This window comes from Tenrec ecaudatus, chromosome 15 (assembly GCF_050624435.1).
Source record: "Tenrec ecaudatus isolate mTenEca1 chromosome 15, mTenEca1.hap1, whole genome shotgun sequence".
Lineage (NCBI taxonomy): Eukaryota > Metazoa > Chordata > Mammalia > Afrosoricida > Tenrecidae > Tenrec > Tenrec ecaudatus.
Window position 1 is genome coordinate 17,954,123 of NC_134544.1, and position 143,550 is coordinate 18,097,672.

The following is a 143,550-nucleotide window of genomic DNA, read 5'->3' on the forward strand; positions in this document are numbered from 1 at the left end:
AGGTCTGGTTGCATCAGGGTAGATCCATGTGGCTTCTCCAGCTCCCAGAGTGTAGCAACATGTGTCTTGTCAGTAAAGCATCTACAAGGAAGTGAGCCAAGAGAGTCTCTCCTGCCTCCAGGAGGAAAAACCAGATTTCCCAGAATTCTCAGGAGAAAGCTATGCCCACACAGAGGCCTCATTGGCTATATCTTGCCAGGCCAGACTCCACCCCTTCACTAGTAATCCTCAAAAATTGACACTAGATTATGTAGCTATCACAGAGAGTTAACTGTCTCCATGAATAACTAACTGCCTCCTTTGCCATGAGACCAGAAGAACTGGGTGGTGCCCCACTATCATTCCTGGACATTGTGATCAACGACTCTATAGAAGAATCCTGATCTGGAGGAGGAACATGCAGAACAGAAATTCAAATGCTCACTGATTCTGGACTTTGTGGAGCCATGGAAGATGGAGGAACCCTTGAAACTATTGTCCTGAGATCAACTTTGAACCTTAAGTTAAAAATATCCCCTGAAGCCATCTTAAAACCAAACTACAACCCAAGTGGAAGGCGAATTTTGAGAATGATGAGGGCAACAAATGTATAAGGGTGCTTTACTCAGTTGATGTATGTATGGATTGTGATAAGAGTTGTATGAGCCCCAATAAAATGATTTATTAAAACAAACAAAAAAACTACTTTAGCTTCACCAGTAAAGAATGCCTGGCTTCAGGATTGTGTTCTTTTTAAAAAAAAAAATAACTCCGTAGGTGGGCTCAAAAGGTCAGATCAGAACATGAGGAGTTTATGTCAAAGGGTAAGAACAAGCCAAGACAGGAAGGTGGGCTTTCAAAGCTCACAACACGTAGCCAGGGTCACTGAGCGGGGCATGTAGAAATGGCTGACTGGATACGCGTTGCTAAGCATCTTCCCAACAATGAATCCTTATTGATTTAAAAACCAAGATGTATTCATTTGCCTTGCTTGTGGAGTCAAGATTCTTTTCACAAGGGCTTTTTTTGGGTTCGAGGTCTCTCTGTCGACAGGAAGGTGATGTAACGCCCGCATACCTGGTCCACACGGTGGGAGCATGTCTGCAGTGTGGTTGCTCCGGCCTGCCATGTGCCCACCTCACAGGGATTCTGCCCTCTGGCATCCCCAACCAGTACCCCTTTCTCTACATGTCTCACTGCCTCGCTCCTCTGCTCGGTCATTCACTCTGTGTCCTCCATCTGAGTGCCACCACCCCCAGCCCATCTCCTCTTGAGTTCCACCTGCGTAGCTCCCACTTACAGGAACCAAAAATCCCACCGCTGGACCAATAAACAACAGCATGATCCACGGAGAAAAGATGGACGGTGGCAAGGATCTCATTTCACGTGGATCTGCAGCCAGTGCTCACGCAAACAGCAGCTAAGAACTCGGGTGACGACGTATTGCACTGGACAGGTCTGCTGCACAGGACCTCTTGAAAGTGTTGAAGAACCAAGGTGTCACCTTGAGGACCAAGGTGCACTCGACACAGACCGTGATATTTCCAATCAGGCCGTACACGCACGACGAGCTGGAAAACTAATCGTGAGGATTGGAGAAGAATTGATGTGTTGGAATTAGGGCGTTGCCCAAGAATACCAAAGACTGCCAGAACAAACCAGTGTTGAAGATGTTCAGTCAGCACTCGAAAGCTCCTTAGAAGCAAGGTGGTGAGACTTCCTGTCACATACGTTGGACGTGGCCTCAGGAGTCACCAGTCTGTCGAGGAAGGCCCCCATGCTTGGTGAAGCAGAGGGTCGGTGGGAAAGAGGGGGCCCCTCGATGAGATGGATGGACAGCATGGCTGCATCAACGGGCTCCAGCGCACCAATTGTGCAGATGGCGCAGGACTGGGGGTGTCTCGTTCCGTTTTGTACCATTGTCCCTTCGTGGCTCTGAGTAGGAGCTGACTTGATAGCTCCTCACAACAACCACACCTCCTACTTATCCTTGTGACGAATCAAGATTCAAGGGTGCTCAAGTGGTTTTACATATCTATTCGGGGCACCTGTTTAAGGCAAGGCAGGCGGGGAGCTGGATATAAAAATAGGACGTGGAAATAAATAGCGCCTTGCTCTGCAGAAAGCAGCCTTGTCTCCTTTCCTGAGCGCACAGCAATGAGCTAGCGGGTGCCAGTGTTAGCAGCCCAGGCATTTCGTTCGTGGCACCGACTGCGTGGGACAGGAAAGGGCCTGAAGGCTCTCCTCGTTTGTCAGTGATTTGAGGACATGAGGGCTTTGTCTCTGCTGCTAAGACCAGGCTGAGGGGAAATGTATCTTCTGCCTGCTACTCTTGGCCTGTGACATAAAGAACCGACTCCCTCCGGGAAAGCAGAGGGCGAGGGCAGATTCGAGAGTAGGTTTGTTGATGGGCTGGCAGGCAGGGGCACGTACACCTAGAATGGTAGGTGGTGCAGGGAGAACACACACAGGGACAGAGGTGCATGGTGGGTGCCGCTGGTGGGAATGGACACACTGGTACGGCGTGGTTGGTTCTCTGGGCCCACCAGACAGGAGCGAACGTGGTCATCCTGGAAATGGCTGGGGAGAGTGTGCAGGCAGAGGGAAGAGCAGACCCAGACCCCGAGTTAGACCCTGGACAGTGAGCTAAAGGGACGGGAACCAGCAACCGGGAAGGTTGGCTAGAGAGTGGCCAGCGAGGTTATGCCAACGGGGGAGGCACAACTTCAGAAAAGGAGCCGGAGAAAGGTCGTAAAACTCAGAGAATGCAATCCCCAAACCACCCGATAGGACAGAGTGGGTTTCCAAGATTCTCACAGTTAGTTATGTATTTTTAAAGACTCTCACTCTATGGGAGTAGAAAGCCTCACCTTTCTCCATAGAGCGGCTGGTGGTTTTGAACTGCTGACCGTGTGCTTAGCAGCCCAACTCGTAACCCACTGTGCCACTGGGGCTCCTGGGGGGCACAATCAATGTCCCTGAGGTGTACAGCTATTGTAGCTGCTTCGGTGAGGCACCGTCTAGACGATCACGACTCAGCCAGCCCTGTATACCATCCCCCAAGGCCCAACCCTCATCAGACGTACAATTAGAAACTGGTCTGTTGGAATACGCCTTGCTGTGTACATCTTTAACCATTTTTTTTTACGTGGACGAGGGGAGGGAGGTGTTAAGACAGCCCGCGGTAGGTTTTATTTCTATGACTGATCTAGGACTCTGAGTTTAATGAGACAGAGACTGGATGAGGAGCTGCAGAGAGTGGAGGCGGGTCTGGGTACTGCCTGGAAATGAGCAGGTTGTTTGCAGGAAGGGAATGTTTTCAAAGCAGACGCTGTGGTTGTTGGCACAAAATCTAGAAGAGGTCGTACAGTGGGGTGGCATCACACTGTACACTGACAATGTGTGAGTCTGATCATACGTGAGTGATACGGTGATGGCGATATTGGAAAGAACGAAGAAAATGAGACGTGCCGGAGGACGTTCTCCTGTGGCCCACGTGGGTGGCCAGCAGCTGACTCGGACTCCACAGCAAGGAGTTGGTTGTTGAGGTGGGGGTGGGGAGGAAGCGGTGGGTGAGGTGACAGGATGCAAAGGTCCTTGGAGAATCTCATGTTTCTTCCTCATTAACGTACACCCCCTGACACCTCCATTTACTTTGTGAGGAAGGAATCTTCTAGAACAAATGGCACAGTCAGGTTCTGTTACAGAGCCCCGTTAGAAGAAAGAGGAGAGGCCTGGTGGCGTAGTGGGTCCTGTGCTGGGCTGTTAACCACAAGGTCAACATCTCAAAACCACCAGCCGCACCAAGGGGGAAAAATGAGGCTTTCTACTCTCGTGAAGAGTTTCGGTCTCAGAAACCCCCCAGGGGCAGTTGTGCCCTGTCCTTTAGGGTCACTGTGAGTCAGGATGGGCTCAATGGCAGTGAGGTGAGATATTAGAGGAAAACAAAAGATATTCATTCGATCTTCAACCACAATTATCCCTGGAGATCACCTGTTAGCTAAATAACAGAGGGGTTTGTAAAGTCAAGGCTATACCTGTGAGTGATGGGCTTCTTTTCAAAACAATCCACCAGCCTCTGAGACCCTAAGTTCAAAGCATTCCCCAAAGCAAAATAAATAAATAAATTAAAACCGAGAAGGGGGTCACGAAACTAGAGGACTACAACAAGGGACAAGCAGAATGGAACGAAGGAGAAAAACACCACCTTGCAGTAATCTGTGTAGAAACTGCTTGGTGGAAACCTGGCTCCCTGTGTCAGCTTTCACCTCCCACACAGCACACTGACCTGCATGCGAGCTGCAACCCGGGCAAACCTGGAACAGGCAGATACCGTCTGATCCCACGTGCACGGAAAGTTCTCCTGCCCTTTCACACCTCTGCTCACCCTTGACTCCCATCAGCACCACGCCGGCCCGTCCAGTCAGCAGACGTCTGTCTTCCTCGGCGGTTTCCAGCAACCAGAAAAAGATGTCTCTGTTGGCCTTGAGCGTTTGTTGTGTTCTTGTAAAGAACACTCTACCTGGGCAACAAAGAGCACCTTGGGAGCTCAGAGGGGAAACTCAGGGGGCAGTGAGCGTCTGCTAACGCGAGAGCAACGATCTGAAAAGGACGCATCCAACGGCACCGGGGGTGCGGGCAGAAATTGTTGGGCTGGTGTATGTTCTGCGGTGTTAGGGTCAAAAGGCAAAGATGTCATTCTGAGGACTCAGGCGTGCCTGATCTGCTAAGTGACGGCATTCCCAGGCACCTCAGATGTATGCATATGAAAACGGACTGATGAACACGGGAGATGGAAGATGAGCAGAGGCCTTGTTGTCACGGTGCTGGAGCAGAATTTCCACTAAACCACGGGCTGTCTTGGCAGAGATGGAATCAGAGGGCCCTTTAGAGGCTAGGAGAGGTAGCTTTTGTCTCGCATACTTTAGACACGTTGTCAGGAGGGACCAGTTGCTGGAGAAGGACATCATGCCTGCTGGAAGATCATCGAAAAGAGGAAGACCTGCAACCAGACAGAGGGCCACCCTGGCTGCAAAGACGGGTTCAAACTTGGTGACGTTTGTGAGGATGGCGCAGGACCAGGCAGGGTTTCATGCTGGTGTGCACAGGGCCGTTTTCAGCCAAATCCGACTTGAACGCACCTATTGACTGTGGGGTACATTCTCAACAACAACAAAATTATATACGTGTGTGTATCTACACACACACAGACACACACACATATACACATACATATCAGTAGGCGCCTGATATATATATATACACACACACACATATATACTTATTCTCCAGAAATAACGGATCCAATTAAGCCTGACGAGCAAATTACTCTGAGACTGACCTCAGACTTTCTGGGCCCGAGTGATCGGTATCATAGAGACCCTAATAAGAGAGGGCCCTTAGGTAAAAATAAGATGTTGCAAAGCTCATGTTTGGAAACAGATCCGCCACCATGGTGTAACTTACAAGTATAACCAGAGGAAAAGCTTGGGGACAAACAGCCTGTCCTAAAACAGCAAACGGAATAATCAGTGTGTTTAAATACTGTGCAGAACATCATACACAGCACTGCTTCGTGCGCCAGGATGAAACTCACACATTGGATCTAGAAGCTGGGCGCGGACATTGCTTAGGGAAGGCTGCTCCCTTTCATGAGTGAAAATAACCAGGCACAGAGGTGGCATCCCAGGGTCAGCCCGGCTAGGTAACTAAGAAGGGGCATTTGGACTGTCAGTCTGCAGAGGGTAAAGGGGTAGCTCAAATGGTGGAGCTAATGCCCAGACTGCAATTCCCAGAGCCAGGCTGCATGTCGGTGGTGACCGTTGTGGCCCACCCAGTCCCTGGGGCCCTCACACACCCTCCCCTGCCCGGCCCTGCTAGTGCCCAGGAAGCTCCCATCCCGGACATGTGCCCGGGCTACCTGGAGCAGATGGGCAGGAATGGGTATGAGGAGGGGCCTTTCACCACCCTTTTCCCACAGTCCCCTTGTTTCCCCAGGGTCTGGCTGCAGTTGTGGCCCCTACTGAGTGGCACCGGTCCGAGACTCCAGCTGCTGCTCCCGTCAGGCCTGTGGTAGCTCCTCGTTCCCAGGTGCCTACTGCTCCCTGTTCCACCCACCCAAGTCCACGGTGACGGAGTTGATTCTGACTCGTGTCGAGTCCCCAAGACGGTAACTCTTGATGGGAGCAGTCTCATCTTGCTCCTACAGAGAGTCTGGTGGGTTTGAACTGCCGACCTGGCAACCCTGTAGGGCAGAGAACTGTCTCTGGGGTTTCTGAGGGCTGTATTCATTATGGAGCAGACACACGCATCCTTCTCCCGGAGCAGGTGGCCTGGAACTGCCGACGTGGCAACCCCACAGGGCAGCGTTTAACCCCACCATGTTCTCTCATGGTGCGGCTGGGGGGTTGGAACTGCTGACTTGCTGATTAGCAGCCAGGTGCTTACCCGCTGGGCCACCAGGGCACCCACTGCCTCAGGGCAGACTCTGTCTCAGGGACCAAACAGGGTGGAGTAGAATGGCTCCTTAGGGTTCCTGAGCCTGTACATCTTTACGGGGAACAGAGAACCCCAGCTTTCTCCCATGAGGTGAGAGCTGGTGGCTTCAAACCACAGACCTGGCAATTAGCAGCTCACAATACCTAGACCTTGCAATACACACAAACCAGTATGCCACCAGGCTCCAAATAAGAACCCTATCCACCTGTTTGAATCTGCCTACACATTCTTAAAGACGCCCTCAGGTCTTGATCCTACCAAGTAACCCAGGAGCCCCTGTCCTTGCTGTGTGGGGTAGGAGTTAGGAATCCGCAGAAAGTGGGTTGAGGGGGAAGAAAGGGTTGAGGCTATGGTCTCCCAAATCTGCTTCCCTGCTTTTTCTCACTGGGAAGGCCTCTGTCCCCTTGGTGGTGTGTTTCTTTGTGCACGGATGTCACACAGTTACCGAGAAAATAAAACCCACCGTGTGTGCATGCACACGCACGCACGCACACACACACACACACACGAGTAAAACCACCTTGCATGTGCATCAAAAACTCCAGTCCATCCCCTTTGTGGAGGTTAGATTTTTTAAATGCCAATCTGCTGGTACCTGTTGGAGTTGAGGCGGAGTCCTACCTGTTAGTCAGGTGGTAGCCTGGTGACACCTCCTTGGGGTCTGGCCTTTTTATGAGGGGCCTGGAAAGCTCTCCTGGGGCCTCCGTTCAGCCTGCTCCTTGCTCAGATGCTGCGTCTGCCTTCAGGAGTGGCCCCTTGTGGACCTGCCCCCCCCACGCTGGGAGCTGCATCGCACCATGGCCCCCACCTATCTTGCATCCACTCGATTTGGCAACCACCAGCCTGTGACCTCCCTGCTTCCCACTTCACCTTTCTATGTACTGGGCCTCGTCTACATGAGTCTAAAGGGCTCCAGCTAGCCACGGACCTGTGGACTTGAGTCGGACTTGGCTGCCTTCCTGATACAAAACTCCCGTCTTGATATACAAGTTTCTGAGTGTCACTGGGTTTGTTTCCCGAGACAACCCAGCCTAACGTAATCTTCTCCGTACCCAGTTCTTAATCCTGGTTTTCACATTTCTATTGAAGCAGCCTTTTCAAGCCTGTTCAAGAAATCACGTAGGCTACGCAGTGTCCACTGTCGCCATTCCTCGCTGCCATCACGTCAGCCTGACTTGGGTGACACCTTGCACAATGGGACCAATGGCTGCCATCCCCTGGATGCTCACTGGCCAATTCTGTCCTAATCTTGGTCGGGAAGCTGATGGAACCTGTGTGGCACCACGGACACACACAGGCCTCCACTGATTTTTGGGGGGGGGGTCGTGGCTGCCCAATGCTGTCTCCTCTCTACAGGACTCCTCTGAAGCCCAAGTTGGCTCTTCCGGCTTTGTCCTCCCTGACCTCTACTCTCTCCCCTTCACCTCCTTATCCCTGTTCTGCACTCTGATGTCCCCAAGATCTATGTCCCAGTTCACCAATTCTCTCAACCACCTGGAGGTTTCACCCGAGGGCTATGGTGCCACAGGACGATTTTCTCCTCTGGGTTGTCTGTCTTCGTGTGGGGCCCCCTGGGCGTTTTCCTGATTCTCTTGCGCACTCAGGTATTCGATAGATACGCGCTCAACACATTTCTGGGTATTTAAGAGTCAACAGATCAACATTGGGGTTCTTATCAAACGCCATACTTCCCAAAACAAGAACGTGGCATCCGGTTTTGCGCATCCTTGTTTTATTTGTGGAATAAATGAGTATTTGTCGATATGTACATACACACAGAGCGAGCACTAGGTTTAAAGAGTAAGAAGATCTGGTCTGGATCCTCACCGGCCATTCCCGGGCGAGGAGGGCTGAGGCAGGAACTGCTGAGCTCTGCTCCCTCCACCCCTCGATCACACGAGGGAGGGCGGCGGGCGGGACCTGCGCAGGTGGCTCACCGCACAGGTTTATTGCAAGGTTCAAGGTCAGGAACATCCAAAAGTGCCAGGAGTACAACTTGGAGCCGTACAAATATAAATACAACACGTAACAGTCATTGGAGTTCAAGTTGAGGAATGCTTTTCATGCCCTTGGGTGACACCGATGGAATCGAACACAACAGGAAAAGGCGACCAAAGGGGAGAAAGACTAAAAAAATTATCAAAAATAACAAGCCGACCGCACAGGGGAAAAACAAAACAAATGCCCCGTTCTGATGAGCAGGAAGACCCGCACACTACCGTGCGGACGCGATCCTGTGAAGGAGGGATCACTTCATAAAAGTCCTCCCACCCCGATGCTCTCACAGAAGCTGGGCAGGGGGGCGGAGGGGGGCGGTGTCGTGTTGTGGCGTGTTTATTTACATATGAAATGTGTTCCATCCAGTCGGCGAGATGGATGTAGCACACGACACCACACCTGACAGCAGCAAGACCTTCTGAGAACCCAACTACAGTACGTCATGCAAGGACCAGTATATACACCAAACCACCTCTTTTTAAAAAACAAAACCAGAGAAGTACAAAATATGTTGAGGGATACAGACAAGATAGAAAATGGCAAAAATAAATCCAAAAAAAAAAACATAGACCCCCCCCAAAAAAAAACAAAACACCTAACTCTCTCCCCGAGAACTACAAAGGCAGGGGGGCAGATGCCACAATTCAGTGAGGCAGAGCTGGCCCAGGTGAGATCAACCGTGGGGGTGACCAGGGAGAGCCGGGCCAGTGCGGAAGAGAACGGCCGTGGCAGAGGCTGCATTGCTAAGTCGGTGGAGAAGTGGTGCATCCCGGCTTGGGGTGCTGGGACGTTTTGGCAGTAGCACCTGGAACAGGATACGCCAACTCTGTGGACAGCCAAGGGTTAAGTCGACATGGCTTAGCTTAGGTACCTAGTTTTCTGTCAAGAGCCAGAGAAATACTTGATATTCGTATGGTCACGTCTCGGTAAGAGTTGATAAATTACGAGACAAAAACCTGACTATATCAATCGAGTGCCCTAACGACGGACTTGTAACTTTTACAGGAAGCCCAGCCCTTTCCTACTGTATCCCTTGTGATCTTCAAACCAGCCTTGCAAAGGGGTTCAGATGACTCCCAGCCCCCTAAGTCTCACTCTTGTTTATGCCACTCTCTTCCTAGCCCTCCAGATGGAATTAAGGAGCCCCCATTCCATCCTGGGCTCAGCTGACACCACTTGGAAGAAGTGATTTGCAAGGCTGCTTTGAACGCTGTGTGGTGTGGCCCGAAATAGCCACTTGATGCACCTGTGTGGGGCTGCATCTCAGGTGTGCACACCTGTGGGCCAGGTGTGTCTGAGCTCTGGCAGAGCAGGCACCCTGAGGCTAGTGCTAAGACACTTGAAAGTTCCTAGGTGTTTTTGCGACCCACGGTCACCTACAATTTATGTGGTGAGTTCTAAGAATTAAAAACACTAAAAAAGGCGCTATCTTCGCCAGCCATTCGTCAACCCATTTAAATCCTTAAGTTATAAAATGGTTTGGTCGGAGTCAGGAACTGCCCCTTGGACTAAGAACTCTGTGTAAAACAAAACGATACAAAACGGAAAAATCCTAACCCATCCCTAGGTCCCTCCCCCGAACAAAATAGACTCAAAAACATTTTTCCACTAAATACTGATACAAACATGTAACAAAGAGTATAAAAAGTTATTCATTTAAATATATACAAACTCTTTTAAACTCAAATACTGTTTTAATACTTATCATAGAGGGTAGAGACCACTGGGTGACGAGGGGTGGGCTGGAGATCAACCCAGACCGTCCTGGGGACTACCGCACAGCCCACTGTCTGTACCAGAAATGTCTTGTCTCCCAGCTCGGCCGGGTTTTCCCTTGTGGGTGGCAGGCGGCTACTTCTCGGCGGAGCTCATTCTTTTGGATTTGATGAAGGCCATGCCGTGTGTCCGCATGTGCGTGTTTAAGGCAGCTTCCGTTTCAAAAGTTTTGGCGCACACTTTGCACTTCCGGTCGGACAGGGTGCCGTCGGCCGCGCCGTCCTCGGCGCCGGGCTTGGCCTGCGTGCCGTCCTCGCCGGCGGCGCCGTTCTGCTTGGACGCGGGCTGCGGCTCCTTCAGCTTGTGCACGATGAAGAGGTGGCGGGACAGGGAGGCGTGGGACGTGTAGCACAGGCCGCACGCGCGGCACTGGTAGGACGAGCCGTCGGACTTGTGCTGCGGGATGTGTTCGTGGAACTGCACCAGGTTCTCGGTGGTGAAGCCGCACACGGCGCACTTGTGCACCTTGAAGACGTTGATCTTCAGCTTCTTCAGCGGCTGCGTGATGGCCCCTCGCGGGGGTCTGAACTCCAGCACCGGTTCTTCCAACTTCCGCTTCGGGCTGGGGGCCTTGGAGAAAAACAAGACAACAAGGGGCACGGTTTACAGCCGTCAGCTGGGCTGTCGGAACGGCCGCTTCAGCCTGACCAGGGCACCACGGGGCAAGCACACCCACAACGCCCCGGGAGCTGCGTGTTTGAACTCGGAGCTGCCACCCTGGAGGCGGCCACCCGCCTCTCACCCACGCCCCAAACGTGGCCGAGTTCCTGCTCTGGCCAGTGAACAGCCGAGCCCTGCCCCCGAGGGACGAATGGTCCCCGAGAGTGAGACAGACAAAAATTAACCAAGTCACCGATGGTACGTCAGAGTAGGGCATGGGCTACCGCACTCTGACACAGCGATTCTGCAGCACATTTCGACGGAGCAGAGATGCCCCCGAGTTCTCAAGGCTGTACGTCTTTGTCCCGCTGGGTGGCGTGTTACCTGAACCGCCATCCTTTCAGTTGGCCGCTAAGCACTTAACCACGGTACCCAGGGCACTGCGGAGGAGCTGGGAAACAGTGGGCACGCGAGCTGCAAGGCAGCCGAAGGGCCTGGCAGAGGAAGCTGTGTTATTGAAGCACAAGGGGCGGGACCTGCCTGCAGACACGGAGCAGCAGGCCTGGAGCCGAGGGGAGATGGGGGCTCCAGTGCCGCCAGCTAGCACCTTGTGGGAGATGATGTCAGGGATTTTGCTTGGACTGAAACAAGGAGGGGAGACCCCCGAAGATTCACCTGAAGCCACAGGAAGTGACTAATGAAGAACCAAGTTCACTGCCATCGAGTCTCAGCCCAATCAGAGCGAGCCAGGGGACAGGGTAGACCCACCCGTGGGGGTTTCCGAGACTGTAACTCTTTCCAGGAGTAGAACGCTTCCTCTTTAAAATCCCCTAAGGGAAATTGGACACATCTGATCCCCTAGCCTTGGCAAACTGAAGTAAAAAAGCTCATCTGCTAGGTTCTGTAGGATGTGGGACAGATCAGGCCTGGCCCTCAGGGTGTCCAGAAGTTGGGGTCCCTGCTGAGCTATGGGGGAGGGACACAGAAGCTACTGGACAGGATGGGGACCAAAGGCCTCTCTGGGTAAAGCCATTAAAGTTGAATCTCAAGGGGTGGTGGGTGAGAAGGGAGAAGGTGGGGGTGAAGCTGACAGGAAGGGAAGCTCAGGTAGAGAACAAAGCGCCGTGCACAAGGAGTGGGACGGCAGGTGGGCGTCCCGAGCCCCCTGTCCTCTCAGCTTCTTCCTAACACAGCTTGCTCTGGGTCAGGGACCCAACCGTAGCCCACGGAGCTGGCCTCCACCTTCAACTTCAGGAGGGGCTCTGACTGGTCCATGGAGAGGCCTGCCCGGATAATCCGAGGAGGCTGTGAGATGGGGCAGAGGAGGAGCCCGAGGAGGAGATAAATGTGCAGAGAGTCAAGATGGGCAAGGGCACAGGCCCTGGGCAGACTCTAGGGGTGGACCAGGTCACCCTGGGCGGAGGTTCCTCTGGGACGATGCCGGCACAGGTACCAAAGATTCAGAACAGCAAGCTTCATCGAGCATTCACTTTTCCACACCCACATGTCCCCAAGACAGGTTTCCTTACAACGAACGGCCTGCCCTCGTTCAGCGTTAACTGGCACCACGCCCTCCTACTTCAGGCACGCAAAACGACACTGCCGCACAACTGAAGGCATCTTATAAAGACAAGGAGACACCCTCTTTTGGAACGCTGAACTCGGCTTGGAGCCAGGGATAGAAACCCCAGTTCCGAGAGGGGAGAGGTTTTCCAGTGGCACGAAGCCTCGCCAGTCCCTGCTGTGCTGGTCTTGGCGGTGGTGGTGGGGTAGGGGTAACAGACAGCCATTCCCACCACATCATCTCCTTGCCTCCTCACTGGAAGTGCCCCCCTCCTTCCTTTCCAGCTCGCGGACTTCCTTCACCTGCAGCCCCCCCACTCCAATGTCTCCCAAAATTCCAACCAAACTCGCTTCTCTCCTCCAAACCCCTCCTCCTCCAAGCCCGTGGTTTCCGCAGCTCCGCAGCATCCTTCTTACAATGTCCAAGGCTGATGCTCACTCGTGTGCCCGCTGGTGGCTGTAGGGCAGGCCGACGAGTCAGGCTTCCCACCCCGGTTCTCTAGCTCCCACTCCACAGCCAAACCCTCAACGCTCAGGGCAGGGAACCCAGGTGTATTCCACGAGGTTCTGTGAACCCCGGCTAGTGTGTAGCCCACACGACCACTTGTGCACAGGCCAACGTGCTTTCTGCTGTCTGGTTAAAGCTCACTACCCGTCTATACGAAACCGCAGTGTAAACACGTGGTTTCACGCACGCCAGACCTTGCACGAGATACTGCTAACCACCCAGGGCAGCCCTGGTGGCGCAGTGCTCAAGCGCCCAGCTGAAAGGCAAACGGTTCCAACCCAGCAATCCGCTCCGAGGGAGAGAGAGGAGACAGCCTGCTTCTGTGAGGCTCTGCAGGCAGTTCCACTCCGTCCGACATGGCACCGTGGGCAGGGATCCACTCAACAGCAACGGAGTGTGGTCTGGTTTGGAGTATGACAGCCAGTAAGTCTCCAATGAAAAGTAAACTGTACACGCGTCGCATCATCAGGAAAGGGTCAGTAGACCAGAGGAAGACCCTCAAGGGGACGGATGACGCAGTGGCCGCCACCATGAGCTGGGACCCCGAAGAGCAAGGGAGGAAGGAAGGAAGGTTGTGTGCTGTGTCCACGGCGCCGACTCAGCGAGGCAGGACAACCGCATGTGAGCAGGTAGGGCCTGAGAGCTTCTTGGGGAAGGATACAGGAGGAAGCGGGGAAAGAGTGGCTTTGGAGAAGGGAAGGGTCAGAAGGGGAGTCTGGGGCATTAGCTATGGTTTTATACCCCTGTTCTGGGGGTTACACGTTGGGCTGCTAACCTCAAGGTCAGCAGTTCCAAACCACTAAGCACCCCATGAAAGAAAGACAGGTTTTCCACTCCGGTAAAGAGTGACCGTCTCGGAAACTCACAGGGGCAGCCCTACCCTGTCCCACAGGGTCACTGTGAGTCGGCATCTACTCGATGGCAGTGGGTTCGTAGTTTGCTGTCACTTTCCTCTATTCATAGAAGCCCTGGTGACATCGCGGGCTTCACATCGAGCTGTTTTGTAAACCACCAGGTCGGTGGTTCAAGCCACTGGCCGGTTTCTTGAGAACAATGATGCTCTGTGCCCCTGTGCATATTTAACGTCTAAGGAGGCCCCAGGGGCCCTTCCACCATCCTCTCTAGGGAGGCGATAAGTCAGGGCATCAAGAGAGGAAGGCCCTGGACAAGATGGGTCGACGCCGTGGCTGTGCACAGGCTCAAAATCAAAACCACGGTGAGGAGGGCACAGGCCCGGGTGTCGCGTTCTGTGGCATTTGGGGCCAGTAAGAGTCGTGAGCAACTGCCAGCGTGAGTCAGAAAGAACTCGGTGGCAGAGATTTTGGGTGTGATCCCATTGCTATGGCACAGCCAGTGCTGCCCAGCTCGTCCAGCTCGGGGGCTAACCCACCCGCCGCTCACTGTGGGAGAAAGACAGATTGGCTCTCATGCACGAAGGTCCGTGGCAAAGAGTCCAGAATCAGCTGCAGGGTAGTGGGGTTGATTGGGGGATGGGAGGGGGTGGGGATTCAGGGTTCGCAGGGTCACAGAGCGTGTCTACAGGGCCTGGGAAAAGCAAGTGGGTAGGACTTGGCCGTGAGGCGTGCATCTGCTGCGCCGCTGACCTTGGTGTCCTCTTTGACTTCGGTGTCCTCCCCGTTGGCGCTGTCCGCCATCTCCTTCAGGTCGGGGTCCTTGATACCGTGCATCAGCTGGATGTGTTTCTCCAGCATCAGCCGCTTCGTGAAAGTGCGTCGGGAGTCCGGGCAGTGCCTGTGGAGCGAAGGGCAGCGAGGTCACCACACGCTGACCCCACCACCTCGTGCCGGAGGGATCCCACCCGCTGCTCAGAGAGCCGCTCGGCCGGCTCACAGGAGGCCTGGAGGGGTCCATGGCGGTGTGAGAGCCCAGCCCCAGGAGGAGCAGCCGGCAGGTCAGGAAGGTAGGTTCAAATCGGTGAGAAGGGCTCTTCGGCTTTTGTTAAAACATGGTCAGTGTGCTCGCCACCATGGATATGTGGAGGGCTGTGAGGGCTGTAAGACCCCAGGAAAACGATTTATTAAAGAAATTAAAGGGAAAAAAAAACAAAAACCAAGGTTAGTATGGTCCTTCTTGGACTGGCCGAGTTTGGGTCAGATAGACTATTTTCGAGGGTTGGCCGAAAGTAGTGCTTGAACGTTATGCAAACATCTATTTCTGGTGGCTTTGATTTTTTAAACTGGAAAACGAAGCTTTTCACAAGATTCCCATAGGATGACTCAAAAGGTATTCCCGCAGAATTTAACAGGACAGAGACCCTTTCACAGGAAGTTGGCCAGGACTCCTCGCGCCCTCCTGCCCGCTCTGTCAGCACTGGGGAGGGCAGGGCTCCCAGGCTGAGCACGAATCCAAGATGGGCACTCATCCTCACCTGCTTACCCGGCCGACTAGCTACCATCTAGAGCGCCGTGAGCAGGTACCCCAAACAGCGCAGTAAAAAGAAAAAAAGGGGGATGGACAACAGAAACCATGGAGGGAGACTGCTGTTGGTGTAAGATATGAAAATAATAATAATTTATAATTTATCAAAGAGTTAAGAGGGTTGTGGGGAGAGAGGTAAAAAAGAGGAGCTGATATTAACAGCTCAATAGAAGGCAAGTGTTTTAAAATGATGGCAACATATGTACAAATATACTTGATACAATTGATGTTTGGATTGTTGTAAGAGCCCAATAAAATGATCTCTTAATAAAAAAAAGAAGAAAACTTTTCATTTTGTCTTAGTTAAAATATATATATATATATATATATATATATATATATGGAAATGAGGAGCTGATACCAAGGGCTCAAGTAGAAAGAAAATATTTTGAGAATGATGATGGCAACAAATGTACAAATGTGCTTGACACAATGGATGGATGGATGGATTGTTATAAGAGTTGTACGAGCCCTCAAAATGATTTAATTTTAAAATATATATATTTATTTATTATAGGTTGAATTTTGCTTTTCGTTGGATAAACAGGAATTCCCATTTTCTTAATAAAGCCGGGAAAGAAGACGTGAAAGTCAATGGCCATAGCGAATGTGTACATTCTAAGTCAGACATCAAGAATACCATGAACAAAGGAACAGCCCCATCTACCGAAGAACTAGATGGTGCCCTGCTACCTCTACAGACTGCTCTAATCAGGGCTTGATACAACCCAACCAACTGGACTCGGAGTTGAGGCTATGGCCCTGAGCTATTCTTTAAACCTGCGCTAAAACTAACCCAGGGTCACAGTGTAGCTAAATAACCAATTAGCTTAACAACAAGAAACGAATACCACTTCCAAGGATTGTGCTCCTTGGGAAAAAATTCCCATATTAGAGAAAATGTTCACCAATTACTTTTTTTTAAAAAAAGGAGAAGGTAAGGGGGGCTGCGGGTGCAGGGATGTTCACACGTCGTGAATCGTTGAATGAGAAACTGTAAAAGCCAGTTACTGAAGACACAGTCGAATATAATTCTAAAAAAACCCAAAAAACGCTACTGTAGCAAAGCCATAAAAACCGAAACAACTCACTGCCGTGGAGCTGCTGCTGCTGACTCTTAGCAACCCTGCAGGACAGGGTAGAACTGCCGCTGTGGGTTTATGAGCCTGTCACTCTCCAGGAGTAGAAAGCTTCACTTTTCTCCCTCAGAGCGGCTAGGGGTTTCAAACGGCTGACCTTGAGGCCTGCAGCCCAACGTGTAAGTCCCGCGCCACCAGGTCTCCTTGGCTGCAGCGAAGGAGAATGAAGAAAGACCTCGTGGTCTTAACGGCAAACCTGCTGCCTTCCAGAGACTGGGGTTTTCTGAACGACTGTCCTCCGAGCACTGTGGGTTTCACGAAGAGACCCCTGACAGGCTGTGGCTGGAGCCAGCCCATCACTGGGGAACAGCACTCCCAGAGGAGGAGTGTAACTGACAATCCTCCTGTCTTCCGGCCCTCGGGGGACTCCCCAGTGAAAGCGACAAGCCTACGGGGCAGCAGTTAAGTAGTGACAGCCATTCTAACTAGGGGGGCTTCAGAGCATCCTCATTCTCGGGTCCTTTAGACTTGTTCTGCATGCGGGCTTTACTGGGGACACCCTCTCCTTTCACCCCAACCACTCCCACCCCGCTCCACTGAATGAGAGAGTGCTGAGACAACCGCCCCGAACCCGTCAAGACGCAGGCACCCCTCTCGCTAGCCTGCGGCTCACCCCCTAGTCCTGCCCGGCCACAGCCACTTAGCCTGACCGTTTCCACAGCTGCAGACTGTGTCTACGCATCGCCAGCGTCTTCCTTAGGAAGGGCCTTGTCAGGCTACCAACTCCCTTAGAGAGGAAGGGCTGCGGTGCTGCCTAGGCTGTAAAACCCTTCCTGCTGTGAGTCTTTTCCCTCTTACCACGGCCCACAGGGCCTCCCAGGCTGTCAATATTGTCAGAGGCAGACTGCCTCGGTGCGCTCCCACAGAGCGCCTCTGGGTTTGAACTGGCGGCCTGTTGGCTAGTGGCTGGATGCTTAGCCCATTGTGCTACCAGGGCCCCTCTGGTGAGTAGGTGATACAGACTTGTCAGCGGTGACAACATAGCAGGGCCTGATTTTATCGACAATGAAGTAGCTCATGTCCACCCCACTGAGGGGGCTAGAGGTTGGGCCTTCAGCCAATGTTGTGGACTACAAAAAAAGAGATGCTGCCGACGCTAATGGATGGGCTACGTCAAGGTGAGGAGGCCCAGCATGGGCCCAAGTGCCCACCCTACCAGAGAGTCCTCCTGGCATGCGGAGGGGTGCTTATACCCGGCATGCAGCGGGTTTTTAAGTATTACCATTCAACCAGGAAAGGACAGGCCCACACAACTGCAGGTCAGTAAGAAACGCCTGCTACAAAGAAGGGCCTCGTGGAAAGGGGTGGGCACCGCAGGCTGGAGGGCAACGCAACGGTGAGGGAGAGACCTTCCCTGAAGCGGTGAGGTCCCAGTGTCACTAGGGCTCCCGGGCTCCCTCGGGAGGCAGGCGCTGGAACTTACGAGCAGGTGTACACTTTCCTGATGCCCTTGTGCTTGATCCGGTTGTGGCGGCACAAGCTATGGGAGGAGCTAAAGGACTTGTCACACTGCCGGCAGGGGTGCTTCTTCATTTGCTAAATCAGGAGAGAGCAGAGAGAGAGAGAGACACGCTTATAACACCTGGAGAGTCTGGATACAGAGGAGGTGGGGCGGGGAAAGGGCTGGTTTTAAGAGGGCACGGCAAACTGAACTCTAAAACACTGGAATGTTCTCCCAAAAGAAAGACAAGCCCTCAGGAACAGTCATGGGAGCTGCAATATCATGAGGAGGGGGGTGGTCAGGGAGGGGGAGGGACAGAAAAGGGGAACCCCAGATCCCCCACCCTGTGAAGGGGGCGAATAACAGAAAATGTGGGGGAAGGGAGACAAAGGAAGTGTTGAGATATGAAATAACAATCACAATATATAACTGATCAAGGACACGGGAAGGTGGAAGGGGGAGGAGCTTTTATCAAGGGTTCAAACAGGAAATGTCTTGGAAATGATGGCAACATATGTATAAATATGCTTGATTACAACTGATGTATGGCATGTTGTAAGAGCTGTAAGAGCCCCAATAAAATGATGGGAAGAAAAACAAATAAAAAATAAACGGGGGGGGGAGCACTTGTGTGTTTGATTCGGTAGATACGCATCCAGGCATTGACGGCATATGAAAACGTGACGCCCGTCTTTTTCACAGCGTGATGGCGTCTTTTAGCTTTGGTTTAAGCAGCTACTGTAGGAAACCAGACCATGTCACTAGCTAGCAAATAAACCCACTGCGTTTGGATTGCCGTATCCAGAAGGAATTCACACTTTTTTTCAATGTGCTTACCCTACAGATGAGACCGCTCACTAATTTCAAACAGTTAAAATCATTTCCCCTTTGCAATGAACTATTTATGGTATAAGGGAATGAAAACAAAAAGGGTGGAACCACAATGCAGAGGGAGAGAGAGAAAAGTCAACAGTGCAGGGCCGATGGGTTTTGCCCCCCTTCAAGTTTTCCACTTAGGCTAAGATACATTAGTTTCCTTTGTCTTGTTATTGAGAAAAACACGTCAATTCAACCCGTTTGCGTGCCACTGGGCGGGTGCCATCCTGGGAGCTGGGCCATCCTCCTCACCCTCCTCTCGCACACCACCCCTCCTCCTTCCTCCACACTCACTGCCTCATTCTCCTCCTCCAAGGCGCTGCTTTCCATTAGGCGCCATAGACAGCTCTCACAAGAGCTTCACGCTCCAGACAGCCTTTTTTTTTTAAACGAATTAAGCTAAACTGCTGTCCTATTTTAAGATGGCTTCAGAAGATATTCTGGCTTTGTGATCTCAAGATTTTCTCAGGGGAACAGTTTCGAGGGTTCATCCATCCCCCCACCTCCTCCGGCTCCAGAAAGTCTAGAATCTAGGAAAACGTCCATTCTGCGTGTGTCCATTGCCTTCAGCGCCTTCAGAGTCTGATGGGCAACAGCCGGGGATGGCAGCTGGGTACCATCCAGTCTCTGGTCTCATGGCAAAGGAGGAAGTTGGTCGTGGGGCCATTGCCACCACACACCCCATGTCCTCCCCTTCCTCTCCCCCGGACTCTCCTCCCACTTGTTCCAGGGGACGAGAGACACATATTCATTTTAACTCACAGTGTCCCCACTAAAATTAATGGTTGAACATGAAAACAAACCCTTTCAGTATTTCCACGCTTAGCAGCCAGGAGCCGAGCGATATCACGTCACAAGGAAATTAAATAGAGAGCTGTCGGCCTTGGGGGTGGAACAAAATCTGGCCCCACCCTTAAGAATAGAGCTGAAAGTTCTCATGGGAGACAGCACTGCCAGCAGTCCCGGAAAGAAAGGCAGCACTGACATTGATCCCCAGACGGGGCCGTCCTCAAGCTGAACTGGCAGGTCAAGCTCAGCTGTGGTTGAGGGAGTGCCAGGGACGGGCTCACCACCAGTCACTCAACTTCCAGCAGGGCAACCATGCCTTCTGGCAGGGTCGGGGGTTCGGGGGTCAGTCAGGGGGGCCACTGACGTTCACAATTCTCAGCACCGTCCTCGGAGCACAACAAGAAGTCAATGTTCTTCTCTTCATAAGAACAGCCAACTTCCAGAACCTCCCTCTGGAGGGTGGGAAACAGTGTCTTTACAGAAAGCACATCTGCCTGGAGGTTGCACAACCAGGTCTCCATTCCAGACGTGACCGGCTTCCTGGTATTTGCATTTTATCTTTATTTTGTCAGGGAAAAGGAAACACAACAACCATGCGTTTACGAAAACACACTGCCCCGCCACTCCCAAAGGCCCTGCTTCATAAAACTTGGATCACAGAGTCTGCGGACCATCAGGGAAGTGTCTTGAATACTGGGTTTGGATTTATGTTCCCAGAGGATGAGCCTAAAGCTTTCAGGAAAGAAGGAAGTCAAAAGGAACAAACCTAACGTCTGACCTTCGTTCTACTTAATTCCAGGTATTAAAAGTGTATCCGCACTGAATGCCGCTGGAACTCGGGTACAGGAGATCAACAACATGCCGACCGGTGCACCAGAGGAGACAACACCCAGGTCATCTTTCAGAAAGCAACACCCTGGTAACTCATTGCCATAAAGGATGAAAAGCCGAGACCAAGCCCAACCACCGCCAAGGAGTTGACATAAAGGAAGTGGAGAAACAAAGTATCTTCTTGTTACTCTTGCCCAGCCAAGAGGTTCCAAAGACATGCAATTGGATTTGCTAAGAGGGAGAAGGGCTTTCTATTCTCTTTCTTGTTACTCTGTAGCTACATTAGCTAAGCAAAATTTCAATAGGGAAATGTCAAGAAGGAAATCCTAGGTAGATAATAAATGAAGAGGAGCCACTTTAGCTGAATCAATAATTATTATTTTCAAAAGAGCTGAATGTGTGAGAGACATCCTTCCTTTCCATCAGCTCTATAAAAAATAAACACATTAAAAAAGCAAATGTGAACGGCTGGATCCTTCAACGATGAGGGAGAATCTCCTAACTCACAGGTGGGCAGACAAGGAGAGGGGTCCACACTCGTTTCCAGGTCAGACCTGCCAAGTTCAAGACCAGACCCAACCCAACACCGAGACTTCTCTTTTCCGCTACATCTCAAACAATCTTAAGCCATTTAAAGACTTGATCCAAGGTTTTCTCATACCGTCGCTTCAACCTTGCCTTCCCTCCTTCCCAGTAACTGCTCTATGGCGCAGAAAAGAGCTTTTAGGAACCAAACCAACACAGGGGAAGCGTGAAAGACGCGGAAGTCCCTTCTCATTGTGTTTTCAAGACGGTTTTCCATTATCCTGAGGGAAGAGGATCTTAGAGAGCCAGGGCCGTAGTGAACTCTCGATCGTTAACTAACATCAGAAAGGGAACCACTTGTCCCACTCGGTGAGGAGTCCTTTTTGTGCGCTTTACAACAGAACTCTTCTTTAAAAATAGTGAATAAATACGCTGTCGGGGTCAGAACATTTGAAGTGTAACAAACATTTGTGTGTGTGTGTCCTACATTTTCTCTAGATTTTTAATCTTCTCATCGTCTCAGCTTTCGGGAAAGAAAAGGCACCAAGCCACCCGGTGGTTTTAAATCCCGCTGCCAGTCTTTGGGCTCTCCGCTCCCACCCCAGCTGGCTTTGGGCTCTCGCTGCCTGCAAAGCCCACAGCAAAGCTCCTCCAACGGTGGGTCCCTTAACTCCCTAGAAGGGGTGTGTAAGTGCATGTGAAATCAGGGTCTAGGAAAATGTGGCTTCAGGAAAGGGTTTCTGGACACTCAGGACCAGAAATTAATCCAAAATCGAACTCACGCTGAATCCCAGGTGTTTCGGCAGCGCTGGCTGGTGTCGTAAATACCTCGCAGAAAAAGGGGTCGCCAGTGGAAACAGTTCAAGAAGGCCTGATGGCACAATGGTTAAGCGCCTGACTACTAACTGAACGGTGGGTGGGCACAACCCACCAACTGTTCTACAAAGCAAAGCTGCATCGTCAGCCTCCAGACAGGTGACAGCCCTGGAGCCTCCACGGGGCAGGTCCAGCCGGGTGAGATGGACTCTGTAGGTTTGTGGTTTGTTCACTGCGGACATGGACACACACACACACACACCCGTTTTCTTGTGTCACTTGGTGAACTTGTCTTGGACTGCGACAAGCCCTATCCACGAGACATTTTCCACTCTGACCATGAGCCCCTTCTTGCCTCTTTCTGTTTTGAGTCACATCATAGAAATTAAAGTTGGTTTTAATTCATCAAGTTGATTTTGACTCCTACTGCCCCCCGCCCCCAGGGTAGAGTGGATCTGCTCCCAGGGGTTTCTGAGGCTGTAAGTTTTATACAGAACAGAAAGCCCATCATTCTCCAGTGGAGTGGGCTGATGGGTTAGAACTGCTGATCTTTCGGGGAGCAACACACATGTACCCTAATACCCCACCAAGCCATCTCTCAAGAGGCCCGTTAGTGCTGGTGGGTAAGTGTCGGACTGCTAACCATGAGGTTATTGGTTCAAACCCATGAAGAAGGAACAAAACCAATCGTCTGATTTTGAACACGTAACGGCAGCAGCCCTTGAAATGTGTGTCCTGGGAAAGGAAAAGATCTCTTCCTACTTCTGGGGGTTTTATTCCACCAGCGTATCTGCATACTTAAAAAACAGAATGCAGTCAGTCCTGCTGCAGTGCCACGTGGGCGTATACAAAACTAGAAAGCAGAACCAAGGGGCTTTGTGGGGGAAGAATGATGTTAAGACATAACACCCAACCTTCTCTCGGTGACGCCTTAGGAGACAAGATGGGAATCCAGTCAGGGCGGGGCCCCGTTTTACCCATGTTGAATGGTTAACAGATACATCCACATCTATATCTGTCACAACACAGCTTGAAAGCAGATATAATATAGATGGCACTGTACCTGGAAAAGACCTGCAGGTGCTTGTTGGCAGGAGGGCTGGAGCCTGTGAGTTATTGTGAAGTGGTAGAAGGAGACTTATCTGAAATTGGAGGGAAAGTTAACACCAGTTGCATACCGGTGTGACTCGTCACGCGGCGAAATGAGGTGGCTAGTGGGAGCCTGAGGTCAGGGTGTGTGGTCCCCGCGTGCCTCCATGCTGCACTGCCTGCTGCTCACCCCCGCCCCCACCACCACCCCTTTTGGCTTTGAAGGGCAAGATCACGCAGGTCATGTTGTTCTCAAAGGGTTCCTAACACCCCGACTGCCTCGGAGTCACGTCTTTGTGTTGGAGATAAGCAGAAGAGCCGCCTGTCCTGAGGCGCCCCCTTGCCACTCTGCATGTGTTTAAGGGGAAAGACTGCAGACTGCCCGGGGCCCACCCATGGAGAACGGGCTACACCAATGATGTGAGTCTCACGTGCTGCTTTAAAAAGCATCACCCTGGAAGACGGCCGTGCGCTCCCAAGAAAAGAACGGGTGCGGCAAACCACGCTCTGCCGAAGGAAGCTGCGGGCCAAGAGGGAAAGGTCTACGCATTTGCTCCAAGAAACCCATCCGTGAGTCAAGTCTAAGGCACACAGCAGAAGGCTGTCAATCATTACAGGAGCAGAAAGCCTCCTTTTCCTCCTCAGGAGGGGCCGTTGGGTTCCAACTGCTGACCTCGAGATTAGTGGCCCCAAGGGCAAGTCCCACCCTGACAAACGTGCAAAGGAAGCTTCAGAAGTTGCTTTGGGATCAACAATGGTAGGAAGGGGGCTGTGTTCACTCTTCTGTCTTGTGAGTATATGAAGTTGAAAGGCCTTGTAGATCCCTAAAAAGAATGTGAATTCGAAGAAGGGCACACTCGAAAACAGCCGTCAGCAGGGAGGTTTGGGGACCAGGAACACTGGAATTGGGGGCACCCCGTGACAGATCACAGTCCAGCCGGGTCCATTTGCTGGTTGCCCAGGGCAAATATTTTATACCCTACCCTTCATCCTTCCTTCCTTCCAAGTCCACTGCCGTCCAAATAGCCTGTTCCACCACCTTTGGCATTTTGTGTTCTAACACCACGGGATGCCATTTCCTGGGTGTTCTGGATCCCGTGACTGGAGCACTCTCCAATTGCAGCCCCAGCATTTTGGAGATCAGGCCTCTCATGGAGCATGTAACCCCCTACCCCCTTGGTGGTATCTGGTTCTATGAGCTGTAACCAACATATTCAGCCACGACAATGAGGACACAAAAATGCTCCATCACCCTCAAAATCCCACCTGTCCCCTCTTAGTCAGGGCCCAGCCCACACCCAACCACACCCCATCTTTGACAAACCACCAGCCTGATCTCTGTCCCGCCCTCGGCAGGAAGCAGGCGCACACAGTTATCCATTCCTTCCCGTCCTGGGGAAGTGTGGATTGTGAGCACGCCCCGGCGGGGGAACCTACGCACCAGCTGAAAGGGGCACCTATAGCTGTGGGCGCCTGTAGCTGCGGGCACCTATAGGTGTGGGCACTTATAGGTGTGCTTTCGTCGTTGCGGCGACACTTCGCATTCTCTGATGAGAGAGGGCATATTCGGGCGCAATGTTTTCAATGAAAAGACAAAGCTCCTGATGATCGATTCAGTCGACCTCTTCCACCAAAGATAAACCTTGAACTCTTATTAGTTGGAGTTTGAAACAAGTTTTGACTGAAGAAGAAAACCTTTGGGGGGCATTTCCACTCCTAGAGTCCAGGAACTGTAAGTGATGCATCTCTGCATCCCAGCGCCTGCCTTCAGAAAGCAGCACACGCTGACTGGTGGCTGCTGGACGAAGAGCCCCAAGAAAGAACGACTGGTGAGCGCGTAGCGCATTCTGCAGACACACACACACACACACACACACACACAATCATAGACTTCGGAGGAAGTGCTGGACACGGGGAGCGCTCTGCTCTCTTTGGGGAGCTGGTAAAACGGGAAAGAATCAGAGGCTGAGGTCAGAGTCGAGGAGAGGGTGGGGACACAGGACAGGAGGACCAGCAACTCTTCCTGTGTGACAAGGGACAAGCCGGCAGAGCAGGCAGGCGTCTGGTGGGGGAGGAAGGGGACAGGACATGGAGGGGGGTTCCTGCCGGCACCTTCCTTCCAAAGTGAACAGGTGTGGTGTTGCTAGATGGTGTGGCCTCCTTTTCTTGCTCTTAGTTGTTGTTTTTTAAAATCGTGAAAGTAACATATGCTTTTTCCAAACAAAAGTGACGGCAAAATACTTTCTCATCTCACCCTAGGAATCTTGTGGCATGGTGGGCTGGATTACACGCTGCGTTGCTACCCAAAAGGTCAAACACTAAACCAAGCTCGCTGCCCTCGAGCAAGTCATTTCTGACTATAGGACGGGGCAGAACTGACTGAGTTTCCAGGGTGGGAATTCTTCCTGGGAATAGAAAGTCCCATCCTTCTTCCAGGGAGCAACTGGCGGTTCTGAACTGCTGACCTTGCTGTTGGTAACGCAACGCTACCCCTGTGCCAGAAGAGGTGGGCTGAAAGCGAGGACTTGGAGCCCTTGCTGATGAAGATCAAGGATTGCAGCCTGCGGTGTGGATTACAACTCAGTGCAAGGAAGATGCAAATCCTCACTGCAGGGTGGACCTAACATCATGGTGAAGGGAGAAAAGATTGACGTCATCGAGGATTTTGTCTCGCTTGACCCATAATCAATGGTCACGGGCGCAGCAGTTAAGAGATCAAAAGGAGAGTTGTATTAGATAAATCTGCTGCCTGAGACCTCTTTAGAGTGTTGAAAATTGAGGAGGTTGCTTTCAAGACGAAGGTGTGCCTGACCCAAGCCATGGTATTTCAATTGCCTGATATGCATGTGAAAGTTGGATAACGGAAGACTGAAGAAGCAGCAATGCATTGGAATCATGGTGCCGCTGAAAAATCCTGGACAGTCCCGTGGACTGCCAAGATAGCCAAATCTGTCTTGGAAATACAGCCAGAATCCTCCTTAGAGCCCTGGCTCTCCATCTTCCTCAAGCCGTGACCCTCATATGACCCAGCCATAACATTATTTCCATTGCTACTTCATAGCTATCATTTTGCTACTGTTATAAATCGTCATGTAAATATCTGATCTGCGGGATGCATTTTCATTGTTACACATTGAACATAATTCGAGCACAGTAATTAATCACAAAAACAATATGTAATTACATCTTGTGGAATATTTATTTCTAATGACAAATCAATGAAATTTTGTCCTGAAGCATGGTGTAGCATGGGTGACAGTCTTAATATAACAACAGTAAACTACAATGCTACATTTTGCGACAGTATGGGTAAAAAGCCAACTTTTTGGTTCCTAAGACCATGGGAACTATCTGTTTTCTGATGGTCTCAGGTGATCCCTGTGAAAGGGGTCTCGACCCACAGGTTGAGAACCATGCCTTAGAGGCAAGGCTGATACTTCAACTCAAGCACTTTGGACATGTCAGGAGAGGCCAGTCCCTGGAAAAGGACATCATGTTTGGTGAGGCCAAGGGGCAGCAAAAAAGAGGAAGGCCTTTGACAAGATGGGCTGATAACAGGGCCGCATCGTGTAGGTAATTGCTTATGAGCACACTAAGCTCAAGGCACACACTTTTCTAATCGGGAAGACGTTCACCCGATTGTGACTGGCATTTATTCTAGAAGGCTCCACACTGGCTTCCGAGTGTGGAAGCAGGGGAAAATTAAGGAGGCTGTCGGCCATAACCCAGGGAAGAGATTACGAGCCCTGAACTAGGAAAGCAGAGTAGTGGTGAGGGGTGGATCTGGTATCTATTTAGAAAGCAGAGCTAACAGGATATGTGGTTGGTTCATTGGGATTTGGGGTGGGTGGAAAAAGGGAGAGAAAACAAAGATCACCCCTTCTTTTGCTTTGTTTTTTTTGGCCTGGGCACAGGGAACCCTGGTAGCACAATGGTAAAGCACTTGGCAGATAACAGACGGGTTCGGTGGTTCAAAGCCACCAGCCGCTCTGCGGAAGAAAGGGCCTGGCGACCTGTTCCTGTTAAGACCTACAGCTTAGGAAATCTCTCTCCTATAGGGTTGCTCTGGGTCAGAATCAGCCTGTGGGCAACAACAGGAGGGGGAAAACATTGGGTGAGGGGTGGGGAGGAGTCGGAGCTGCATTGTCCATGTGTGAGCCTGAGAGGCCCACTGGGGTATCTACCGGAGGGGCTACTGGGGGACCTACTGGGGTGTTTAAGGCCGGAGAGAAGTGCGTCTGCACCATCAGGGCCGAGGCGGCAGGTGAACCCTGGACCTGGACACGAATGCTCCCAGAGTGAAGGGCACCACAACATCAGAGGCGGGAAGGTGATAAGAGTTGTACAAGCACCCCAATTAAACGATTTTTTTAAAATCTGGTAATGGTTTTAAAAAGTTAAAGAGCACACTGAAAATGTCCAAAGAGCAAGCGTACTAACATAAAATATTATTTTCTTAGCACGTGTGTTCATTTTTTTTTTTCCGGTTCTCAAAAGAATCCACACCAAGGAGGTCCCGCTGGTAAAGTATGATCAACTACTGACCCTGAAGGGGTAACAAAAGAGAGGTTTGGCTCATCTCCAAGAAGAACCAACTTCTCCCTCGCTTATCGACTGGTTCATCCAACATTTCACACTTAGGACGATAGCACCCAAATCCACTATCCTGCAGCCTAACAATACATCCTGCCAGTAAGCAATGTCAGGTGTGAGAAGAGAGTAACTTGGGCCGCAGGTGGTGGTGAAGCATATGTATTACCTTGGCTGGGCCTCAGTTTTCAGGGGCTTAGCAGTTACCGAATGACGCAATTTGGCAGTTACATAATGATATACTCACTCTCCATTTTTCCGTCACGATCTGCCTTTTGGAATCTAAACATGTCCATCAGTGAGTAGTGGGTGGACGCCCATTACCATGAGACCAGAAGGAATAGATGGTACCCAGCTACCATAGCTGAACTTTTTGAGTAAGGACCCCACAAATGAAGCCCTAACAGGAAGAAATGCATGCAGGGCACAGAACTTCAAATTCAGGGAAATTAGGCTTATTGGCTCCACTGAGACGCTAATAGGAGAGTCACCTTTGGACCTGAAGCTGGGACCATCCCATACAGCCATTGCTACACTAAGCGGTTTTGCCCGATTAGAAAAGCGTGTGCCTTCAGCTGAGTGCTCTCAGAAACAATTATCTACACGTGGCCAATGTGACAAAATTCACTCTAGAGCCTAGAAGAGTGAGCACTTCACTGGGCAGCGAGCCTAGTGACCGGGCCCGAGCGCACTGACAGCCGTCCCCGCTCTTCCTTCCCTCTGACCCTGGGCGGACGCGGGGTGCTTCTTCACTTTCTCCACCAACCCTCCCAACTGCTTTTGTTTTTAACGGTCGCAAGTATGCACATATTTTTAAAAACTCAACCTCACTGGCATTAAGTGCATGCTGACCCTTACTGACCCGAGAAGAGGATGCCTGACGACCTTCCGAGACTGCAGCTCTTTATGGGAGTAGAAAGCCCCGTCTTTCTCCCACGGAGCGGCGGGTGGTTTCTAACTGTCGACCTTGAGGTTAGCAACCCAGTGTGTAACCGCTATGCCACCAGGGCTCCTAGATAAGAAGGCATTTGCCGATTCAACCATTTCGACATGTACGCTTCAGCGGCAGTATGTTGGGCTATTTTACACAATCATCCCCAGTGTCGTTTTCCAGAATATTCCACCAGCATTCACAGCAACACTGTGCCCTAAAGCAATCCCCCCACAACACACACACACACACACACACGGAAATTCCCCTTGGTGTCCCTCTCTGTACACACGCATATGCTCTGTTCTTGACACCTTTGCCCGTTTCACAAACCCGGGATCACACAGGACCAGCCCTTTCCTGGCTGGCTCCTCGTGCGCGCCGCGCCTAGGACATGGATGCAGATGTGCCGAGTTTAAGGGATTCCAGGGAACCCTCCTCCCGTCTGGCTCTTCTCCTACCAGAATGCATTCTTCCTTACATCTCAAGGTGGTGCTGTCGGGTAAGTGTTGGACGAACTACAAGGTGAGTGGTTCAAACCCACCAGCAGCTCTGAGGGAGACAGGTGAAGCTTTCTGCTCCCGTCAAGATTTACAGCCTCTCCACACAGGGTCAGAGTCAACTCAATGGCAGCGAGCGTGGTCTTTGTGTGTTTCTTCATTTGAGGTGGGCTGCGGGAAATCTGCCCCACCGCGACCCTGCTGTGGTGGTAAGGCCACAGATCTTGGGGGGGGGGACTGTGCCCCACAAAGGGTCTGTGGCCCCTCGTCCATGAGCTCAGAGGGAGCCCTGACCTCTGAGTCACCTCCATGCTGCCTTGACCACCATCTTTCTGGAGCCAGCCAGGGCCCCGGGGCCTCTTCCTGCCTTTGAAGTCCCTGCTGGGGAAGGCAGTTCCTGCTGTGGAAGGCAGGCGTAGTTTCCGTTTGGCTCCGCTTTTGAGGTACTATCCAGTTACAGATTGGATGGGCTGCGAAATTCTTAACTGATAAAGTCTTGTCGGACTCTGGAACACATGTTCCTAAATAAAGACAAATGACGCTTGTGCTCCTGGGGCAACCCACAAAAGCCCCCTCCGCCGCCTCCCAGGGCCATCTGGCCCCCAGACGGGAGCTGAGGGCAGCCGAGCATTCACTGTGGTCGGTGATGGAGGCTTTGTGTTCATCTTCCCCGCCCACCTGGGGGCTAGCTCGACCTTGACTCCATCAACTACAATGTCTTTTGGGAAGAACTGGTCTTTCCAAAGTAAGGGAGCAGAAATCTGACCATGCCGATTAAGGAAAAAAACAACAGCAGCAAAAGTCAGCCGCTGTTTTCAGTACTTGTTTGGATGAAAAAGCCTAACCGAGGGGACGCTGGGCCTGGACGAAACGTCTCTCCTCCGGCCCTGTCACCCACATCGTGGGTCTGCACCTGAACCATCCTCCAGGGACCCCAGGACACAGGGAGGGTGCTAGGTTACTGAGGGGGAGTAGTCCGAGTTGGGGGGTAGGTACAGGGCAAACGGGCCAAGAACTGATGGTTGGCAGCAAGGGTTCAAAGTCGCCTAAAGACGGTGTAATCTAACATCCAACAGACCCTGGACGAGGAAGAGGGGCAGGCTCATGTTGGCTCCCAGCCACCAGGGTCAGGGGCAGGCCTCACCTGGGGCAACAAGAAAAGCCCCTGGCTGGGGGCACTGTTTGCCGTCAGGAAAGTTCCAGATCCAGCATGCACATCCACCTGCAGTGGATGGGGGCAGGGACCACGTCGCCGCTTGTTCCTGTCTTGGTGGCAGCACCAGCCCAGCGCCAGGGGTGCTGCCATCTTCTAGCCTCCTGGACACAGACAGGCAAAGCCAGACGGAAAGTGGCCTCCTTGGCCCCCACACATGCAGCACTCCCAGCTGTCAGACATCTGTACATATCTCTGTCTCCGTGCCGCTTGTCCGCACCAAGGCCTAGCCACTTAGCAACTGCTCGCCTGGCAGCTCTCGGCCTTCAGAGACGGGCCGTGCGTGCGTGGAGGTGTGCACAGGAAGAGTCCACCGACCAGCGTCTGCCAGCACTTGCACAGAGTGCCTAGCTCTTCAGGTGTGAACCCAGCCCGTCTCTTTACCAGGCAGCAAGACAGAACGCAAGGGGCTCGCTCCAGCACAGGCAGAGGGAGTCAGCAGCACTGAGGGCCGGGCCCTCCCGTGGAAACTCCTGCACGAGGGCGTGGTTCCGTCAATGTTTCCAGGGCTTTCACTGACCGGGCTCTCCCTGCCCTGAAGGCTGCGGCATCCCGTGAAAGGAGATGCCACAGGGGCAGAGGATGCTGGCCCAGTGGGGCTGGGGCAGGGGGGTAAGAAGGCTGTGATGCATGGGCAGAAGGACAAGCACCCCCATTTGCTGAGACCAGATGAAAAGGGAAGGCTGAGAGGGGCGAGGGAAGACAGAGGTCATGATTGAACAGAGGTGGGCTCTGGGGCTTCACGCGGAAAACCAGCCACCCAGGAGCTCAGAGGTCCTCTCGCTGAGAGCTGACTCCAACGCCAGGGAGGGGTCTCTAGCAGGTAAAGCCTGCTTGCCCACAGCTGGGTCTAATCTCAGAAACATGGGCTTTGCCTGGGATCTGACACTTGGGCCACCTGAAACCAACTTTGCCTGTGGTGCTGGCCGACCCCACCATGGCGACCGCTCTCCCTCCATCGAGGTGAGGTCGGAACACAAAGAACTAACAGGGCCGGGCAGAGCAGCCTCGTAGGACGACCAGGCTGCATCTTTACAAAAGCCAACAGCCACCTCTTTGTCCCACGGAGCGGCTCGTGGCTTTGAACTATAGACCTTTCTGTGAGCAGCCAAGAGCTTGACCACAGCGCCCCCAGGGCTCTTTGCTCTAGCTCCAAACTGAACCTGTTGCCTTCAAATCGACTGGACAGGGAGGGTAGAACTGCCCCCAAGGGTCAACAGGCCACACCCCTTGGCTGATACAGACTGCGCTATCTTTCTGCTGGGGAGTGGCTAGTGGGCTCGAACCGCCAGCCTCACAATTTCAGGAGATCTGTGCCTACCAACAGGGCCTCCGGGACTTCCTTTAGACCAGCGGTTCTCAACCTGTGGGCCACAACCCCTGGGGAGGGGGAGGGATGGTGTGTGGAACGACCCTTTCACAGGGGTCACCTAAGACCAACAGAAAACACACATTTCCAATGGTCTTGACTTAGGAACCGAGACACCGCTCCTCTATCCGTCTCCGGGTGGGTCCGCCCACATGCTGATATGCCCACATGCCAGTACCCGGCGTGAAGACTGCTACCCATGCTGCACCATGCTTCTAGACAAATTTCATTTACTTGTCATTAGAGATACATGTTTCACAATATAGAATGACATATTGTTTTGTGGTTCATCACTCTGCTTTAATTATGCTCAAAAAGAAAAAAAATTATGCTCAATTTGCAACAATGAAAATACACCCTGCCTATCCGATATTTACATGACGATTCATAACAAAAATGACAGTGACGAAGAAACAACCAAAGTAATCTTATGGCTGGGGTCACCACAACATGAGGAACTGTGTGAGAGGGTCGCGGCATGAGGGAGGTAGAAAACTACTGGACCAGACACACTAAACTCCAACCTCACTGTCACTGAGGCGAAGTCCACTCACGGGACCCGACAGGACAGGGCAGAGTTGCCCCTGTGGTTTCTGAGACGGTTACTCCTGATGGGGGTGAATGAGAGTCCATAGGGAGCTGCAGGCACGGTGGCAGGTCTCCCATCAGTGTCCCCGTCTCTGTCGTCTCCCACCTGGCAGCCACCACCTTCCCACGGGCCACCCGTCACCAACAGGTGCTGCGTGTCTAATGAGCTGTGAACGCAACTGTTGTACATTGTGTTCACATGGGAGGTGACGTTCTTGTTGAAAGAAACAAGACCACTTCTCGATGGATCCCAGAGGGCTCCTCCAAATGCAACATGCAGGACGCGGATTCACAACAAAGCAGCCATTTCACTGGTGGAACTACCTCAACGTAAGCGTTTTAAGAGTCTCATGCACTAAGGACTGAGCTAGGCAGGCACCTAAAGTATTTTAAAACCAGCAACATCGTGCACTTCAAGGGCAAATCCCACACACACACACGCTACAATACATGAGGGGGCTTCAAGCAGCTCAGGGAGAAAGAGAATTCGATGGTAATGGGGCTTTCCTGCTCTTGGATTTACACCCAGGGCAAACACGGACACAGATGAGCGCCATGCTCCTGGAACCGCTGACCGGGGTCGGGGAGGGTAGATGTATTTCGTGTATTCCTCCTAAAACCTGTTTCTAGGATGGCAGAATTTGGGCAGAAAATAGGCATTCCTTCACCAGCGGGGAAGTACAAAAAGTTACCACCTCCCCACGTCGGGGTTAAGGGAATGAAAGATGGGTTCCTGTCTCACCCGTGCCTCGTCACAGCGTGGTGCCAAAACCAGAAGCATAAACCCACTGTCACCAGCCCACTTCCGACTCACAGCGACCCTACAGGACTGAGTTGAACTACCACTGGGCATTGCCAACTTCCACATTGTTAACAGACCAGAGAGCCTCATCTTTCTCTCGCACAGGCTGGTGGGTTAAAACTATCCACCTGGGGGTAAGCTGCCGGTGTTAGTCTGGGTAGACTAGAGAAACAAATCCATGGACACACATATGTGTATAATAAGAAAGAGATTTATATACAAGAGCAATTCAATATTGAGAAAACATCCCAGCCCAGTCCAGATCAAGTCTGTAAGTCCAGTATCAGTCCATATGTCCGATACAAATCTACAAAGTCCTCTTCAGATTCATGGAACACGAACACTTGCAACGACGCCGAATGCAGAAGACTACAGGCCAGTGGGTAGAAAGTCTTTCAGTGCTGGCAGAGATCTCTGCATCAGGGTGGGCCCATGTGTCTGCTATGTCTCCCACGGTGTGAGCAGTCTCCCACCTCCAAGGAGGGAATACCAGATTTCCCAGAATCCTCAGGGGAAGGCCATGCCCACACAAAAGCCTCATTGGCTATGATCTGATTGACAAGTTAGACTCCACCCCTTCATTTACAATCCTCTCAAATTGACAATTATGTAACTACCACACTGCCTAACATATTATTACCCACTACACTTTCAGGTCTCTCTGGATGAAAAACAGCTGATGGTAAAAGAATGACGATGAAGCCACGTGGGCAGTGTTTTTACCTTAAAGGGAAAGATTCTGCTTTAAAAACAAACTTACGGCCATCGAGTGGAGGATGGATCACGGTGGCCGGCCTAGAGCACAAGGCAGAACTGCCCTTGTGGTATTCTGAGACTGTAAACTCTGATGGGGGTACAAAGGCTTGTCTTTCTTCCCAGTAGCAGCTGGTGGTTTCAAACTGCTGACCTTGTGGTTAGCGGCCCCACACATAAGCCACTGCACCACATGAAACTCCCTCCAACCCCTTCACTTACAATTCAACGTTAGGCAACATCGGATGTACGGGAAGCCTCGTCCTGGGATTCAGCCACAGCCTGGGACTCGGAGCGCCTCCAGTGGGAAGTGCAGGATTTATCCGGACCCTTGGGTGCTAATCCTCCCCCCAAAAGATGTCCCAGAAGAGTCTATCAAGTTAGGCTGAAGCCCAGCTACTCTGCCACAAGTGGGATTCGACCTCACTCCCAGGAACGCTGCAATCAGCGGAAGAAGTTAGCTGCACCAGGTGTCGCTGCTCCTGAGTCTGTCCCTGGACCTCGGTCCAGCCTTGGACCCCCCAAACCCACCCCACCTGGTCCCTGCCCTGGTTTCCTTCACCTTCTCACTCATCTGCCTGAAATCCTCCAACTCGACCTCCCGTTCTCCAGGATCAAACAATAGACCCCTCGCTACCGTCGGCGAGTTCCTTCGGCCCCAGGTGCGGAGGGCCCCGTGGCCTTGTTGACAGCTGCCGGGCCATCCTGAGAGCTGAGGCCACCTTTCTTGGGCATCAAGCCCCTCTCACGTGACAGTGGGTCCGTGGCCCTTGGAGAAGCAACACAAGGTGGGTTGTTTTGCTGTCTCCTGGCCATCTGTGAGTATTGCTCTGGTTACCCGGCCAACCGCGGCCTGTGGCTGCCCATGCCCTGCATGCGCTAAGCAAGTCTTACGAAACACCCCTTCCACGATGGGCTGTTTCACGGCCATGGTCTAGTCTAATTTTAACTGAAAGCACGCAATCACTGAGGAACCACTTCAAGGCCTGCTAACGTTCCCACCCACGCTGTTTGCCTAATTGTTTCCCATGTAAAGAGATCACCAAGCTCAAAGGCAGAGCCGCGCTCAACAATGGCGGGTCCCGTCACGCCCAGAGAAGGAAGTGTCCTCCTTGGAGACGAGGCCATGGCTTGCGTCAGGGAAAGAAAAGATGCGTGCGGCCAACCAGGGTGCTCCGGGAAGCGGAGAGGCACTCAGAGGGGACGGGTGTGAGGCTGAAGGGCACAGGAGCCAACTCACAGGGGTCCCCGACGAGGGGGGGAAACTGGCGACAGTAAATCTGGCAGAGGGCAAATCTCCAAGAGGTAAGGAAATGTCAACATCCCAATGACAAACCATCCAATTTAAAAACCGGAGTCACATCACCAAAGACGACAGACAAGCAGCCAATCAACTTGAGAAGAAACCGTGAGCCATGAAGGAGAAGCAAGTCCAGATGCCAGGGTGTGATCATCTCACCCCGGCAGTAGCAGCCATGTTCAAAGGGACAGAACATCTATCAGTAATGCAGATGAAAGTCAGAAATATCGTGATTCTATAACCCACTACTCAGTTCCTGTCCTAGAGTCAGGCCATGGATATATATCTGAGCACCCATGTTCATCGCAGCATGAATCACAAGAGCAAAAAAAAAAAGGGGGGGGGTGGAGAACAAGGTAAAGGGGAAGGGAGACCAGCCTGGGAAAAGGTACAGCCAGATGACAAGAGGATAATGACACTCTGTGAAGAACACCACTGGATCATGTATGTAAAAATTACTCACTGCCAACCTAACGGCATCACCCTTTCACCTTAAATACCATGCTGCACTATTTTAAAAGATAAAGCAGAAGAGGTCTGGAGAGAACCGCCGCAGGTTAGAGGAGACCAAGGAGACAGGGTTAAATACAAGACCGTACTTGTGGACTGGCTCTTGGATTAGAAAGTGGGCAGGGTGCCACAGCCAGCCATGCTGCTCTGGACCAGTTGGTCTTGCGCCAGTTTGGCCCGGTGCTGTAGGGAGAGGAGGCACCACGGTTAGGGAGGAAGTGCTCAGTTAGACGATGGTAGTGTGGTTCGGAAGAGGGCACTGGGGTGAGAGGGAACTTTTCAAAGCCCCCTCATACTAATACCTGGATAGCCAGGACCTCTGATCGTAGAGAGTTTCCTTCAAGTAAAGTTAAATATTATAAAATCTACTAGACGGAGCGGAAATAAGAGAGAGGGAGAATATCTACTAAGCACTGTGCTAAGTTCATGAGCTCATTTTATCTCGTCTTCAAAGGAGCTGACGTGGGAATATGATGGTGTGCAGATCACACACCACGAAGCTGAAGCTGGGAGGTTTCCCATTCCGAAGCCACACAGCTGGTAGGTAGGCAGGTGCTGGGGCCAGAATGAGAAAGGCAGCCAGACAGGTTCCAACAGCCTGGGGGGGGCTCCTCCTGACATCCAAGTCAATGAACAGACCCACTTTGTGGTCCACACACCTTGAGCTGTGTCTACATCCACCAGGAATGTAGACAAAGATGCGGCCAGGTGCATCCTGACGGCCAGAGGTCCTGCAGTTGTGTAGAAGCTACTCTGCTTTCTTGACGGCCACCTGAGTGTGCAGAGTGGGTCTGCTCTGGGGGGAGTTCAAGGTGGGCCCTTTCAGAAGCAGACAGCCAGATATACCTCTGGACCTACCTTTACCTTTCTGAATGTGAAGACAAAGCTACTAAATATCTTTGTTCAAGAAGGCGAATTCCTTGATTTCATTCAGTAGGGATTTCCTTTTTTTCTTAATATGGGACTAGAGGGGGTTACAGGGTATAAGCAATTATTAAAACCAAATACACACATATCCACTGCCCCGCTTCCATCCACCCCACCCAAAAACAAGAGAAAAGAAGACCACTGAAAAAGCCAGGGCAGTCGTGAATTGCTGGTGACCTAACTGGGTTGGCACTTAACACTTGGGTTCACACCTATCTTGGAATCTTCTCTCCGAGCACTATCAGAGCACGGTGGCACTGAAACAACGACGCACTGGGGCAGGCAGCGTGTGCGCAAATGACGACGGAATTACTGTGCGCATGTGTATCGACTTCTGAAGTTACGATGACAGCGGTCGGTCTACCGTCCCAGCTCCCTGGTTCAGAACAGTTCCTTGTCACACACAGCACACGGGGGTCTTTCCGTGGCAATCCTGTGAAAGCAGAGCTTTCCAAAAACCACAGCCTTGGGGGAGTCACAAAGACAGCAAACGATGCTCTCCTGAGACGGGCAGCCTGGGAAATTCCCAAGCCCTGGGTCACGTGTGTGCTTGCTTCCCTGTGTAAACTCCACAGGCGCTGGGGCAGTGGACACCCTCAGACAGTCCTCGGTGTGTACCACCCCAAAAGCAAACCCACTGCCATCGGGTCCTGCTGCCGGCGCGTGGGATCCTGCTTAGGATGTCAGAGTCCGTAAGTCTTCGTCAGAGCAGAGAACCTCAACTTTCTCCCAAGGAATGGCTGGTAGGTTTCAACCGCTGACCTTTAGATCGTCAGCCCAAAACTTACCCAGCACCACCACCCAACGCAAAACACCCAGAAACCACTGAGGCAGGTGTCACCCCCATTTTAAAGAGGACGCAGCTAAGGCTTCCTGCATTCATTCTTGGACTCGTCCACTAGTAGAAAAAAACAACTGGAGCCCCCTAATCCAGCATTCCCCCCCACCCCCATCTGCCCTGTGCTGCCCTGCAGTGGCCTGTGGGTTGCTAGGATCCACTGGTTATTCGGCTGCCCGTGATGGACAGGTTTCAAGAGAGGGTCCACACGCAGACAGAGGAGGATGCAGTGAGTATCATTATTTCAAAGTAAGCTAGGGAGACGTGGAGAAGACGGAGAGGAGGAGACTTGAGTCGTGGGTGGAGGGAAGGAGACAAGGGGAAGTGATACAGGCACGATCGCGTCAGACCAGGGGCGCTCAGGCACCGGATGCTTCGCCCCACGCCCCACGGCGGACGCGCTCTGCACACATCACTGGCTTATAGTCTTCCTCCACCCCTTCCATACTTCCCGAGTTCTTTCCAGACCAGAGCTACAATCTAAATCAAAGGGAAGGGCTCCTCCATCCCTTCTAAAGTAATCCTACAAAGCCCAGTGGCCGTGCTGGAGGGCTTGAGCTAACCTTGGCGGCCATGCTCCTGTGCCCACGCCCAACTCTTGCTAGTCCCTGGGCCACCGAGCTTAAGAATACTGTCTTTCTTTTGGGTTTCACCGCTCAGGTCCTTCTCAGCAGAGAGGGAGGGGGGAAAGGGAAAGGATGAGAGAAAGCGCAGCCCTCTCAAATGCTCCAGCGAAAGACCAGGCACCTGGAGGACCAGAAAGGTCTGCCCCTGTGGGCTCCAGCTTGCGAGCCAAGTCCAACAGGCCCTTGCTAGACTCCCCACATCAATCCTGAAGGAAGGAGAAGCCCTGTGTCCGGGCAGGGCATTTTATAAAGTACTAACCCTTACACACGTCCCGGGATTCACAGGGAGCTGTGTGTACCGCTGGGACTGACAGCAGTTCCTCCAGTCCCTGCATTCTAGAAGACCCCGCCCTCCTGAGTGTACAGAAAAACAATAAAAATCGCTCCTGGCAAGGTGTGGTGCTTGTGATCAGCTCAGAGGCAGTCCGTAACTTGAGGACGGCAGCAAGGTCAAAAAGCTCCCTTCCCGAGTGGCGTAGACAAAAATCGCTTAAATAAACAGGACTCCAGCGTCATCCTTTGTGGGAAACAGAAAGAATTCTCCCAAGTTCTCTCCCCCAAATGTATCCCAAACTTAGCTGCTTGCTACACGTGGCGAATGACTATACACTTGGAGGTCAACAGAAGTAGGTCAGGGGCTATTCTCCCTAAGGGTTATCAGCCATCCAGAGCAAGCAGTCACCAGTTTATCCAACAACAAGTAGGACCCACTCCCTTCTGATAAGGATAGTAGTTGTCTGTTTCCTTGTAGGAGACCCCAGAGAAGTCAAGGCCACCCAAGGGAGACCAAGGTTAGGCCGCCATCATGGATCTAGGGTCTGCCCATCTTGTCACATGTATACCTCTAGTTCCACCCATTCCTATGGGCACACCCCGAGCTCATCCCATTCCTGTCACACTCACGCCTGTCGTACATCCCCTTCCTATGATGTGTGTGCCTATTGTACTGCCCCTTCCTGTGACGTGTGGTTACCTATAATCATGTCCCTGTAAGTAGTTATAACCCTTGGTTAGCAATAAAGTTGGGCTCTCAGACTCTCCTGCTCTCGCTCCAGGACTCTCCCCACGAGGACCACCAAGCGGGGCTGAGGTGAGCATGCTACCATGAATTGTGTCTGACTCCATGACTTCAGTCTCTCTTCTATCTCCCATGCTCTCTATGACGTCACTATAATCTTTACTTAGTATCGCCATACAATTGTGCCTCCAGGACCCATGATGATGTGTTGGAGGCCCTCCTTTCCCCCACAACCCTTTCAACCTTTAACAGGACAAGCTTAGCGGAGATCTAAACCAAAAACACCTGCTGTCTTGAGTCCAGTGCCACCCAGTGGCCCCAATGGACCAAGGGGGCTTCCCTGGAGGGTGGGGGGGAGTTGTGTGGGGGGGGGTTGTTCAAAGGCTGAATCTACTTCTGGGAGCAGACGGCCACATCTTTTTCCCATGGAGCGGCTGGTGAGTTTGAAGTGCCAATCTCAGGATTGGTGGCCAACAGCTTTAACTACTGTGCCACCAAGGATCAGGTGGTCTCTGCTTGCCGATTACAAATCAATTCCTATGTTCTCTAAAATGAAAAAACAATCACACACACACACACACACACACACACACACACAAGTCCTCACTGTCATTCCAGCTCCTAACAACCCTGTGGGGCCGAGCAGAACTGTCCCCGTAGGACTGCAAGGCTGTAAATCTTTATTGGAACAGAAAGTCTCATCTTTCTCCTTTGAAGCGGCTGGTGGTTTCAAACTGCTGACCTTGCATGTCACAGCCCGGTGCATAACCACACCACCACCAGGGCTGGCTCTCTTATGTGCTCTACCGATAACTTACATAGGGATCCTAAAGGATAATTAGTTTTTTTGGCTCACGCAATGGAAGTTGTTCTTTAAAGATATCGTGCACCTGAACCCACAAATCCACTTTACGATCACTGAAAGTGAGTTGAGCGGGTACTTTATGCCTCCTTCATGTGATATAAGTAAAACAGCACCATCGAAGATGTGAGATGCACACACACACACACACATATATACACACACACATATACATATATTCCATCACGATTCTAGGAATTACCAGACTGAGGACAAGCTATGTCAAAAGGAAGCTATTATTGGAAGCGGGGAATGTAGGGACAACCTCAGAACACACCACTGATATTTCCACCATTGAATCCATCGCACGTTAAACAAGAAAAGGATGAGGGCGATCACTACAAAGTAAGATTTGCGTCACCAGGCAACCAGAGGCAGTAGGTGGGCTGTTTTGTCCCTGACTGGGGCAGACAAACATTGAGACAACCGGGTGTGATGCCGCCTGGCTGTCACCTCCTATGAAAAAACCACTGTGCTAAGGACTGGATCAGAATGTTTTAATCCTTCCCAGCGAGAGATGTGCACCAAGCACTTATGGGTAGAAAGCTGCATGTCTGACATTTGCTTTAAAAAGACTACAGCCAAGGCAGCCTTGAGAGGGGAAAATAGATTCAATAAGACCAGAGTCATGCTGACAACTGCTCAGTGAGGCAGGAGGGGTGTGTGTGTGTGTGTGTGTGTGTGTGTGTGTGTGTGTGTGTGTGAGAGAGAGAGAGAGAGAATATTTTCACAAAATGAACTTTTTAGGTGATGGTGCCCAGCTATCAAAAGATATAGGGTCTGGGGTCTTAAAGGCTTGAAAGCAAACAGAGAAGAAGCACGCAAGCCTGTGTGAACACAAGGTGTTAAAGGGATCAGGTAGTAGACACCAGAGAACAAAAACCATCATTGTGTGATCACCTTCCCCACATAAATGCTAAAGACGAATGTGTGCATAAGTAAGTGTGGTGAAGAAGGCTGATGGTACCCGGCTATCGAGAGATACAGCGTCTGCAGTCTTACAGGCTTGAAAGTAAACAAGAGGCCATCTAGCCCAGAAGCAACAAAGCCCTCATGGAAGCAGCACACCAACATGTGTGATCATGAAGGGCCGAGGGGACAAGGTTTCAAGCACCAAATGCAGGGGTGGGGGGGAATCATATCATCATGAATGAGGGGAGCACGTGATGGGGACCCAATGCCCATCTGTAGACAACTGGACATCACTTGCAGAGGGGTAGTGGGGAGGAGATGAGTCACTCAGGGTTCAGTGTAACAATAATGAAACTCACAACCTTCCTCTAGTGCTTAAACGCTTCCTCCCCGCAACTATCATGATCTGAATTCTACCTGGGAAGCCTGGTTAGACCAGAGGATGCACAGTGGTACAGATGGGAACTGGAAACACAGGGAATCTAGGACAGATGAGCCCCTCAGGACCAACGGTGAGAGTGGCGATACCAGGAGGGAAGGTGGGGTAGAAAGGGGGAACCGATCACAAGGATCTACATATAACCTCCTCCTTGGGGTAGAGCAACAGAAAAGTGGGTGAAGGGAGATGCCAGGCAGCGCAAGATAAAATAAATAATTAATAGATTATTAAGGGTTCATGGGTGGGGGGAGCGGGGAGGGAGAGGGAGAGGAATAAGGAAAATGAGGAGCTGATTCCAGGAACCCAAGTGGAAGGCGAATTTTGAGAATGGTGAGGGCAACGAATGTATAAGGGTGCTTTACTCAATTGATGTATGTGTGGATTGTGATAAGAGTTGTATGAGCCCCAATAAAATGATTTTTTTAAATGAAGTTTTTAATACAAAAAAGAAGATGCACATTCCAATTCTGAGTCATTTCAGACTAGCTTCCCGGGATTCATGTCACAGATGGGGCTTCTCAAGGGGAGTCTAGAGTACGTCATTCAAACACCACTAGACATTCTCGCCCCCAACTTCCTTCCATCCTCCCTCACCCCCAGGGTCAAATAAAGTCTACTCTGTGGCAGTCTACTCTTCTCAGGCTCCTCTGTCTACACAAGCTGTCGATGCAGCTGCCCTACCGCGGGCCTGGGGTGTCTGAGTGGGCCCGGAACAAGTTCGGAAGGGTTTGGAAACGCCACAGTGCAATCCGCTCGCTCGACAGGTGAAGCGATCGGCCCGCTCGGCGAGGCGCCTCCACCCTTACCTTCCCGTGTTCCTTCCGCACGTGGGAGATGTACACATCCCTCTGCGTGAACAGCCGGTCGCACTCCCAACACGTCCACCCAGGGCTGGCCACTTTCTTGGACTCCGTGGACTTCTTCACAGGGGAGGGGGACTTCTTTTCCAGCTTCTCTTTCCCGTTCATGGATCTGGTGTCGTCCTTGTTTTGATTCGCTGAGTTCTGAGTCGCGGCTTTGATGCTGAGGGGCAAGTTTATGCCCAAGTTCGGAGGCCCTTCGATGCTTTTCAAGGTCCCGTGCATAGACTAGATGACAAAGAGAAAGGACAGCGCCGTCACAGGTGACACCTCGCAAAGAACGAGCCTGTGGGTGATCGCAGGACATGACTGACAGTTCTGCAGGATCGACATTCACTTCTTTAGCGGGTGCAGAAGGCAGCACCCCAGTCAAATAGGCGCTTAAAACAGAGACGGGAGCACTGACGTTCACGATCGATGGAAGCTGTGTGCTCTCAGCTCCAAAAATACTTTGTAAAGCCCCTTCGTTCTGTCATCTTAAAGTCACGAAAGGAAAGAACTCTGCACTGAATCTAAATCAATCTGGCACTCTGTCCTCCTGTAAGGACCAGACCTCTTTTCGAGACGCCGTCTCTGAGCCAAAACAGTTGGGTTTTCCTATCGACTCGAAAATATTAGGCTAGGCTATTAGGTATTTCAGATCCTTGGCCAACCTACTTAACAAACCCTTGGGGTTGGGGTTTTTTAGTTTTTGTATCTTATGTTGGGGGGTAGGGAGGTAGTTATGGTTGTGATTTTATTCTTCCAATCATCCAATCCCTCCCTTCTTCCTGGGAGTGCCCAGACCTGCAAACGATATGCCAAAAACCAAAACAAAAAAAAAACCTCACTTCCATCAAGGTGATTCTGACTCAGGGCGACCCTACAGGACAGAGCAGGAGGGTCCCTCTGGGTTTCCAAGGCTGTACATGTTTTTTTTAATTTAAATGTTTTTCCCTCAAGGCAATAAATTTTTACAAGAACAGAAAGTATCATCTTTCTCCCAAAGAGCAACTGGTGGGGTTGAACCGCCGACCTGCAGCTCGACATGTAACCCCGCGGTGCCAGAAAACAATAGACAGCTCATCCCCCAAAAGCCCAGGTAAATGGCTTAGCCACCAAAGGGGCTTCCACAGCCACTGTCAACTTTAAATTCCCAGGATCTGACTTCACACGGGGTCCGACTGGCGTAATTTGATTCCGACTACCTGCTCGGTTAGTTCAGACAGGACTTCGTCCCAAACAAAATCAGCCAAGAAATCCGCGCCTCTGTGTACAATTTATCTCCGACGAAGGGCTTCTCCCCGCGCCAGTGAAACTAGGAAGCTTCAGATCCTTGAGGAAGAGCATGAAAACCCTTCCCTGGGGAACCCCGGCGCCCTGAGAGCTGACACGGTGTCGCTCTGGACGCCGCCTCCCTCCGCGAGCTGCTACGTTGCGTCACAGCATCTCAGGCAGGGCCGTCTGCTCTCTGAGGCCCCGTCTCACTCTAGGAAAAGGGCCTCTGTACTTTCCTCATGAGCGGGGCTCGCAAGGACCACCCACAGAGGCCACCGCTGAACTGGCACGCACAAGGGCCTGCTCTGAATGGCTACCCGGCCTCCTTTGCAAAGAGAAAATACGGTCAAGACGGGATGGCTCGGTCGCCAACAAAGGAAAAGAGTAGCCTTTGCTTGTTTCTCCGTCTGCAGAGCGGAAGCTTCCTGTGTCCGGGCGCCCTGGCTCAAGACAGATGCCAACTCTACATTTTCAACCGCTTAAGACCCAAAGACACACACACCCTCTGGTTAAAACATCATCTTTGAGTACGTTTGCAGGAAAATTCGGTTTTACCTCCTTTAATAGTTGAAGAGGGCATTTCCTTTCCCATCCCCCTCAGATAACTTTAAAGTGCTAGAGAGGAAAAAACAGCCGATACCAAGGGCTCAGTGGGAAGTAAATGTCTACAAAAGAATGATGGCAACACGTGTACCGATATGCTCGATACAACTGATACATGGAGTGTTGTAAGAGCTGTAAGAGCCACCAATAAAGTGACTTTTAATAAATAAGTAAATAACAGTAGAGTAGCAAAACAGTCTGTCGAGGCAGTGGAAACAATCACTGTGTTGAAATGAGAATTTCTAGTTTATTTGTTCCTACGCTGTTTAACAAATTTAAGAACAAATTTCTTTTTTTGCCAAAGAAATAATATTGAATTCTTTTAGCTCTCCTTTATTGGAAGGGTTGGGGAGACACTTCTTTTAGAATTGGTTTTTCCTAGTTCCTGTAATGGGTTTTTTACCTAAGAGTTTATAAATGTACATTTGGGTAGAATGAGGAAATGACACGAATTTGCTTACACTGGACAAATAAAGAGCTATCTTTAGGGGAATTCGGGAAACCCCTATTCTTAGCCTGTCCTGCTCTCACTTTCTCTTTCTCTGATTTATTCCTCCTTTCACAAAAAACTGAAAAGGCCCAGGTACTGAGCAATATCAACATAATACCAAGAGCTAGACCCATTGACTAAAAATCAAAATGTGACTCTGACCCATCCCCACACCTGGAAATGCAGAACACGACCTTAAGACATTTAGAACACGCTTGAACGGGGCGTACAATGAGAATCACACAGTCCAGTAACAGTTTGGCAGAATAAAAATCATCCTTCCCTCCTGGTGGCCCCAGGATTGTACCTCTCCTGTCTTCAGTCTCTGGAACCTTGTATTCTTTCAAAGGACAAATTAGCACAAGGGAGACCCACGAGTCTACGACTCCCCCCACAGACAAAGAGGTGAGATCCCGAAAACAAACACGTAGAAGACCCCTGAAGAAGGAACCCAGGCCAGACCTCATGCCAGTACCCTGGCTTTTTCATGAGGACATTTTAGTTTCTCACGATCATTCCTCAAATAAGGGCTTGGCAGGATACCTTTGTAATTTTAGCTGAAACCTTTGAAATACCTTAAGAGGCTTTTACAGTGCTTCGGTGAGGGCTGTGGAACTCTAATTCCCGGGCCTTTTATTCACCCTGGGCACGCTGGCCCATCACCAACGCCTTGCCTAGAAAGAATAGACCGTCTGGGCCTTTTTGAGTTCACGGGAAAGAGGAAATTCCTCGATATGAACTTCAGGAATGTGTTCAAAAAAGGAACTTTCTGGGATTAAAGCCCATTCGTGTAGCTACCTTGAGACCAGACCCTTCAGAATGTAATTGTTCTTTAAACCAACCCTTTTTTTTGGGGGGGGGGGGATTAACAAAAGGGAAAGTTTAAGAGAAAGTGATTCCAGTCACCATACTATTGGGCCGGGGTCTTTTTCCTGTTTAAACACAGACCCCTTCCTCGGAGCCAGGTATTGTCTCGGCCGGTGGAGTGGTCGGCCAAGAGGCTGGGGCTCTTCGCTGACCTCAGGGAGTTGAGGAGGTGGGCTCTAAGGGGAGAGGGTGCTGCTAGACTTTCATGGGAAAGGAGATGGAAAGACAACAGAACACTCCCACGAGCCTTCTGGAGTCCCCTCGTTGGGGCGAAGGGAGGATGGTCCAAATTAGACCTGCGCCTTTTATGAAAGACCATGAACAGAACAGGTGCCAAAGACCACGCTACAACCTGGACATTTCATACCCCTCCTTTTTTTTAAAGTTAATTGGCATGCAAACTCTATACACCACTCGCCCCTCCAGAAGAAAATCCAAATCACTGCCATCGTCAATTCCGACTCACGGCCACCCTCTAGGACAGCGGTTCTCAACCTGGGGGTCGCGGCCCCTTTCACAGCAGTAGCAAAATGACAGTGATGAAGTAGCAATGAAAATAATGTTATGGTTGGAGGGTCCCCACCACGAGGACTGTATGAAAGGACGGTGGCATGAGGAGGGTGGAGAACCACGGCTCTCGGGAGCAGACAGCCCTGTTTTCCCCAACGAGGAGCGGCTGGTGGCTTTGAACGGCCAACTGTGGTTAGCAGCACACCACTTAACTCCCTGCTCCGACAAGACTCCGGCAGCCCTGACTGGGGGAGAGGATTAACGAAACGAAGACGCTCCAGGGACGTCCGTGATACACTAACATAAGGGAGCCAGGGGCGGCTGTCTGTTTTGTAGTTCGTGCAGCGTTAAGAACGTCCAGCCGCAAGCCATCTCGGGCCCTAAGATCATCCACGGTGGTCAACATCACACCTGACCAACGAACGGAGGCCCTTCCGGTCATCACCACGTCAGGGGTCGGTTCAGCAGTTTGACCAAACCAAGCGGGCTCATTTTTTTTTAAGCTAAATGTTTTGTATGGCCCATGAGCCAAGATGCTCTGAATTGCCAAATGGCCCTTGGCAGAAAAAAAGGCTCCCCACTCCACCCCCACAGAGAGGATGGCGGTGTGTGCTGGCTGGTCTTGTCTGCCCTGCAGGTGAGGTCGACAACCACAGAGGAGGTGCACGCGGACAAGGATGCTCACACCGTCCCTTTCCCGGATCCAGCTCCACCAGCCGAGCGTCCGCCTAGACCGCTGGGTGATACTGCGATGGGCATGAAGGAGGGGGGGGGGGGAGTCGCGCGCACACACCTTGATGTGGTCCATCATGAGCTGCTTCTGTGCGTACAAGAGGGAACAGTCCGGACACTTGAAAACAGACACCTTCTGGTTGTCAATGTGTTGGTCAAAATGGCGATACAGCAGGGCTTGCAGGGTAAACACGGTGTCGCACATGGAACATTTATATATTACTCTACAACACAAGAAGGCAGGAGACAGCGTCAGTTGGCCTGCTCCCTCAGGTCCTGGGGGCAGCTACGGCACATCCCGAGCACAGCAACGACCCAGGGGACACGGCGACTCGGCTGGGAACCGACAAGTCAAAGGGGACCGGTGCAGCACAAACACCTATCGCTCCATCTTAGCACTTGGGGTCGAGGCAGCCAACTAAGCAGGCCCTTCACTGTTCACCCCGCCTTCACTGCTCCGAGTTACACCCAACCGTGCTCTCATGAGAGCCGGTTCTGATTTCCTTTCCTGGAGGCTCTCTTGTAAGCATCGAGGGAGGCTGTGTGGGACTTCACAGTCCGGTCCACCGGGACATCCTGCTTCGACACAGATTTTGACTCATGGGTACAGTAGGCCCGCTTGACTCCTAGGGCCGAGCTAACAAGACTGGCCAGTCCCCATGTGATAGGGGCCATGTCCACACCCACTGTCGATGCAGGAGGCCCACACCAGTAGGAAGACATAGACAAGAAAGCCCACACCACTGGTAACGCTTGAAGCTGACTGTGCCGCAGGCGGGTTTAAAACCCCCGCTGTCCCGCTGTGGCTTCTCCTACTAAAGGGATCCCACGCTTGCTACCTTCCAGACTCAGAAGCTCTGGGCTCTGCGGACAAAGTACGCCCTACCCACCAGCACCCACCACACAAGCTTGGGCATGAGATGGCTGGGGTGGTTGAAGCACCGACGCTCCCCCGCCACCAACCTCTTGTCACTTGTGGCAAGCTCACCGCCCTTGCAGGAGGCTCCACGGCCCCTCTGAACAATGGGCACAAAGGATTCTGGGGGGCGAGCGGCTCCAGAAAATGTCGGAGGAAAGCAAGGCTGAGTGTGAAGGTCAGAGATGGAAAGGGCAAGACATCCAACGTGTGCACAGCAGAGCTGGCGAGAGGGACCATGCAAATGCGCTTGTCTTTCTTCTCTGGGTCTTCTGAATCCCCCTCTTCCCCCACAATCCTCCAACCACACTGCACATCTCACCGGGTCAAAACAAACGCATGCATACACTATTTGTTTTTCTAGCCCAGGGCAAACACATGCATTCACCAGCATTTTTTAAAAATGGTAACACTAAGATTTGAGGGCAGGGTCACGGTCCTAGATTTCTATTATATTCATCCGACACGGAATACAAACCCACAGAAATGCCGGTTATTTTGTGATGGCAGCTGAACCGATCACACCAAGGAAGATGGAGCCCCTCACCACTCTCTGGAAGAACGGGAGCTTGAGGGTTTTGCTGACGACTCAAAATGACGTGGGACCTGATGCCGAGCCGAGGCACACAGGGGACGGACGAGTCACTACACCTGGAGACTGGGAATCGGTGGGGGCAGAGGCACAGGGCTCACGGCACGGCGCCTTAACCCCGCTGAAGCTCATTCTTTTTGGCCCAGAAGCCGCTTGTAAATCTACACGGGCTGTGTAACACCACCAGCACAGCCGGTGTCCTCTGTTTAATAAATATCTTCAATTACTGACTGAGAGTATTTCTAGAAGGAAAATCCTGAGTCGAAAGGCTTCCGGGAAGAAGAGACTAGAACCATGTGCACACGGGCACATGACGCTCTGACAGCAGGCAGCTCCCCAAGCACCCGGTCTTGGCTGCCAGAGAGCGGCCTCCACCAACAGGCCCAAGAAGTCCTTATGGAAATGGAGCGAGAAGTCTTGTGTCTGTTGTCCTCAAACACGGATGGGGACGCCTCCAAAGGAGATGGGAGCCCAATGACAGGGCGCACCAGGGGCAGAGAGGAGAAACGAAAATGGAGCATCCAAACGCACAAGTTGAGAATGTCGGATTGCAAATCACTGAATGACACTGGTATCCTTGAGTGCTCGCTGACATAATTAAGTAAATGAACAGCCGAGGGACTTGCATCTACTTAAACAGCAGCAAGCTATTCCTGGGCAGCCATTACTCCCACCACCACCACTATCAACACCACCACCACCACCACTATCAACACCAACACCAACACCACTATCAACACCAACACCAACACCAACACCACCACCACCACCATCAACACCAACACCACCAGCACCACCACTATCAACATCACCATCACCACCACCACTATCAACACCAACACCACCACCACCAGCACCACAGTGGTACCAGTTGGGAAGGAAATAACCATACCAGGTGTAAAGGTAGGGATGATGGCTTGATAAGGGGTAAGTTGCTGGTGAACCGTGTAACCCAGATGACACTAATGCAGACGGGCAGGAGAGAAAGCTGGCAGACACAGCGTGAAAATGCTAGCATCATCGCTAGGGCAGGCGGGCAGGGGATGTGCCTCCTGATGTCATGACGGAGCAGATACCAGCCTCGCTGTGGCTCCCCTGCCAGAGCCCAAGTATGAGAGAGCACAGATGGACCAGGTGCCAGGCCATCCTAGGAACCAAACACCTGTCTCCTCTAAGACAGCAGACACACGAGGAAGGGAAAGACGGGCCTGCTTGAGGTGGCAGGAGACTGAAGACGCATGACAGATCAAACCAAATGCGTTCCTGGAAAGACCTTGGCCCAGAGGGCGTGGGGGAGACCTGTGGAGCCTGCTGCAGGAATCCAAGTGGATCCTGTGGGATCTGTGAAGGGTGGTAACGTCACGGTCCTTGACTTCCTGCCTGGGGAGGCGCTGTACGGTGGCAGTGCAGCCAGTAGGTTGGGGGCAAGAGAGACACCCTGAAGGACGTGGGTCACAATGTCCCCATACTCTCTTTTCTCGCAGACTGAGCGGAAGAGGGAGGAACATGAAGATGGGTAGAACACGCGTTGTAGGCGCCAACTGGAAGGGCTGAAAGCAGGGAAGCAGGAGTTCTCCGTCCTGGTCTCTCGACCTCCATTTCTCCAGAATTGAAGCTACTAAACATCCACACACTCCGTGAGGTACAGATAGAGCATGAGCCTGGAGCACACCCTCCAGCAATGGGGGGGGGGGGGAGCCACAGGGGCAGAATAGCCCAAGTGGGGGGAGCACACGTGGGGGGAGGGACGGGCGTGTGTGATTCCACATAGGCAGCTCCAAGGGGCCGGCAGTCAGGGAGACCTCCCAAGCTGGCAGGATTCCTGGGTTCAGGAAGCAGCAAGGGGCGGCTGCTGCAGACAGCCGAGAAGGGCTTTTTTTGAAAACCAAAGCAAAAGGCCTGAATAGCCTGTCCATATGCACAAGCAAACGAGCAGCAGGGTTAAGTGCACTGTCACAATGATGGAGAGGGACACAGAGAGAACGCGACAGGGCGAGAAGGGTAAAGCCAAATGCCTACACCCACCGATATCAAACTCACCAAGCAACAAAACTATTTGAAAGGGGTGAGAAATAAGCAAACAGAAGGCCCTGGGGGTGTGCAACCGGTTAGGCATTGAGCCGCTAATCAAAAGGTTGCAGGTTTGAACCCACCAGTCACTCCTAGGAAGGAAGATGAGGCTGTCTGCTCCCGTGGAGATTTACCAGTCTCAGAAACCCCGAGGGTCAGTTCTCTGCCCTACAGAGTGGACAGCACTTGGAATTCACTTGACTGCAATAGGTTGGTTTGGGGTTTTTTTTTTAAACCTCTGACTTGCTGTAGAGACCTCTTATAATAATGGGGTGAGACTGCCACTTACTGACTCCCAAAGAGGTCACCCACACACTCATGCCCTGGCCAGTCCAAGGGCCCCTGCCTCCACCAGGGCCGTGAAGGCTACCATCATTTCTCAGGTGGGACACGGGTCCCGTCAATTCAGCGGTGTTGCCTCCCCCCACTCCTCAGGGCCACGATTCCAAATGTGCATGTGTTCTGTTTCTTAGAAGTTTGCCCCAAAGCTCTCTCTGTCTTATCTGATTGTTCACACCCGGGAGCTCTCTCTCGCTTCTCATCTTCAGCAAAGCTGGAGGCGGCATACCAAAGGAAAGTCAAAAAGCACCCAGAGAAGTTGCTGTCAATCAGATGCCATAGAAGCACTAACACTAAGCAGACATGAAAACAGCCGTAGTACTGTAAGCGATAGTAACTGACATTCAGCTAGTCCGGCAGAGGGGAACGGGCGCGGAGGTCCTCATTCAGCGGGAAAGCCGAAGCGGGGTGCTCCAGCCAAGAGCTACCACAGCCACAGAAACAGAGATGGGGTTACTATATGTCAGAATGGGCGGTGGGTTTAACAGCAGGGACCCACACCCAACCACACACTGGAAAGCAAGAAGCAATGTGCTCAGGACACTGTCCAATAGCAAGTTCTCCAGGACCGTCTGCCGAAGAAATAAAAACCTTACGTCTCGCTCTTCAAATTCAGGGGCACGGAGGAGACGGAGAGTGGGCAAAGATGAGATGTTTTAGGCAGCCACCCAAAGCTAAGCCCCAACCTACTGCTGTGGACTTGATGCTGACTCATAATGACCCCAAAGGACAGGGTAGGATTGCTCCCCACGTTCCTTACAGAAACAGACAACCTCGTTTTTCTCCCTCTGGGCAGCTTAGTGGGTTAGAACCGGTGACCTTTCAGTGGCCAGCCCAGCATTGACCCCACAGCCCTGTGACATCCACCGATTCACTAGGGAAATCAGAGGGGGGAAGGAGGTATATTTTTGACATTAACCTTACACTTTAATAGAAGTAGTTAGTGAACAGTGGTGAGAGTAGTGATACCGGGAGGGTGGGGTGGAAAGGGAACTGATTATAAGGATCTCTATATAACCTCCTCCCTGGGGGAAAGACAACAGAAAAGTGGGTGAAGGGAGACGTCGGACAGTGCAAGATATGACAAAATAATAATTTATAAATTATCAAGGGTTCATGAGGGAGGCGGGAGGGGGAGGGAGAGGAAAAAATAAGAAGCTGATGCCAGGGACTTATGCAGAGAGTAAATGCTTTGAGAATGATGAGGGCAATGAATGTACAAATGTGCTTCACACAATTGATGTATGTATGGATTGTGATAAGAGTTGTATGAGTCCCTAATAAAATTACTTTAAAAAAAAGAAGTAGCTGGTGAAACTGAATCATTTGCCTAACTATTAACCCAACCCTGCTAGGAGATTCTTTACCCACCCCCTGTTTTTTTCGGGTGAGGGAGGGTGACTTCCTCATTTAGGGCTACCCACCTAAATAGAACAGAGATGGGTTTAGTGTGAAAACGCAGCTTTGGGGCAAATGTGGGTCACCAGCACGTTGCAGGGATCCCCAGTGGCTTATACAGACGGTGAGGTGGCCGGCAGCCCCGTCAAGTCTGGCAAAGCCAGCAGCCTTGAAGCGACAGAGCCTATGGGCAGAGCAGCCTAGGTGCGAGGGCTCTGTTCCACAGAGTACCGGCCATCACACGCTTTATAAGGAGGCCAAAACCTCCTCTCCAGGCAGGTGCAATGACATTTCCCCAAACCGAGCGGCACAGCCAGCTACATATACCATGGCACACTCCAAGCTCCTCCCCCACGACGCCCTCCCTTGATTCCGGGAGCAACTCTAGTGCCCTGTGATTAAGGAAGTCCACACTGCTACCAAGACAGCCAAGATAAAAAGGAAGAGGGCCAGGAGCATCTCATCCAGGGCGTGCACACAATCAGAGAGGGCCGTGATAAAGAGACCCTCCATGCTCCAAGAGAGGGGCTGGGTCCTGCCCACTTCCAAGGTCACCCTGTTTAAGCCTCAGCCTCACTCTGGGATGAAAGCAGCTCCTCACTCGAGGATGCAAGGGGTGGAGGAGGGAGACTTGTAAAGAGCTCTGTAAGAACACGGGGGCTGGGTGGGGAGGTTCCTGCCTGGCTCCGTGCTCATGCTGGGCCGCTCAGGCAACAGGTAGCCTGGTGAAATACTGAGTGGAGAGGAAGGAGTTAAAAGAGCCAGAGGACAGAATTAAGATCCCCCGCCCACTCACTGCCTCCAGGTAGATTCCCACTGGTGGAGGCCCTGTACCAGATCTCTGAGGCTGCCTCCTCTCCCCAGGAGCGGCAGGTGGGTGCAAACTTTGGACCTTGTGGTCACTGTCCGACACTGACTTGACAGCAGCCACCACCGCTCTTGAAATTCAGACCATGATTTAAAAAATAACAATGAAGTTGTTTTCCCCGCAAATCAAGGTTCCAAAGTGAAAGTCAATAATCAGTCTAAAACCGACGTAACAAGTCTACCCGGAAAGGAAGATGCTCTGGAAAGATTTCCAGGGAACGGTTTCTCTTGCTTCTCCGAGAGTTTACTTGTGGCGATCATCTTCAAGGAAAGAACCAAAGATGCATTCACCTAATGGGCGAAACTCGGTAATAGAGGACCGGAAACGCGGGGCGGACGGGTTGTGTTGCTGAACAGAAAATGGAGTTGGCTCTGTAAACCTTCATCCGATTGACCATAAAGCATTTTTCTAAAAGAACACTGATAAACGTTTCCGGCTCCGTCCACTTTACCAAGTACACCTACTCTCTCCTCTAGGCAGTCAGTCTCAAAGCAGAAGCAAAACCAAAAACAAACCACGGCCGCTGGGTCCAGTATGACTCCCAGAGAGCCCGCAGCACAGGGCAGAACTGCCTGCCCGGGGGTCTCTGACACGGTGACTCTGCGGAGTAGCCAGCCTCGACTTTCTGCCAGGAAGCAGCCGCCGGGTTCCGGCCTCGGACTCCCTGGTCAGCAGCTCAGCGTGCACCCACCCCATCACCAGGGCTCCTGCTCACATGACCGCACGCGTGGCGGACACGCACTTTTTGCTGTTTTACAGACTACAGGTGTCTGGCAACCCTGCGCTGGCCAAGTCTACTGACCCTGTGCACCCGACAGCATGCGCTCCCTGCACGTCTCCATGTCGCCTGGTGGCAAGCCACACCACGGCACACGTCTTCGTCATGCTACGGCACCGTCAGGAGGACAGTACAGGGCGGGACATTCCCCGTGCGGCAGGCAACCAAACAGCTCACGTGGCTCGCTAAGTGGCGACGTCCGCTTTCCTGCGGTGGCCTCTCGGAGGCCTGCCCGCATTCCCGGCGAGATGACTTACTTGGGTTCTCCTATCTTGATGCCGGGGTGCTGTGTGTAGGCATGCGAGTGTGTACTTGGGGCAGACTTGAACGCCATGGGGCAAATGGGACACTTGTAGAAGACTTCACAGTGGGAACCTTGGATGTGAGACTTCAGGGCAGCCACGTCTGAGTACACAACGTTGCAGTGCACGCACCTGTCGGGAAGATAAACAGCTGGTCAGACGTGCAACCCCACTGGGCCAGAGGTAGGTAAAACACGGGGTGTGTCGCCAACGGCCCCCGCTGGGGTCCTCGCGGCTTCAGGAGAAGCTTGTTTTCGTTTTTTTCGGCCGCTTGTAAGAGATTGTGTTGTTCTTAACTGCTTCTGAGCGACGGTCAGGAAGAAGCACAGCAAAACTCAAATGGTCAGGAGTTGAAGCCCCGTTATGGCTGCGAGGGGGTCCGCGTCCAGACTGGGCTGAGGGGAGACTGATGGGTTGGGGCACATCGAGACTGCGGACACACTTTGGCAGAAGATGCCTACAGACTGACCCGACCTTCCTGCCCAGCCCCAAGACCCATGGTGCCTTTCCCAGTAGGAAGAACTGTCACTTTCCAATATAACAAGTCATCAAGAAGACAAACAGAGAGGGGCAGGTGAGGAGTGGCCCCCAAAGGGTCTACCAGACCCACCTACAGTCTCCCAGTCCACCCACCCTGCTCAGTGGAGCCAAGCCGGAGCTGGAGCTACAGGGGCCCTAGGGCAGAGATGGCCAATCACCCAGGTTCTTATCTCCTGGAAAGTACGGGGGGGGGGGGGGGGGGCTTCAAAACACTCATGGGAAAATGCCGTTAAATGTAAGGTCACTGACACAGGTGGAAGAAACTACGTCTGAGTGACAAACTTCTGACGGAGAAACGGACGTCCTTCCAACAAGCACCTCTCTCACTACCTCCCTTCCTGCTGGGGTTTGTGACCCTTTGATGGCCACCTTCTTTCTGTCCCTCTCCCACTCAGACTCTGAGCGGCACTGTCTGGTGGCACTGTCACCCTTCTTAGTTCGTGTGTGGAAAGACCCCCTCACTGCACACTCTCCCGGAACAGAGCCCTGTAGGAAGGGAAACTGTGGACAGTAGAATGCAGGTGAAGAAGACGAAAAAGGGGGCACTGATCTGGGGCCAAAAGTTCTGCCCAACGAGTGTGCTGGAGAAGGACACACGGGGGAGCTTTCCGTGTGGACAAGATCAAGTGAAGGGCCGACCAGGGGCTCAAGTAGAAAGAACATGTTTTAAGAACCATGGTGGCAGCAAATGTACAAATGTGCTTGACACAGTGGATGGATGGAAGGATGAATGGTGATAGCTGTACAAGCCCCCCATAAAATGATTTCAAAAAATAAAATTTTAAAATATCGTTTTGTTGGGGGCTCTCACAACTCATTACAACCGATACATCAGTTGTGTCGGGTATATCTGTGCATATGTTGCCATCATTCTTTTCTAGACATGTATTTTCTATTGAGCCTTTGGTATCAGCTCAACACTAGCTGATTTTCCAATACAATGTCTTACCTTTTTTTAAAATCAAGACTTCAAAAATGGCAAAATTCATTACTCAAATTCTGAATTAAACAGAACCTGATCAATGACCAAAAAAAAAAAAAAGTGAAGGGCTGCGGTATTTACATAATCTGGTGTCAATCTGAGAGGATTAAGAGTGATGGGGCGGAGTCTAGCCTGTCAATCAGGTCATAGCTTGATGACCTCATTTGGAGGCACTAAGGAGATAAATAGCTCACTGGAGGTGGGACACAGGCTCACTCCCTGGGAGACATTGCAGCTGACAAGACACATGGAGCTGCCTCGTTCCCTGAGCTGCAGAGCCACGTGGAGACCCCGTCAGCATTGATGCCTCTACTGCCAATGGATCCACAAGAGTTTCCACCCACTAGTCTGTGATCTTCCTGCATTCGGGATCACTGCATGTGTTTCGTGAGTCTGAAGAGGAATCTATAGTTTGGTATCAGACATAGTGACTAATATCAAACTTAAGGACTTGATCTGGGCAGGGCTGGGATGCTTTTTCAATATTTCATTGCTCTTGTATATAAAGCTCTCTCTTATACACATGAGCGTCTATGAATTTGTTTCTCTAGTCTACCCGGACTAACACATGGTCCTTCTCTACTCCGACTGAGCAGGAGGGCCGTGTGTGCCGGCAGAGGCCCAGAAAGGCATGTATTCTTGCAGGGATGAAAAACGCTAGACGCATGACAGATGCAGGCTTCCCAGGGGACAAGAGGAAAAGCTACACAAGCCGATCCAAGCCACACCCCACCACACACACACAGCGTGGCCTAGAATGGTGGCCCCATGGACCCTCAGGTCACTTATCCAGGAGAGAGATTATTACCAGCAAGCCTTGCTGCATTAACACCCCAGCAGGATTCAAACGGCCCTAGTGTGGAGGAGCGGGGTTCCCAGAGGTTCGGTTCCTCGGGTGTCCCCGGAAGCCCGTGCGCCCAGGGAAGGAGGTTGGCCTTCGCTCGGGGGCGAGCATACTGACCGGAAGCCGACTCTCCGCGTGTAGTGCAGACAGTTCTTGGTGACGTGGCTCTGGAAGTGCACGGACCTGCAGATGGCCCCGCACTCGGGGCAGGTGTAGGGAGATTTGTGCTGATGGATCCTCTGATGGGACGAGAAGCTGCACTGGTTGGGGAGCAACATCTGGCAGATGGTACAGGTCTTCTAGACAAACCAAAGGGGAGAAGGTTTGGCCCTGCGGGTGTCAGTAACCCTCAACAGTCACGCAGCCCTCCAGTCAAGAGACTTCCAAGACTGCCCCAGCCTGAGGAGACAGCCAAAGTCACGGCTCAAGGTCATGTGCAATGTTCAACAGCAGGCAGAAACAAAACGACCTGGACAACGATGCCAACTCATGCCGACCTGTAAGCAAAGCAGAAGGGCGGCTTTGGGGAGAGGCCCAATACTGCAGCTTCTGCACCCACTTACTTCATTGAGGAGACGCTACACATTGTGTTCGCAGTTCAAGTTTGTTGGCGGCAACCCTGTCTTTATCAGCGGGTATTCTTGACTGTAGTCATGTCCTGCTAACTCATAAAATGCCGCCTTCAAGAGAAGCGAACTAGCGGCTAAGTCAATTTTAGTCATCTCGATGACACACTATCTTCGCCATGGAAATGCCAGAGGGAATCTGCTGTCTAGACTTTCCCCAGAATCAAGACACCGAGAGGAGAGAGCTATTCAAAGACTAGCCACAGACACTAGCTGCTCTTTTCAGCACATGAATTACCCTTTCCAGGGAAGAGCCAGCCAGGTTACAATCTATAATTAAAACCAAGAAACTCCATTTCCAACACATAAATTTTGACTATAAATTGAAATTTTATAGAGCTGATCCCACATGAAATAAAATTAAGACCGAAATCCTCTCTCGCAAAAGCTCTGCACCATTAACTAGCCAGGGGAAAAAATGGAAACCTACAAGTTTCATCCCTGGATATGTAAACACAGAAAGGAACCAACCATATCCACCACCACTGAAGTCGATTCCACTCATAATGACCCTACAGGACACAACAGAACTGCCGTGTGGCATTGCCTCCAACACGGCCATCTGCTCAGAAGCCGTCTGTCTCAGCTTCCTCTTGTCCAGCATCCGGTGGGTTTGAGAAGCTGACCTTCTGTTTAGCAGGTGAGTGTTCTAAGCACTGTGCCACAAGGGGCCCTTCAGGTACGGACTGAACGAGACGTATCAGCATAAAAACCCTGAGAGCCAACCGAAGACTGATGATCAACTGAGGATTGTGTTCAGCCCAAAATGAAACCTAACATAAGATGGGCCTGAATACAATTTATACTTTTGTTTAAAAACAAGGTATTTACTATCTTCTAAAACAGCGTTTTCAACCTGTGGGTCGCAATCCCTTTTGGGGTCAAACAACCCATTCACACGTGTTACCTAAGACCACTGGAAAACACATATTTCCGATGGTCGTAGGAACTGAGACACCGATCCTCTATCGTCTCCAGGCGGGCCCACCCACAAGCAGATACGCCCACAGATGAGTACCCGGCGTGAAGACTGACCCATGCTACACCATGCTTCAAGACAAAATTTCATTGATTTGTCACTAGAAATAAATATTTCACAATATATAATGACATGTTGGTTTTTGTGATGAATCACTATGCTTTTGTTGGGTTCAATTTGTAACAATGAAAACATATCCTGCTTTTCAGATGACAATCCATAACAGTAGCAAATGACAGTGATGAAGTAGCAACCAAAATAATTTTATGGTCTCGGGGAGGAGACAAGCCAGTCAAGGTGTGATGTAGCAACCATGAAAAAAACAACTTTCCTCTAGTTCCTAAATGCTTCTTGCCCACCCCACCCCCCACACCCACTGTCGTGATCCGAATTCTACCTTGCAAGTCTGGCTATACCAGAGGATGTGCACTGGTACAGATAGGAACTGGAAAAACAGAGAATCCAAGGCAGATGATCCCTTCAGGACCAGGGGTGTGAGTGGTGATACTGGGAGGGTAGAGGGAGAGTGGGTTGGAAAGAGGGAACCGATTACAAGGAGCTACATGTGACCTCCTCCCTGGGGGACGGACAACAGGAATGTGGGTGAAGGGAGATGTCGGACAGGGCAAGATATAACAAAATAATTATTTATAAATTATCAATGGCTCATGAGGGAGGAGGGAGCGGAGAGGGAGGGGAAAAAATGAGGACTTGATGCCAGGGGCTTAAGTGGAGAGCAAATGTTTTGAGAATGAAGAGGGCAAAGAATGTACAGATGTGCTTTATGCAACTGATGTATGTATGGATTGTGATAAGAGTTGTATGAGCCCCTAATAAAACGATTGTAAAATAATAATAATGTTGTGGTTGGGGGGTCACCTCATCATGAGGAACTGTATGAAAAGGTGGCAGCATGAAGAAGGTTGAGATCCACTGCTCTAAAATGAGAGAAAGCCTGGTGTAGTGCGTTACATGTTGGGGGCTGCTAACCTCAAGGTCGGTAGTTCAAACACAGCAGCCCCGCCACAGGAGAAAGAGGAGGCTGTCTGCTCCGGTAAAGGGGTACCGTCTCAGAAACCCACAGGGGTGGTTCCACCGTCCAAAAGGATCACTGCAAGGGGGCTTGGTTTTCTGTCCTTCTGGATTTTTAAAAAAGACTTTATTAAAACCAGACACAGAAGCCTCAAAGCAGAGGCTCTTGCTGAGATTTTGAATGCTCTTTTATAATGCCAACGAAGTAGCTGCCTTCTTTTTAAAAAAAAAAAAACTGTTCTTTTAGCTCTCACACCAAGCCCCGACATTAAGGTTTTTAAACTTTTGAAGACAACCACGCTTCCACTTGTTTGGACTGAACATGCACGTCGCATCCTGCATAAGCAAACCACCAAAAAAAACCAAAAAAACCCGAGGGCCCTGGTGTGATAGGAAAGCTTTCCCGGGCTAAATTTAAACTCCATTGTGAATCAGACTGCAGCTGGGCCTAAATTCTACGCTTCACACAGAAGAGACAATTCAGCTTCTTGGAAAAAGCTCAACTGCTTTGCCACCCACGTGGAGCTGGGACCAAAATGTGACTTCCAGCAAGGAACTGCTGGCTAAGAGACGGGAGGAGGGGAGTAGAGAAGGTTTAGCTGGCCAGACCCCAAAACGCCCTCCTTCGCCCACCAGTCCTCGAAGGCTGGAGACGAGAGGGTATCACGCGAAGGAGGGCAGCAGTTTACCATCCCAGGATGACTTTGGGTCCCAAACTCCCTCGTGCCCACAAGTACCTAGCCATGTATTTACATCACCCGATAAAAACCCACTCTCTCGCCTTGCTGTCTGGGGTCCTCCGCCCCGGAGCTAGCGTGTCTCAAGAGCTGAGAATCTCTCTGGGTTCCACTCAGCGGAGCGCGTCAGACTAACTAACGCTTCCCCATGACCATCTCACGAAACGAGTCTTCTAACTAGAGTCAGCGGGCCACTCTAAGACTCTGCTAGCGTCCACAGGATCGTGTCTGCCTGACGACTCGGGTCTCTCCCGACCTTGGCCACCCAGTCGACTCTCGCTCGGGACTGGACGCGTCTGAATTTCCACGGGCATCTCAGAATGGCTACAGCCAAGCTTCTCGACACGACAAAAGTCAGAAGTCTGTATACATTTACATGTACTTTTAGCATGCCTATATCTATACCGAAGTAGACGATGAATAGGATATTCGACCACGTACCAAGCACCTTAAATACTTTTTCTCATTTCATCTTCGTAAACTCCACAAGCACCACTCCCCCTCTCAGCTCCCCCGCACCCCCTACTCGTGGCAGCTTGCAGGCTGCTTCTGATGCTGGAAGCTCGGTCAGGGGGGTGTATTCGAAGCACTCACGGAGGACAGGTTCCACCAAAGCTTCCCGGCCAGGACAGGCTAGGAAGAGCCTGCAACCGACTTCTATGGAAACTGGCCAGGGACAACTTGATGAGTATCAGCGCAACACTGTCTGATAAGGACGAGAAGATGCGCCCCATAGACGGGAAGTGATTACAGTGGGACTAGAACCTACCTCCTCAAAGGGGAGCCGACCCCGTGACAGATGGCATAAAGCTTTGGGGACCTTGATTTGTCTGTCGATGTGTCGTGAGTCAAGCACGCATCCATCGTGAGGAAGGGAAAACACAAGAGATGAAGCTAGGCCGGTAGGAGGTTGTGAAAAATGCGTCGGGACGCAGCGAGATCCATGACTGAGACATTCCTCGGCTCATATGGACTGCCACTGGGCATTCTGAAGCAGGCCACCACACGGTCGGCCGAGCCCAGAAGGACAAACGGAGGAGGAACGGTGCTGCGTTCATCAATCATCAAAATAGATGTCGGAGCACAATGTTGTCTTAAAGGATAAATTTCAAGTCCATTCCTGAAGTGCTGCCACCAGTGTGCGGATGTGGTCCACACGCCTACAAGGAAGACCGGCAACGAGAACGCTTCTTCAAACTCACGTGCCAACCACAAAGATGAAGACATCCGAAGATTTCCACCCACGCTCAGAGGTCTGAAACTGATCTCACATGCTATCCGGCTGCAGTGGTGACGACCAGTGATCAGAATGCCATGGCTGGAACAGAGGACAGGCAGCTGAAGAGTCGACCCTGGCGATGCAAACAACCCCAGAGGATCGCAAGAGAGGGCTTTTCCGGGTGAACAAGCAAATGTGGCGAAGAAAGCTGATGGTGCCCGGCTATCAAAAGAGATAGTGACTGGGGTCTTAAAGGCTTGAAGGTAAGCAAGTGGCCATCTAGCTCAGAAGCAACAAAACCCACATGGAAGAAGCACACCATCCTGTGCAATCATGAGGTGTCGAAGGGATCAGGTATAAGGCATCATCAGAACAAAAAAAATCTTACCACAGTGAATGAAGGGGAAAGTGCAGAGTGGAGACCCAAAGGCCATTTGTCGGCCACTGGAGATCCCCTCACAGAGTGGTCTAGGGGAGGAGATGAGTCAGTCAGGGTGCGATGTAGCACCAATGAAGAATACAGCTTTCCTCCAGTTCCTAAATGCTTCCTACCCCACCCCCCACCCCCAATCATGATCCGAATTCTATCATGCAAGTCTGGATAGAGCAGAGGATGTACACTGGTGCAGAGAGGAGCTGGAGGCACAGGGAATCCAGGGCGGCTGATACCTTCAGGACCAGGGGTGTGAGGGGCGATACTGGGAGGGTAGAGCGAGAGGGGGTTGGAAAGAGGGAACCGATTACAAGGATCTACATGTGACCTCCTCCCTGGGGGATGGATAGCAGAAAAGGGGGTGAAGGGAGACGTTGGACAAGGCAAGATATGACAAAATAATAATTAATAAATTATCAAGAGCTCATGAGGGAGGGGGGAGGGGGGAGGGAGGGGGAAAAAAGAGGATCTGATGCAAAGGGCTTAAGTGGAGAGCAAATGCTTTGAAAATGATGAGGGCAATGAATGTACAGATGTGCTTTACACGATTGATATATGTATGGATTGTGATAAGAGTTTTATAAGTCCCTAATAAAACATTTTTAAAAAGGAGAGGCCTTTTCGAGAAAAAAGGCATCGTCACGGAGAACATCCTTTTTCAACAACCTGAACTGCACCTATACAAGTGGACCTTGCCAGATGAAAGATACAGGATTTAAATCGACGACATCTGTGAAGAGAGACCACAGAGAAGCTCAAAGTCATCGGGTAGAAGAAGGGTCCAAGGCCACCAGTAGGTGCTTATTTCATCACCAGTTGCTTATCGGCGAGTTCATGTTGAAGCATGAAGATGAAAAGAACTGCATGAGAGCCAAAAGAGAGTCGTGAGTGTACATACAGCCACCTGAATCCAAGGACCACCTCCAGCACAGATTTGTGGTGAAGAACGGATGGGGCCCGGCTATCTAAAGATACAGTGTCTTAAAGGCTTGAAGGTAAACAAGAGGCCATCTAGCTCAGAAGCAACAAAGCCCACATGGAGGAAGCACACCAGCCTGTGTGATCATGAGGTGTCGAAGGGATCAAGTATCAGGCATCAAAGAACAAAAAAATCATACCGTTATGAATGAGGGGGAGTGTGGAGTGGAGGCCCAAAGCCCATCTGTAGGCAACTGGACATCCCCTAACAGAAGGGTCGTGGGGAGGAGATGAGCCAGTCGAGGTGCAGTATAGCAACGATGAAACATACAACTTTCCTCTAGTTCTTCAATGCTTCCTCACCCCAGCCCCACCCACAATATCATGATCCCAATTCTACCTGCCAGTGCTGAGATGCTTTGATCACCACTGGATCCACATGACTTTCCACCCACTGGCCTGTGATCTTCCTGCATTTGGCATCATTGCATGAGTTTCATGAGTCTGAAGAGGATGTTATCGATTGGTATTGGATATAGGGGCTAATATCAGACTTATGGATTGGCTCTGGACTGGGCTGTTTTCTCAATATTCAATTGCTCTTGTACATAAAGCTGTTTCTATGGATTTGTTTCTCTGGTCTACCCGAACTACCACAGGAAGCAGGCCTTAAAATGCTGACTCTGCACTCTCGGACTGAAGGCTGCTTTCTAGAGAATCACACAGCTGAACATGACAGAAGTTGCCCTCTGAAGAAAAGAAAGTGTAACCAAACATGCTCAAGGGGTTTCACATCACACTTGACATTCTAAACACGTCATCCGATAATGAATTTGTGCTTCAGGACTTCCCTAATGAACAGCTGACTGCTATATTCGGTCTGCCTTGTTTGTTTGAGAGAATGGCCGCTTTGGAGAGAAGTAGTGAAACATGCATACCATGCAACGGAGAATGCCAGGGCCTGGGCCGGGCGCACCTTTGTCCTCAAAGTCACACCCTTGTCCTTCAGTACTCTACAGAGGTCTCGTGCAGCAGATTTACCTAATGAACACTGAATAAGGAAGGACGTGGTGCTGGAGAAAACTATCGAAAAGTGCCAGGGACCGACCGCTGTAAGTACAAACCGATCTGCACTGGAAGAAGTAAGGCAGAGTGCTCCTCAGAGGCAGGACGGGCAAGACTTCATCCTCCGTACTTTGGGCTTATTGTCAGGAGACATGAGATGCTGCAGCAGGACAACGTAACTCAGTAAAGTGGAGGAGGGCTGGCGAAGGGCGGGGAGACCCTCAAGGAGATGAACTGCCACAGCGGCTGCCTCAACCTGGGAACGATAGTGCGGCCGGCTCAGGACCGGGCAGTGTTTGGTTCTGGTCCTCACAGGGTCACTGTGGGTCGGAGCCAACTTCAAGGCCCCTAACGACAACTGTCAGATTGTACCAGAAAGCTGCAAGCAAATGGAAGGGGAAATCACGGTTCATCCTTTACAACTATTCCTACGGAGCCTTCTCTGCCCCTGCCCGGCACTGAAACCAATCGCTGGCACGCAGAGGGGCAGGTGGTGGGATAGGTGTCGTCACAGGTTAGACTGTGTCCCCAGAAGTCGCTGTCATAGACCCCAGCCCCACACCTGCCATTATCATCCCACCTGGGAGTGGGTGTTCTCTGCTATGTTCATGAGGCACAGTTAGTGCATGGCGTGCCGTAAGTTGACATCCTATCACACACAGGAAGTGCAGATTAAGAGAGCGAGCAGAGGGGAGGGGCAGAGATGCCGCCCCGAGAAGGGCACCCAGGACCAAGGGGCACAAGCTGAAAAGGCACGAAGATTTCCTCCTCAGGGCGCAGAGCACGAGCAAGTGCACAGGTGAGCCTTCCGCAGGAGCGTCCCGGAGTGTGCAGAAATAACGCTCCGCTGGTCAAGACCACGGTCTGCGTATCACGGCAGCACTAGAGGTCGCTGGCTGCCAGCGCGTCAGCCCCAGCTCAGAGGGACCTCCAGTCTAACAGATTGAAGGACTGACCCGTGTCCTGCACCAGCCACAGGAGACCAGGCGGAGCCCAAGGGGGAGTCAGAGAAGGTCGGGGTTCAGCATCCTCCCTCGGTGAGTGAGGAATTATGAAGTTTACCAAGGCAGATGCTCCAAATCCTACTTTAAGGAGGGGAAGCGCAAGTCCAGGGGGAGGCGTGCGAGAGGCCACCACAGTGTGAGTAAGCAGAGCATACATGCACGCTTACATTCCAAATAGACCCAAAGCCGACAGCAACCTGAGACTGTAACTTAATGAGCGTGCTAAAGGTCACAGGCATCGTGCCGAGCTCCTGAGTCAACCCAGATGCTGAGGAAATTGTTTCTGCCTCATAGGAGCGGTCGCCCAATCAAGTCGCTTCCTCTTGTCCCAGAACAGGAATGATCAAATACAGCTGTTTGCTTTTGCATTTCCATTGCTGTACAGTTTTCACCAACAAGCACGGCAAGAAACGTTTCAGGTCGGTACTCGTATACATGGAAGTCATCGATACAAAGAAATCGTTACGGTAAACATTGACCATGGGCATCTCCGATCCCCAAATCTAGTTGGTTGCAGTGATTTTGTGCCCAAATCGTGGGAGCTGGGAGCTAAAATGAGCAAAGCCCAGCAACAGGGACAGTCACTGGAGTTTGGGTGAATTAAAGCTTGATAACCCTCCTGCATGTAGACACACCTACTGTGGACGTGTTGTCAGGAGACCAGTCCCTGGAGAAGGACATCACACTTGGTAAAGTGGGGGAGGGGCAGCAAAATAGAGGAAGGCCCTGGACAAGCGGGACTGACAGTATCCGCATCGACGGACTCAAACATAAGAACGACTGTCGGGCTGGCATAGGAAGCGGGGGGAGGGGAGTCCACTGTGTTGCACGTAGGGGTCGCAGTGAGTCAGAACCACAGACTTGACCGCAGCCACCCTTCTCAGACGGGAGCCTCTGGTTGGCACAAATGGTGAAAGCACCCAGCGGCTAACCCAGGGGTTGGAGGTTCAAGTCCACAGTGGGGTATCTGAAGAAAGGTCTGGGGATCTACTCTGGAAAAAAGCATCCATCAACATCCCTAAAAGGGGGGAGGGGACCCCTAAGGGACACAGCTGTACTCTGACACCCACAGGATGACCATCAGTTGGATGGTAACTGGATTTTGTTATTTGGGGCAGGGGGTGTGGAGATGTGTGTGACTCCAAGCAGAAACTGCACCAGCAAGGACTGGTCCCAGACGAACAACTTTAACAATGGGGTAAGTACACAGGTGCCCTGAGCATCTGGTGGGGAACCGCGTTTGGGGGAGAACGGTTCAGCAGGGCTTCTCGACTGAGAGCACGCGGCGCGGGGTGCATCCCAGAGTGAGCGCTGGCTTCAGCTGTCATAGAGAATCCCAAACAAAAGCTGACCCCAACACCAGGGCCACTCTCCTGCACCCTCAAAACAGACTCAGGCCTCCTCTGGATTCTCTCAGATGGTGTTTCCGTGTCTTCAGGGATCAGCAGGGGGGACTATGAAGAATCCTGGCCTGGAGATTCTGTCCATCACCCATGGGCATTCCTTTCTTACGGCACCAAATGGAGCGGTTGACCAGGGGACCGCTACGGTTGACTCTCTTGCCCCTCTGGCTGATGTGGGGCCAATCCAACAGGACGAAGACGGATTTGCAGCCTGCACTTGGGCTAACCCTGGCCCAGGTTTTAGTGAAGAGGTGAAGCAATGTCATTCCGACACATGGTGCGATCAACAAATTATTGACACGACAGGCTTCAGCACTTGAATATTTGATGGCGAAGAGAAGAAAGTTCCTCATGCCACTCCCAAAGCCAAGATCGTTAGCAGGCAGGCCGCCTGATCACAAACCTGCTGGTGGGGCCGTCCCATGGGGTTAAAAGTCTGCTGCCAAGTGCCCTGTGCTCACAGCACCAGCACCGCGCGTGCAGCAGGGACACAGTGTGGGACCCGGGTTCACCATCTTCAGCCAGACCCCCATCATTGACCGGAGAGTTGTGCAGATCCAAGACTGGGCTTGGGGAACGTAGAGCGAGGTGGGCCTTGAATTCAACCATTTATCTTTCCCAGCTCTTCCCAGAGCCCTGCACTGGGGGTGTCACCAAGCTCAGGGCCAGGTATGACACAGTGGTCATTAGATCTCTATGGCAGTTAGTATGGCAGGTAGACTGTCCGAGGGCCTTTGTAGGAGCAAGTGGCCAGGGAGGACCCAGCAGACGCCACACAAGCTCGGCTTCCTCCACCACAAGCAGACCGGTGGGGCGAGCAGGGGGCAGTGGTGCCAACAGCCAGGGCCTCCGCTGCTGTGCTGGGAAGCACCCTGAGAAAACTCAGAAAAGGATCCCTTCAGAACTTCTGCCCCTGCTGCATCGATTCTAATGCCTGGGCCCCCAAGGCTGGAATTTTCATGGAAGCAGATGGCTACGTCTTTCTCCCAGGGGAGCGGCTGTTGGATTCAAACCGCCAACCTGCTAGCAGGCTAGAGCCTTAACCTCTGTGCTCCCAGGGCTCTGTCCAAATCATAAAGGAAGAAGAGGGTGACGGGTGACGGCGGTACATGAAGAGGTTGTTCCCAAAAGAAAGGCCAGGGAGGGGGAGGCAGCCCACCACAGGTGGGAAAGAACATGAGAACCCCCTATTTTTCCTGCACCCGGGGGTGGGCCAGGTAAGGGATATGCGGGCTGCACAGGAGTTCTGTCTGCATCCAGAGGAGGGCAGGGATCCTCAGAGGGTGAATAATGGACAGTCCCCAAAGGAAGCTGACTCCAAATCACAGCTGGGAACCAGGCGGGGTAATACAACCTCCAGGTCACTCCCTGACCACAGGGAGGCCATGAGGGAAGACGGAGTGGATAGGGAGCACACTATTTTCCCACCAGGAGGCACTGCCCTGGGCCTTAAGGAGACCACCTGGAACCACAGAGAGAAAGCAGCGGGGCCTGGGGGCTCTCAGAATGATACCAGGGTGAGTTCCCCGGATCGCTCTGCCTCTCGCACCCCAGACTTGGAGCAGCAGAAGCTGGCAGGGCAGTGAGCAACACCAGCCCCAACCCGCTGTCGCTAAGTCAATGCCAACTCAGAGTCACCCCACAGGACAGAGTAAACTGCTCATAGAGGTCACCAAGGCTCCTTTTAATGGGGAGTCGTCACACAGCAAAAAACCCAAACATCCCCAACGAGCCAAAGGCCACAGGAAACGCGGCAGCCCCAGCCCACCAGTGCTGGGCCACACCCACACCTTTGGAGACTGGGCTGAGCGGGGCTGGAGGAAGGAGTGGAAGGGGTAGGGGGGGGTCCTGGCTGCCCAGCCAGATGGCAGAGGGGTCTGGGAAGAGGTCCCTCATTTTCCTCTCGATGTGAGACATGGCTCCCTGGCAGCTGAGAATGGGCTCCCCAACTCCCAACCAGCCCAGTGGGTATTTCAAAATAAAGACCCCTCCCTCCAGGCTCTGATGCTTCCACTGGGAATGGGCTTCTAGCAAACCCTTAGAGAAGGGACCTCAATCACAGGGTAACTGTACCTCACTTTGCAGATACCATGGTTTGGGGGATTTGTGTGCAAACCTAAGGTTTTCGGCAACCCCGCACCAAACAAGTCTATCCAGGTGTTGTTTCCCCAACAGCCTGCACTCCGGTCACATCTACCTCGGCGTCACCTTGCGATCATTCTCACAAGACTCCCAGCCGTGCCGTATGATCGCACTTGACCTCACAGAGGACATGCCCATGGGAACGGTGCTCATCTGCACCGGGAAACCAAGCTAACTCATAGGACTCGCTTCGAGGCACTCCCTGCCTTACTGGGGCAGCCGAGACTGACCCCGAAGTATCTCTGAGGTCAGCCCATACCAGGACTCTTGCAGAGAGTACGAAGGAGGCGTGTCTCAATTCATCTGTGTAAACACCAAAGCCAAAGCTACTGCCTGCCGTCAATTCCAATTTAGAGCCACCCTGTACAGGGTTTCTGACACTTCAAGTCATTATGGGGGTAGATAGCCTCACCTTCTAACCTCAGAGCCGCCGGTACGTTAGAACTGGCGACCTTGCGGTGGGTGCGCAGTCCAATGATTACCCAGCAACGCCACCAGGGCTCCTTCACGTACCTACCTTTGATACAACTCACTGCCATGATGTCGATCCTGACTCATAGCAACCATCAGGCAGAACGGCACTGCCCCGAGGGTTTTCATCTGTACATCTCTATAGGAGTAGAAAGCCTCGTCCTCCTGCTGAGCAGTGGGTGGTTTCGAACTGCTGACCTTGTGGTTTGCAACCCAACCCATAAGCCGCTATGCTACCAGGGCTCCTGGGTGGCGCCAACAACTAAGCACTCAACTACCAACTGAAAGGTTAAAGGTTCCAGGCCTCCAGCCCCCCAAAACACCTGTGGAGACAGGCCCGACCCACTTCCAAAACTCTCCCAAGAAAACCCTGCAGGGCACGGTCCAACTCTGACACACATGGGAAATGGCCATGAGGCAGCGTCCACTCAGTGTCAAGGGGCGACCTCCTGGGCCTCTGTGTGCTGAAGACATGACCCCATTCCACCCAAGGAGGGTGCAGGCTGTGGCTGTTGAGGGAGAAGACAGAATCCCCACCTGCACTGCAGAAGAAGGGAAATGGTGGAGGAGCGTTATGGATCACAACGTACAGGGAAAAGAGGCATCGAGAGACAGGAGGTGTCCGTGGCATGTCTGTGTTGCTAGCCGCTGGCCCTGGCTCTGCAGTTACTGCAGCTCCTGGCATGCTGTGCTCTGGGCAAACAGGAACCAGGACAGAGCACAGGGGTGAGGCACCAGGGGTGAGTGCGTGCCTCAATGTCGGCTTGGCCAGGGGGTGCATGTACGGTCTCCGTGACACTCCTTAGCAATCAAGGTGATGTGGCCACCCTGCATGTATCACTGACCCAGGAAGACACAGGGAAGTCCAACGGAGGCAGCCGCAAAGGCGGTTCAAGAAAAAGCATCCGAGGTATTCCCTGCGTGTGGGGGGTCACGCAGCTTTGCCTAATCCCTCCAACCCCAAATGGGTAAGAGCACAGCAAAACCAGGATAAACGGTGAGCAGAGGCAGTACCTCTCTTCCTGCCCATGTCCAACCTCTTCCCTCGACTGAGGGCAGCCACAGCTGAGGGCCCCCCGAATGCCAGGAGACGCAGATGAGACACACAAGCTGGAGGAAGAGGGAAAAGCCAGGACACCATCCAGGGCCCCCCACCACACGGCAGACACAAAATCACACAAGGCTCAGCTTCTTCTGCTCTTGAAAGCAATCCCTCAAGACAGAAAGAGCAGCGCTCTGAACCAGAGGTGACAAGGTGAGCAAAGAGAACACTCAGCTCGACCGACCCCAAGCACCAGCATGAGGTCATCAGCCACGGCTCTCTGGAGCTGTTCCATGGCCTTGCTGTTCTCTCCGTCTCCCTCTGCTCACTCCCTGAGAGACGCTCTACTGACAAGACAAATGGCACTGTGCCCTGGGAGCTGGAGAAGCCACATGGAGCTACCCTGATGCAAGCAGACCTCTGGAGCCGGAGCAGCCACATAGAGACCCCTGCCAGCACTGAGATGCTTACAACTGGTTCCAAAGACTTTCTACCCACTGGACCATGATCATCCTGCACTCAGTGTCACTGCATGGGTTTCATGAGTGTGACTAGGACATTATAGATTGGTGTTGGACATATGAGCTAATATCGGACTTATGGGCTTGGACTGGACTGGGTTGGGATGCTTTCTTAATGTACAATTACCCGGAGGGAGGGGGAAAAAAAAGAGGACCTGATGCAAAGGGCTTAAGTGGAGAGCAAATGCTTCGAGAATGATTGGGGCAGGGAATGTATGGATGTGCTTTATACAATTGATGTATGTATATGTATGGAGTGTGATAAGAGTTGTATGAGCCCCAAATAAAATTATTTTTTTTAATGTACAATTACCCTTTGTATAAGACTCTCTCTTATATACATATGAGAGTGTCCATGGATTTGCTTGTGTCCCGGGGGTTTCTGAGACAGTCTCACTCTTTCTCCAGGGAGCAGCTGGTAGTCTCCAACTGCTGACCATGTAGTTAGATGCCCGCAGGTAACCACTCCTCCTCCAGGGCTCCTGAAGTTCAAAACATACCACATTCCTCTAGTTCCTTAATGCTTCCTCCTCCCACTCTCATGACCCCAATTCTACCTTACAAATCCGGCTAGACCAGAGCAAGGACACGGGTACAATAAGAGCTCATGACACAGGGAATCTAGGACAGATAAACGCCTCAAGGCCAATACTGAGCGTAGCCATACCAGGAGGGGAAGAGGAAGGTGAGGGGAGAAAGGGAGAACTGATTACAGTGATCTACCAATAACCCCCTCCCAGGGGGACGGACAACAGAAAAGTGGGTGGAGACATTGGTCAGTATAAAACATGAAAATTCCTTTTATAAATTATCAAGGGTTCATTAAGGAGGGAGGCCGGGTGGGGGAAGGGGTTAAATGAGCGGCTACCAAGTAGAGAGAAAATGTTTTGAGAATGATGATGCCAACATATGTTCACAGTACTGGACACAGTGGATGTATGTACGGATTGTGACAAGAACTGTATGAGCCCCCAATAAAATGGTTTTAAAAGAAGTGTCTTATATGTATCTCTTTTGAGATAGGAAAGAGCAGGTTAAGCAGACAGGCCAGCACATACGGAAGGGGAAGGACGTGCCACGTCATCTCCAAGGAAAGGAAGACAAGAATCTGAAGACAGGGACCATCCCCTGGAGCTGACATCGAGACAAAAGCTTGAAGAAACCAACCTCACTGCCGTCCGACTCACAGCGCCCCTGCAGGGCAGGGCAGGAACTGCGCCTGTGGGTTTCTGAGCCTGTCACTCATCTATCTTTCTCCTGCAGAGCCGCTGGAGGTGTGGAACAGCTGACCTTCTGATTCACAGCCCCACGCGCCACCACTACGCAAGCTCTAACCTGGAAATCCAGAGAACGACTGACTGAGGTACCCCCAACTCAAAAAGCCAGCGACAGTGAACTCTGACTGCCTAAGAACAATCGCCGTAGCCGCGTCTGACTTCTGAAAGGCAGCCAAAGATGCCTCTGGGTGAACAAAGAGTGGGAGGAGGGAAATGGCCGGTCTCCAGACACATCCTATCGGACAGCGTGCAGGACCTCGGACTAGGGTCCGATCCCTGTGCGCGGCGCCAGATGCATGGTCTCCCTGGGTCTAGCCCGTTCCGCCCAACACACAGCATGCCCAGCGACTTCCACGGGCAGCATGCACTTGTGAGAGTTGGCTGGTGCGTGGTGAAGCAAGCAACAGAGCTCAGAGGCGCCCAGCACACGCCGCACACGTCGCCGTGAAGACGCCCTTTGTAGCTACAAGTACCGCTGCACCCCACTTCAACGGAGATGAGCCCCCGTTCACCTGGGTGCGCACTCATTACTACGGTGCATATTAATGCCTGAAAACACTTCCTGGGCCACCACAACAGCGCTTCTGTGCTCAATAAGTGGTGCCGAATTATACAAAGGCTTTATTTGAAAACTCTGTTACAATGGTGATGGTCATGTTTTTCTTTAAACCCCAATGGCCACTAGACTCCCAGAATGCTCACGGTGAAGCGTGACTTGGACACTAAGTGTGGTGGAATGAGATGGTGACTCGCCGCAGACTCCAGCAACCCCAGCACCAGCTCCCTTTCCTTCTCCCGAACGGTCATTCTATTAAATCCTCAACTACCACCTGCTATTCCTACCTTGGAAAGAATCCTCTTCCCCTAAAAATAATGCTCGTGTTTCTCCACTGTTCCTATTCTGTGGACACAGGGCCCTTTTCCCGCTCTTGTCCATATGCAGAGGGACGCTGCGGTGCCGTGGATTACGGGCTGGGCTGCACACTGCAAGATCAGCCATCGGAAACCACCCGCCGCAGGAGAAAAATGAGGCTTTCTACTCAAGAGTGCCAGTCTCGGAAACCCACGGGGGCAGCTCTACCCTGTCCTAAGAGGGCGCAGTGAGACGGCATCAACTCGACGGCCGTGTTTATGTTGTGCTTCTTGAGTACTCCCGGCCCCCCTGGGTGTATCAGCACCCCACACCCTGACGCTGCAGGCACGCCGAGCGCCCGCGTGTACAGAGCCACCGCGAAACCCCCCGCGTGGAGGATACCCTACTTGTCCGCTTGCATCTGCCGCCTGCTGGAAGTGCGTGGCGAGCGACGTCTCGTCCTGGAACACCTCGTTGCACTCCAAGCATTTCAGACTGTGCCTGCAGAGCTTGGACGGGTCTTCGTCGAGCGGCATGGCGGGGACGATGGGCGAGCTGGAAGGAGCCGAGATGACGGTGCCCATGATGCCGGTCTGGATTTTGGTGACCGTGTGGGCGCTTGCACCCACGGAGCTCTGCGTGGTGGGCGGTGGCGCCGACGCATTGGTTGCGGGAGAAGCGATCATCTGATCGGCCGGGACCGGCTTGAGGATCAGGTGAGAGCACTGCATGACCACGCCCTTCTCCTTGTGGCCCCGCGCGTGCGACAGGAGGCTACACTTGTTGTAGAACACGAGGTTCTTCGTGCAGTGGTTACAGGTCACTTCGATGCGCACGCTCCGCCGGTCGTAGTGGTGCGTGAGGCTCTTCTCCAGGGCGAAGGAGTCGCCACACTCCAAGCACTTGTAGCCGCGCGTGGGCAGCGTGATGCCGGCGTTGGCCGGGGGGCTGAGGTTGGGGATGTAAACTGGGACTGGATTGACACTGCTCAGCACCTTGTTGAAGGCCTCCACCACGGAGCTCTGCAAGGAGGACACCACCTGCACCCGCGACACCTTCTTGGGCGGCTGCGAGGCTGCCGCGTTGATTATTGCCTGCTTGATTTGCTGCTGAGGCTTGGTGAGCACTTGGCGGAGTTCGGAGGTGGCCTGGGCACCCTGAGGCAGGAGGTTAAGGTTGGCGAGGTGCACAGTCTTTGGCACGAGTTTGGCGTTGGCCAGGCTGGACGCGGGCACCACGACGGTCTGCTGCTGGATGGCGTTGGCGGCTTTGATGATGGCGCTGCTGGCGCTCTGCACGGACGCGGCCGAGATGACCGTGGCTTTCACCGTGGTGTTGTTGGCCAGCTTCAGGTTGATGACCTGCGAGCCTGCCGTCTTCACGGCGGACACGGGGAGGAAGGCCGTGGCCACGGGCTTAATCGTGACCTGCTTGGGGGTCAGCTCGACGGGGGAGACCGCGTTGGCGACCACCGCCGACTGCAGGGGCGCCCGGGGAGGGGAGGAGAGCACGGCGGCCGGTGTCGGTGACGCCAGAAGGGACGTCACGGACGCCATCACCGCAGCCGTCTGCTCCGAGGATGGCTTTCTCCCCACGCTGACATCGAGGTCGGCGGCGTCCGGCAGCACCCGGGTCACAGTCCTTTTGATCTCCCCGGATGAAGTCTTGATGGTCTTGATGCGGACTTTGGGGATGGCCGGCGTCGACCCCGCCGGAGAGGACGGCGAGCCCTTGCTGCTGTTTTCACTGGAGACGCTCCGGGGGCTGTCCGGCGGCTTCCCGGGCGCCTTCTTCATGCCGTCGATGAGGCTCTGGGGCTCGGGAGACTTCTCCAGGGTGACGGGGCCGTCGCTGACCTCTTTGGGTAACGGAGAGGACTCCGGCGAGCGGGCCCCCAGTTCTTTGCTACAGTCTGAGGCGGCCTTCTTAGCACTGAGGGCCGCGATGGCCGCTATGCAGGAGGAGAGCTTGGAGGATGACTTTGCCTTCGCCGGGGCCACCCCCACAAGGCCACCACCACCGCCAGCACTGGCGCCCTCGCCTTTCTCGGAGCTCAGCTTCCCGTCAGGGACCCTGTTCTCCAGCGCCTTGTCGGCAGAGTTCTCCTTCAGCTTGTCCTCCACCTTTCTGACTTTAAAAGGCTCGTACACGCTCAGGTTGAGGGAGTTGGCTTCCAACTCCCGCTTGACGACTTTGCCCTTGTCCACACTGCCCGAGGCTGCCGGGCCACCCATTCTGGCCCCGGCCTCGCCTCCTAGGGCCTTCAGTTTGCCGTAGTCTGGGCGGGCGTCGGGGCCCGTCACCACGTTGGACCTGAAGTTGGCGCGCATCTCCTCCTTCTCCGGGGGGTCGTCCACCTCGATCTTCTCCTCCTCCTCGTCGAACTCCTCCGCGCTGGAGATGGGGCTGAACTGGCTGAAGGCCGAGTCCTTCAGGGCCCCCTCTGAGGTAGGCGCGTCTCCTTTCAAGGACTGCGCTCCGTCTTTGCCGTATCCGTCCAGGGAGGCAGCGGAGAGGAAGCCGTTGTGCAGGCCGTTGCCCGTGGCGGCGTGGCCGTCCTTCTCCACGCCCTCGGTGGCGTCGATGTTGCGCACGTTCTTCACGATCACGCTGACGCCCACGTCCGAGGAGGAGGGGGGCGTGTGGGAGTCGTCGTCCGCGTGGGCGTTCTGCTTGATGTGGCCCTCGTGGTCATCGTGCCCAGACTCGATAGCTGCTTTAGGATCGACCATATCGGGGATATCGAAGGCTGCCAGGAGGTCGTCGAAGTCTGGGGTCTTCATATCCCCCATGGTCATGAATCTGATCGGCTGTCCTGTGGGAAAGAGAGAGAAGACAACGCCATGAGCGAGGAGCAGCATGCGGGGAGGGGACAAGGAGATGCACAGCCCCGGGGGACGGTTGGTGGTCTGAGGCCGTCTGTGATCAATGTGAGCGAATGAACGCCATAGAGAGCCATTGAGACATTCGTCAGCTAAGGCTCAGCAGCAATGTCCCCAAGACGCTGTGTGTCCTTTTACTGGTCTGAGGAGCGTTGGCGACACAAGGGAGAGGCGCCTGGCCGCTCACAAGGTTGGAAGTTCAAACCGCCCCATCGGTTGGGTTCCGGCATCACCCTACACGGCTGATTAAAAACTGCCCCATAGGGCTTCCACCGTTGGCATCTTAAAGGAAGCAGGATGCCGTCTCTTTCCCCCACGGTTGGCTGCCGGATTCAAACCACCACCCTTTCCGTGGGGGCCGTTCTGTCCCATCACATGGGATCACTATGAGTTGGAATCGACGTGACAACAGACACACTGACAATGTTTCACGGTGGTCAGCACAGCTCCCACCTGACCACCGCAATGTCGGCGGCAGCGGCTCAGAAAACAGGTCACTTACACCAGACCCATCACACCGTTTTCACCCCTGACAGCACCGCATCCGCTGGCCCAAGGACCACGATTCAAACCATCAAAGACTTGGTTCTTTCTATATTGTGTTTAAGGAGACCACATTAAGACGGTTATTACAACCAAAGAACCAATGACAGGTTTCAGTCTTTATTCACAGATGACACACAAGTTGGACCATCACACAAGAGGTCTACTGTGAGTCCAGTCCCATCTGGAGTCTTAAAAGTTCACACACACACACATTGTTACTTAATCTAACGTTCACCATTGTTTCTCTAACTAGCGTACCCAAAGTCAAGCCCCACAGTCCAAGTGGACCATTTCTGACGCTCTTTCAGACTGCACAATTTGGGGAGTGAAGGGTCCCTGTCCACGTGGCAGAAGAATCCGTTCATGGGCCAATGTCACCGCTTGCACACGTTTTGTGCATCAATCAAGTCAGCTTGAGAACTGCGTATGCCCACGAGAGCGGCCCTCACTCAGTCATCTTGGCGCCCACCACCTTCAGAGCCACCGGGCCGACCTTGGAGATAACTGCCAACAGGAAACACCAAGACACTGGATCGTGAGCCACCGGCCCACCCCACCCCAAAAATCAAAAGGGCTTGGAAGGAGGACTTGCAAGTAGCCATTTAGCCAAAGACCACACGTAGGGGCTCCACCCTACAGTTTGAGGACCCCCTTCCAACCGTTCTTCACAGCTATACTCCGTCTAGACCGTCAGCCCTTTCCTCCGCCTCCTGATTTTGCTGAGCAAAGACAACGGGCACATTCTCCATTCTGCATCCCCGAATGCAGTCGGGTCAGGAACACGGAGGGCACTGCGGTCCACACGCGCAGTGGGCGGTGGGGCCCAGGTCATACAATCACAGAGACGACGGATGGCCACTGTGGGCGGACTAATTGGGAGAACCCCACTGTCGAGATCAGCAGTGGCAACCATTTTAACGAAGATATGGAAGGCTGATTCGGGAGTTGATCATCCTTCCCTGCGCCCATCACAGGAAGCTACCTGGTTCCTACACCTGTGTGGTAGCAACCACCACACTGCCTGGATCATCACCTACCTGCTCTGTAAGGCCTGGCTGAGTCCAGAAAGCCTGCCCCTGAGTGTCAGCCTCTGCAGAAGCACCCCTCTCTGCTGTCACCTGACCACACCTGCTCCCCAGTTTCTCTTGGGCGGAAAGAGAGCTCCCCAAAACCCAACTGAACTCACTACCAATGAGCCGATTCCGATTCCCAACGATCCCACAGGACAAGATAGAACTGGCCCCTGAAGATTTCCAGGGCTGCCATCGTTCTCCCGAGAATCCGCGTGTAGCCCACCATGTCACCAGGCCTCCCTCAGAGGGCTCCCGGGTGGTACAAACCAGCCGTCCTCGCTCAACCGCTACCCAGAGGTTGATGGCTTGAGCCCACCCAGCGACGTCGAGTGGGGAAATCCCTGGAGAGCCGAGAGGAAGGCCAAGACAACCCCAGAGCCATTCTACTCTGTAACCAAGGGGGTCGCCACGGTCGGAACTGACTCACAGCTACTTCCATACCACTGTCACCCGCTGGGGACAGAGGAGCGGGACACGATGACGGGGCTCTGTGAAGAGCGAGCCTGAGAGCGACTCTTCAGTGCACTGAGGCATCCAGTCGGTTCTTGCTCTGTCTCACCCGAAGGGACACGAGCAGGTGTCACGGAGCCCTGGTGGCATGGTGGGTGACACGTCCTGGATCTAATGGCAGGATCAGCAGGTTGGGCCCTCCAACTGCTCACCGGGAGAAAGGTGAGACCTCCCCTTCCCGGGGAGAGTTGCAGACCCGGAAACCCACAGGGCGTTGCTACCCCATCCTGTCGTCACCAGCCCCAGGATGCTGAGTTTGCGGGTCGTCATGGTTTGCTTTTTCCTTGAATCTTCAAATGAGTTCCAATTCACGGGGTGACCCTAAGGACGGATTATCACTGCCCCCTGTCCTGTGATGTCCAAGACTGGAATCGGTGTGGACACCGATGCCCACCTCGTCCTCTCTCAAAGAAGGCTGTGGATGACAGCCACTGCCCATTCAGTGAGCGGGTGAGCGCTTCACTGCTGAGCCACTCCCAGCAGGCATCGAAGCCCCGGGGCACAGGAGCCTATAGGCTGAGGTCACCACAGTGGAACCCAAGCTGTGATGGCCGGTGGAGCGGCCCTGAAGCTGTAGAACTCATGGAACAAACGTCAGGAGGTAACTTCACACAGAATTCCTTCTCAGATGAGAGAACTGGCATGTGGTCCAGCCCCACCAGCCCTTTCCCTATGATACCCCGACCCCCACATTCTGGAAGAAGACCAGAGCGACTTTTCTCCTCGCGGGGACCAGGGACAGGACGGGTTCCCACTGTGGTCAGCACAAGGGGAATGTCCCTGTCTGAGGTTGTCTGCCTCCTCACGCCAGTCCTTCAGCACTGCTGCTCAGAAGTGGACTCTACCAAAGAAACCTCAGGTTTCTCGACTGAGAGGCGGTTACGTCAAACGGACAGAATTAACTTCACTTATTTTTAAAGTTCATTTTATTGGGGGTGCTTACAGCTCTTAAACACAATCCAGACATCAAATGTATCAGCATATTTGTATATATGCTGCCACCATTATTTTCTAGACATTGACTTTCCTTTGAGCCTGACTGAACTAACTTTAATTACTATAGTAATTTGTCTTTCGTTTCCCATACACCCTACACAATACAGCTTCCTTCAAAGGAGCCTGTGGCTCTTTAGTTTAAATCAGAATCACCTCTAAATCACGAATCGCATCTCTGCTCCTGGTGTCCATTCTCCTGGCCCCGGAGGACCGAGGACCATGCTCTGTCTGTTAACAAACAGGAACCTCGAGGAACTAAAGGCGGTCAGTCTCAAGTTGGGGTTATTTTGGGGGCAAGTGGAGTTATTTCGGTCTCAGGTGAGGGTTATTTCATAAGTCGGGGGCAGAATAAAAACCTATTCTTTCTGAAGACAAAATGGGTGTTTAAGCTAATGTGAAAAAAGCTGATGGTGCCCAGCTATTACAAGATATAGTGTCTGGGGTCTTAAAAGGTTTAGTTAAACAACCAGCCATCTAGCAGGAAAGCAACAAATCCCACATGGAAGAAGCATACCAGCCTGTGTGATCACCAGGTTTCGACGAGATCAGGTATCAGGCATCAGAAGACCCAAAACACACAAGCATATCGATGTGAATGAGATGTGGAGACCCAAAGCCCATCATTAGACAATTGGACATCCCCTCACAGAACGGTCACAAGGAAAGGATGAGCTAGCAAGGGTACAGTATAGCACCAATGAAACGCACAATATTCCTCTAGTTCAGTGGTTCTCAACCTCCCTAATGCCATGATCCATTAAATAATACAGTTCCTCCAGAGGCTGTACACTGGTACATATGAGGGCTGGAGGTACAGGGAACCCAGGGTGGATGATACCTTCAGGACCAAGGGTGTGAGGGACGATGCTGGGAGAGTGGGGGGTGAGTGGGTTGGAAAGGGGGAACTGATTACAAGGATCCACATGTGACCTCCTCCCTGGGAGAGGGACAGCAGAGAAGGGGGGAAGGGAGACCCCGGATAGGGCAAGATATGACAAAATAACGATGTATAAATTACCAAGGGCACATGAGGGAGTGGGGAAAGGGGAGGGAGGGGAAAAAAAAAAGAGGACCTGATGCAAGGGACTTAAGTGGAGAGCAAATGCCTTGAGAATGATTGGGGCAGGGAATGTATGGATGTGCTTTATACAATTGATGTATGTATATGTATGGATGGTGATAAGAGTTGTGTGAGTCCCTAATAAAATGTAAAAGAAGAAAAGAGAAAAAAATGATTAGGGCAAAGACTGTACAGATGTGCTTTATACAATTGATGTATGTATATGTATGAACTGTGATAAGAATTGTATGAGCCCCAATAAATTGTTTTTAAAAAAAAGAATATAAAAAAAATACAGTTCCTCATGTTGTGGTGACCCCCAACCATAAAATTATTTTCGCTGCGACTTCACAACTGTCATTTTGCTACTAATGCTTCTTCCCCGCCACTATCATGACCCCAGTTCTACCTTACAAATCTGGCCAGACAGAAGCAGCAGGCACACTAGTACAGATAGGAGCTATTGACACATGGAATCCAGGCCAGATAAATCCCTTGGAACCATAAGAGGAGTAGCAAGTCCATGAGGGTAGGAGAAGGTGGGGAGAAAAATGGGTAACCAATCTAAATGACTGCTATATTAAACCCCCACCTACTCACCCCAGGGGACAAACAACAGAAACATGGGAGTGGGGAGACAGTGGAAGATATGAATATAATTTATAATCTATCAAGTGCTCAGCAGGATGGAAGGGTGGGGGAGGGAAGAAGAGGAGCTGACACCAAGGGCTCAAGTAGAAAGAACCTGTTTTGAAAAAGATGATGGCAACAATGTACAGATGTGCTTTACCCAACTGATGTATGGAATGTTGTAAGAGCTGTAAGATCACCCAATTGAGAGAGAGAGAGAGCTGTAAAGAGCCCGCAAGAAAATGATTTTATAAAAAGAAAGCATTTCCTTTGCTGCCAAAGCCTCTTCCAATGACAAAAGTGGTGCTATCTTCATTGGCAGGCAGTGAATAACAGCAAAAGAAAATTCTATTTCACCCCTTAATCCTATTTCTTAGATTTCAAAATCTATCTTCGAGGAGCTGCTTCCCAGGGGGAAGAAGAGACTACTGGGGTGTAAAGTAACCCCCACCAGGCTCCCAGACACCCTCATTCCCACACAGGGGGACTTGTGTGCCAAGTGCTGCCCCCGTTGCTGCCTAGAGGTCTGTGACGGCTTAGGTCGACGGAGCAAGGACACACAGGACTGATCAGGACAGTGAAGGAAACGCCAGGCTGCCCATTTTCCTTAGTGAAAGTCAGTGAGACTCTCCATCATCACCATCCATTTAAAGGGGGAGGGAGTCCAAGTCGGCCAATTCTCTCTCCTCTTTGTCCCCAAAGCACCAGAGAATCACGGGTTCTGCTGCTTTGACGGACCGTGGCTTCTACCCCACTTCTGTCTTTAAGCTGCTGCCACTGGGGGCAGGGAAGGTTTCCCCAATTCCACCCTCAGGTCACCGCGTGCTTCTGCGAGTCCTGGGCCAGCTGGGAACAGATGTCAGCTTCGGGGCCAAGTGGTTTTTCTTTTGAATGTGATCGACAGCATCGCTGTAGCGGCTGTATAAGATGCCCCGCCTGCTGCTCCTCTTGGGGGGACCCTGTGCTCCCAAACTGGCAGACGCTTAGATTACCAACTATCCAAGGGGGGCTGCAAAAAGTTCGTGGAAAAATATAACCCATTTGTCCACATAATTGTGGAAGACACACACACACACACACACACCGATTTAGAGGTTCCTACCTGGGTGACACAAAGGCATCCTGCTGGTGTCGTGGGTTACACACTGGACTGCTAACCACAAGGTCAGAAATTCGAAACCACCAGTTGCTCCTCAGAGGAGAAAGATGAAGCTTTCTACTCAGAAAATCACCAGGGCTGTTTGAGTCTCCCCGACAGGGTCACTGCAAGTGGGCATCGACCCAACGGCAGCGAGTTCTGTTAAGAGTTCAGGTGTCTACCGGGGACAACACCGGAGACACGGTGTGGGAATTGCGTCCCATCTGATCCCACCACACCGAGGCAAAACACTAAGGGGGTGCAACAGAACAGCAAGGGGATGGAGCAGCGAGGTCCCCAGGGAATGCTGAAGGTGGACTTTGGGGCCAGGGCGTGGTGCCAACAGACTGGACTGGAAAACACTCCTAAAAGCCAACAAACAGTCCGTGAACTAACTACGAGCTTTTCTTTCTTGTTGTGTTTTGTTGTCATTGGTTTGTTGTTGTTGTTTTGTTGTATATTGTTGCTTGGTTTTGCTCTGTCTTGTTTTCGTGCATGTTATTATCTCCACAGATCTGTCTAAATAAGACAGGCTGGATGAACAATCTGGAGGAGAAAACAACGGGACCGACAATTCCGGGGGGACGTGGGAGAGGGGAGGTGGGGGAAAGGTAGTGGTGTTAACAAACCCAGGGACAAGGGAAACAACGAGTGATCCAAATCAGTGGGGAGGAGGGTGTAGGAGACCTGGTAGGGCGCGATCAAGGGTAATATAACCAAGAGGAATTACTGAAACCCAAATGAAGACTGAGCATGATAGTGGGACAAGAGGAAATCAAAGGAAACAGAGAAAAGAGATAGGAGGCAAAGGGCATCTATAGAGGTCTAAATAAAGGAATGTACATATGCAAATATATTTACAAATGAGGATGGGGAAATAAATCTATGTGCATATATTTGTAGATTTAGTATTAAGGTAGCAGAAGGACATTGGGCCTCCACTTCAGTACTCCCTTGATGCAAGAATACTTTCTTCTACTAAATTGGCATTCTACGACACTCACCTTCCCGACACAACTGCTCAAGACAAAGCAGGTGCATAAGCAAATGTGGTGAAGAAAGCTGATGGTGCCCGGCTATCAAAAGAGATAGCATCTGGGGTCTTGAAGACTTGAAGGGAAACAGGTGGCCACCTAGCTCAGAAGCAACAAAGCCCACATAGACGAAGCACACCAGCTTGTGCGATCACGAGGTGTCAAAGGGATCAGGTCAGGCATCATCAGAACAAAAAATTATATCATAGTGAATGAGGGGAGTAGTGTGGAATGGAGACTCAAAGCCCATTTGTAGGCCACTGGATATCCCCTTACAGAAGAGTCTCAGGGAGGAGGCGAGCCAGTCAAGGTGCGATGTAGCAATGATGAAACATACAACTTTACTCTAGTTCCTAAATGCTTCTTCCTCCCCCACTATCATGATCCCAATTCTACCTTATAAATCTGGCTAGACGAGAGGATGTACACTGGTACAGATAGGAACTGGAAGCACAGGGAATCCAGGGTGGATGATCCCTTCAGGACCAATGGTGTGAGTGGCAATACTGGGAGGGTGGAGGGAGGATGGGGTGGAAAGGGGGAACCCATTACAAGGCTCTACATGTGACCTTCTCCCTGAGGGACATACAACAGATATGTGGGCGAAGGCAGACATCAGACAGGGCAATATATGACAAAATAATAATTTATAAATTATCAAGGGTTCATGAGGGAGGAGGGAGTGGGGAGGGAAGGGAAAAAATGAGGACCTGATGCCAGGGGCTTAAGTGGAGAGCAAATGTTTTGAGGATGAGGGCAATGAATGTACAATTGTGCTTTACACAATTGATGTATGTATGGATTGTGATAAGAGTTGTATGAGCCCCTAATAAAACTATTTAAAAAAATAAAAAGATATAGCCGCCACACTGGCCCGTCCTTCCTGCTCCCTTCCTTCCCAATCGCCCGTCCCTCACTGCACACCCTTGCCAAATCCAGGTCTCCTAACAAATCGACCTACTGCCATAAAGCCTCCTCCCAAACTTAACCTAAGGACCCTTCCTGCCCCAGTGCCCCATCACGCAGCCTTTGCCACGCAAGGTCCCCAGCATGGGGCAGACCCGAGACCGTGCACACCCACTCCACTGACACCAATCCTGAGACGTGCCCCCAAAAGACCCTTGCCATCAAGTCACCAGCGACCCTGGCGGGCAGGGTCGACGTGCCCCGAAGGGTTTCCAAGGCGGTCGATCTTGACGGAAGTGTGCTCCCCACCATTCTGAGCTGCCGAAATCCTCCTCCTTCAGAGCACCTCAGGGTATAAACTGCTTACCGTTCAAGCACCCAGGCTCCGCCCTTCTCCTGAAGTCACTGCTTAATCCAGGTCGTGGAAAAACTACCCAAGACAGAGCTGTTCTTCCCGACTCCTGGGGCTGCAGGAACGCACCAACCAGAGACCAGGGAGCCGAGTGCCCACGTGGATGAAGAAACCTACCACGCACATTCCCTCAGGCCCTGTTTCATCCAGTTGTCACCCAGCCAATCCCAACTGAGATAGTTAAGGTTTATTGTGCCAACCTGGCCGATAAACACATGTGGGGTTAATTGAAGGACAGAGAGATAAATGGCTCGGTGAGCCTCACCTTTCTAGTTCTTGGGTCTCTTGCTCTCTGATGGTCAGAACAGGGTGCTACTGCCTTAACCAGTTCCCTGCTTCAGCTGGTAAGGCTCACTTCCTGCAAGACATCCTTGAGAAGCCACATGGACCTACCCTGATGCAGCCCTGGGTGCTGGAGCAGCAGCGGGGAGACCCCTGCCAGCACTGAGATGTTTACCCGCTCACTAATTGGGCTTTCCTCCTGCAGTCGGCGTCAATGCATGTATTTTGTAAGATTGAGGAGGACTTTGTGGATCGGTGTCGGACATAGAGGCTAATGTTGGACTGTGGGCTTGGGCAGCACTGGGTTGGGATGCTTTCTTAGTGTACACTTAACCTTTATATAAAAATCTCTATTATTCATATGAGTTCCTGTGGATTTGTTTCCCCAGTCTAGTCAGGGGAACAGAGCTCCATACGAAGGGCTGCCGGGCACTGAGGCTTCAGGGGCAGGCCACTAGGCTTCTCTCCATCTTGGGTGGGCTCGAACCTTGACCTTTGGGTTGGCAGCCACGTGAGTTAACCCTCTGCACCACCCCGGGGACCCCGCCTTTGTTCAGCGAGAGCCTGAGCCCCTCACGTGTTTGTAGGCAGAGCGTTTGGATACCAGCCCTCAGTCCGAGTCTCAGCCCCCTGGGCTCACCCTGCAGGGTCTTTGGGCACAGCCTGTGCTGGCCTCCTGCACTGGCCTCCTCCGGCCTGCACCCTGTCACTGCCTTCTTCTTTACTAGGAAACCCTTACACAGCCTCAGGCCGCATTTCACCAACACGGGGACACAGATACTAGCAAGGCAGGCGGTGACCAGGTGACTCGGGAGGAATGACTGACAACCTCACGTGGTGAACTCTAGGCAGGAAAGGCTCTATTCTGCTAATGAAGCCTGGCCGTTTGTTTGTGGACCCCACTGGCAGTGAGTGCATCAGGACTCACAGTGACCCTTTAAAGGGTGTCTGGCCCTTATAGGGCTTCATAGACTAGAGTTCTTTATGGGAGCAGCCAGCCTCCTCCTTCTCCCTCAAAGTGACCAGGTGCTTTGGAGCTGTTGACCTTGCAGTTAGCAGACCCACGTGGAACCGCTAGGCTACAAGGAGGCGTACGGATTGCTTAAGGCTCCGAATAGTCTGTACAACTTCTTTTAAAAACAATTTAACCACGGGAGTCTTATGATATGTGCATACTGTAACAAGAAAACCACAGTGGGGGGGAGGGGGGGAAGAAACCAAACTTGACCAATGGTTACCATAGGTGAAGGGGAAAGAGTCATGGAGTAGAGGGTACTACTGCGTTGGTGTCCGTGGTGGAGAAATAGTATCAGTAACAGTTGCCCACAAGGAGAGTATAATCAAGGACACTGAATTACTGAGGAATACTCTGCTGGGAGGCGCACTCTTATCACAACCAGAAAAGGATGCTAACAATCATGGATACCAATGACTACGAGAAAGAAAGAAATGCTCTAAAACTGAAAACCTGACAACCGTATGATGTTCTGGATGACTCAATCGTGTGACAGGTGAGTGAAGTGTTCATAAGATGGTTTAAAACATAAATAGGAGCTTGGCAGAGAGTACCCAACTTCCCACGGACGATTTGCCAGGCTATAGTCTAGCCAAAGTGGCACAGCAGTTACGTGCTCAGCTGCCAACCGGAAGGTTTCTGAGGCTGTGAATCTTCACAAAAGCAGAATGCCATCTCTTTCTCCCATGGAGCAGCCGGTGGGTGGGTTTGAACCGCCAACCTCTAGGTTAGCAGCAAGCATTTAAACAAATGGGAACGTGCCCTGCCTGTGCAGTTTACTCATCTCCAGCAAGGTGGCTCTCCAACCCCTTCTCCTAGGGACGGAGAGCTTAGGGAGGATTCAGGTCCTGAAGATGTGGGTTTCTGGCGTCCTCTGAGATCCAAACTACACCTCCAGCTGAGAAGGATCAATGGAAACCGCCAGTTCCAAGACCACTTCTGCCCTCTCTTTATTTTGCTTTGATCAAACCAAATGCTCAAAATTAAGTTTCCAAGTACGTTCTCAAAGCTCCACCCAAGGCTCATGAATTCGTAAAGTTCCTGGGAACCGTCATAAAAAACACAAATCACAGATCAAAAATTCTCATTAATGTAGTTCTCAGTCCCCAGTTTCCCGTGTAATATAGAGGTAGGGAATCCAGACCCTCCCTCACTGGGGGGGGGGGGGGGGAGAGAAGCAGCTACATTTTCACATACAATGAATGTCGTTTTGCGTGCATGGAAATCTTTTTCTGAAACACCTTAAAGAACTTTAGAAGAGGGAAACAATGAGGTATCTGAGAGGCAAGTGTGACGGGCATTGAGGTTGACGCTGGACAGGGACCCACGGGAGGGGGAGTGGGGGGGGGGAGACAGCCAGTACCCAGCCCTGTTTCCTACTACCACCTCCATACACAGGGGAGGGCCAGGGCTCCTTGGAGAGAGAAACCATGAATCCGAGGGCTGAGGCAGGAGATGCCAAAGCAGGCCCGGAGCGATCTGCAGTACCGAAAGTAAGCACATGTTCAAAGTATTCAAATACCACCCGGACCGGGAAATGGCTGAGGGACCCAGGTCCAAGGAACAGACACTTCTGAGATGGAAGAGTAAAGCCGGTGGTATGACTGGTGGTGGTGGAGGTGGAGGAGGAGGAGGGGAGGAGCTGGGAACTTGACCCAATAAAGAGGTTCCTTACTGTACCTCAGTCATCCCAGGTCCCATGGCCTAAGGTGGGAATGCTTCCAGCCCTACCTGTGCGTGGGATTAGCAAACAAAAATCACGAACTTCTCTTACAGGGCAGCAAAATTTCATCAAGCCACCAGAGCTCAGTGTTTCTCCCAACTCTCTTCTCTTGATTCCAAAGCTTGTCTTCCCGGTCTGAGAGCTGGGCCGTTCCCCGAATGCCTCTGCCAAGCCAGACTTCACAGACTGCCTGACCTGCAGCCCAGGGACCCAGACAGCTGAGTGAGGGCACCGCCTGAAATTGGGGCGGGGGGAGTGAATAAATGCACTATGCCCCAGACAGGCACTGGCCCTGTCCTAAAACAAGAGAAAGGAGAGAGAGGGTGGGGCAGAGCTAGGGGAATAGAAATGTGTGTCGAGGTGTGAGATGGGATCCGGAGGTGGAGGTGCTTCTAGATACAGCCTTCCGTGTGTGCCCTCTGTCCCTGTGGATATTCTCCAGGCAGGAGCACTGGGGCTCCCAAAATGAAAAACTGGGGAGCAGACGCCAGATGATGGCTTCTAGAACATTCTTATGTGATGAAGGGCCTTGAATAAGCACCGGAGGGGCCCCACACAGGCAGAGCTGTGTTCTTGTAGAGGCTGTAAGACTTTTACAAGAGCGTGAAATACACAAACCAAGAAGACTGTGCGCCTGAAAGGCCTTGGAGTGAGCAAAGAGGCCCAGAGCGGGAACTGGGCCGAGTCATGGACAGAGCTTGACTTCAGCCTTTTAAATATTTAGGCCTATGGTGCATACCTTTTAAAATATTTAAACATGCTTTTTAAATATTTAATCATGCATTTTAAATATTTAGCCATACGGTCTCCATTTGTTCTCTTGCCCCAAGTCCTGCAAACATCTCAGGCCAGCTTGAGGGGCCATTCAGGCGCCCTGGTAGCGCAGTGCTTTAAGCTCTCAACAGCAAATGGAAAGGTTGGTGGTTCGAAGCTACCCACTACTCCACGGGAGAGAGGTCGTGCCGTCTGTTTCCAAAAAGATGCATAGCCTTGGAAACCTTATGGGGCCGCTCTACTCTGTCCTGTAGGGTCACTTGCTAAGAGTCAAAATCAACTTAGTGGCAGTGGTGTGACTTGGGGGCCCTTGCTCTTGTTGCTGTTGGTCTATATTAAGAGAAAGTTGAAATCTCTTGCCGGTAAAGAGTATTCAGAGTACCACGGACTGTCAAAAGGGCAAACCAACCTGTCTCGGAAGAAGTACAGCCAGTGTGCTCCTTAGAGACAAGGATGGTGAGACTTCATCTCCTGTACTGGCTGGTAGTTACGTCCTCTCTCGTCAACTTGAGGCTATGAAGAGTGAAGTGGTGGAGTCTAGCCTGTCAATCAGGTCACAACCTGATGATGCCTCCTTGTGGGCGTGGTTTTCTCATGAGGATTCTGGGGACTTCTCTCTCTCTCCCTGGAGGTGGATCGCATTCTCTCTCTGCTTCATTCATCTTCCTGTTGAGGAGACACTAAAAGCGCTGGAGGAGCCACGTGGAGACCTGCGCTCCCACTCAGATGCTTCCACCACGACTGGATCCACACGACTTTTCAACACTAGCCTGCGATCTTCCTGCATTCAGCATCATTGCATGTGCTGCATGAGTCTGAAGAGGAATTGATAGACTAGTATCGGACTCAGGGGCTAAAATCAGACTTGTGGACTTGATCTGGACTGGGCTGGGGTGTTTTCTCAATATACCACTGCTCTTAGCAAGATACAGCTCTCTCTGACACACTTATGAGTGTCTCTGGGTTTATTTCTCTAGTCAACCCCAACTAACACACGTACTTTGCATGTGTCATCAGAAGAGCCCAGTCCCTGGAGAAGGACATCATGCTTGGTAAAGTAGGGGGGCAGCAAACATCAGGAAGGCCTTCATGAGATGACTGACAGGGGCTACAATCATGGGCTGAAGCATGTTGTGAGGCTGGTCCCGGACCAGGCAGTGTTTTACAATGTTGTGCAAAGGGTTACAACTACAACGGTGCCTATCAGCCACAGGGCGTGGGTGAAGCCATACAGGCAGGTGTTACCTTAGGTGCAAAGGAAGACACTATTTTACAAGAGTGTGAGATCAAAGAGGGCAGGGCAAGCTGTTGGGAAGTCTGATAGGTGATATGAGTTATTGGATAAAAAATGAATTGCCTGAAATGTAAACCCCACCTAATTCACAATGAAACATTTCGAATGAGAAAAACCAGACCACCACTGAGAAAGATGCAGCAGGAGTCAAGACATCGAGCCAGCGGTGTATGGAGGCGGCTGCACAGCAGCTGCGGCAGTGGCCTCAAAAATAACATCCACTGGGAGATGGCGCAGGGCCGGCCCGGCAGGGTTTCATGCTCCGGTGTCGCTATGGGTCGGAACCAGCTTGTAGGTGCCTCACAGCAGGAATCGAGGGAGGGTGGATGCGACCCATGCTTCCTGCCTCCTCAGCCCAAGCTGCCAACCAAGGAATACCTACAGATAAGGACAAAGCCCCTCTCCATCGCAGCAGGGAGCTAGGGGTGAAATCTAAATCAAAGTCGTCGAAACTCAGCGCTGTATGGACAGCACTCAAAAACAGGGACAGTAAAGACAGACGAGAAGATCAGCAGAGAAACGAAGGCCTTGTGATGATCTAGACTCAGACTCAAGAGTGGCAACTTATTCTTTTTGAGTCAACGGTACTGAAATCCCTGGGTGACGAAAATGGTTCCACAATCGACATCTAGCCAAACTCACCTGGAGCTGCCTGGTGATCCACTTCCAAAGGGCCCGGGCCTGACAACCATAGAGAGCAGTTCTACTGTGCACACGTGGGGCGAGCTTACAACCCAACGCACCACCTCTCAGATTTAAAGGAAACCAAATTTAAATGGTTAACTAAGAATTGGGCACCAGCCTCCACTTTACGCGTCTCCTCAATAGGAACAACTTCAAAAACCACCCTACTTCCAATGTCCCAGTACACACACACACACACACACACACACACACACACACTCCATCGACTCAGGGTTTTCCTAATGTCAATGCCAACCTGTCACAGTAAGAAGATGCCTCGCGGATTGTAAGTCTTGGGGTGTTGCTGCATTGAATGCAGCCTTAACACTGTCTCCATCGAGAGAGGCAGCCCCTGCTTTCATTTGTCTCCACGAAGTCTTATGTAACCCAAACCATCACAGGCCCAGAAACGGTAGTTTTAGGTTTTACGAATATTTGGAAAGGATTTGTCTTCCTCGGCCTATGTGTTTACTTCAGGACAGAGCTCACCCGTGCTATCTGGTCAGAGCTGGAGCAAGCCCCACCCCCAGACTGTGACCACAGTCTCTGTTCCTGACCAGTCAGCTTCTACCTCTTGGTAGCCAATGGTTTGATTGATTGTCTTCAGGATCGTAACAATGGTGAAATCATGCCTTATCTCCTGTAACAATTCTTAAGAAATACTTCAGGATCTTGGCCCCATTTGTTTCGACTATCCCATGAAAGCTCTGCTCGTGTCTAAAGCTGGTCCGGGCACGACAGTTTCGTCACCCATTAAGCCGAAAGTCAGCTCAACTTTAATTTTTCAGTCAGAATGATGTACGCTGAACCAGTGGAGAGCTCTATGGCGCTGCTTGCTAATTCTTCTGTTAATTGTCAGTCCTCTCCAATCAGGACATGAACAGGATTGATTTTCCCCCCTAGAAATCTACGTGGATGGTCTAGCACTGCAGGCTTCATCTATAAAGTCATCTCGTCCTTTCTTGAAACGAGTTATCATTTGTAAACTGCTACTCTCTTTGGGGCACTGTCCCTTATAAACTGTTCCGGAAGCACCCACGACCTCCCCATTTTTACCCACAAGCTTCAGCACCCATCTGATGCTTTCCTTCCTTCCACTTGAGCAGCATTCATGTGGCTCAGAGAGGGGCTCTTTTCAAAGGCCCATTATCCTTAGTGTCTCAAACCAGATCCTGTTCTGACTCGTGACAAGATCATACGGGTTTGATGTGCTTTACAACAAATATTGAGATCCACGCAGAACACACACTGACCAAGAACTCTGAAAACCCGCTCAGAGGAAGAGCCAAAAAAAAGCTGTGCTACAGGAGAGGGATCTACCCAGCTCATAAACTTAGATGCCTATGGCTGGAACTACTCCAGGACATGCAGCAGCGCCCTCTGGGCCAGAGACGTACCAGACCAAAATGACAGCACTCTACCAGTGACAATGAATCGGAAAATAGGCCTCAAGCAAGCGCTAATACGAGGCACCCTTGCTGGCAGCCCTGAACAGCCAGCTCTCGGTGGGGTGAGGAGCCCTGGCCGCCAGCCTTCGCCCTTTCCTGTGATTCACACACTCCCACCATGATGAGCCCAACGGGCCACGCGATTCTATTCAAAACCGACCAAAGGGGCTGAGTAGCACTTTGTTGTGCTGTACAAGGGGTCGCCATGAGTCAGGACAAAGGTGACTGACGACAGCTAACAGCAGCCAGGGTAAACTCCAAGCTACCAAATATGGGAGCAAGGAGCCCTAGTAGCGCTGTGGGTTGGGTAAGCATTGAACTCTTAACCACAAGGTCGGCTGTTCAAACCCAGCTCGGGGGGAAAAGGTATTGCTATCCCTGTTTGCTCGTAAAGACTCAGTCTCCAAACTCGATTCTGACTCATAGCAACCTTACTGGACAGAATCTAACTGCCCCTGGCGGGGTTCTGAGACTAAACTCTTTACAGGAGCTGGCAGTTCAACGTTTTTCCCCCGAAGAGCTTCTAGTGGGTTTGAACTGCCAACCTTGCAGTTTGTAGCCCCAGACTTAACCCACCAGGGCTCCTTCCCACCATGTTCCAAACCCACCCCCACTGCTGTTGAGTTGATTCTGACTCACAGCTGGTTTCTGGAGCTCTAAATAACTAACAGGGCCCTGGCGGCCTTCCAGCAGCCGCTCCACAGGAGTAAAATGAGGCTTTCTGCTCCAGTTTAAAAACAAAAACTGCGTTCGCGCTCTCCCCTGAAAAAAAAAAAAAGCCAACCTAGGTTTTCCTCTGTCCTACAGGCTGGTATGAGAATCACCTCGTTGGCAGTGGGTTTGGGGGTTAATATGGTGAGCCGCGAGCGCCGATCTTCTGCATCCCTGTTTCCAAAAGACGGCTCCGCCCAAGGGGACTTGGTGACACAGTGGTTAAAAAAGAAAGGTTGGCTGCTATCCAAAAGGTCAGCAGTTTGAAACCACCAGCCGTTCCAGGGGAGCAAGCTGTGACCGTGTGCCTCCCTGCAGATCACAGCCCGGGAAAGCGGAGGCAGCTGTTCTGCTCTGCCCACAGCTTCACCATGGACTGGAAGCACACCGGTGGCAATGGGCTCGGTTTTCTGATTGCTACGGTGAAGTTGAAAGGGAATGTACATTCCGGCCTGCTGAGTCAGCCAGCAGCAGCTCCAACACTCCACACCAACTACTTCTGTTTCCAAAGCCTGTTCTGTTTACAGAGGTCATGAGAAGCGCAAGGCCTGGGGCCAACGGGTTTCCAAATCCTCAGCCCCACATGCCCTTAGGAGGAGGCCTGGTGACACTGGGGATTATCAGCTGTGCTGCTGACTACTACAAGGTCAGCAGTTCAAAACCACTAGCTGCTCCACAGGAGAAAGATGAGGCTTTACATGCTCCCATAAAGATGTATCGCCTTGGAAACCTACCAGAGCAGGGCTCCTTTGTCCTATCCGGTCGCTATGAGTCAGGAGTGACTTAGTGGCAGTGAGTTCCGTTGTTTTAATTCTTCCCTTTGAGCCTCCGACTATATTAATGTACGTGTTGGGTCTCAAAGAAGAGTGGGAGTATGAAATAGTTATCAAATGTATTAACCCTCCAGTCTCCAACACCTTCCCCCCACCCCCGCCATTATAAGCCTGTCAGATACCCTCCATGACTGCTGGAAATCCCGCCAATCAAAATGAGTCCAGCCCTTTGCAGCCAGTGCACAGCAGCAAAAGGCAGAACACGTGGAGATGGATGTCTGTTTCTCTGCAGAAGTTCCCCCCACACCACTGAGAGGCAACCCAAATTGGGTAAAACCAATCTGGCTCTGTCATGTGCACGTCATGTTCACACAGAAAAGCTGTCATCGGAACCTCTACCCAGTGGCCCCGTGCCACGGGGCTGGGACAGGCTGTGAAGACAAGCGATGGCCCCCAAGAACAAGCCCACAGCAGTCACTCACTCACTCCCCCGGATGTCCCCGGCTTGTCTAGGCGGCGGAGTCTGGAACGGGAGGGACGTGGCTCTTGGAAGGGCTGCGTCAGAACCCACGACCAAAAGCAGTGGGCATGGGACAGGGAAAAAGCTGTAATCTGCCTGGGGTACATTTGGGGAGGCTTCTCTGAAGGAGTGGAAAATGCTGGAACCACGCACCTGGACCCTAGTTAGGTGAAAACGTACCAACACTTGACCACGTTGCAGCATGACACCGCAGACGCCCAGGCCAAATGTCTGCAGTGGTAAGGAAGGTATGAGGCAGCTGTGTCACGAGTAATGGCAGGTCTCCCAGCAGTTCACACGTGTTCAGCAGGAGCCCTTGGGCCCCCAAGTGCAGCCTCCCAGGAAACGCACTCCCTGAAGCACACTATTTCCTAACAGACTCCAGGGCAGGGAAGCAGCCGAGCATGCTGAGTTCATATATTCCCCTAGCTCTAACATTTTGATGGGATCACCTAGATCAGGATTTCCTAAAGTGGGCAAGCACACCTCCTGGGGGCCTAGAATAATCGGGGGGGGGCTGCAAAAGCAGGTACCTATAGTGTCTCCTGGACTATGGGCTGTATATTGTCCGGAGAGCACTGGGAAAACTTTTTTTTTTAAGAGCCTCTGATCAACGTCACAAACCAACTTGCTCTCTGGCCAGCGTCCCCTAAGACGTCACCCTGTGTCCAGAATGTTGCAGGAAAAGGCGTCATGCCAGCCACAAGCAGAACCTCAAGATTTGGGGGGAGAGTTCAGCTGCAGCGACAGTGTCCCCTCCCCATTGGCCTTCCCAGGCCGTGTGGCCTCTTACATTCAAAGGCACCATGCGAACACGGCCACACCAACTGAGTCATATGCAGGTTGAGTGGCCCAACTGCAGCTCTGAGAAGCACATCATTTAGTCATCAAAAGCTAGTTCTGACTCAGCACAACCCTATGGGCCTGCTATTCCTCAGGGTTTCAGAAGCATGCATCTCTATGGGCGGAGATGGCCTCGTAACTCCTCAGAGGAACGGCTGGCGGGTTTGAACTGCCAACCTCTCGGTTAGCAGCATAACACCTCACCTAACCCACTACACTGCCAGGACTCCTGCTATTAAATATACACATCCAAAACGCATGGGGAGGAAAAACAGCGCGAGAGACGTCTCCTCTGCATGACGGCAAAGGCGAAGGAAGAAGCCAGTGCTCAGGCGGGGCTAGCAGGCACCTGCGTGGCTGACCTTACACGGGAGTACAAGATCAGCTCCAGCCACACAGTGCTACGGAACCTATAATAGTAAGGCCTCCAGCCACGAGGTTCTGGAGGGCAGACACCTGCTCTCTCCTTGTCCCCGCTCTCCCACCACCAGCCAAGAGGACTGAGAAGGGTCCCCGCTGTATCGGGACGCCGTGTCACTGATCTCAGGACACAAGGGCAGTGGTCTCGGCCAAAGAAACAAAACCATCCACAGGAAGGAACTCGTAGGCAAAACTGTCTAGTTCCGCACCAGCCAGGAGTGGTAGGAGCCAAACAAAACGTCTGGAACCACCTCGCTGTCCACAGTAGGAAAATCACTACAGCACAGATGGTCTCAAAAGCTCCGGGTCACAAAACTTGTGTGTGTATGACATTAAATTGGCAAGAAAAATAATAAAAATAAGCACATGATTTTTCTACGCCTGTATCTAGAAGCCCCCTGCCCGCCATCCCCACTCCCGCCGAGGGCAGTGTTAAGTGCCTGGCTGCTAACCGAAAAGCCAGCAGTTCAAACCCCCAATGAGCAGCTCCTCGGGAGAAAAGACCCGGCTCTCCACGCCCACCAAGGCGAGGGTCTGGGGGCAGTTCTACTCTGTCCCACAGCAGCGCACTGCGCCGCTGAATCCCGCAGGGCGGCACATGTAGGGAAATACGTAACGTAGGGGTGCACAGACACAGAGGGGGCCTTCGTGGACTGAGACGCGCACACTTTGGCCCTCTGGGTCTGGAAATGCCGAGCTGGAGGTGAGGGGCACCATAGCAGTGTTTTGAACGTCTGCTCTGTGCACAGATCCGTTGTAATCTTACAAAACTCATACACACATCTGTATACACATATACGTATATGTATCTCGCCTCCAGCCCCAGCCACCCACGTGGACGTTCGCATCTGCGAATGTTCACACCGACACAGAGAGGCACCAAAACAAAACCAAGTGCAGTCCCACTGCGTGGGCTCTGACTTACAGTGGCCCTCGACAGGGCTTCCAACCTGCCAATCTCTCGATTAGCAGCCACCACGGAACCCGCTGCGCTGCCACCCCGGGGCTCCTTAAAGAATGGCACCGGAGATCTAAATTTCTTATCGATTTAACAACTGCCAAAGCATCACTCTGGGAATTCTGGTTTGACAGCGAGGGTTTTCTGTTAACTTAACTGGGCCCATCGGGATTCTCGGTGGTTTGACAGTTCAGACCTAGGCAGCCGGCATGGTGTGACCTAACGCAATGTCACACGCTCACTCATAATGGGATCTGCTACCGGCAGCCAAGCAGCTTAAGATTAGGGTGGGGTAGAATACCTTTACTCATATCTCAGTCTAGAACAGCAGTTCTCGCCACCCCTTTGGGGGTTAAACCCTTTCACAGGGGTCGCCTGATTCATAACAGTAGCAAAATTAGAGTTATGAAGTAGTAACAAAAATCATTTTATGGTTGGGGGTCACCGCCAACATGAGGAACTGTATGAAAGGGTCGTGGCATGAGGAAGGTTGAGAACCAACGAAAGGATGTTTCCCCGGGAGTTTGGTCTGCTTCTGATATAAAGGGATGCTGTGGGAAAACTTGCTTGCTTTCTGCTGGGGCTGGATTCTCCCCCAGAATTGTTGTCTATTGCTTCTCAGAACTTAAGCCAACAGCCTGCCATGTTGTCCACCAGTCCTAGGAGCTATCTATCGGCTTTCAGCTTTCTAACGCACAGACCATACATTTACTGGCCTCTACAGCCCCAAGCCTCACCTGCTGACCGTGGACTCTTTCAGCGCGGCAATCCCCACCGTGTTCTTCGTGCCAACCTCAGGCCCATCAGCCCCTTGACGGCAGGTGAGGCAAGAGAAACCTCCCGCCGAACATCTGCCCCCGAGATCTGGAACCTGCTCAGGCTTGACCCTGCCTGTTTCTACAACAGCGTGAACCATTTTCCTGATATAAATTCCTCTCTGTTACATACATGTAAAAGCCTCCCGGGTTTGTTCCTCAGGAGAACTCAGCCCAAGACATGTGGCAGAGGTACCTCTGTGGCAGCTCCGGGTCCCAAAGGATAAACATGGGAAATAGACGAGACCTGTTCAGGAGTGCGGCTTGCTAACTCATTGTTGAGTCTACAGCGCCATGGGAAGAGTGAGCGAAACCTGTCTTCCTGAATAAGCTTCAGGAAAACTCATTACAAACTGTCCCGGAAGTGGGTTCTTCAAATAGTTTCCCGATGAGAGAAAGGGGTGGGAGGAAAATTCACAGGGCTATAAACTGCCATTTTATTTATTTTTTAAGTGCCATTTGTGTGGTGAATTCCAGTGTTTCAAAACTAAGAAATCGCTCACTTACCCTTGTCAAGGCTAAGCACAAAAGGGCCCTGCTTTCCAAGTAAAAGGAAAAAGGCTCCGGAGCTTGCCTGAGGCGTTTTATAAATACCGGCTTTTCATCAGCGGCTCGGTAATTCTGGCTCTAAGCGGAGGGTAGACTTTCTAAACTGGCTACGGTGTTCGGTATTCGGGGTACAGAAAGAGCTTCAAAGTAATTTTCCTTTGTCACCTGAATAAGCCTTCTAAGTTTTCGCACCTAAGTCTTAAATCCTGCGAGGGAGCCTTTGTCCTTGAAAGACTCCCATCAAACCGTCAGCTCAAGGGCCTGCTTCTCATTCCTCTCGCCAGCTGTGCATGCCTCCTTTCAAACACAAACATTTCAGAGCTGAGCAAGCAGCTCTAGAGAGCCTGGGCCTGGGGTCCCCTGGGGCAGCTTACCCATCTTTGGGGCGGGTTCAGTCTCACCGGAACCGGTCTGCCGGCCTCCCTCCCTCCTCAATAGAGGCCTATCCTGTGGAGTCTTCACCACCTCAGGAGTCTGTGGGTTCCGTTCCGGGCAGAATGAGCAACATCCTGAGCAACATCCGGAAGTGAGGCGCACGTGCATTTGGGGAGCAGGATTCCCGTGCGTGTTATCTTTACCTTATATTGTCTTCTACGAAGAGTGTCGAGAGCACTGTGAAAAAGTGCAAACTACTGCATCCTTGTAGATGCAAAGGGAGCCCTTGCCACCAAGAACACGGTGCCCACAGACCTCCAGTTTGTCCACAGAAGGCACTGGCTGCCAGCTGCCAAGCACAGTAACAGGACACAGCCTGTACTGCAGTGGTGCCCCATCGGGCTGCCAACTCAAGGCCAGTAGTTCAAAACCACCAGCCCCTCGAGAAAGACATGACTTTCTACTCCCGTAGAGCGTGAACAGTCTCGGAAGCCCACAGGGGCCGCCTAGCGGTCGCTGTGCGTGGGCCTCACTCGAAGGCAGTAAGTGAGTTCTCTCACAAGGATATAGGTTGGTGGTTTTCAATTTGGGAGTACATTTTCCTCCTCTTTTGACTGCACACCAAAAGGTCGGCGATTCCAGGTCCACCAAGAAGTGCCTCAGATGCAAGTCCTGGCAATATAATTTAGAAAAACTCAGCCACTGAAGCCCCCCTGGGGCGGCGCTTGCTGAGACTGAAGACTGAAGCCCCTCTGGGGCAGGGCTTGCTCTGATACATGATGGGTTGTCACAAGCCCAAGTGGACTTGAAGGCACCTGGTGGTGGTGTGGCCACCCCTCTGAAGCTGACAGGGTCTGCTGACATTGTTAGGTGTCACAACTAGAGAGGTTGAGGTGAGGGATGCTGCTGGCACCTGGTGGGCAGTGGCCTGGCACGCTACTAAACATCCTCCAATACCCAGGGCAGCCCCCACCCCAAGAAGGATCCAGCTTCAGGGGTCAGCCATCATGCCGTCTTCTGGCACCAACACCCAAACCTGAGCTTGTTTCTAGGGCTCCACACCAGAGCCTTCTCCTGGTACGAACACAGTGGCAACCACCCCCACGTCCCCCCTACCCAACCCAAAGCCCCTGGGGGGTGGGGACCCAGTGCCAACAACTCCTTTACCACTCAGGGGCCCGATAAGCTCGTCGGGAGGAGCTAGCCCCGTTTGTCTCCTGAGGAGCAGCTGGTGAGTTTGAACCGCTGACCTTGCAATGGGACCTCGCCTCCCTAAGCGGAAGATGCATGGAAGTGAACTGATCCTGGATCCGTCCGATAGCCCACCATGACGTCATGCCCTCAACACTCAAGGCTCCCTCGAGAGGCACCAGGCTTGCGCCAACTGTTTTGGAAATAATGGAAAAGCTGCACACATCCCCCCTCCCCACTACCCAAAGTTAACATTCTCAGCATGCTTGCTGGCTAATGACTTTAAAAATAAACTCATTTAGACATCCTCCTCCTGAAGGAGATGCCAAACAGAGACAAACAGGAAGGAGAATTCATCCTCTCATCTGGTGGGTGGCTGTGCTGTGCACAGAGGGGGAGACTGAATGAGGCTCTCTTCTTGCAGCGTCCCTCAGAGGAGCTGGCTATTTCTCGTTAAGTGTATCAAGGACAACCAACAGCTTGGAACAACGTTTATGATTACCTGGTACTATGAAACTTTCTGCCAGGAACGGGGGAGGGGAACCTCCAGTCTAGGAATCTGAGAAATCCTCTCTTACACACACAGACACACACACACCCCTTTATTGTCACCAGGTTTCTCAGATCTTTCCAGATATAATGTGAGACTTTACACTGAAAGTCCCGGGCTGGCAGCCTTCTCCCAAGCTCCTTGGATGCCAGCAGCCTTCAGGTAAGAAAGTGCTCGCTGGGAAGTGGTCTTAGGAAACAGCAATGCATTCTGGACTAAGAGGGCGCTGCTTCCTGGCCATTTTCCTCAGCAAGTTCCACAATAGTTCCAAGGTGTTCTCAGGAGCTGTTGGTAATTCCGGGGGTACCTCGATATCCACCCAAGGTGACTCCAGGAAAAACACAGGTGAACACTGGCCTCCAAATATGGAGGAAGAACAATAGTGAATGGGTTTTCGTGAGCGACTCTGCCCTAAGGTTCAATGCCACAGACAGCAATGATTACTAAAACCTGCTCTGGCTGGCCGTGTCAATCCTGCAATAACCAAGGACCAAACTCCCTGCCATCGAGTCGATTCTGAGTCACAGAAACCCCGTAGAGCAGAGCAGAGCTGTCCCAGTGGGTTTCCCAGGACAGTAAGTCTTTGCAGGAGGAGAAAGGCCCGTCTTTCTCCCTTGGAACACCTGGGAGTTCTGAGCCGTTGATCCTGCAGGCAACAACCCAACGCACCACCAGCACCACCAACAGGGCTCCTCTGAAGAACTGCCCAAGGGAGGCGACTTGTATTGTGAAATGGACATTCTCAGAAAACCAAACTGGGAGCCAGAGGTGTCCCCGGGTCACACACTTGTCTTAGCCAGCGCAGCACCTGGGTGCCGCAGCAGCAGGAAACTGGCCCTGTATCTTGACCAGGAGAGAAGTCGTAATTGGCTTTGACTCCAGAGATGACTCCCTCAGGGCACAGTCTACTGCGGTGGCAAAGAGCATGGGTCCTGAAGTAACACAACAGGACCACGGGCAGAGTCCCACCTCTCTCTCCCAGTAGTTCCAAGACGGAGTCCGCAGCTTTAATTAACTTCTTTATGCTCCGGAAAGCTTCCTCTTGTGAACAAGGGTGACGGTAAGATCGACTTCATCAGATCATCGGGGACGGAATAAAACAGTGTACGGGAGAGCTGCTGACGAGGTGTGACTTGTTATTACGAACATCAACACAGGCTCGGTGGTGGAGCCCAGGAAAAGAAATAGCCCCCAACTCAGATGTTCCCAATGGATGATCGTAATGTTGAGGCCTCAGGAGCCCCAGCTCCAGGATGGAAGGGCCCCTTCCAGAAAGGCAGCCTAGCAAGGTCTTCTAGAAGCACAACTGCATACAGACAGATTGTTCCTAGCCTGGGCGACCTAAAATGACAGCACCATGAAACCAGAGCTGCCCCAGTGCAATCTGAACCCCCAACCGCGGCCAGCACTCCCCTCACGTTCAAATTAGAGGGACACATGGGAATCGCTTACAAATTCGGAGTCATCCGCATCAAAATCCATAAAGCCTAATTATTACTACTTCAGATGCTAAGCTACTTTTTTTAATCATTACCAAAAGGTACCCTGACTAGGTAAACCAGACTTTTACTCGGCCAACCGATACACACCAAGAGAGACTTCAAAACATCTATCTCTACCTACACACACACACACACACACACACACACACAACACCAACCACGAGAAGCCTAAAACATACATATTACGATGTGCCCGCGAGAGGCTCTGAACATTTGACTTAAACAGTTCCTCCAGCTGCTTGGTCAGATTCCCCACCTTCAGTCTCTCCGTCGACCGGATTCTTCAGTCAACCAGCACATCACCCTCCGCGTCAGGAGCCAAGACTATTACCTTTGTGAGTTTGAATGAGAAGGAAATCAGAGAAAGGACTCCATTGGCCCACTCAAAAAAGCACGCACACACACACACACACACACACGCACACACACACCTGGGTTACCCTGAAGCCCACATAGGACTGCAAGCTCCAGATCTCACCGGCAGCTAAGTGTCGGCACATCGTTTACCCTCAGAGCCCCGAGTTCGCAGGCATAAAACGGGGTGCAATCCACCTATCCAGTAAGGGTCCTGGTAACATCCCGGTCCTTTTGTCATCTTTTCCTTTCGACAAAACTCACTCCCATTCCACCTGAAACGAACCCTATCCACACCCTCTCCTTGTACCAATCCTCTTTCCCTTTCTGCACACCCATCCCCGACCTCTGCTTTTACAGTCCGAGAGCTGTCTCATGGGAAGGGCACGTTCGCAGCAATAGCAGAAAATACGTGAGTTGCTATCAAGGTGGACGGTGTGCAGGAAGGTACACCGTAGTGTGTGCATATACCTACACGGGCGAATTTGTGGGAACCTGTGTACCCATTCCCCACTTACATGATAAGATGCGTTGTTATGACAGTCGGCGTTATGTGAAATTGGAGGGTGGCATCCACTCACAACACAGATGGTGGCTGTGCGACTCCGTTAACTGCCAAATTCCATCATCACAAAACTGACCCGTCTCGGCCCAGCCGAGACAACACACAACTGCAACCTTCAGCGAGTCAGCATTGTTCCTGCCTTGCGCTTTATAGTTCATCCCGGCCAGGGGCACACCGTGAAGGGACTCAACAGCCAGACTGCCGACTGCTGAGTAACGTCCTCCGTGCGACACGTCAGCTCGCTCGTCACTGCGGAAGGAATAGGTGTGCATACGTGTTTGGGCTGCACCTCAGTTCAAAGGTACAAGGAAGCGCAAGGGGCACAGGTAGGAAGAATACTTCCTGGAGATATGCAAGCACCCCGTGGGATTGACGAATGGGTTTGAAGGCTCAGGTCCACAGTCGCAGGGGACACATCTAGGTGACTTGGCATCACTTGGTTTGTAAAGAAAAAGTTGTCTGTCTTAGTTCGGGGAGTAATGCCTGGGGTCTCCAACGCTTGGGAGCAGCCATCGAAGATACAATTCTTGGTCTCCTCTCACCTGGGGCGAAGGAGAGGGTGAAGGAGACCAAGAAACAAAGGAAGAATTGGACCACCGATTCAAGCCACAGCCTCTCTACCCGAGAGCATGAGAACCAGATAGTGCCTGGCCACTACCATCAACTGTTCTGAGCTGGGACGCGAGAGGAGGTCTGTATTAGAACGTTAGAAAACTACCAGGATAAACAAACTAAAATTCATTAAAAGGGGCCAGGCCAAATGCAAGGATGAGGCGGAGAAGCCGGGAAGGACTGGGTGGGAATGCAAAGTCAGAAGCAGGATAAAAGCAGGGAAAGGCTGAAAGCTTCTAGGGGCAGCAAGGAATGTCTCAGCACAATAGGTCTGGGAGTGGTTGAGTGGGAGGTCAAAGTACTGAATACACTTTCTCCTACAGCACAATAACATGTCAAGGAAGGAAAATGTTTTCAAGGCCAGATGGACTGCCCTGATAGAGAGGCCGGAAGCATCCCCAAGACGACCACCCTGAGAGAGACCTTTCGACCTGGGTCACCTGGATCAGCCTATGCAAAAGTGAGTAAAACAATGGAATCCGGCCCTTGAAACCACCTAATCCAGGAGCCCAAGCCTTCACTCAGAAACCCAGATCAGGAGGCCCAGAGGCGCAGGGGAACCGGATGGGCAGAGACGACGACAGGAGGCCATTGCTGGCACCACGTGAGGGCCGTAACCACGGCCGCAGTCCATTTCCATTGTCTGTCCTCATTCACCGCAGACTTCTGCCGAGGTTTGATCAAAGGCAACCACCAGGTATTCTCCAGACAACAGTGCATCTTACAACAAGGCCTTGATGGAATACTGCCGGTTGCCAACGCCGCCTGGGGACCCCATGTTAACTCGGAGTAGACTCGTGTCATACAGCGGAGCTCTTCCCTGGCTGTCTTCTCTGGAGGAAGGACACCGTGTCGGTCTTCCCAGGGGTCTCAGGGTGGATTTAAAGCGCCAACCTCTGGGGTTCGTGGTTGAGTGCTCAACATTTTGTGTCAGCGAAGGGTCTCCCGGCTTCATACTTGCCTCTGACTCCGATTACAGTAGCCCTTTGAGGGGGGTTTAGAAGCCCACTGGTCACCTTCACTGAACATTACACCCCTCTTTTAGGGTCAGCAGTAACCCCGCTCACCGAGCTGTTGGGAACAAGGAGTGCTTTGGTCTTGAGAACTGAAGTGAGGCTGGGGAAGACAGGTTAAGAGTTACACTTGTCTCAACCGACAGGCTGGACCTGCAGGAGCTGGGGGAGCCCCCTAGGCCGTGTGCACAGTGAAGAGAAAGCCAAGAGGACTTCTGCCAAGGAGAGGGCACCAGGCGGTGACAGAGGTCATGATGTGGCCCTGGAAAGACTAAAGTATAAACCCAGTGCAGGAGGCCGGCTGAATTCCTAGTTTCAAGTCCTCCCTTTGTCACCATGTTATCTAAACGGCGTCTTCATCATGTGTGCCATGTGCCATGCAAACACCCACCCCAATCAGAATCCTGGTACAGGGCAGTACTTGCTCCACACCAGTGCACGCAACTCACCTCCATCCCCATCCCACAGAAGGCCACAGGGAACGCTGGTTCCGGACACGGTCATTTATCCAGTGATCGCTGGTATGGCATCTACTTGTCTTCGTCCACCTAATTCCGCCAGCATCCAGTAGCTCTCTCCTGGGGGCACCCAGAGTTTCAGACCACCCGGGTTCTGCCGTCCAGTGCACTTACACAGCCACTGGGCTGCCTTCTTGTGCTTCTTAGTTCTTGCCCATTTCACTGGACTTCTGGCCAACCATCTTGGTTTGCCTCCTTTTGTCCTGCCTACCTGTCTCGTCTAGGACTCATCACTTGCCAGACGACTTGTGGCATGCTCTGGTGCTGGCCAATAAGCATGAAGACCTTCTGAACTCAGATTCACTTTCTGTGGCTCTGACCTCTTCTCCTCAGGGCTGGTCCCACGGTGTTTCCTGTCTTGAATGCCCCACCTTGTCTCTACTTTTCCCAAGAACCACCCTGCTCCACTTCCAGCCATCTGTGACTCACAACCACACCCTCGGGTCCAGAGAGTGCACTGCTCACAACAGGGAGTGGGCGGGCTCGATCAGCGACTAATAAATCATATTCTGAGTGCCAGTCACACAGCCAGAGCCCTCAATGTAAGAGCCAGTCCTACCTAACATTCAGCCAGGATGCCTGAGAGAAGGGGGCCTCCCTCATCCAGAATACTGGGGCATTCATCAGGAAACAGAAAGCAGTTCTCACGCCAGGCAATCTCATCAATGCGTTTTCTTTCCCCAAGTTAAAAGCACACTGAAGTTTCCTCCCCATGCCACAGGGCAAGCACACACTATACCAAACTCCTCTCCTGCAGCTCAAATCACGGTTTGGCTCAGGTCCAAAGATGACCTCCCCCCACCCCCCGCCCCCGGCCTACCCCAAGACATCTGGACCCATGGCGTTACGAGCAGCTGTCTCCATGATGCGTGTGTGCGGAAGGTGCACGGGGTGGGGATCAGCCATTTGTCACGGCCGCCCCGTGAGCTGGCTCGCTGTTAGCACCCGCTCTAAGGAAAGTCACGAGGCTCAGTGGTAGGCTCCGGCTTTGAGCCTTCATCTTCCACCAGGGACTACATCCCTGAGCCAGACCAGGCCCGGGGCTCCCAGGACAGTGGCTTTACACGGGGAGGAGGCAAGGGACGTGGGGCTGTTTCCACGCAAACTGCCTTCATCGCCACAAAGCCAGATTTAGAAGGTGCTTGGCCACCCTGACGGAACATTTGGGTCAAAGACTCTATAGAAGAATCCTGATCAAAGGGGGCGGGGGTGGGGGGGGCACAGAACAGAATTTCAAATTCTAATAGAATCCAGACGTTCTGAACCCCTAGAGGAATAAGGAACTCCTGAAACTATTTTTACCTTGAGATCACCCCTACTTCTTAAAATCAAAAACATCCCCCCAGAAGGCGTCAAACACCAAGCGATAGTTTAGCTTTCCTTGGTGAAGGAAAGGCGCAGCTTACTACTCCCCAGAAGTGTCCAGGGGTCCATAAAGAAAAGGAATGTTTGGAAACTGATGATGGTGCCGACAGGGACAGTTCTACCCTCTCCTACAGGCCCCGGCCCCATGGCAGAGTTTGTTTAGTGAAGGCAATAAACGGCCTGCCTTGACCGTTGTCCCCCTCGAGGATCTAGCTACTGGGGATCAAACTGACAACAGCCACGACTCACAAAATCAGGCAGGAGCCTCGGGGGCAGCAGGGTTACGTTCCTGGGGGAAGAACTCAGGGAAGCAGGCTAAGAAAGAATCGTCCCACAACTCAAAAGCACGCAGTCGACCATCGCTGAGCCGCAGATGTAGAAACTGGTGCCTTAGGGTACACACGGTACATTCAAAAAAAGACTCAAGGAATTCAAAGACGATGGAATTTTCCCACCAACTTTCTCAAGGCCCCTCAATTTTGCTGTGTATACATTACCCAGCAGAAGCTGAAAGAATGTCTTAAAAATAAACTGCAACTGGGGATGAAAAACACATTGCGTCAAAGCAGGTACCCTTGCCTGCCACCCAGGCCTGATTCCAAGCTCAACAGGGATCTTCCGTTTCCTGGGAGGACACATATCACAAGACCAAAGTGCCCGAGCTAGCAGGGCTGGAGGGGCAGTAAATAAAACCCTTTGCTATCAACTCACAAGAGCTGCCATGGGACAGATGAGGACTTCCCCGTGGGGTTTCCAAGACGGTGACGGTTCCGGGGACGGGCTGCCCCATCGGTTTTCCTGGTGGGTTCAAACTGCCCACATTTTGGTCAGTCACTGGACACTGTAACCAAACAGGTAGAAGCAAGGTTTCGAGCAGGTTCGAAACGGTCCAGTCATGGTCAGGGAAACAAGGACAGGCAGCACACCAGCCGCAGAGCCCGGGCTCTCTCGAATGCCCTTTTGTGACTCGAGTCACCACTTTGAGAGCTGAGGGGTGCCCGAGGCAAACCCTGGCATGCTCCATGGCCCCCTGATGCATGGCCAGGCTGAATAAGAGGACAGAGAGACTCCAGGAGAACGGAGCCTTTAAATGATGGTGTTGGCACAGAATGTCGAAAGGACCACGGACTGCCAGAAGAACAAACAAATCAATCTTGGAAGAAGTGCAGCTAAGATAAGGTTCTTCAGAGAAAGGATGGCAAGCCTTTGTCCCCCGCATTTTGGGCGACGTGCTGTCAGACAGGAGTAGCCCCTGGAGAAGGACAGCACGCTTGGTCAGGTCATCCCGGAAGAGGAAGACGCTCCATGAGATAAACTGACGCGACAACAGGAGCACACGAGGCCTGCCAGGATGGGGCAGGGCAGGGCCGGGCAGCCCTTCGTCTTGTGGCACGGAAGGTCACTGTGAGTCATGACCCACTCAGGGCACAGAACAGTAAAAACAGGAAGCAGACGACGAGTCTGTGGGTTTTCGTTTGGTATTTTAGGCAAAGGGGCAGGGGAGGGCCACTCACACATAGCAGCTGACCACACCACTGGGCTGCGTCCATAGGCACCGCGGCCCACTGCCTGCCTGGGTCGAAACCCCACACACACTGTGCTTGCGTTCTACACCCGCAGCACGTGGGGCCCACCGGCTCGAGGCGCTAGCCTGACAAACTCTGGTCCGATCCGAAGCACCTGCATCAGAGATTAAATTGTGCCTCTCAAAATACGTTTTATAAAAAAGACTAACCTCCGTGCTGGGGCCTGCACTCAAACAAACTCGTGCCATGGGGTCGGGGCCTGTAGGACGGGGTAGAACCGCCCCCGGGGGGAGTTGTACAATTGGCACCACAGTCAGTTTCCAGACATTCTCGGAGCAGCGAACCGTCTTTCTTCACTCGTGCAGCTAATATCAAATGATGTCATCGTGTTAATGAAGCAGTGTCGGCTGTATCTTACGTCATCTCTTCCAGGAAAAAAAAAAAACACAACAGAACAGGCAGAGATGGGGGTGGAAATGCCAAGTGAGGTCATGAACACCCACAAACAGAAGTCCAAAGCAAGGATCATCCCCTAGAGCAGCGGTTCTCAACCTGTGGGTCGTGACCCCTTTGGGGGTCGACCAACCCTTTCACGGGGTCGCCCACTTCCTAACAGTAGCAAAATGACAGTGATGAAGTCGCAATGAAAATAACTATGGTTGGGGGGTCACCACATGAGGAACTGCATTAAAGGGTCGCGGCATTCGGAAGGTTGAAAATCACTGCCCTAGGACCAGTTGGGGGAGAAAGCCTTCCCAGGGAGCCGAGGCCCTGTATTCTGACTTCCAGCTTCCTTAACTGTGAAAGAGGCTGATTAGGGGCTACATCACAAGCATTAGCGCCAGTGGGCCTGGCAGTGTTCTGTTCTGCTGTTGCACACAGTCGTCCATGTGGAAACAACCTGGCAGCATCGAACAAGGAACTGTTAGGAAAGAAACCTGTTTGTGAAAGCCACCCACCACCCATGGCACCAGATCGCTAAGACAACACGGAAGGCAGAGTTTGCATCTGGGAACAAGGGAGCCGTGCTGACCCCATCTGGACTCACAGGCACCACGGGCCAATCTGGGCAGGGTCCCTGTGGAAGTCAGTTGGACCATCTCAAGGTCTGGAGGCAGAGGCGGCCGCAAGTCTAGAGACCCTCGCTACTCAAGGTGGGGCCCATGGGCCATCTAAAACATCGCTGGGGAGCCGATGGGAAATGTGCGCACTCAGGTCCTCTTACTCGATCGTTACCCACACTTTGGCACTGTCCCCGGGGACCCAACTTCACATGACAGTGTGGCATGTGCTGTTCAGACAAGCGTATCCAGGGCCTGGTGTGGACTCAAACCAGGATCAGGACACCCAATAAGAGCTTTTCTACGGGGAAGCAAAGGGAATCAGGGACCACCGGTACCTCACCCCAGACCCTGCCTCAAATCTAGAACCACCGCTTCTTAGGGGTGCAACTTTCAACAAGACACTTAACTCAGTTCCTAACTCGCGGCCGTAGAGTTGATGCTGATTCACAGCAGCCGTACACGACAGGGTCCAATTGCTCCCGTGAGTCTTCAAGGCTGAAACGCTTCCTGGCAGCAGAAAGCCCCGTCTTACTCCTGCCGAGTGGCTGGCGGTTCTGATCTGCCGACCTCGCAGTCAGCAGCGCAATTCATAACTACCCCGCCACCAGGGCTCCAGAGGGTTCCACATAATCACCATAAAAACGACACGGTACGTTAGCATCGCTTTTCCACTCGATTGAGTCTTCACAGTCAGGTGTGGACCTTATCAGACGCTGGGCGTTAATTACTTCGAGGGCTCAATGACCACGTGTGGCTGGAGCAATCCTAGAGCCGCTAGTTGTCCCTGGGTGCCTTCTCCCCAATGCCCAGCAAGCAGGCAAACGAGCAAGCAAGGCCCCTCGCTGCTGCGGAACGCACACAGGGGCCCTGTGGGTGGGGAACAGGACCAGAGAGAGGCTCTGGCCACCCCGGCAATGGCCAGAACAGACTTAATGCTTATCTTTCTTTTTCTCACAGTCAAGGTTGGGTCTGCTGTTTGCTGTCGCAGATTCCGGGCAACATAAATAACACCCGCCCCCCCCAGAGTGTCCACCAAGACAGCCGCTCACGGACGTCCCCTCGGAGCAGAGATGGTTGAAGTACAGGATGAGGAGTACAAAATCCAGACAGGATGCTCCAGCGACAATTACAGTGATGACCAGCAGACAGAAATAGCCCTGTGCCCTGCTCCCGCTCCAGCGACCCAGCGCAGAGCATCTGCAGCTGCAGTCCTACAAGACTGGCTGTGGCCAGGTGCCTGCCGGTGCACTGTGGGCTCAGTGATCCCAGCTGACCGAGCAGAACCGCTCCTTGGAGCTTTGCACGAGGCCATTACCACCTTTAAGGAAATAGGTCACCTGGTCTTTTCTTCCACAGACCGGCCGGTGGGTTGAAACAGCCAACCTACCCATCAGCCACGGAATACTTAATCAGAACACCACACCAGAGTTCCTGACCCAGGAAACTCACTGCCACTGAGCCCATTCTGACTCACAGTGACCCTAAAGGACAAGCCAGAACTTCCCCAGTGGGTTTCTGAGAATGTAACTCTTTACGGGAGTAGAAAACCTCGTCTTTCTCCTACAGAGCGGCTGGTGGTTTTGAACTGCTGCCCTCGCCATTAGTAGCACAAGTTACCCACTATGCCACTAGGGCTCCCTAGGATTCCTGGAAATGGCAAAAGCCAAACCACTGCCCTCAAGTCCATTCTGACTCAGTCAACCTGTGCAAGATTCTTGAGACGGCCAAACTTCACTAGAGCAGAAAGCCTCATCTTTTGCCCTCGGAAAGGCTGGTGGGTTTGAACCAACGAACTTGCAGTGAACAGCTCAGCACCTAACCCACAGAGCCACCATGGCTACCTGACAAGGACGGTTTTCTTGGTTGAAAACGGCATCTTCTTGCAAAGGAGGCAGCAGAGGGGAGAGGAACGCTCTACTGCGAGACCGAGAAAAGAGCCAAATCTGGAGCGGCTGGGGAGCCCAGAACGATGGCTGACATGGACAGGACTTGTCTGTGTCCAGGGGAGCCTTGGTGGTGCTGTGAGTGAGTGCTGGGTTGCTAACCTCAAGGCTGGTGGTTCAAACCTAACGATCGATGCTCAGGAGAAAGATGAGGCTTCCTGTGGATGTAAAGATTTACCATCTTGGAAACTGGGCCGTTCTGCTGTTCCATGGGGCCCCTAGGAGTCGGAACCAAGGGGAGGAGGAGTGGGGTCGGACCACCATGTATCAGGCATCTGCTACTCACCGCAGGGGCGTCTAGTCCTTGTAACAAAGCTTGAGAAAAGTACAGCTTCATTTAAGGAACCTATCCAAGATCCCAGAGCTACTGAGCTACAGAAGTGGGGGCTCACGGTCACATGATAGGGGCACCTACGGAGGCTTTTAACCAAATGCTCCTCTCTCTGCTGGGCACGTGATCCTCAGTGTCTCTGTCGTCCCCGAGGCCTAGAGCCTCCCCATCACAAAAATGCCACAGAAAGGGCACAGCAGCTTCAATGTCAGTGGGCGGCTTAGAGCACACAGACTGAGCTCACACACTCCCTCCCACGCTCATGTCAGGACTGCCGCGATGGTCCAGATTAAAGTCACGGTCCTACTTCTGCAATGTCAAAATAGCAGCCAGCTTGTCCCTCGTGTCATTTCTGTGCCCCAATTCCCACTCTCCTGGAAAACGAGGCTGCGTCTTTCAAGGGGAGACAAGGCAACCGCAAAGCTGGTGTGATCGCTGTTGCTAGGTGACACCTGTCCGTCCTGGCTCATGGTGACCGCATGTACCAGTGAGAAGCACTGTGTGGTGCTGCATCATCTCCACACCTTTCCTGTGTCTGAGCCCACGGTGCCACGCCGCCTAGTTGAGTGTCTTCCTCTCTTGTGCTGGCCTTCAACTTTCCCACGCACGATATCCTTCAGCAGGGGCCAGCCCCTCCGGTTAATATGCCCAAAGCACTGGAGATGGAATCTCTCCATCGTAGCTTCTATGGAGCGTGCTGTGACGATGTTAAATCTGAAGGCATCATCCGGTTTTATTAGATGATGGGCATAACCCGATCTCCAGCCGGAGACCTCAAACTATCCCTCCCTCTGGTCTTGCTGCTAACTCGGCAAAACTGCTTACAACAGACTAACTCCTGTGAGTGCCCCGTGCTTCAGGCTCACAGGACAGGAGCCGAACACTATGGCAGAGGCGGTGTGGGGCAAAGGGTCCAAGTGCTTGGTTCAAACTCCACATGATGGCCTCCCTCTCCCACCCCTCACACATCCGGGCGCATCCTTGAAAATAAGATCATTAAGTACTTGAAGGACTTCAAAGGATGTGATCCTTCCAAATAGCTTTGGATGTTCCGACCCACTAGGTTTTTTTCCTAGCGAGAATCTGTTTCTCACTGGAGACAATCATGAACATCAAAAGCCGTTCCTAACCCCGTGTGAGAGTCACGGTCTGCAGAAAGGAGAAGTCAGTGCCCCGGCTGACCTTCGTTTATCACCTTGGTTTTCTCAGGCTGCTCCTGGTCTGGACTCCTCGCTCAGGACGGCAACGTTGCAAATAGTACCTGACTGAAAACTCAACCACCAAACCCTGCGTGATCGGCCCCGAGAGACCAGGGAGCAGAGACCCGCCTCCTGGGGAATGCTTGGGACAACTCAAAGACCCTGCATTTGTGCAAAACTTGCCTTATTTCAGACTCCAGATTCAGAGGGAACAGAGCTGACACGCCACCGCCCTCACCCCCACCCCTCGCTCCCCCTAACTCTAAAACAGAATTCGGAACTTCTTGTCTGCAGAAGCTGGATTTCAAGAACTGTCTAAATCTCTCTCTCTCTCTCTCTCTCTCTCTCTCTCTCTCTCTCTCATAAAATACTTCGTCCCCAGTACTGCTTTGAATTCACCTCAATTCCCACATCCTCTTCAAAGAGCATGCAACGAAAACATTGTTGTTCCTTTCTCCCTTCCGATTTGAATCCTCCGCCTAGTGCCAAATAAAATGGTCTCCATGTTTCTAACATGCTCTTTCTGGTGGTGTCCCTGGTGTTTTCAGATCGTCTCTGCACTCCACGCCGACGGCAGGAGACCTGGGAGAATCACCCTGTACCTCCAACTTCTCCCTTCCATAAGGCACCGCCTCTGCCTTCACCGCGGACCACCTGTCCCCACAATGCACCCATTTCTTTGCTCCTAGGTATCAACTTGTGCCGGGTGTTCTCCGGCTCCTCCTTCTAATCCCACGCCCTTCGTTAATCCACCTCCCAAGGTCCTAGAGCACAAAGCCTGCCCTCCCCCCACCAGTCAGAACAGCCTAGGGGGAAGGAACCAGGTTCAAATCCTGCCTTATCGCCATTTATTGGAGCACAGTGGGTTACGTGTTGGGCTGTTAGCCTCAAGGTCAAAAGGTTGAACCTACCAGTCCTGAGAAAGATGAGGCTTTCTACTCTCAGCCTCAGAAGTCCACAGGGGCAGTCCCACTTGGTCCTCCAGGGTCACTATGGATCAGAATGCCCTGGACTGCAGTGAGTGTGGGTTGGTATTGGAAGAAGTACAGCCAGAATGCCCCTCAGAGGCAAGGAGGAGACTGCGTCTCACATACTCTGGACCTGCTGTGAGGAGAGGCCAGTCCCTGCAGTAGGACATCATGCTTGGTGACAGAGTGAAGATCTTTGACAAGACAGACCGGCACCGTGGCTGTAACCATGGGCTCACACAGCAGAATGATTGTGAGGGGGACGCAAGACTGGGCAGGTCTGTTCTGCAGCACATGGTGTCGCTCTGAATCAAAACTGACTCCCTGGCACCTAACAATCACCAGGGTCTCTGTCTCAGTTTCCCCCGGGGCTTTGTTCATTCGGGTTGAGAATTTGTCTTTGCATCCCAGCTGTATGGAATCGGAACCTATAACTTTGACAACCGATATCACTGGGGGGGGGGGGGGGGGCCCGGCATCCTTCCTGACCTGGAAATGCTCATGCTCTCGGAAGGGAGTGGTGCTTGGACACCACTCCCCAAGTGCTGGTGTCTCTCTCACCTGACTGTCTTCAGCAGACTGGGTCTGTAATGGCTACACCAGGGACTTGAGGGACTTTTCTTCCTCTCTGGAGATGTTGCAAGAATCCTGGTGGCTCGGCGGGTGGAGGTCGGGCTGTTAACCAAGGCCATTAACTCGCTGCCCCCCCCCCCTACCCACCACCCCTGTGCAAGTCAGGTTGCACTCCATAGTGCGTTCAACATCTGATTCATCAGTAGACTGCCAGGACATTGTCCACGGCACCTCTGGGTGGACTCGAACTGCTCACCTTTTTGTTCGTGACCAAGCAGGTTATCAGCTTGCACCACCCACGTCCTCTGACCTAGGAGCCCAAACGCAACCCTCTCATGCCCTCCGGTGCCACTTCTGTGCTATGTGCCAGATACTCCCAGTCTAAGCCTCCAGCCCAAACCACACCACGAACGCCCGGCTGACTGATCCAGGACCCGAAGGTCATCCAAGGGTTGAGTCCTCATGCGAGACCTGCTGACTCTCCTCCATCGTCTGAGCCAAAACTGAACTCCACATGCTCAAGAACCTTCTACCTCCAGCTATAGCCACTCTGGTATCTCTAGCTCAGTGGCCCTGGAGACTTCCTCCACGCCTCCCTTTCCAGCCCCTCCCCACCCCAGGGCCCTGATCCCTGAAGTCCCCACCCACCACCCAGCCCACTAACAGTGCCCTAGACCACAACCCGGTCATCAATGGCTCTTCACCTCCACGCTGATGGTGCAGTGGGTCCCTTATTGGACTGCTAACGGCGAGGTCAGCAGTTCAGAACCACCAGCTGCTCTACAGGAGAAAGAGGAGGCTGTGGAGGCTGTCTACTCTCAGCAAGATTTCTTCTCCTTGCCTCCAGGCATGACCACCTCCATTCCAAGCTCTGATAGACCCTTTCTGATTCAAAGGAAGTCTTCCCGCCAAGCCTGCTTCCACCCACGAGAAGGGGCTGTGTGGATGCCTCTGGCTGGCCCCTAACTTCATCTCCTCCTGCCCCCTAGCCAATCCTGCAGGCATGACCTCACCTCCACAATGCCAGCCCGCATACTGCTCCATGGGGTGCTGGCATCTCCCCCCAGTCTCTACCAGCCCTGCACCTGCACCGCCCCCCCTCTCATTGGACTGTCCCAGCTCTTCTCAGAAGCCACCTCTCAAAGGCTCCTCAGACCAGGTGTCAGTAGGCAGCCTCACTTCACACCCTTATCATGCCACCTGGATTCGTCACCAACTGCCCCTCAGCACCTAGCACAGGCCTGGTGCTCAGTCAACAGCACCTACTGCCCCAAACACCAACTCACTGCCATCAAATTGATTCCAACGCTCAGCGACCCTATAGGACAGGGTAGAACTGCCCCTGTGAGTTTCTGAGACGGTCACTCTTTACAAGTAGAAAGCCTCCTTTTTCTCACTCAGTGGGACTGGTGGTTTCAAACTGCCGACCTTGCACTGAGCAGCCCAGGGCATAAACCACTGGTATAATTCCACATTAAAATCACTTTCCCGTTCCTGGGCTCTCCCCACACCCCTGTGCGGCCTTCACCTCTGTCCACATGTTCTTCCCACCTCACAGCCACCATCTGCTTCCTTCGAAGCACACCTGTTTCCAAAACATCTCCGTGCCGTTGTTCACCCATCACTCAAGTGCTCTCCCTTACTTACGACAAAGGTATGGAAACTGACCAATTCCAAGTATGAAAACAGCATCAGCATCTTGGCAGCCGATAAATCAGCCCAATTAGAATAATCTGGTGCTTACACACACACACACACCCTAAGATTTCCACAAGGATCTCTGGTGTCGCTTTCCACACTTTCGAAGGGGAAAAGGAAAACTGCCAAATGTTCCTGAAGAGATGAAAAATAATAGCTGTGGAAATAAAGGTCACGCTACCACTCGCCGCTTCCTGGCTCCAGTTTGGGCTAATTCCAATTAGTTCTGGGAGATAAAGCATGACATCCCTTTAGCAAGTGTCCTATCATCATCGCCATCGCGAGTGTCTTTTAGACAACGTCCACCGCCATCTCTTGCTTAGCAAGTCTTAACCTCGCCAGACACGGTGGGATCCTTTTCTGGTGAGTTACGACGAACTGCAAGTATTTTCCCTTTAAGAATCTGAATTCTGGTTGATTTTGCCATCCCACTTCTCAGAAGTCACAAGAGAGAAGTCCAAACTTAGTGCCAGCAAAGGAAAAAAAGCCAAGAATGAAAAACCTGTCCACAAACATGGTTAGTGGGTTTACTCATGATAGCCCCAAACCGAAAACCCTTCCAATGTCCTGCAAGCAGTGGTAAGTCCGCACAGCAGAGTGCTGCTTGGTGACGGGAGATCTCTTTGTAAAGCCTCATTGTACACCAACAGGGATGAGCCACACGCCTGCTTCCACGGCCAGTCATTGCCAATCGGGGCTCCGTCAACTCTGTCCACTCCAGACCCCTTCTCCCCGGGGGGATCGGCATCCCCTAGGATTTAACCCCCGTTTGGTTTTGAATTACTTTGTGGTCCCCACGTGTTCAGAAACCTTCTACTGTTGTCAGGCTTTCTCCAGGCCCCCACGTGCAGTTACAGAAGCTCTGATTTATGTAACATTCTGGAAAAAGCCCAAACTACAGCAGCATCAGAGAGCACCAACCAGGGGCCGGGGTGGGAAGAGGAGTCGGACTAGAAGGGGGCAGCAAAAGGGAGTGTTCGTCTTGGCAAACCCAAAGCATCAGGCCCGTAGCCCCCAACTCGGCTCTGACTCACAGTGACCCCAAATGGCTCAGAGGAGAGCTGGGTCCCACAGGCTCTTCTGCGGTCGTGATCGTTCAGAACCCAAGCCTTTCTTCCACTTGCCTCACCCCGGGGTTCCACAAACCTGTTCTGTATCCTGGCCTAGGGGCTGGCCCATGGGGTTTCCAAGGCTCTCGCCTTCCCAGGGGTAATCCAAACCGCTTCCTCCTGAATGGTGGCCGGGTTCAAGGCTCCAGCCCTCCGGTGGGGAGCCCAGCACTCAACCACTGCACCACCGGGTGTCCCTTGATTGGACACAGGACTGTGTGTGTCTGACAAACCCCACAGAACTCACTGTGAAGCACAGCATCCATCCGATGATACTGCCGACTTTTAACATGAAAAAGTGAACCCTCTAACCAGGACCTGGCTCAAGTCACCCCTAAAATACAGTTAAGACCAAGGTGTGGGCTTCTTTTATCTTTACTACAGCCCAGACAGCGGCCCTGGTGAAGGCAAACTATCTTGCCCAGGAAGCATTTCGGGGGAGGGGGATGTGTGTGTGGGGGGGTGCGTGCATGCGCTCGCGCGTGTTGGGGGATACCAATTCTAAAATGCCGAATTAGACTCACAGTGACCCTAGCATGTGAACTGCGTGTGACCGTATAGAACTGCCCCCGAGCGTCTCCCGGCTATAATCTCCCACCCAAGTACTCACCAGGCCCGAGCCTGCTCAGCTCCCGAGATCAGGGTGTGTTCAGGGTGGTATGGCAGACCACCGGGTCTTTCTCCAATGATGGCTCTGCCGACTCAGTAGCTGGCGACAACCAGCGGGTCACCAGCCCATGGCCATCAGAGCTACTTCCCCTGGGCCTACCACGGCTGTCTGTGAGTTGTTACAGGAGCAAACCCCCATGATCGGTCTCCCTGGAGGGGGGGGCAGCTCATAGCTAATAGTCCCCCGCTTACCCACCAGCGCCTCCGGGGCACCTTCTAACAAGAGCCACTGGCTTGTTCACGGCCTCCTTTTTAAATCAAACAAGTTACTTCCAACTCAGGGTGAGCCCTGTGTGCCACAGAGAACTGCCCGCCTCGGGGGCTTCAAGGCTGCAATCTTTTGGGGGATCGCCTACTTTCCAAGGCACCTCTGAATGGGTTTGAACTGCCAACCCTTCCTTCAAACCAAAAACCTCACCATCATGGAGTCAATGCCGGTGCCTAGCAACACTATCCTAGGATAGAACTGTCCCTGTGAGTTCCCTGATGGGAGTAGGAAACCCTGCCTGTCTCCTGAGGTTTCGAACTGCAGACCTTGTGGGTAGCAGCCGGATGCTTAACACGAAGCCAGCGGGGCTCCTAAGCCTTCCCTCAGCAGCATCCAATTCCAAACAACGCCTGCCAACTGACTCTGACTCATTGCAGCCGCACTCCAGAGGGCAGGCCTGCCCTCGGGGGTTTTCCAAAACTGCCACCTCTGCAGAAGCCGACTGGCACGTTTCTCCCTCGGAGAACTGGTAGGTTCAATCCACCCACATCAGGGCGGCAGCCAAGTCTTTAACCGCCGTGCCACCAGGGCTCCGCCGCTGTCAAGGTGGGTGGGGACCGAGCGCATGTCAGCCTCATAACCCTGGCTGCGGGGTTCTTTCCCATGGAAAAAATGACCCTCTGAACAGGGGAATGATAAAAAACAAGCAAGGTTTCAACACAACACACAGTTACGCTTTCTTTCCAGCCTGCTCTCGGCCAAACCTGCGCATTCCTGTAGTGAGGGAGGGGGTGACCCAGCACATCCCTCTCCTAGGCGGCTGCAGGCGAGCCCCTGGCTGGAGGTGGAGCTGTCCTGACAGCAAGTCCCATAGTCAACAGCTCCGCACAGACCCCAGCCGTGGGTGTCCCCCTCCTGCGTGTACCCTCCTGGCCCTCCCAGGCAGGACTGTGCTGACATGCCCAAACCCAGAACCAGCCGAGGCCAAGGCCAGGGAGCGGAGCAGCGGGGCCTGCTACACTACTCTATCTCAGCAGGCGATCTAACACCTGAGACCAGCCTCTGTCCGGGAGGAGCTCAGGATTGCAGCCTGGAGAACCAGCTCACCCAGCCCTTGCAGCTGGAAAGACAGACGCCCGCAAAAACAAATGCTGTTTTCCAGGAGACTTCTGGTGGGGGAGGGGCAGCCACAGGGCTCAAAACCGCCAAGCGAGTCTGTAAGCCAGAACATTCCGGGCACTGCATCCCCTCACAAAAAGGCATTTTAAATGCCTTGGAGAAGGTGGGGGGCGGGAGGGTCACTTGCAAAGATTCCACTGCAGATCTTAAAAATAAAAACGACTTGACTTTTTCAAGAGAGGAGTAAATGACCAAATTACAAGCCAGCTTACTATGTGCTAAGCTAATTAAGGTTTATCATATTAACCATGTGAATTTGAGTCGGGGCACTGAGCAGGGGAGTAGAGGTGGTGGACACAACTGGGGTGCAATATCGACCAGGGCAGCTTGGCGAGTACATTCCTGCTAAAGTCAGGCACTCAGAAAGAGTGTGGGGTTGAAAGCCCAGTTTGGGTCCAGGGGTTGGTAAGAGGATTTTGTTCCATCTTGCCAGCCAGCTGTTTGCTGGCTGAAGCAGGCGATAAAGTCTACACTGACCACGCACCCATGTCTCCTTTCTGCCCATTTTCCCATCCAGAGTACATGCGTCCTCGCGTCAAAGGAGAAGCCATCTCAACAACAAAAGACCTGGAAGACTTGACACTCCTTCACTGCGACACTCTGCCCACAGCTGCCCTCACAGGACGCCGCTAGCCAGAGATTCCACACGTCCTGCTGAAGCCAGAGGGACAGCCAGCTTCCCCACTTCCCAGGAAAGGAAAGCGTCCATTACCCCACCCCATGCTTGCTTCTTTGGGCCCTCTGGGCGGTCCCTTGACTGAGCCAGCAAAGGCAGCCCAGAGTTCTATCTGTGGCTGAGATCAAGCTGGGAGAGGATTCTGGAGCCGCTGGTTTCCTGTTTGGGGAAGTTACAGGAACCCCCCAAGGCAAAATGGTGAGCATTCCCCTGCCAGCTCTGGCCCTCTTTGTTCTGCACCCTGCTCCACTCCCAGATGCCTCCCCCACTGCTCCTAGTGGAGGACCCGGGAAGCATGGCAGTTCCAGCCTCCCTGCAATCCTCTAAGGCCCGACCCACTTCCTACCACCATGGCTGGAAGGCCTGTTTCAGGCAGGCGCCCTCCTTACACAGAGGAAGCCGGGGTAGGGCTTCCTCCTGGAATGGCATTAGCATTCTACATTAAAATGTATGCCACAAGCAACCCAATGGCGACTCACTGTCCACAGCCCCCAGCCCACCCACCCCCAATCAATAAAAGACATTCCACCACTGAAGTCAGGAAGGGAAAAAGCCTTTCTTTCGGGTTAGCACAAGAGAGCAAGGCAGGAGGGTGGCGAGGCATGAATAAAAGGCAGAAGCCACCTCCAGCCTCCTCCTTGAATCCTAAAGGGGCGGCCAGGCCGCCTGGGTTTGGAGGGAACCCTTTCTGGGAACTGTGGGGAAACGGCCCCATCGGTGTGTGCAGTCCCCCCCACCTCCCCACCCCACCCCCATCATGTGCAGTCAGCAGCCTTCTGCACGAGGCCCTGAGGAGCCCGAAGCTATGCGCCCGCTTCTTCCCCGGCCGGCCGTGTCCATACCTAGACCTAAGGCATGTCATAAAAGTCGTCCCCATTCTCCACCCCTACCCCCCTCCATCACAACACCGGCATAAAGTCAGCCTCCTGTCCATAAACCTGGAACACCTTCCAAGCGTTCCTGCTCCCCTCGGTCCGGGGGAGGGGGGCGGGCATACAACCATCCTTCGGCCCCAGTCTGAATGTCTCTGGCAAATAGATATTTCAAAGTCATGCTCACATGCTCATGGTCTCACCTTGTGAACCTTGACCTTTTGGAAAGACTGGTGACCAACGTTCAGTTACTGTCACGCGGTGGCATTCTCTGCAAGCATGAAAGGGTTAAAAGCAGCCCCAGTCAACAGGCCTACAAGGAGAGGAAAGAGAGTGGGGAAGGGGGGTGGGGGGGTGGGAAAGACAGCATGTATGCCTTGCAGCAACCCTGGAATGCATTTATGCTGATCTCCTACAATAATACTGTTACCTTTTGGCCTTCATAACAGTCAGCAGTCTCCCCAACACCCTTTAGTAGCTTCTAAAAGGAAAAGCACATAACGGAAGAAGCCGCCACTGCAAAAGAAGGAAAGCATGCATAGTAGCATTCTCCATCAGCAAACCAACCACCATCCCAAACCCTCAGCTCATCTGGGGCCGGGTTTCTGTTAAAAATCCCCCAGAAAGAGCCTGCAGACACCCAGTGTCCCCACCCTAGCAAGGCACTTTTCTTCCCCCTTCCTTTAATAAGGGTCATAAATCTCAGCTCCTTGTCCATCCCTTAAGCAAGCGGAAAAGGCAGGCGGAGCCCAGTCATCTTAGAGCCTGCAAACGTGCCCGTCTCTGCCCTCTCCTCTACCCAGAAGCTGGGGCGCCGCTCGCCACGTACCAGTGCTGTGTGGTGTCTAAGGGTGCGTTCACTTAGTGTGTTGGGATGGTACCTTCCTGCAAGCGCCTCTGCTTTTGGCTGCCATGAAGGGAGGAAGCTGCTATCCCACTGTAGTAGCTCAGTGACTGCATTGTGTTCAGGAGCTGATCTGCCTCAAACCAGTTTCAACCGGTTCTGGTCACCCTACATAAAAAAGCTATGGCAACCCTTGCTGACTTACCAACAAGTCCCTGAAAACCACCAGCACTGGGGGTGGCGGGAGATCTCTCTAGGGGTGCATTTGCCTTTGAGGGCTTCTTGAGGAGGGGCAGGTCACCCTGTTTCCTGCCCCCTCTGCCCCACCCGGCCCCACCTCACCAGCATGCCGCTTGGAAATGCTCACCTCCCAAGCACCCCAGGGCCCCACAAGGCCATGTCCCCTCACCCGTCCACCCCCAAGCCCACCGCAGACACTGATTCCCCCTCCTCTTTCCCCCACTTACCTCCCACAACCTGGCTCAGATCTTTGTGTACCTGTGTGTCAGTGTGTTCCCTGGCTTGGTGGCTGACAAGGAGCCCCCGGAAGGAGACAAGGTGTCTCCTCCCAGGATGCGCCGGCTGCAGGAGCCGGCCTCGGCCTCCTCTCAGAGTGGTGCTGGTCGTTGACCAGGAGCCTGTCACCCCCACCCCACCCAGCCCCCTCCTCCCTGCCGTCCCTCTCCTCTCGCTCCCAGCCCTGTCACCACCAGCAGTAGCCCCCCCAGTCTCCTCCTCCTCCTCCTCCTCTCCTCCAGCCTTCTCCTCTTTCAGGCACCTGGGGGGGTGGGAGGGGAGAAGCCCAAACCCCTTCACCTCGTGGAGGAGACCTGGGGGACAAGGCAGGGGGCAGAGGGAAGAGAAGGCAGCGCGAGGCCTTTGGCAAACCCTCTGCGCCCCGCCGACACTGCAGGGGGAGGAGGCGTGCGCTCACGTGCCCCCCTTTCTGAACCTGTGGGCCTAGCAGAACCGGCGCATCCTCGGCCCCCCCAAGGAAGCTGGCAGGGCGCGAGGGCCAGCTGTCCCCCAGCCAGGCTGGGGCAGGCCACGGGGCCTGAAGCTCACGCGCTCACCCCAGCCCGCCAGGGTGGGCACGAGGGGCCGCGCCCCAGCTCCCGCAGAGCCCGCCGCACCCGGTCCCCCGCGGCCCTGCGCCCTCTCGCCCCGGTCACCCGGCCCCCCACCCGGCCCCGGAGGCGTACACCCACCCCCTGCCCGCGGTTGGCCTTCGCAGCGGTCAAGCCCGGCGTCTGGGCCACAGCTCGGATGACCTTTGTTCAGCGCGGCGCCGCCGGCGGCTGCTGCGGCGGCGGCGGCAGCGGCTGCTGTCGTCGTTGGGGCGGCGGCGCTTCCATGTTACGGGCGTGTCATCTGCATTCCCGCGGCCGGGGTCTGTGTGTGTGCGTGTGCGGTGGAGCGGCCTCGCCGCCGCCGCCGCCGCCGCCACCTCCCGGGTCCCGGGGCCGCCGCGCGGCCTCGCCGTGCGCCTGGCCGGCCCCGCGCTCCCCGGGCGGGCGCCGCGCTCTAGGCCGCGCGGCGGCAGCGGCGGGCCCGGCACGCCGGGGCCTAGGCCGGGGGTTGCGGGCCCGGGCGCCGGGAGCGCGGCCACCGCGGCGGCGAACAAAAGGGAGGCGAGCGAGGGGGAGGGGGCGCGGCGGGGGAAGGGAGGACCGACCGGGGAAAGCGGCGGCGAGCGCGACGCCCGCCCGCGCGGGCGCCCCAGCCCGCCAGCCGCACGCCGAGCCCGCCGCCCTGCCAGGGCTCGCCCATCGGGGCTCCGCAGGGCGGCTCGCCCCGGGGCGCGGGGGGCTGGGGGCCAGGGGACGCAGGGAGCGCTGCTCGGGCCGCCCCCGCCGGGCAGGCGCGCCCCCGGTCCTCTCTCGGTGTCCCCAGCCGCGACTTACTCGAGTGGAAGGAAGCAAGGCCTCGCCAAAAGATGGTTGAAAAGCCCGTGAGCCTCCACCCGGGATCTTGAAGCAAACGTGGTGTTTTGTTATCCTCGGAACGGTGGCGAATAAGAGAGAAGAGAGCACGCTATCTTCGGATACATTGAGAGCTGAAATTCTCCCTGGAGGTGCAAGAAGGGGCTCTAGGAGTTATTAGGGGTTTGGAGCCCTTTTCGCCTGAAACGGAGCCACAAAAGAATGGAAGACACCCCCTGGGGTGGGGAGAAAGCCCTGGTGTAAAAGACACACGTTTCGCTTGCAGAGAAAAAAAAAACCCACTGGGGCTAGATTGAAACATGGCATGTTGAGTTCATGTAGGTTTTTTGGTCCTGCGTGTGTATGTGCGCGCGCGCGCGCGCGCGCGGATGTGTGCGGTTGTGTTTTGTTTTGGCTTTTAATGGGGAATGATAGGGAGTAAACAAGATGTAATAGCTAGGTCTTTACATTCCAAAGGGGAGATGATGTACAAGTGCAACCAGCAGGCTTAGCACTTAGAGCAGGTGGTCCCAGACCTCCAGAGCACAAAAGACACCCATAGAAACCCGCTAAAGGCCACAAAGGTGTACAATGGCCGCACCGGCGAGAGGGAGACAAGCTACAGATTTCCATTCCAGAGCAAGCAACCCCGTGCCCTGCTTCCTGAGTTGTTCACAGCCGTCTACGCAACAGAAACCGTTTTAAAACCAGGGAGAAACGCCACATCAAGCTCATTTCATTGTGCTTACACTGGAACTAAGGACAAAATGGAAGGCTCTGAAGAAATGGGGGAGTGGGGGGGTCACCCTCCCACATAAAGAGGCTCCTTCCTTTTTTGATCGGATTGCAGATAGTGATGTCCCTAGAGGCGCAATGAAGACACCACCCCCACCAGCGTTTCTGGGGCGGGGGGTTATTGTGTTTGAAATTAGATTTAACTCCGTCCTATTTGCAACGTGTGCGCGGAGAAGTTCTGTTGTGGTTTTGTTTTTAAAATCTCTGTCTGCCTCTCCCTGGCATGAGCTTCCATTGATGGGGCCTTTGTTTTCCCTTCTGGGGGCACTCTATGATGTAAATTGGAAGTAGCATTTTTGCTATTTAAGCCTTTTCATGTAAATGACCTGAATGATCGTCTTACGGCCGAGTTGTTAAGTCTTTCTCGGGGAACAGCAGATTGTTGCACATAAATTGAAATACACATTTACGGGCATTGAGGAAGCCGGGCCCCAGCTCCGCATGTATCAGGAGTCCAGGATGAGGAAATTGAAACTCACATCTGCTTTCAGCCCGAAAACGGTGCCAGCCTTCTGTGGGTTGCAGTTGCAACTTTTACCTGGGCCTGATTTCATTTCAAAGGGGAGCCCTTTTCTGCTTTTCCCCGCCCCACCCCCACCCCAGCCGCCCGCCCAAAGGTGAGCCTTTATTAATATGCATGTGCAAAACAATGCACTGGAGAGCAGACCAGGACCTGCTAATTTGCAAAGCTTGGTGCGGCTAGACGGACTGCTGTTTATGGAATTGCCTAATGTGCCTACCAGAGAAAAGCCCGGGCTTCATGGATTTAGAATCTTTGTTTACTTTAAATTCTCTAGCCCGCCCCGCCCCCACCGCCTGCTTTAAGAAGCCTTGAAGGCGAGCAAAACCGCCTTGGAATGGCTGTGAGAGTTACGCGGCCCAAACCGTGGACTGAATGGCTTCCACGTCGTTCGCTGCAGGGCTGCCTCCTGGCTTCCTCACGCCAAACCCCCTTGGGGGCAGCTCCCTGGTACAAGCCCTGAGTTTTGGTGGGGCTTTCGCCGGAGGAAATTGTTTCCAAAGCACAATACGCCACTGACACACTTGGCCTGGCAACAGATTGCGCTGCGAGGGGCTCTAACCACCAGAAGCAACGAGAGTGATTTCTTGCAAATTGCTCTGGTTGCTTTTTTATTTTAAAAATAAAGGAAACAAAAATTTTCAAAGGGACACAGAGACCCGGCTTTCCCAGGTAAACCCACAGCGCGAAGCAGAACATCCATCTTGTTCCACGTCATGAAGTCGTATGGTTTCACAGCTGAAAAGGGCGGCTTGCAGTCTAAGGAGATGCTAAGGTAAAGAAAGCTCCCTTCTAAAATCAAAAAGAAAATTGACACAAAGACCTGTTTGACTTTTGTGCAGAGGGAACGCTAGCTACCTCTGCTCTGGGCCAGGATACAATTAACAACCTATGCAAAACTGGTCTAAACCGGAAAGCCACCAATAAAGCAGGGCACAACAAAGAAATGAGAGGATTCTTAGGCCAAACAGAAACTAAAGGCATTCCAGATCCTTCAGGATTTTGCTGCTGCTATTTTTTTTATTACTAATCTCATTGTCTTCGGGGTTCTTTCCCCCACCTCCAATTAAAGTATTGCAAAAATCTCAGCTTTTGGGGGTGGTGGTGAATTCTTTGGTGGTTTGAAGTGGCTGGCTAGCAATCCACACGTCATACTTTCCCTCCAAATTCCACCGTGAAATAGGGAAATTCCTTTGTTGGGCAAAGTACACACAAGGTGTGTTCCGGAAGGAGGGGAAGAAAGAACCCCTTTCTTTATGTCACCAGCAAAGGAAGGGCCCCCAGGACCTGAGGTTCAAATTTAAGCTAGGCCTGGGGATTTAGAGACTGTTCTCCACATTCTGTTCCATCTGCCAACTGGTTTCTGATGGAGTGATTCCCCTGCTCGGCCCTAGCATTCTCGCTAAGGAGAGGCCAGCCAAAAACAAGAGGGAGGGAGAGAAAAGAGAATCTATCTTTTGTTTTATTTTTTAAAACCATCATCAGACTGCAAAGATCCAGATTTTTTTTTCTATTTCTTTTCATTGTAATTTCAAATCATATACCCTTGAGGGAAATCATAACTAGATTTAAAATATGATTAGCCTGAGGGGAGGTGGGAGAATGAATTCCCTCATCCTTTGTTCATGGTTCCCGGCCAAACCCCTCCCCTCTCCTGAGGCACAGCCCTGAGACTGCTGCAAAGGTCTTTCACTCTGGGTCCTGGCAGGGCTGGGTACAGACGTGGGCATTGTCCTGGAGGCCCTTAACTACAAGATTGACCCCCCTCGCTCCAGGCCTTTAGATGGGCTCACTAATCCTTCATCACCCCCACCCCCACCCCTGCCTTGCTGTGTCTTAGCCTACATTCTGAAAAGCAGGCCTTACCCAAAGAAGGAGAAGAGTGACTTGATTCTGTACTGTCTCCCCCCAGGTGTGACAAGAGGGTCAGAGTCCAGGGGTTGGGGGGAAGAGCAAAGAATCCTCTACAGGAGCTGCAGGGTGAAGGGGCAAGCCTGTGACATCACTGTAAGGTTGCTTCCTTTAAAAGGAATTTGGGCTTGTTTCCGACTCTTAAGTCCCCTGTGAGGGGGAAGAAGCAAGAGAGGAAGCTAGAATGGAAAAGCAATCAGGCTTAATCCTGTGAGAACCCACTGGAACCTGGGGAGGGAACACACAGGAAGTGGGAGGGGGGACTGGCTCCAGCTGACAAGGGCTCCTCATGGGTCACCTACAGCACACTGGCTGCTTGAGCAGATGTGGGACCCCATCTTTGCCTCCTGCCTGATCCAAGGCCCCCATAACCCACCATGTGCACCAGTTAGCACAAAGCCTTGAACATCACATAGTGGATCTTAACTAGTTGTTTGTCAACTGAGAAATGGATGGTGTTTGTGGTTAACACATTCAATTGCTCACAGTTCAGGTGGGGGGTGGAACCCACCCAGAGGTGCCTTGGAAGAATGCCCTGGCCAGCCACCTCCCACAAATCAGCCATTGAAAACTCTGGAGCACAGCTCTTCTCCGACACACCTGAGGTCACCATGAATCAGACTCCCATCGATAGCGATTGGTAAGGAATAAATAATGAGCCGACAAACACCTCAAAGCATGTCCCCAAGTAAGCACAAGACTAGATGTCCTTATGGTTGGATGCGGTAGTGTTTTGACAGACATGCTCTTCAGGTTGTGTCCACCCAACTCCTACCTGCTGAACACTAACCCCTAAGGCCCACCTGGGGAAGTGCCTAGGTCACCAAAGGTGACATTCCCTTTGACTCCCAACTACCCAGCCACGGTGGATTCTACCTCTCAAGTAGCTCTTGATTCCCATCCCCTTTCCATATTCGTCACCCCGACTCAACACAAAGCCAGTCATCTCAACTTGGGCCTCTTCTCCTTATGACCAAGCTGGAACCGTTCTCCATTCTACAGCTCCAAGGGTGACTGCAAAGGTCTCCTCTCTCTACTGTATCTCTCAAGTCATGTTTCCTAAAATAAGATCTGGAGTCAGTAGACCGGATTTACATGACTCACGCCTGCGTCCATCTCCATATCCTTTGTCCCTCCCTCCTTGACTGCATTCCAAGACCAGCCTTGTTGAACTTCCTGTTCTCTGAATGGGACCAGATTCTTCTCATTTCAGGCCTTCATGTAGACAAGCTGGGTCTGCTTTGTATTTAAAAGGGCTCTTTCCCCAGGATATTTGAGGTTCATCTAGCTCTCTCACTTCTGGATAAGGTCTTTGGAGGTTAAGGAAAATGACACAAAGGCTCACTGAGGGCTCTCCAATGCCATAATAATTTTAAAATTAAATGTTCTAAACATCAAGATTAACCGCTAGAGTTTTTCTTTTTTGAATGACAAGTGAAGATCAGGGATAACCTAACAATTTACCTTTTTATTACGATTATTCTTATTAAGTGATAAATAAATATACTGAAGTCTTATTTGAGATTTCTTACTTAATCCTGAAAGACCAAAAGTCACATGTCACGGAAGAAAGCAGGGGTTATTGTGAAGAAGAGAAAGCAAAAATGTAAACAAATGAATTTTAAAACGTGGACATAATAACCAGAAAGCAATATGGCTACAAAATAAAATACATGCATTTGTCAGCAAACAGTTGGAAGAGTCTTAGAAAATATTGCTTGAGATTTGATGACACAAGTATTAGAATAAATTACACAGTGTAGGAGGTTTGCTCTACTGCTGAAAGAAAAGTACAGCTATTTCTAACATGCCACTGCTCAGGGTATTGGCTTGATTATTCCTACGAGAATATACCTCCTGGGCGGGGAGGGGGCAATAAAAAACCCTTACTGTTTATAAACCATGCAAAAAAACTTTGTAAACAAGAAACTATGCCTACAGACAGAGTAATCTGTGAGAGCTGAGCTCAGTGGGACCGTCCTGGCATTAAGGGAGTCTCACAAGTTTCCCACCTCTGGCAGGGTATAGCCTGATCACTTCCATTAGTGGGATTATTTGAATTTCCCTTCTCCAATAGGTTTCTGTTTTATAGCTTCCAGATGTCCCAGCTCTTCTTTATATGTGTGTGCGCACACGCATGCACCCTTGCAGGAGGCCAGCCCACTCCGGTTGGTACTGGCTCACAGAAGCTCTGTACACCACATGAAACTGCTCAGGCGACACCAGTCCTTGCTGTGTTTGAACCCATCCTGGCAGCTGGTGTGTCAATTTCTCTTATCAAGTCTGCTCTTCCACTGATCCTCTATGTGGCCAAGTAGAGCATCCTTTTCCAGGGAAGGGTCCTTTCTGATAACATGTCTGAGTCTGTGAGTGGAAGTCGCACCCTGCTCAGTTCATGAAAGGATCCCAGCTCCATTTCTTCCGTCACATATGTGTGCAGTCTGTGATATATTCAATTTCCTTCACCGACATCATAATTCAAATGCATCAATTATTTCTCTACTTCCCTCATTCATCGTCTAGTTTTCTTATGCATAGGAGGCAGCTGACAATACTATGGTTTTGAGTCAGGCATACTTTAATCGCTAAGGGATTTTTTCTTTTTATATTTTTATTGTTTTACTTTACATTTTAAAGAGGTTTTTGTAGATTTATATATATATAGATATGGATACTGATACATATTTAAACTTATACACACATATAAAAATGATGTAATAATGAAGCTGCTTAAAAAATTCGAGATTACGTTATAAACATTCTCACACTCAAAATTCACCCCCAAATCCTTCACAGATGAGGTATCTCAATAAAGAAGTTGAAGCCAGAAGATACCATCAGTAATGAACACACAAGAAAGTATTGGACAGAGTGGGAGAATAGTGCGGCACAAAACTCGGAATCCTGAAAGAAGCCAGGCTACCTGGTCAGATGAGACTGGGGGAACTCCAGGACTATGGCCCTCAGTCAGCCTGCTGGGCTGGGACTGGACTCACCTACAGGGTGCCATTTTCAGCCAACAATAGACAGGTCTATCCCAGGAACAATAACACTAGTGAAATACCACACCTTAGAACAATCAACCACTTGAAATCAAAAGGATGGCACTTCCCTAAGTGCAAAGGTCAAAGGGCCGGGAAAGGAGGAGGAAGGGAAGCAGGGAATGTAGAGAGGACGTGAGAAGAGTGAGGCCACAGGTGAAGGGTTGTGTTCCATGGGATGTATCAAAATATGTATCCACTGTCAACAATGATCTGTTCTGTCAGTCTTCATCCAATTCACAAGAGAAAATGAAACGAAAAACACCCCATCGGGATTAATTTCCAGTGGGATCGCAATGAGAGGGTTCTGAGACCATCCCTTTGAAAGCCACTTTCTACTATGAAGAAGATGAGGAGGAAGGACCTTTAAAATTTTGTTTGCATCCCACAATGGTTTGCTGGCTAGTCATGGTAAAGAATTTGTAGGATGAGTTGTTCGTTGTCCTTTTTTAAAAGAGAAGAGTACAAATAAATAAATAACTATTAAAAAATAAAAAGAGAAGAGTTTCATAAATCCGGGCAACCACCCGCCTACCAGTTTGTTTCCATGACGCCAGCAGGAGGTAAGAACCTCAGAAAAGGCAAGAGGTTCACTCGTGCTCTTCTGGGACCATTCTTTGGTTTCTGACTGTGGTAACCACGAAGGAGGGTCAAATTGGCACGTGTGGAATTATTGATGATCAGTTAGCTGGGGAAATTATGGACCTCACCGCCAGGTTAATGTGGGCTCAGTCCCAGTTCTGTTCTGTGCACTGTCCTGTTGGGTTGGTCTCCTCTACCCTTCTCTAGTCTACCCTACCCTACCCTACCCTACTCTTCTCTACTGTTCTGCTGTTCTGGGAGTTTTCTCATGGTAAATCCACAAGGATGAGAGGGGAAAGGTGACACAGGATGGGTGCTGGGAGAAGGGCAGGCTGAGCAACAAAGGAGGGAATCGCCTATGGGGGGTGGGGGGCGGGTGCTTAACTGTAGAGCATTGCATCTAGCCCTCTCATGTGAGATTCCACCTTTAATGTCACTCTCTTCAAGAGGGCATTTCTCCAAGTTCTACCTCTGACCTTCCTCTTTTCTAAACTTTCTATTCTGCTGAGTATCTCTTTACTCTCATTGTCCCCAATCTGTTTAGAGCCCTGCTTTCTCTCTGACTCCAGATCACAATGGGTTGCCTGGGAAGGACAGAGATAGCCAGGAGCTCTGGTCTCAGACAGGGAACTCTCCTGCCTCTGCTTCCAGTCTTCCCTCTGCAGCTTGTCTGCCCTCAGGCTCCACCCAGGCCCAGTGTGGAAGCAGATCTCTTTCACTTGAACTATGTTATTTGTCAAGGAATCTCAACCAAGTTCTTCTCACCAAAAGACCCTTAAGCAAGCAGAGTTGAAGATTTCAAATGTTTCTAAGACCCTTTTGTTCATTTAATCAAAAGAACAAAGGCCCTTCTTATTCTTATCAAAACCTAGCTCCCCAAAGGGCCTCCAGGGCATGCTGATAAGGATCCATCCAGGTGGAGCCCTGCTGGAATCTCAATGAGGGGTGGTGTACATTCAGAATTGGTTTTCCAGGGTGGGGGTGGGCTTGGGGAGTGGACGGGAAGGGTTGCCTCAGGGGGCATTTGATCAGTTAGCTAGATAAGCAAGCCCTGTGATGAAAAACAGGTAGTGCTGCTAGCTACAGATCAGTAAGCACAAGCAAACCTTTGCTTACCTAGTTGGTTGGGTGGTCTATCTTTGTCAGGCATTATCAATTTGAAAAGAGGCTTTGATTCTGGGGAAAGGTGCTGTGGGGTTTGCCAGAGAGTCGGATGGCACTGCACCTAGCAGAGAATCTTGGGTGTGATGGGGAGAAATGTGAAACTGTTCACTACAGATTAATAAGTAAGCACAAGACAGCCTGTGCTTTCCTCGATTACTGAGTTATCCAACAGTGAGGGGAGAGCTTGATAGGATTTTGCACAAAACAGAGTACAACGGACCAGGGTTGCCTGAGACAACAAGGTGAGGGATTGGAAGAATTTTAGGGCCAAAGTATAATTTGTATCCTTTCCATTAAAGAGAGTTGTGACCTTGGGCAACTTCCCGGGATGAACAATCCAGTCAGGTGTCGGGACAGGACAGTTCTTTCTGGAAGAGTAAAGCCCAGTGAGGACCAAACCCCAGCAAAGGCACATTAATCAATCAGAGGCAGGAGACGTTCTCTGTGCCTAAGCTGAGAGGTCTGTTCTGTATGGGATAAAGGGTGCAGTGCGGTGTCGCTTGTCAGCTTGCCCTCGGGATCTCCCTAATTTGACTCGCGCCTCTTGTCTGGTCTCACCCCCGATGCTGGGATGGGCAGTTCCAGGTGAGAATCTAGAGAGAAGAAAGGAGGGAAAAGGCAAGCAAGTACCTCAAAGTACCTGTGTTAACTAGACCATACGATGCCCAAGATGGAGTTACTTAGGGTAAGCCCCAAACCTGTATAAGCATCTATTTCCTGTAAATGTCTGACTTCCCAGGAACCGAACCCTCACTCAACCACATTCCATGTTTGCCGCCTCAGCTATGCAGGGCCTGGTGAGTTCCCAATATGCGCTCTGAAAAAGGTAGCTTAGAACGAGCCAATCTCTTTTTTGCCTGACTTCCTTGCTCTGGCCTGGATAGCTGGTCTCTGACTCTCATTCTTTCAGGATGCCACTCGATTCATGAACTGCTAAATAGAGCCAACCAGTCCAAACAAAAATTAGTGTTTTGTTGAAAATCTCATTGAGCACTCACTTATTTTCTATGAAAATATTTCTATTGCTTCTGCTAGGAAACGTGTGTATATGCATGAGGGAGACTTGTCTTTTCTGTGCTTGTCCCGGCTAAGATATGAATTGACCCTTAGCAAAAGTCTGAAAAGTCTCCCTTTGTGTTGGAGCCGGTGGCCTCCCGTTAAAACGCTCTTTTCATGCGAGAAGTACAGGTGGAGCCTGACACGGACGCACATGTCACAGAGCTGTTCACACCCCGACAACCACCGCCTTCAAGTCGACTCTGACTCCAGGCGACCCAGTGGGTTACAGCCTCACTGCTCCAGAAAGCCCTCTTGGCTGTGATCTTTACGGGAGCAAATCACCAGGACTTGTTTCCCAGGGAACCAGAGATGTCAACCTTTCAGGTCGTCATTAAGTGCTTCACCGGTCGTGGTCCCCTGGGATGGAGTCGAAAAGCAGTCCTTCCACCCAATGGACATGTCTGTCCACCTGTCAACCCCTGCAGGACTCTCTGTCAGGGTTCGAGCCATTAGCCTGCAGTTGGCAGAGGCTGAAATCCCTTCTCCTGCCATGTTCCCTGCTCCCTCTGTCCTGTTACACACAGACCCCCACACACCCTCTGCCATGCTCAGTAATCCCCATGCTTCCTGTTCCTCCCCCTCTCTATCTCCCCCAAGCACTCATACTTCAATGTACATATGATCTATCACCTCATATGCATACGAAAAATCTACAGCAATTTGGACAATTTTAGGACTACTGGGGAAGAACCCAATGCATTTGTACGGACAGTATCACGGACTACTAGAACAACCAAATCGGTCTGGGAAGAAGTACACCAGAATGTTCCTTAGAAGCAAGGTTGGTGAAACCTCACCTCAAATTCTTTGGATGTGTTGTCCGGGGAGGCCAGTCCCTGAAAAGGTTGTCACGCTCCGTAACGTGAGGGGCAGCAGAATAAAGAGGAAGGTTCTTGACAAGACGGATCGGCACCGTGGCTGCAACAGCACAGGGTGGTGTGTCCTGCTGACTCACTCGGGGTCACTATGCATCGGGACCCACTCCTGGGCGCCTAACGACAACCCGCTGAGCCCTTTGTAAGTGGCTAACAGACCTCAGGGCCGCCCAGTGTCAGACCAGCACATTTCCATTTCTGAATGCTCCGTCTTCAGAGCCCCTTCCCAACACTAGAACCTGACCTGAGCTCTTTTTGCATAGATACCAGCCTGGCATGCACACGTGGCTCACCTGCCACTCTGTGGGACTGGGCATCCACCCCAGGCCCCCTTCACTAAAATTTAACACCCCCCCCATCCCTAGCTAGCCTCTCACCCTGCACGTACCAGCTGTCTCCTAGCACGCACATTATACTCAGACCCAATTTGTAGTAGTTCACGCAGGCATTAACCTTCAGATTTAACCAAGGGGGCTCTTTTTCTATTGGCCCAAGTCGGCAGCCTTGCTACTATGTAATTCTTTTCTCTCCGACTTAAACTCCCTGAGGCAGGGAGGTCTGTAGGATTCAGGCTGTAAACCCCCAACATCTAATGTTCTGGTTTTGTCCAGCTTGGCACCCTGAACATGCTGACAAGTGTGAGGGTGAAGGAAGGACACACAAAGTAACACTTCGGCCCCCCCTCCCCCCCAAAACCCTGTAGCTTTAAGTGCTGAAAAGGCAGTCCCTGCCACGTGCCCATCTGGCCCGCCACCCACTCCTTACAACATTCTCAACCCCAGGATCAGAACTCTGCTCTGGTCCAGACTTCCGGTGAAGAACAGAACAGTTTACAAATCCTACTGATACAAATCAGAACAAAACCCCAAGAACAGAAGTCAAAACAGAATCTTCTTTCCTCGACCCAAATTCACTCTCTTCCAAGAACTGAACTGGGTTCGTCCCCCAAAAGATTTGCCAGCTTGGCTAGGTCAGGATTCCCTGTAGCGTGTGGTTGTCCTCCATTCTGTGATCTGATGTAGTTGCCCTGTGTGTTGTCAATCCTCCTCTCTCTCCGGAATATTTGTTATGTTAATGAGGCGGGATAGGATGGGGTATGACCCCTGACTCCCATCACAAGGCACTGAGATGAGGGTAGGGGTGTTTCTCTGCACTATACCAGAGACTCAAGGAGAGAGAAGCCAGCAGAGACAGACAGAGGGACCGAGCACCACCAGGAATAAAAAGCCAGGAACAGAGCAGGTCATTTGGATCCTGGTTCCTTCGCCGAGACTCTCCTATATCCAGGATAAGATGGATGCCAAGATACCTGGAGTTTTCCTAAGAATACCAGGTCCACAGGTGTTGAATTGAGGCCAGGTCTTTACCCCCAGCCCACACAGAGCAAGCCAACACCCCCAGTTCAAACTTCTCCCCCTCCTGGTGGCCTAGCGGTTACTCACTGGGCTGTGATCTGAAAGCTCAGCCATTGAAACCACCAACTGCTCTGCGGGAGAAAGGGCTCTCTACTCCCGTGAAGAGTGCAGTCTTGGGAACTCACACAGGCAACTCTCTCCTGTCCTGTAGGCTCACTCTCAGCCAGTATCGACTCAGTGACAGTGAGAATGAATGCGTGAAGCTGTGGGAGGGAGCTCTGGTAGCGTCATGGTTTTGAATTGGGCTGCTAACTACAAGGTCATCAGTTTGAAACCACCAGCCTCTCTGAGACAGAAAGACAGAGCTTTCTACTCTCATAAGCAGTTACAGCCTTGGAAACCCGCAGGCGCCATGAGCTCTACCTTGCTGTGTAGGGTCACTATGAGCCAGCACAGACTCCTCAATGGCAGGAGGTGAGTGAGTGATTCCACAATTTAAGAAGCCCTTCCTGGTGAGCTGATACCAAAATGTCTAGAAAAGAATGATGGCAACCAAAGTACAAATATGCTTGATACAATTGATGTATGGATTGTTATATGAGTTTCAAGAGCCCCCAATAAAATGATCTTTTAATAAATTATGAAAAAGAAGCCCCAGTGGCAGAGTGCTTACCAGTTGGGCTGTTAACTGCAAGGTCAGCAGTTTGAAACCACCAACTGTTCCTAGGAAGAAAACGGAGCTTTCTACTCCTGTAAAGAGTTACTGTCTCTTAAAGCCACAGAGGCACTTCTACCCTGTCCTGCAGGTTCACTCTGAGTCAGAACTGACTCGATGGCAGTGCGGTTGAGCTATCCCACCTCTTACCGGCTCAGACAGGGGGTGGGGAGCCAGAAAAATAACTTTATAATTGCCTTGTTTTTTTGTTTTAATATTTTAAGCTTTTCTGTGACTTAATTTGGCAAAGTCATTATGAAGAATCTCAGTAGGAGCCCTGTTGGCATGGGAGCTATGTGCTCAGCTGTTGGCTGTAAGGTCCATAGTTCAAGCATCCCTCCAGCCGTTCCATGGGAGGAAGGTGTGGCAGCCGACTTCATGAGGCTTACAGCCTGGGGACCCTGAAAGGAAGTGCTCTTTGCCCCACAGGGCCCAGGGAGGCTTTGAGGTCGGCTCCATGACAGCAGAGTTTGTCTCGGGACCTGTGGGCTGTGGTTCTTGTTAGGGTTACGGGGTCCATCTTTACTCATAATGACCCCAAGCCCGACAGAAGCCAGTCTGACAGCAGCCTCACTCTGCAGGGAGCTTTGAGCCCACTCTCAGCCCCTGAGTCCACATCTTGCGACAGGTCTGTGTCAGTCTGGGTCAACTAGAGAAACAAACCCACGGAAACACATATAGGTATAAGAGAGAGTTTTATATAAAGGGCAAATGTACATTCAGAAAGCATCCCAACCCTGTCTAGTCCAAGCCCATATGTCCGACACCGATCTATAAAGTTCTCCTCAAACTCACAGAACGCACGCAATGATGCTAAATGCAGGAGGATCACAGGCCAGTGGGGTAGAAAGTTTTTGAATCCAGTGGGGGTGTAAGCTCCTCGGTGCTGGCAGGGGTCTCCATGCAGCTGCTCCATTACCCAGGGCTACATCAGGGTGGATCCATGTGGTTTCTCCTCAGGGATGTCTCGCAGGAAATGGGCCTTGCCAGTTGAGGCAGAGAACTAGCTAAGGCAGCTGCACCCTGGTCTGACCATCAGAGAGCAAGAGACAAGGGAACTAGAAGGGTGAGGCTCACCGAGCCATTTATCTCTCCACCCTTCAATGTTTCTCAGTCAGGTTGGCATAATAAACCTTAAGTATCTCAAGGGCTTTCCCTTACCCTTAACTTTACCACGTATGACTTAGAAATCAACTTGAACTAGAAAACTGTGGGTTGAATGAATTGTGCCTCCCCACACACCCCCAAAATGTGGAGGCGCTAACTCTTCCATCTGTACATCTGTAAGGAGCGTCCTCTTTGGAAACGGAGGCTCCTTTGTGTTGTATCAATGAGGTCGGATGGACCCCAAGCCAAAGAATGCACTGCCGTGGAGTTGATTCCGACCCATAACAACTCTATAAGCTGAAATAGAACCACCTCTGTGAGTTGCTGAGACTATCAATCTTTACCTGGAGTAGAAAGCCTCAGTTTTCTCCTCCAGAGCTGCTGTTGGTTTCAAACCGATGACCTCGAGGTGGCTGAATGTGTAGCCCACTATGTCACCAGAGCTCATTAGCTGCTGGCAGGTTGTTCGGTGCCATCGAATCAGTTCTGACCCATAGTGACCTTATAAGCACAATAGAAGGAAATGATGCTTGATTCTGCATCACCCTCGAGCCCATTGTTGCAGCCACAATGTCAATCCATCTCCTCGAGGGCTGTCCTCTTTTTCGCTGTCCCTCCATTTAATCAAGCATGCTGTCCTTCTCCAGGGGCTGGTCTCTCCTGAAAACATGCCCAACGTATGTAAGATGAAGTCTCACCATCTGTGCCTCTCAGGGGCACTCTGGCCATGCTTCTTCCACGAGAGACCCGTTTAGAAGAATTGATCAATGTTCTCCTCCAGCACCACCATTCAAATGCATCAGTTCTTTGGTCTCCAAGAAAATGGAAAAACCATGGCTTGGGTCAGGCACACCATAGTCCTCAAAGTACCATCCTTGCTTTGCAATACTCTGAAGAGGTCGTCTGCGGCAGATTCACCCAACACGGCGATTCTCTACCTGTGGGTCGCGACCCCTTTGGGGGCCGAATGACCCTTTCACAGGGGTCACCCGATTCATAACAGTAGCAAAATTACAGCTATGAGGTAGCAACAAAAATAATGTTACAGTTGGGGGGGGGGTCACCACAACATGAGGAACTGTATTAAAGGGTCACAACATTAGGAAGGTTGACAACCACAACCTAACACAATGCATCCTTGGATCTCTGGACAGCTGCTTCCATGAGTATTGATTATGGATCCAAGCAAGACAAAATCCTTGACAATGTCAACTTTTCTCCACTTATCAAATATTACCTATTGGTCCAGTTGTGAGGATTTGTGTCTTCCTTACATTGAGTCATAATCCATACTGAAGGCTACAATCCTTGATCTTCATCAGCAAGTGCTTCAAGTCTTCCTCACTTTCAGCGAGCAAGGTTATTTCATCTGTATACCACATGTTTTTGTTGGGTTTTTTTTAACCACATGTTAATAAGATACTGGCATGTGGAGGTGGGGCATGGGGTCTTAAATCTAATCATTCAGACAAGTTATAAAAGACAGACACAGGCAGGGGAAATGAATGTCACCCTATGAAGTCAGATGCACCTTCAAGCCCAGGAAGGAACACCCAGAATCTTCTAGAGCTACTCAAAAACCAAACTACCGCCAGTGGGTTGATCCCGAATCATAACGACCCAACCCTATAGGGCACAGTAGAAGCGCCCCTTTGGGTGTCCGTGGCTGTAAATCTCTACAGGAGCAGAGAGCCTCATCCTTCTCCCCTGGCCTCACTGGTGGTTTGGAACCACCAACTTTCCCCTTAGTAACTCAGTGTCTGAAACCACTGGAAGTTGGCAAGACATAGAAGGACCAGGCTACTCTGGCCAGGAGAGCTGCCTGCCTTGACTTCTAGGCTCCTGAAGGTTAGGTATTTTACACATTCTATTATTTAAGGCACTCGCTTGTGGGGTTTTCTTAGCACACAAGGTAACTATGACAATGACCAAATACCAACAATACAGACAGGTAGGATGCAGAAAGAAAACGAGGCTAACCAGGACAGACTGTTACCAAAACCCTGACAGAATTTCAAGGATTCAAGAAAGAGTCCAAGGCCAAAAATAAGTCAAAATAGGTGCACAGCCTGACCACCAACCAGATGGGACCCCATCCAGGAGACAGCGAGTGTTCCCTGGGCCGGTTTGCCCCGGGCCTCTGGTGAATCCACTTTTGGTTCAATGTCACCGTTTCTAAAGGCCACACAAGAAGCAGAGCAGGGTCTCTCCATGCTCCATGAAGATTCTAGAACACAGAGCATGGCTCTGAACTTGGCTGTCACAGGTCCTCCCGCTTGCCAGGTTCTTGTGCTTCTGAGAGTCTGGCTTCTCTGGCTCCTTCTCAGCTACGGCCGCCAAGGAGCCTAGAATTAGCTAGAAGCCTGGCTAACCTGAGCCCGGGAGAAGGAGCTTGAATCTGTTGGCAGTTTGTGAACTCCTCCCTCCCCACCACCCCAACCCCCCAACAGCACTTCCTAAAATGTGTTCTAGATGAGCAGGTTTCTCAGGATCCACAGCTTCTCCCGAGTCAGCCGTACTAACAAGTATAATCCCATTCTGACTCAGTGACCCTCTAGGAAGGAGTTTCCGAGGAAGGCTGTCATCTTCATGGGAAGGAGCTCTGGCTATGCGTTGGGCTGTTAACTACAAGGTCAGCGGTCCAAACCCATCATGGAAGAAAGATGAGGCTGTCTGTGCCCATACAGATTTCTAGCAGGGCAGTTCGACTCTGTGTGGTAGGGCCCCTGTCAGTCAGAATGGGCTGGCTCAACGACCGGGAGCTTTTCTTTTGTTTAATCCTTGCTCAGAGCAACTGGTGGGTTCTAACCGCTGACCTTTCAGTGAGCGGGTGAGTGCTAAAACCTGCGGGCCACCAGCGCTCCAGAGGAAGAAAGCACCCACCCACCGTGTATTGAGCAGGGACCCTGTGCCGGTGACTGCCCTAATTACCCTGTGGTTGCCTGCAGTGGAGTCGCGCCCCCCCCCCCCCACCTGCAGTGGCCCTGTGAACAGTCAACGAATGCTGTTCTGTCCTAGACCATCTCCCCCATGATGGGCTGCGGATCAGACCCCTGCGCGCACCAACCGGGAACTGAACCGGGGTCATCCATACCTCACACATGTATTTCTTATTTAGCACGCACCCCATCAACACAAACCTCCGAGTCTGGTCCTGCGACCGCCCCAGGTTAAGACTGAAATAGCTTATCCAGCAGGCAGCCATGAATAGGTAGGCTCAGCATTCCGTCCAGGCAGTTGGGACCACAGTTCCTTGACTACTTCGCTAAGGGGAAGTCCAAGGGTCCTCCCTGGCCCTCCTGTAGCTTTCTCCAAATGCCAACCCTTTACTAAGCCGCTGGGCCCCAGCTTCCCACCGCACTTAGAACAAGGCCCAACTCCTTTTGGTTGTCCACACACTGTCCCCCCCTCCCAAGTCCAGCCCTTGCTTACCTCCCATCCATTTATTCAGCAATCATCTCCTGTACCCCATGCCCCCACAACTCTCTCCACCCCCAGTCGATTCTCAGCGTCTCCTGGTTGGGAGAAACGTTCTCGTCTGAGGCCTACGCACACGGGCAGTCCCTGAACCGGATACTCAGGCCCTTCAACTCTGGGCTGACTCTTACTCATTGCTCATGTCATAGCTCAGGGCCCTTCCTCCCGGGAGCCTTCCCAGGGTAAGGCGCTCCTGCTAGGGGCTCTCCGATAAAACCCTGTATTCCCAGAGTCCGCACATTTCTTGGGACTGCTGGTGGCTTCATAGTGAAGCGTTTGGCTACTCACTGGAAGGTGGGTGGTTCAAACCCACAGGCGACTCTGCAGAGGAAAAGACGTGACAGGCTGCTCATTTGAACTGCTGACCTTGCGGTTAGCGGACCAGCATCTAACCATTATGGCGCCAGGGCTCCAGCGTTCTAGGGCAAAGACGCCCCAAATTCAAATACATTTTATACCAAAAAAACAAAAATCACCGCTTTCAAGTTGATTCCAACTCGCAGCGGTCTTATAAGGACAAAATAAAACGCCTTCTAGAGGTTTTTGAGGTCATAACTCTTTATTTTTCAAAGCAGAACATTTAATAAGCCAAGTATGCTTCAATCACAAAGCGGGTTGCTTCACAAAGCAGAAGAGGACTTCCGTGCAGGGTAGGACATTGGATTTTGTAGAGGTGGGGTAGTGGGAGCCCATTGCTTTGCCTCAGCCCCCTTCCTACTTTCCCATTGGCCCTTATTCTTGAGTGGTTCTTATGCCAGCACAATGATTGGTCTCATATTCCATGGCTTGTACAACCCCATCATCATGCGAGGTGGTGTGACCAGAGTAGAAAGCCTCATCCTGGCCCCTTACCCCCTCAACCCACCTCACCAAAGTGGCTGGTTTCCAACCACTGATTCACTTAAGTCTTAAGCCAAATAAAGCCAAGATAGAAAGGAATCCTCCTGTAGGGGGACACCATTGGTTTGAGGCCAGAAGGGGCCCCAAAAGATTCATAGCAAAACGGTCACAAGACCATGACTGATGGCAGGTCACTTCATCACGGTGGAAGGTGGAACTAGGATGCAAACACAATTGCAGATTAGAAAACTTTACCAGATTGGTTCCAAGGTCCATGGAGGGCAAGCGTGGGCTGGTTCGTTCCTACGGGCACACTGCCCCCAGTGCAGCTGGTCAGGGGAGGTGCAGGGAACGCACTGCCTGGGGGCAAAACTCTGTATTATCTTGTTGGTTGGTGGTTAAAGAACTCAGTGGAGGTTGAATCTGATTTGAGTTCTAACGCAGGGCCCAGGTCTCTGGAAAACCAGAAACTCACTGCCACCGAGTTGTTTCCGACCCATAACGACCCTACAGGGGAGCGTAGAGTTGGGCCTGAGTTTCTGAGATTGTAATTTTGTAGGGGAGCTGGAAGCCCTATTTTTTTCACCGTTCTCAAAGAATAGCAGCGAGCCTGGCACGTGGTAGTGTTCGTTCCTGGAGTCAGTAATACCTCAGTCTTGGCTTGGCACAATGAAAGAATTCACACGGAAGCCTGTTTTGTCATCCAAGTGGGTTTTTATGAAGGACAGGCCAAGTTCCAGGTTTTACAGTCTCAAAGGGGTTCAGAACTGGGCCCAAACAACCACATTGAAAAAAAGCAGCAACATATGTGGCTCTTGGGGCGGGGGGAGGGTTGGGTTGCGTGAGGTGGGTGGAATCCTGAGGCCAGAAACCCAAGAACAAGAATCCTAGACACAGAGTATGTGGCCAAGAGGCTGTGGGCCCCAAGCAGGCCCAGAGCGGCCGCTCGTGCATCCAAGTGCAGGAGAGGGCTCTCCCTTTCCCCACCTCTCACCAGGAGCAGGAAAAGAGAGCTGCCCAGAGCATGCTCCCTGCCTTTATCCTAGCCCAACCCCTGGCTGGGGGAAGGCGTGGTTGATGGTATTGGCTGACTCCATTGGCTGAGTTAGGCCCACCTAGGTGATGTCATGAGGCTGAGCCTAGTTTGGCCCGCCCAGGTGTACCTCCCAGCTAGCTGGGGGCTTGATTGTGAGCATGCTCAGGTTGGGGTCGTCATAGCTGTCTGGTGGTTGCCTGATTTCTTTTCGACCTCCTCTAAGGGGGCCTTTGCAGGCATGGGAGGGACAACCCCCGGTCCCTAACAGTAGTGGTAACAGGACTCAGTGGACGTTGGGTTGGTGGACGCCCTAGTGGACGCACAGCTTCCCCACGGGACAGGGGGAAGTGCCTCAGCGAGTTTTCTCGGCTGAGGTCATCGTGATACCGATCAGGTCTCTCTCTCTGCTCACCAAGCTGGTTGAGCCTTGTGCTACCAGCCCACCGGCCTGCGTCACAACAATCATGCTCTCCGTAGGCGTCGCTGAGTTGGTGCTGACTCACAGAGACCCGACCTACCACAGAATGACACCCTCCATCCCCATGGTTGTTAGGTGTGAGCCCACTGGTGCAGCCAATGTGTCAACCCACCTCTCCGAGGGTCTTTCTCTTCTCCACCCACCCTCTGCTTTACCAAGCATGAAGTCTTCCTCAGGCGACTGGTCCCTCCTGATAACCTGTCCAAAGGGGAGAGACTTGATCTCATCAGCCTCGCTTGTAGGGGAGATCCAGGCTTACTTCTCCCAAGATCGATCCGTTTGTTCCCTGGTAGCCCAAGGTATCTGTAATATCCTTTGCCACCACAGAATTCACAGGCACACATTCTTGGGGCTTCCTTATTCATAGGAACCCATTGAAAATGCCGTGGCTTGGGTCAGGGCACCTCAGTTTTCAAGGTGAGGCACCATAGCTAATGTTTATTCATTGACTCGTTCAGCGACTGTATTCAGTGGCTGCAATATTCGGTGAAGAGTTCCCGTCTTGGAAACTCCCAGGGGGCAGTTCTACCCTGTCCCGTGGGATCCTCTGAGTCAGAGTTCACTGGATAGCAGGGAGCTTGGTTAGGGGGAGGAAGCTCAGGATAATTTTATTGAACCCTGCTTCAGGGGTTATGTTGCTTTACCTTCACAACAGCACATGTAAGGACCCATTTGCGGAGGAGCCCAGTGAAATGTGGGCTCTTCCATAAACAACGACAAAGGTCACGCAGTAACTAAGTGACAAGGGGCTTTTAAATACATTTCAGTTGAATGGCTGGATGGGCTAAGGCACGTATTGAAGAACTGGGAAATAATGTTAAAATCTCCCTCCTTTGAGATGAACTATTAAAAAAGTAAATATATGAAAAAGAAAGGAAAAAAATCCAAGACAGGCCTTGTCCCCTTAAGAGCTAGAAAGCCTTGGGGACCCAGGCAGGACCAGCCTGTAATCTAATTGAAAACATTAGCATATCTAAAGAAAGAATGTGTCAATCAGAAGAGGGGGTGGGTTAGCTTAGAACCATGGGAAAGGAAACTAGAGTTAGAATCGGGCTTTGGCAGGGCCAGGCCCAGAACCTTCCAGGGGGGAGGTGCCATCTGACTTGAATCCTGCAGGCCTTCTGCCCCAGCAGCCCTGCCGCAGCCAAGGGGACACCAGACAGCTGGGTCACGCGCTCCCTTCCCACAGAGCCCGTCCCCTCTCCCAGCGCCACTGGCTTCCGCCTGCTTTGCGTGCCTAATAATAGCTCCCATTTCTGCTTCTGCAGGCGCCCGGGCAGCTCTTGTGTGCCCGTGGTTGCTTGCAAGTCAGCCTCACGCCCCCGCTCCCCAGCTCCCAAAGCAGGAAGCCCGGCCTCTGCGAGCTGCAGGCCTTGTCCAAAGTCAAACAGCAGCTCCCCCAGAAAGAGCCTGGGGTGGGACAGGGCTCTAGGCCCAAGTCTAGGCGCCAGGAGCCTGGTTTCTCCCTGAAGGTGCCACCGCACCGAGCACGCCCAGCCTGAGAGCTGCTTCTCACAGCAGAAAGCAAACTGACATCTGGGTTTGTGGCCAGTCCTCTGGGAAGCTTGTTCCACGCGGGGCTTTCCTGAGGACCACGTTCTCCGTGTGTAGATTCAAAAGCCTGCACCTGTCCAGGTCTCACTGCTGTTCCCTCCTGTTCCCTCCCTTCGGCGCACCCATCCCTTCCTAGCACCTGTCATCCACGGGTGGTGGCAAGGTCAAGGGACAGTTCTCCCCCGTGCTGCGCTGAGTTGCTAGATGGCAGTGGGCTGATGCGCACAGCTTTCTCAGTGGGAGAAGCCCTGGAGAATCACTCTGGAAATGTAACAAGCAAGACAAACCACGGAGCGGTCCTCTGGGCATCTCCCTACTACCACAGCCCGTGGGGGGCTGAAGTGGATGTTCTCCTCAAACAATGTAACAACCATTCCACTTCCGGGGTAAGGCCATTGGGCATTCTTGTTCAGGTGTACGTCTAATTCTGACTCCTAGCATCCTGTAAAGACAACAGAGGGAAGCCCGGCAGGGGCTAATGGGTTACTATGTTTGAGCTCCTTGTTGCTGCCAGAGTGTGAGTCTCTGCCCCTGAGCGTCTGCCCAGGGATGGACTACCTGATACACCAAGCAAGCACGTCCTTAGGGCGCCAACCACACAGGGGTACGAGTTGTCCCAAGCTAGGTCCCACACGTGCCAGACAGACAGGATACAGGACAATGGAGCAGCAGTGGAAGGGAGCTGGCAGGGCACAAAGTGACATAACTTTGACCCAAGTGCTTTGAGAAGGTTTCCCCCACAAAGGTCACACAGGCTCACCAGGGCACCCATGCACAAGGCTGGTTAAAATGAGGCCCTGACCACTTCTACGCCTTAGTTGACATCTCATGGTCCCGGTGTTAAGCAGGGGTCTCTAGAGCAGCGGTTCTCAACCTGTGGGTAGAGACCCTTTGGGGTAGGTTGAATGACCCTTTCCCAGGGGTCACCCAATTCATAACAGTAGCAAAATGACAGATATGAAGTAGCAATGAAAATAAGGGGGGGGAGGTCACCACAACATGAGGAGCTGTATTAAAGAGTCACTGAATTAGGAAGGTTGAGAACCACTGCTCTAGAGAATCAAAACCAGGATACTTATGATTTTATATATATATACACACACACACATATATATAATTTCTGTGTAATTGATGGGTGGGTCTCTTAGGAGTATACTACCTAAGTATTTTTAATAAACTAGAGGCGGGGGTAGATACCCTTGATATGTAATATGCAACTGGGTCCAGCATGAGCAGTCACTAGGTAAGAATAGATTCCATTGATGGAAACGACATCTCCGGCCTCCTCGTGAACTCTCAGGCACGACTGTTTATCAGGACAGGTACCAGGGCGGGCCCTGGGTTCATAGCGTCAGGAAGCATTGCTGGTCCTCCCGGCTGCACTTGCTGCCTGTAGACATGGACACAGTGACCTCTTCTTGTATGACATCTTTGTCTTTTTGTTAGCACGTTTATAACATGGCATTCATTACGAAACAAGCATCAGCTTTGAAGTTTAAAGAAACATTGGTGAAAGCCAATTTTTCATTCTGCGAGCCCAACTGAATTTTACCGTCATTATTGAAATCACTAAAGTTCACAGATTCGTTCTGGTTGTTGTTGTAGAATATGTGGTCTATTTGAGTCTCTTTTTTGGGTAGAAAATTGGTGTATATAGTAAAATGCTACTGCCCTGCATCCACTGGAAATTTTATCGTTATATATCTCTCTCATAACCCATTTGAACGCTAAAGTAAGCGGAGGAGGCGGGAACTCAGATCATCAAAGAAACTCACATCTCACCTGCCCTAAGGCAAGTCCTGGCTTTCTCTCTTTGCCTTTGACCCTCTCTACTTGACAGGACGTCCCTCCTGAAGGACATGAAGTGCAATCTTGACTTTCTACTTCGAAGGAGCTTTCTGGTTGTACTTCCCAAGCAGATGGTGTTTGCTCCTTGGATAGTCCACAGTACATCCAACATTCCTTACCAACATCCAACGCAAAGGCATCGGTTCAGATCTTCGGCTTTACTTACTCATGGCCCAGCTTCCACGTGCATATGAGGTGGTGGAAAAGGCCATGGCTTAGGTCAGGAACGCCTGCCCCTCCGGGCGACATCTTTGCTCTTTAACATTTTGAAGACGTCATTTGCAGGGGATTTGATTTCTTTTTTTTTTAACTGTGAAAATTATTTTATTTCATTTTTTAATCATTTTGGGGGGAGCTCTTAGTGATCTTAAAACAATCCATAATTCAATCAGATCAAGCATAATTGTACAATTGCCGCCACCATCATTTTAAAAACATTTGCCTTCTTGAACTCTTTAATATCAGCTCCCCTTTACTCCCTCCCTTCTCCACCCTACCAAGGGATTTGATGTCTTGACTGTTACTTCCATGGACACTGATTATGGATCCAAGGAAAGTGGAATCCTTGGGAAACTTCAACCTTTTTCCTAACTATTGTGATGTTGCTTCCAGGTCCGGTTTGATGAGGCTTTTTGCTTTGTTCATCTTGAGATGCA

General features: G+C 52.0%; 2 protein-coding genes across 14 annotated transcripts in view; both read right to left on the reverse strand.

The window, feature by feature from the left end:
* LOC142428088 (O-acyltransferase like protein-like) overlaps positions 1 to 1,899 on the reverse strand; it is a 43,856-nt gene extending 41,957 nt beyond the window's left edge. The window contains exon 1 of the mRNA XM_075533224.1: positions 1,711 to 1,899. Within this exon, the coding sequence (XP_075389339.1) occupies positions 1,711 to 1,899 (189 nt within the window). The remainder of the gene's footprint in view (positions 1 to 1,710) is intronic.
* Positions 1,900 to 8,200: 6,301 nt separating this feature from the next.
* On the reverse strand, positions 8,201 to 120,748 carry ZNF532 (zinc finger protein 532). Of its 13 annotated transcripts, none has more exons than XM_075533180.1 (11): positions 119,887 to 120,055; positions 118,202 to 118,287; positions 117,975 to 118,042; positions 72,123 to 74,530; positions 56,111 to 56,292; positions 53,583 to 53,759; positions 46,426 to 46,588; positions 41,852 to 42,133; positions 17,924 to 18,036; positions 14,527 to 14,674; positions 8,201 to 10,821 (listed from the first exon to the last, which is right to left on the reverse strand). In XM_075533180.1, the coding sequence occupies exons 2-11, from the start codon at positions 118,213 to 118,215 to the stop codon at positions 10,327 to 10,329; spliced, it is 4,050 nt and encodes a 1,349-aa protein (XP_075389295.1). In that variant the 5' UTR covers positions 118,216 to 118,287; positions 119,887 to 120,055; the 3' UTR covers positions 8,201 to 10,326. The 13 variants fall into 13 exon arrangements, with proteins under 13 accessions (XP_075389295.1, XP_075389292.1, XP_075389294.1 ...); XM_075533177.1 differs by having other exon boundaries at positions 119,824 to 120,055; XM_075533179.1 differs by lacking the exon at positions 119,887 to 120,055 and adding an exon at positions 119,083 to 119,252.
* Positions 120,749 to 143,550: the final 22,802 nt, after the last annotated feature.

Coding starts and splice junctions, on each gene's coding strand:
- ZNF532 (XM_075533180.1), bottom strand. Junction 53,760..56,110: donor ACGCGGAGAGTCGGCTTCCG/GTCAGTATGCTC, acceptor TCTTCCCGACAG/GTGCGTGCACTGCAACGTTG. Junction 14,675..17,923: donor AGGAAAGTGTACACCTGCTC/GTAAGTTCCAGC, acceptor TTCGCTCCACAG/GCACTGCCCGGACTCCCGAC.